We start from the raw sequence: 144,179 nt of genomic DNA, 5'->3' as shown, positions 1-144,179 counted from the left end.
GTCCCCTCATCATTACCCAGCTGCCTGTCATCAATGCGTTACTATGCATTTTTTGTAACAATAACATGACATGTGCAAAAAATCCATACTCCACCTTACATAAATACAACAAAAGCACATTAATATTTCAGATTGCTGCAAAATATTTTGGTTGCTACTGCATGTGTGCATTCTGCACTGTCTTACCTGTTTGTTTCCTCTTTTGTTGAGCCCAGGTCCAAGCAAAAGAAAAGACCCAGATGACACCCTTGAGTTTTTTCAAAAAAGGTTAGACCACGACATAATCTGGCGCCAAAAAGAGTACAACATTGAAAGAGAAAGAATAGATTTAGAACACAAGCGAATTGCACTTGAAAAGGAGAAATTAGAGCAGAAGAGGCAGGAATGGCTGGCTGAAAGAAGAGAACGAGAGGAAGAAAGTCGCCTCAGAATGGAGCTGATTGCCAGTCTACAACAGCAGCTTCAACTACAATCCCAAGAACGGGCAGAAGAGAGGCGCATTTTTGTCGCGCAACAAAATGCATCCTTAGAGTTAATTAAAACTCTGATGCAGCACCAGCAAAATAAATAGAGCTGCATGCATTCAGACTACGCCCACTGCAGGACAAAGGCTTCTCCCATATCTCTACATTTAACCCAATCCTATGCTAGCTGCATCCACTTGACCCGCACAAACTTCTTAATCTCATCTACCCACCTAACTTTCTGCTGCCCCTGCTACGCTTTCTTTCCCTTGGAATCTAGTGTGTTACCTTTTGTAGCCATCAGTTATCCTCTCTTCGCACCACATGCCCTGCCCATCCTCATCTCAATTTCGACCAGAATGTCATTAACTAGAGTTTGTACCTCTACGCACCTAACACACTTCATGTCTCTGAACATCACACCTACCATTTTCCATTCCAGAGATCCCTACGTTGCCCTCAACTTAAATAGAGCCCTTTCCATTATCCTCAATGGTTCTCCAAATAGGTGAATACAGATGAGATAGAGCTGTTATATACTTTCCTCTTGAGGGATACTGTTAAGCTGCTAGTCATGAGTTGCGAATACTTGCCAAATGCGCTTCATCCCAATATGATTGTTCGAGTCATCTTCCTTTAATGGTCCGGATTTGCAGCTATTACTTGTCCTATACCTTGTCTCCGAAGCTATTTGCAGCACTGAGAAAAGCAGGGGCGCCATGGCCCAATCAGGATCGTGTGCACTAAAATAGGCAATTGTGCTCCTATGTGTCTCTTTTCCTCTAATTGGCAGGTGCAACAGTAGGATCCCAAATGTCTATTAAAATGCTGATTATCCATGTTGGGCCAGGTCTGTCAGACCATTCTCATTGCTGCAAACAGCCTGTGAAACCAAGTAAGTAGGCATATTCTGGAACTTTACAGCTCATCTAGCTCTTCCAAAAAACAGCGCGAACAAACGGGGACGAAAGGAAGAAACCACAGGAACAAGCGCTGACTCTCAACTAAAGTCAGCGCTTGTTCCTGTGGTTTCTTCCTTTCGTCCCCGTTTGTCCGCGCTGTTTTTTGGATGATGTATCACCAACTCGCCCGCTTAACTATCCTGTTCATCTAGCTCATTGCAGGTACTGGTGCAGGGAAGGGGGGCGCAATCCAAAAAACATTCCTACCTGGCTGCCATAAAGGCATGTGTGGCAGTTTGTCAGTATGGTTGCTACCCGATACATTTGTGGTACATTCTGGAGCAGAAGTTTTTGGTTTTTCTTGTAATCTAGGAATGCCCACAAACTTACGGTTTTTCCAAAACCCCACTCCACAGCCTGGCGAACTGTACTCATCCCAGCATTGAACCTTTGCTGCGGCAAGGTTAAAGATGCCCCAGCATATGGGCGCATCAGTAGTGGCCGCAGAGGGTATGCTGGGTCCCCGTATATAGTGTAGTGGGCCCCTTGGACAAGGTTTTTAAGCTTTTCGTAGAGCCCACTTTCTCGCAGCATTCCTGTAAAAGACATGATATATAAAGTGATTAGCTCATGTGCATGAGATTGGTAAAGTACAAAATGCATCTTAGGCGTACAGTGAAATATTTAAGAGCATACCACCAAGCATAGCAGCTAGAATTAAGTCCATTTCTTTCTGATCTAGATATATGGCCATATAATTAAGCATGCATCTCTTTTTTTGTGTGTTATATTTTGTTTATTTAAACAGTCTTACCAAGCGACTATTGCATTCTGAATGTATCTTTTTTGGGTGTATATTTCTATGATTTGCATTCGATGCGTAATAAAAGAAATATCTAAAATGTCTATGTTTATTGTGAGAGCCTTATCTAAAATGTTTTTGCAAGTATTTTTTCCATGCCTGCGAACTACTCAAAAAATTTCTTGCATGATCTCAACTAGCTTTTAGCTAGGAATCCAGCTGACATCACAAACATGCCCTGTAATGGACGTCTGAAATAAAAAAAAAATCTTCTTTCCATTCATGCAGATGTGAGCTCACAGTTTCAATGATGCCCATCAGCTTGCAATCAAGGCCGGTAAATAATAAATAGCGTGAAGCCATTAATACTTTATTTAAAAAGATGTGTACTTTCCACAGTTACTGATTTTTGGCCCCGAATGGGTTATCACTCATCGCCAAGTCTAGAAATATGGCACCACAGTTGTGTTCATTCAAGTGCAAAATGAAATGAAACTACTTGAACCCACCAGCATCATGTCGGTGTCCGGGGAAGGGACCATCGAGCTCGCAGATGATGCCGTTTGCACACATCACGGCCTGATACTTCACTGCATGCACTCGCTTGTGGCCCGAGAAGTAAACGCGTTGGTTAACAGATGGTCGGCAAATTGGCCTTGCAGTGCCATCCACAAAACCCCAACAAGTTGTCAGTGGGGCACCTCTGTTGTGTACAGCCTGCACAAAAAGAAGCATGTTGTTTGAAGGTGCAGCAAAATACATTTTATGAGGTAATATATATATAATATAAAATACCCACTGCAGTGTCATTAATCGTTGGATAAGGTGATATGGTTAGCTCTGCTATGAGAACATTTACAAATGCATAGTGACAAGAAGTTGAATTGTCGTGACTTGATTGGCAAAATATATATATATATATCTAGTTTACTTTTAAAGGTGGAACTACAGCCTAACAGAAATACACACACAAGGAAGACAACAGGACATGAGGCTGACTAGCAACTAATCTTTATTTAAAGACACAGAAGCATATAAAGTCGAAAGGGAGAGGGAATGAGAGGCAGCAACACACAAAGAAATACACTTAGTCGTGGAGATGAGAAGTCAAAGCCATGGGATAAAAGCAAAATAAAAGGAAGAAAATGTGAGAACGAGGGTGGTGTAAAGGAGAACCTGGAAGAGATAAAAAGCTAAACACAATGTGTGAAGAAACGTGGCTAAAACACCAGCGGCGAGATTACAACAAAATAAACAAGGGGCGAGAGCGGCTAGAGGCACAAACAAAACCCACATTAGTCAAAAGCTAGGGCGCCGAAAACTTTTTCTTTAACGATATTTATTGGCTCAGTGCATCTGTAGGGTATGAGATGAAGGATTAATAAATGATTCAATGAATGGAAAACTTTTTCGCTGTTAGGCTGTAGTTCCAAATGAATCAACTAGCTCAGATCCAAATCGTCGTGCAGTTTACTCTCCATGCGCTGCTATATTAGAGCCACTTATGGTTTTCATATTCATGGTTTATTGCATCTGGGTGATTATATTGGGTGATTATAGAAGCTTTGAGAAATTACAGAACCTTGCAGACACAACAGCTAATATCTCATATCATGCAGGTGTGAGAAATCCAACGTAGCACTCACGTTCGCGTATTCCTGGAGGTTTTCCACGCCAAGCCACTGATGTTCTCCCATGTCGTCGAGGAGGTGGCCAAAGCTTTCCTCAATGTGGGAAAACAATTTCGACACGATGCTCGACATGGCAGAGCTGTGTCGGCCGAAAATTGGTTCCAAATCCCACCAGCGGTTTGGGTAGGCGAGGCGTCGCAGTCCCATGAGCAGAGCCTCTTTGCCCGACACGTGCACACCTTGGCTACTCTCCAGCGTTTCTGGAATTTTTAATGCGGTTTTAAGCCCATCCGCGTGTTCCTTTTGAAAACGAAACATTCTTCGGAACTCCTCCTCCTCCAAAGCATCAGCATTCAGCAGGCCGAGGCTCGACTTGTAGCGTCGTGTCGCCGGTGAGTGCCGCAGCCGATGACTAAGAAAAAGATCTTCGAGCTCCGCCCAGTTCAGATCTAAATACAACAGCTGATCGCACAGCACACTGGCGCGAGCCTGGGTCATTTTCGGCATGACGAAAATAACACGAACAGATAATACACACTGAAGATTCAAGACAAGCTAAACCACAACCACAGAAACTAGCGCGGGAGAGCGGGCGGCGCGGGAACGCTAGGACTGGATTGGCTAAGAATGACCGATTTTGCGTTGTCTAAAACACAAGAACAAGGTACATAAAAGTATGATAAATTTTACTGATACTCTTAAGTTTGTTTTGTAAATAATAGCAGCTTTCATCCATTAAATAGAGTTGTTAGCTTATTTCTACTTGAACGCATTTTCAATTCTGACCGTAGTGGCGCTGCAATCGATGAGCGCAAGCCCGGCTTCTTTGCGTCGGGGAAACCCCTATTCTAAAACTCGCCGCTCAGCTAGCACGTTGCGCCGCCGCACGCTATTTCCTTGGGGGCCCCAAGCCTTGGGTCCCCCTATTCTAAAACTCCCTACTATGGGGATGCCCCAAAATATTTAGCACCACTCTGATACTTAAGGGGAGACGCGGGTCGAAAAACGGCGATTTTCAGTAAAAAAGTCACTTTTATGATTTGAACTGTCATAGCAACACTGATCCTTCCTCTTTAATATATAAAAAAATCAGAGCCGAAAACAGTCGCAAAATTATTTAAAAAGTCTGTTAAAGCACTCAAGGTGGCTAGAGAAGGGACAGATATGACCCATGTTCAAGCGCGTGACGCGTCAAATCGCGGCGTCGCACGCCACTGGAATTTCGCAAGGTGGCAGGCCCACGCTTTTTCTCCCTAAAGCTGGCTTTGCCGCTTCACAAACCCCCAGCAAGTAATAAAAAAAGAAAAGTTTCGCCAGCCCAAACCTAGCATTTTCACTGGCCATTTAAATCACGTGGTGAGATTTCGACCACGCCATTGGCTGTCAGCGTGGGAAGCGGCCATAGCTCGTCTGCTCTTCATGCGACGCGCAGCTCGCTGTCACGCTTGCCCGCTAGTTTTCTCTCGTCGTGTTTTCAAAATTTCACGCATCTTCGAAATTTCACGTCCGCGGCAACTAGGCCTAACCTCCGCGGACGCGACGCTTTTGACGGCTCGGAGCCGGCTGGGCACTGAAGTTTCAGCGACAGCTTAAGCGATTTCGTCAGTGCATTGGATAAGAAGATAAGGATCTTCGAGAACTTCGAGCGTTGAGGAGACCTAGTACGGCGAGTGCCTTTATCGGCGAGATCGGTGCCGCGAACGCACCGGCGAGCGGAGCAGCTAGCTTGTCGGGAGCGCGGACGGTGCTGACTTTCCGTTCGAGAGTTGGCCAAGAAGTGAAAAGGACTCTCGTCGTTTCTAGAGCTGCGTTGCAGTAGTGTAGCGTGTGCTGCGTCCGTTGTGTCGTAGTCGTGCTCGTCGTGGTGTGCAGCTCCGGTGGACGACACCCTTCAGCCAGCCCGAGGGAGATTTTCGCCGTGAACGTCAATGCAGTGGTTGGGGCGCGCATTATTTGTGCTAGATACAATCAACTTGCCCGATTTTGTGTGATTCTTGGTTTGCCGAAACAAGTGCACCATAAGGAGTTTAATTCCATAACAAAAAAAAGTGCACCTTGTGGGTTACAAGGCAGTGGCTGACAGAAGCAAGGTCTCAGCATCGCTAACTAGCGAAGAAAGCACGTCTTGAGAATGCTGCTCACAATGTCACTGTGGGAGCAACATATGATGCTGATGAATTCTAAAACTGTGCACTGTATCATGATACCCTGGCCTGCATTGCGTGCAATTTTCATGCAGGCAGTGCTGCTACAACAGCAATAAACAGCTTTTGTATCTTTAAATTGCATTTTTCTCAAATTCTTATTTTGGGCCGAATATGGGTTTTGTGCACAATATTTTTTGTCATTATTTTAGTTCAATCAACACCAAATTTGGCATGCATGATCTTTAGGCTGTGTAGAATGCAAGTATCTAGGTTTAAATGCAATCAGCAGTATTTGGGCATTCAAATTAAAAAAATTATCTTGTTCTAGGCACTAAAAACAAGGCACCAGATATAAAATTGTCTCAAAACATTGCATGCCAAGGGAATGTTGCTACGTTGCTTATTTGCACTCAGTGGAGTGTTGGGGACAAAAAGAACTAGTTGGCTCTGCCCTGTCATGCTTGCTGCTCTGTACAGCAGCTGCACAAACATGCATTGTTTTTCACTTATGCATGGCATTTTGAATATGAAGGCATTAAGCTATTTTAAAACTGAAATCATATTTAGAAAGAGGAGATAAATCTCTATAAGTGCTGCAATTTTCATTCACCTAGCATCAATATTAACAAAAAAATGTTTTCGAGTAGCATCTCCCCTTAACCTGCTCATGCTAGTACACTCCACAAGATATGCCAGGTTTCCAAGCTAACTGGGACCAAGGTTTTAAAAAATATGGTTGGTCTTAGCACAGTGAAACAAATTCAGAGATATTTAGAGTCTCCTATGCCAATCTCCAGTAGTTTTTTTCGTTCATCAGTTAATCGGTAAAGACTAATTAGCTATTTTTAAGTATTGGCTTAGAAAAAAAGTGTCAATGCAGAAGTTGATCTTCTCGAAAAATGGCTAGCTACATTGTTTTCATTGAACTAGCCTTTACGTAAAGTGATATTTATACCAGCTGAGAACTAAGCCTGGCGCAATAAAATAAATTTCCTCGCGATTGCGGCATCACTTTGAAGCCTCGAGACGCGTACATCTGAGATAAAATGCTCTTTTCCTGGTCATGCTCTCTGCAATGAAGCTGGTTATATGCACTTGGGGAATGACTTAAAATAGCAGTGGGTCATGTGACAGCATTTTTTGAAGGCCTATAAAGAGGGCGACGTAAGTCGTAGCGTAGCGGAGACAACATAGCTAGCCATTTTTTGTGATCTACAACTTCCGTATTGACACTTTTTTCTCAAGGCAATAATTAAAAATAGGTAATTAGTCTACTAATTAACTAATAAATGAAAAAAATTACTGGACATTAGCATAGGCAACTCTCAACAGCTCCGAACTGGTTTCACTGAGCTGGGGCCAACCACATTCTTCAAAACCTTGGTCCAAGTTAGCTGGGACAACCAGTAAATTTTGCATGGGTATTTACACAAACAAGAGCATGAGACACAACTGTCGCTCACAGCTGTTAAAATTGAATGGATAGCAGAACTATGCTGAATGCAATTCTGTGATAATGCAAAAGAACTAAAGCTGTTTTATATAATGCCAGGGAGTCTGTGGAAAAATATCAATGGAAGACCGAAAAAAAGGACGCTTAGGGCAGTCACGAGCGTTTGTACCAACAGGGCATGCAAGAAGGTGCTTGCAATAATATGCAAAGATACTGCATAAATGGCATTGATGTCATTCAGTAGATCATTGAGAAAACAAATCTAAAAAAGCAATCAGCAGAATACACATGTAAAGATATGTTGCTGACACAAAGATCTTAAAACTTTCTGATAGGAGCCTAGTCTTATAAATTACCACTTCTGCCCAGAATTGTAGTCTCCTTAAATCACCAACTAGCCCGGCAGCTTGCTCTCCCGAACTGTTTTGTGTAACAATTTGTTATAATTTCATTTCATTCGATGTGATTAGTCACTGGTTGCTGATGACACAACACTGGTGATTGAGGTCAGGCTGGCTATGCAAGAGACATGCCCGTGTAGCCATGTATTTGTGTATAGCCCAGTATGCACTCATTTCATAATCCTGCCCACGTTGCTATATTAATAGTTGTGGTGGCAATTTCTCTGGGTTGCAGGTAGACAACTCCATTTCAAGCTAGTGAAACCTGTTAAGTGGAGCTATGGCACCAATGCTGTGAAGCAATGAGCCTGTGATGCATTTAATATGTGCCGAAAAATTTTTTAACAATTGGGGCATTGTGCTATGCATAGCAGTTTGCTTCCCTACCACTTTGCTGTCATCCATGACCCTGAGAAGGATAGTTGCGGTCAATAACTGCACTGTAGGGTTAACATATACACCTAAATCTCGTTATAACGAATTCGAAAGGGCGCCAAATTTTTTTCGTTATAAGCATTAGTTCGTTATAGCTATTAACTAATAATTATGCAATTAAATATTGCATACGAGGTTGCACCTACTGCAAGGAAGCCGTAGCTGAGGTATCAGCTTCTCGCTGCGGCCGAGTGGCTGCGTCTGCGGCAAGAGCTATCGTTCTTGCCTGTATCCCATACAGCAAGAACTAGAATCAAACACATAAGTACAGATTTTATTGCCTTTCATGTCGACGGAGCAAAAAAATCCGTGATGCTTCGCTGCTGTGTCTTTCTTAACCGAAGCACGGCCTTCTCGGCAGCAGCAGCTATCTGTAGCCCATCTTCTCCGTTTTCGTGGCCGCCGAAGAAGCGGCGCAGCAGGTCCACCGCGTCCAGCGCCTGGGATGATGTCGGTACATCACAAGCAGAGGGCGGAGTGTCGTTATCCCGAGCGACACCTTCATCGTCGCTTCCTTCGGGCTCCAGGGCAGAAGGCACAAAGTCGTCATCAGCCGGCTGCTCCGTTGCCACAACGTCGGCGTCCACGCCCACGTAGTCGCAGAAGGTTTCGCCTTCACACACGACGCCAGCATCATTGAGCTCCTTCCATAACGCTACAGCTTCGTCTGATGCGGCGGCAGCAGTGGCAGCAGCCGTAGTACCACTGGGTGCGGCTATTTCGTCTGCTGAGTCGTCGCTGTCATGGTTACTTTCGTTGGCAGCAAATGATGCTCGTCGAAAGCAGTTGGCGATGGTGCTGGCTGTCACATCCATCCATGCTGTGTGAAGCATCTCTATAGCCGTATACAAATCGACCTTCGTGTCGCGGCTCAACTTCATGTTGATCAAAAGTCGGTCTATAACCCGCTTCCGGTACCCAGCCTTAAATGACATTATGACACCTTGGTCAAGGGGCTGTATAACTGCCGTGCAGTTCAGGGGCAAGAACCGAAGTTCAATGTTTTTTAGCCCCACAGTTGTGTGGTGAGCAGCGCAGTTGTCCAAGAAAAAGCATATCTTGCGATTCTCCTTCTCCAACTTCGCGTCCCAGTCACGTAGCCAACCAGCAAAAATTTCCCTGGTCATCCAGGCTTTCCTGTTTGAATGGTACTGCGGCTGAAGTCGCCTCTTTCCTTTAAAGCATCGTGGCGACGCACTTTTTCCTATTACCAAAGGTGGCAATTTCTCGGAACCGTCCATATTCGCACAAAGAAGCACAGTGATGCGGACCTTACTATGTTTCCCGCCGCGACAAAGCTCGCCTTTTAAGGACAGGGTTTTCTGGGGCAACATTTGATAAAACAGAGCAGTCTCGTCAGCGTTGAACACATCCTTCTCTTCATATTTCTCAAGGAGAGGACCAACGTTGGCTTTCACCCACGCCGTTGCAGATTCTGTGTCGACGGCCTGGGACTCGCCAGTTATGACCCTGCCAACGATATCGCGGCGCTCCTTAAAACGCTGCAGCCAGCCATCGCTTGAAACAAAACTGTCATGACCCATGATGCAAGCAAAGTCTCTCACTTTTCTTTGCAGCAATGCCCCATTCACGGGCAAATTAGAAGCCCTTGCATTTAAGAACCACTTGAAAAGCGCGCCTCTTCCACGGCCTCAAAGGCGGGAGGCCGCAGCTTCTTGCGGCTACCTTTCACTCCACGTGCAACAGTGCCAGCGACGGCTTCTTTCTTGCTGAGGATGGTAGAAAGGGTGCTCGGCGCCGAACTCACAGGCCACTTGAGATTTCTTCTTGCCTGACGCAACAGCCTTAATTATTGCCGCCTTCTGCTCCAGGTCGATGACTTTTCGTTTTCGCTTCAAGTTGCTGCTGCCGGCGCCGCCGTTCATTTTTCTGTCACGAAACTGGTGACTTGGCCAACTCGGCGAAGAAAGCAAACCGACTGCCCTACGCGGTGGTTAAACCTAGCTGACCTAGCCCTACAGACCGTGAACAGGCGTACTGTGTACGGAACAAAGCGAGTTATGGCGTGCGGAACGGAACGGAACGGACTGAGAGGCTTGGCTACTTGGCCAGCCTGGCCTGGCTCGGAGCGTTGCCGGATGGTAAGGGGCTGCTGCGGGAGATTCGAACTGCCGTATCGGAGGTCCACAACGTGCCGTGTAGTTTATCAAATATATTATTTTGTGTGCAAAGTGGCCGGTCAGTTGTCATTTTGGAATAAAAATTTTTCGTTATATCCGTTGATCGGCGAGTTTTTTTCGTTAAAACGAAATTTTAAACACATTGGTTTCTATGGGGACTTTCAAGGGGAATTACGATTCTTTCGTTATATCCATTATTTCGTTATAAACCGTTTCGCTATAACGAGATTTAAGTGTAGTTGCAGTCAATAACTGCACTGTAGGGTTAACATTTAACATGACAACATTGATGAAAAATCATTAGCTGTAACCTGTAAGAAAGCATTTTAGTCATGCCTACCCTAAGCTGTCCTGTACATAAATACTGGCTAAGGCTGAAAAAAGAACTGCCTTTGGTAGGATGTTTCTTGCTGAACTTTCACAGACGGGTACTGAAGGGCAAGATATTTGTTTGTATTTAAGTGAGAAATATTGCAAGTGAGTGATTTTAGTCTGAAATCAGCTGAAGCACCTGGTCTTGTTCATACTGTGTTCAAGGCAAGTTGATAAAACACCCAGGTAGCTAGCATGCCCTAGGTGTATACAGGACAAAGAAACCTAAAACACATCCAAATGGCAGCACACATTGCTGGCAATTTTCAATTTATGTATTGATCAGATATTTCTGGATGACATCCTTCATAAAAGCTGTCGGCTCAAGTCGATTAGGCTCAGGAAACCAGAACACAGCAAAGCATAGAGCATGTGAGAACTAATCTGAGCCATCCGTGACTACAAAATACAGTGTAAGCACAATGCGCAGCGAGTACAAAAGAATACTGTTATTAAGATGGGAACATACAAATTTCAACTAGAATATCTAACTCACATCTGCTTCTTGACCCACTCTAGATATCTGACTTTTACTTTCACTTCACTATAATTTCACTTCGCATAGCTTTATGCATTATCCTTTTACTATGTATGCATGAGCAATAAGGCTAGCACCTTTATGTGTGACAGTAAAATGAAGGAGTCTAATGATGACCTAACCGCTTAGTGGAAGCAATAAGTGCTCCGAAGGATAACTTGTATTATAAGCCTCCCATGAATTCCCGCCGGGAAATGCAGGTTTCCAGCCCCTCTTGAGCCATCAGCCATCTTGTCGCATTCTTATGAAAATGAAAATCTTATGAAATCTTACGAAAATTTTCTGGTGCGAATACCATCTGTTTGGAAGAGTTACTTTTCATAACATGTGGCACAGCACCCTCATGCCTGTGGGCAGCATTCACTTGAAGGGGAGGACGCATGCAATATTAAAGGGGGAACTATGCAAGCTAAACCTTCGAGACATTTACAGCCAGAACAGGTGGTAGCATAATGTTCTGTCGTGGACCAAAACAATAAGATAAAGGCAAATGTGACTGAATTCTCAAAGAAATGTGGCCAGACGGCTACTGTGGATGCGTCACCACAATTGGTCAGCAAGATGTGTTTGGCAGAGCGGCTCCAACTGCATTTATGTTGTAAACTTTGGGAGCCGCAGAGAACTGCTCTTAGCTTGATGAGGAGGATCTTGTGGTAGTATACAGCGCGATACAATTTTACCAGTATACTGCTGCTCAGCATATCACCATACTAATGGATCATCAACCACTCCTGGGCATCATGAAAAAAAATAACTACCTTAAGTACGCTCACCTAGGATGACTCGATGGTGTCTAAAGTTAGCCACTTATGATTACAATTGTGTTCACAGGCCTGGACACCTGCACCAAAATGTTGGCGCACTCAGCAGGTTGCCATTGTTCAACCAAATAGATGAGCCATGCCCCCTGAAGGTATGCCCATGCTGGCTTCCATGCCGTCTCGGATTATCTCCTAGTCAACTTGCAGAAATGACCCGGGGAAGACCCATTGCTAACCCATATAATGAGAGCTGTCTCAAGTGCAGAGCTGTATAGATTTCTCAAACACAAATTTTCTATGTTCACAAAATTTGGACCTGAGCTTTATCTACAGGTTGTCTTATCAGAGATACCAGACTGATAGCACTGGGCAAAGCAGAAATGACTAGTTTGACTTGGCACATGCAGGTCACAGAGGCATAGCAGTTATGCATGCATTCGCTCGGGGCTAGAGGTGTTGGCCTGGTGTTGATAGCGACATATACCTACTGGCAGAAAGTTGTGCTAGTTGTTGCCAGCATCAAAAAACGCCATCTAAAGAACCGCCTCCCGACTGGAAGTGCACAACAGCACTAGGGCACCCGGTCCGCACCGACTTCTCTAACCTGTAGAGGGAAGGACGTTGCTATTTGTGCAGACAAGTGTATCAAAGTATAGCTTGATTTATGCTACATACAGAAAATACAGTAACTGATTTTAATCAAAGATGTGTTGCACCTTGCACATTCCCGAAAGGCTAGTAATGGACAATGACCAGTCCTTTGTTTTTAGGGAAATGGAAGAGTTCTTAAAAAGGAAGAGGGTGCAGTTACCAATGCGCCCTATTATCCAGCCACAGATGAACAAGCAAGAAGAATGATCTCTGAGACAAAGCAGGCAATGGCCAAAAATAAGTCGAACATTCGCTTGCAGGCTTGCTTGATTTCGGCTCAAGCAGCACACAACAAAAGTATTGTCATGTGGCAGTGCTAATGCCACTGGCAATAAATAAGGAGACTGGCATACTACTGAAATAAACTCTTCATAAGGCTGACTTGCATCTGCAAATACTAAGAGCTCAGCGGCTTTGACAGCAGCAAGCATACTCAGTGGTTGTCGAACTGAGTGCTGCCAAGTGCAGGAAACACTCACAGTTCGACAACCACTGAGCATGCTTGCTGCTGTCAAACTTTGAGTGTTTCCTGCACTTGGCAGCACTCAATTAGAATTCAGCAATAAATCATCTACATAAAATGACCAAAGGAAACTACAACAATCTGGAACATTGTGGAAGCAGTTGCACTCAGCTGCAATCGTTCAAGCTGCATCTTGGACCATCTTGCGCTACAAATAAAATGATAAAGCCATGCCTCATCAATACAATTTAAATAAACAGAGAAAAAAACTTTTTCAACATGACTGATAGTTCTGCATGTTGGAAGCAAAGAGACAAAGACACATGCCAGCAACAAATAAAGATTACAATAGTTTGTGGCAACATAACATTTATCCTTGCATAACAAAAATATAAGATGGCAAATAAATAACCTAACAAACACTGTATATGTGAACTGAACCATTTACAAATGTGTATAGCTGGATGATGACCATTAGTACTGCTGATTAACAATAACAAGTTTGGCAACAACAAATGAAGTAAAATAAAATCAACTGGCTCCCTTGATGTCACATGGTACAACGTTGTATGCTTTTGTGCTACGTTCTTTGAAAATCAATTGGTGCTAGTTCCATCTGCAGGGTTTCTGTGTTCGCGTTTGTTTCTGTGTAGCTCTGTAATGCTTAGAGTATCAACCAACTTGGCCGAAGTGAAATTTCAGTGACAGTTGGAAAACAATTCTCATTACAAGCAGCTATAGCAGTGCCTTCGCCTCTCCCCCAGCTCTTTAACTGACACTTCTGGGTGGCTCTTGCCAATGAGGTACCCAAACTGCAAGCCGGCATGGCACTCTCTGCAGCCTGCACAACTTCTGACAGCTGGCACCTACGTAGACTGCATTTTTATGACACAAGAAAAGCTGCAAAATAGAAATGCTACACCAACACAGAGGCAAAACAGAAAACTTTGTTAATGCATCCTTCTTAAAGTGACTGCAACAAAATGAAGGCCAGGGTCTAAGTCCATATGTACGCTCCTGCTATGTTTCTTACTTTGTGCACAGATAGGAGGTGCAAAATATCTTGCCTAGTTTTGAATATTCAGCACTTGAGAAAACAACTAATCTGACACGACTGTGAAGGACACAATCCATCAATGTGTCCTGTGATGGGCACACAGTGTTTGAAAACAAAAGTGTAACATTGTAACTATTATTTCCACATTCCACATGCTTTTAGCGCTTCTGGAGTTTCACTGTGTATAAATATTTTATGCAATTGGTCTCGTTTTTTCACAAGCTTTAGCGATTACTTGCATAAACATGGTTTTCGACTTCTGTTGTTGTTGCGACTATAGGAAGAAGGAAAAGAAAGTGCACGGGCCTGCTACTGGCTGTTGGGTCGCTCAGGAGCGAGCTGGATTTTTTGAGCAGCTTTTCAAAAAGAGCGGGTAAGCGGCAGCTCACTAAATGTAGCAGCGGATCTTTTGGTGAGCCGGTTCTCTCGTTCAGTGATCCGATCCTTGCCGGACGGTTATTTGGGAATTGGATATCTCAGTGCAGCTTTGGCGCCATCTATTAGCGATGCGTGAAAACAACTGCCGTTCCACATATCCTCTCAGGATACCCCCCCCCCCCCCCCCCCCCCGCTCGCGCGTGAAAGAAGCGCGAGCTTGATGGTGATCTCCGAGGAAGAGTCACCAAAATCCTCGCATCTCCTCGCCTTCGGCAGTCTTTTGAGCCGCTCTTGCAAAGCAGCGAGAATGAGTGGCGGCTCTTTTGTAGATCCCTGCCCCGCCGGGGTGGTGCAATGGAAAGACGCCTGACCACTGTGCCGGAGTACCCGGGCTCGAACCCGACCTCGGCAGCTGCGTTTCGATGGAGGCGAAACGAAGAGGCGTCCGTGTGCTGTGCGATGTCAGCGCACGTTAAACATCCCCAGGTGGTCGAAAGTACTCCGTATCCCTCCACTACGGCTCCTCTTTCTCTTTCCACTTTCACTCCTAGCTTCCTCCCTTCCCTTGGCCTGGTTGGGGGTCGAGGTGTCCACAGAAAACAAGTGAGACAGTTACTGCGCCTTTCCCTTCCTATAAATGAATTAGTTTTTTTTTTGTAGATCCCTGGTTCAGTCAGACTTCCAAAACCGCACACGGTGTTTTTTTTTTTTTTTTTCTTTTCTTTTTTTTTTTTTGGAGAGCCGCCCGGTCAGTGAGCTTTCAAGAACCATTCCGCCAGAGTCGGCTCTTCTGATGATGATTTGTGGCTGCACCCTTGTATCGGTTAGGCTCAGTAATGTGCCCTAGCCGGGTGAAATAAAGAAACTAAAAAGGTAAGAGAAATGAGAGGAACCAGTTATATAAACCGTTTTCGTCAGACAAGACGACATTGGCTAATTGCAATCCAGGCCGAGCCCGGGAACACGGTGCCCGGGAAAGCTCATTTCTGACAATAAATGTTTTCCAATCATTTTACAGTGTTCTAGAAGGTTTTGTAGTGGCAAGAGCGGCAGGCGCTGAGGCAAAAAAGGCGGTTGGCCGCGCGCGGCGCTGCCGTCGAATACTGGAGGAGAAAAGTTGGCCGTCTGCTTCGCTGCGCGGCGTGGAGCCGTGGAGCGAGGCGCATCGCAGTCGCCGGGCGCCGCGGCGAAACATATGTAGGCTCCCTATGGTGGCGCTGAACGCAGCACCGCCGGTGAAGGCTCCTGGCGGGCACAAGGTGCCTATAAAGCTGTCAGTGAAGAACTGTAGCGCCTGCATGTCACCATATGATATATATTCCTAAATGCTGAGCATACACACATGCCGAAGGAGCAGCAGCAAACGCGAATGCCAGCTGGAGAGTAACAAGTTTGTTAGAGATAGTGGCCGATGATGGTAGTGGTAGCCAACGTTCGTGGTAGCTTGTGATAGGGACTGTGATGATGACAGTGATAGTTCCTGATGATGACAGTTGATATTAATAGTGACGTCATCATATATGACCGGATGTTACGCCATCATGACGTCACACCAGAGCATGTCTAATAACCAGAACTGGCGTCATCGTGACATCACGTCCAATGATGGCCGATAATGAATAAATTGTTTTACAGGAAAAGAAAGGCGTAGTATCCGTCACTTTTCCTGTGCACACTTGAACCGCGCCGTAAGGGAAGGAACGAAGGAAGATGGTAATGAAAGTGGAAATAGAGAAAGAAGAGCCGTAGTGGAGGACTGCGGAGCAATTTCCAACACCTGGGGATCTTTAACGTGCACTGATATCGCGCAGCACTCAGACACCTCTCCGTTTCGCCTCCATCGAAACGCATCCGCCGGCTGTTGGGATCGAACCCGAGTACTCCGGCACAGTAGTCGGGTATCTTAACCAATGCACCACCACGGCGGGGTCATGATAACGGATGACTTCAGACAATTCACGCATGTACGAAGCTTACCCCGCTAGGCGTCCTATCCATGTGCCCATGCTGCGCCTTTGATTTGAAGGGTGGCTGTTCCTGGCCCTACGGGGCTGGGACGGTAGGCCAACGCCGGTTGCGGCGCGGGCTAGCCAGCCACCGAATTTTATCTGTTGTAGGCCGTCATTGCACCCGCCACGCTTAGGGGGTGGAGGATGGCTGTTGCGGCGCGCGTCATTCTGTCTCTCTTCTTTTTCTTCTCTGCTTTCTCTCTTCTGTCCGCACGAGGCAGCGGAGTGAATGCACACGGACGCCTCTTCGTTTCGCCTCCATCGAAACGCAGCCGCCGAGGTCGGGTTCGAGCCCGGGTACTCCGGCACAGCAGTTGGTGCAGTGGTACGACGCCCGACTACTGTGCCGGAGTACCCGGGTTCGAACCCGACCTCGGCGGCTGCGTTTCGATGGAGGCGAAACGAAGAGGCGTCGTGTGCTGTGCGATGTCAGCTCACGTTAAAGATCCCCAGGTGGTCGAAATTACTCCGCAGCCCTCCACAACGGCTCCTCTTTCCCTCTTTCCACTTTCACTCCCATCTTCCTCCCTTCCCTTACGGCGCGGTTGCGGTGTCCACAGAAAAAAGTGAGACAGTTACCACGCCTTTCCCTTCCTTAAATAAATCAGTGAATGCTCTAGACTGAGGTCTCCCCTGATGGGGCTGGGACAAGTAGGTCACCGCCGCTTGCGGCGGGGGCTAGCCTGTCCGAATTTTTATCTGTTGTAGGCCGTTATTGCACCCGCCACCGCTTCGGTGGTGGACGACGGCTGTTGTTGTGGCGCGTGTCTTTCTCTCCCTCTTCCTTTTCTTTCTTTATTGTTTCTTCTGTCTGCACGAGGCAGCGGAGGTGGCTCAGCTGCAGAGCCAGTAGCAGGCCCGTGCATTTTCTTTTCCTTCTTCCTACAGCCACAACAACAACTTGCAGGCAGCGGAGGTGACACAGGCGAAACGAAGAGGCGTCCGTGTGCTGTGCGATGTCAGCGCACGTTAAAGATCCCCAGGTGGTCGAAATTACTCCGTAGCCCTTCACTACGGCTCCTATTTCCAATTTTCTGTGGACACCCCAACTACTCCGTAAGGGAAGAGAAGGTTGGAGTGTCCACAGAAAATTGCCCCGCTGGGATGGTGCAGTGGTAAGACGCCCGACTACTGTGCCGGAGTACCCGGGATCGAACCCGACCTCGGCGGCATGCGTTTCGATGGAGGCGAAACGAAGAGGCATCCGTGTGCTGTGCGATGTCAGCGCACGTTAAAGATCCCCAGGTGGTCGAAATTACTCCGTAGCCCTCCACTACGGCTCCTCTTTTTCTCTTTCCACTTTCACTCCCAGCTTCCTCCCTTCCCTTACGGCGCGGTTGCGGTGTCCACAGAAAACAAGACAGTTACCGCGTCTTTCCTTTCCTATAAATAAATCAATCTTCTGTCCGCACCAGGCAGCGGAGTGAATGCTCCAGACTGAGGTCTCCCCTAATGGGGCTGAGACAGGTAGTTCACCGCCGCTTGCGGCGGGGGCTAGCCTGTCCGAATTTTTATCTGTTGTAGGAAGCAGGGTGCCTCCATGTTGCCCGCGCGCCGCCGGTGCCTCCATGTTGCCTGCGCGCCGCCGTTCAGGGTAATGACACTGTACCGCTTCGCGCCGCCGCGGCGTCACTCCGGTTTTAAGCGGTGGTCCGTGCGGTCGTCATTTTGATTGATCGTAGAGACAACAAATCTCGCCTAAAATCGTTGAAATTTGCACAGTCCACGCCGGATATGTAGCGAAGGGTCTTGCGCAAATTCGGGGGTAGTCGGTGGCGAAAAACGGCCGAAAATGCTGGAAGAACGCGGAACTCATGTAGAATGTGACCGCTAGCGTCTGTGCCAGAGAGAAGAATCCCGCCTCCACTACGGCTCTGCTTTCTCTCTTTCCACTTTCACTCCCACCTTCCTCCCTTCCCTTACGGCGAGTTTGAAGTGTCCACAGGAATCAAGTGAGACAGTTACCGCGCCTTTCCCTTCCTATAAATCAATCAATCAGGTGGCTCAGCAACAGAGCCAGTAGCAGGTCCGTGAATTTTTTTTCTCTTCTTGCTACAGCCAGAACGCAACACATCGCGCTTCCTTGAACGCCGCACCACACAACATACAGAAGCAGACGCAGTAAAGCAGGAATCACGTTTCAAAGTAGTGACGAAACGCTGCAAGAAGCAGTGAACTTAGTCCAGTCATATGCTAACTAAATTGGGCTTAAATGCTCACAACCTAAATTTGAGCTACTAACTTTCAGAAGGAACGCAAGACAAAGGAGACAGTCGTCCTGCGAGGGTTCTACCAACGCCTGCTATACCCATACCTACAGTCGATGCTATTAGAGTACTCGGGCTGTTACATCCAGAGCAGCCACTATCAACAGGCCGTAAATGACTGTGCAACAAATAACTAGACTGATACACACACACACACACACACAAAAAAAAAAAAGAGAAACGGTTAGAAAGAGAGGAATGAAAGAGGCAGACATTTGTAGTCTTATCCATGCCTTTACACTAAGCAGATTCACATAGTCCCTAATCTCCGCCTCATTCAGTCTGACAGAGAGAAATTAGACTAAGCACTTACAAGTCCGTCAGTTAAACAGTCCCATTGCGGAATTCGTGACTGACTTTGCTGGCAACGTACGTTGCATTTTGGATTTCTTATTTTACGATGATTTTTACACATGGCGAAAAGCGCAGTATGGATTCTGTTTTAGGTGCCTCTTGCCCTCACAGAGAACTTAGACTATAGCTATAAATGCATATCGCTGCATTCGGGCACATGAGTGGTAAGTATTCAGCGCGCATGACTTCTCAAACGTTTTAGCTTGCCGTTACCTCGCTAGTGTAGCCACCACGTTAGGAGCGGGCAACGCATGCGAGTGGCACATGTACTACGCAACCTGAGTCGGGCGCGGCAGTGATAAAGGACAGCTCTCGCCAGAGAAGCTCAGTATTTAACGTCTTCGTTTAGGGCGGTAATATGCGGCATTTCCCGAGCTGAAGAGCTTGGTGCAGCAGTGCCATTTCGGAAGGACTCAAGTGTCGGCTTCCGACCCCAACCGTCTAATACACGATCCAGGCAGGTAAGCCATAACCTCATAACGCGTATATCTCGTGTCCATGCTAAAAATATACGCATTGATGAGGGAACGTAATGGCGTCCTCCAAGCAAATGACGGTCGATAGCACCTTTGAATACAAAGTTGAGTAGATAGGTTTAGTCGGATAATTGTTACCACTGTAAAGTGTAGTTCGCGGAGCAAATAATAAAAAATATACCTCCGTCGAGCCGGATTCGAACCAGCGACCTATGGATGTCCGCAGTAGGAAACCTCTACAGTCCACCGCTCTACCAACTGAGCTATCGACGGGGACGGAGATAAAACCGGCTTGTTTTCTTCAAGCGCGTCCTCTCTGCCCCCTTTCCACAACAAGCTAGCGTGGCAGCGTATCGTTTTACTCTTGACAGGACAATGGCCGCGAGCGGTTTGCTCAGTTCACCTTCTCGCACTGCGTATTGCGAGTTTCGTTTTTCTTCGCTTTGGTTTTCTTTTTCATTGCAGATGAAAATGATTTTAAGGAAAACAAGTTCTGCAAAGCCGCCTTGCTCTGAACTACGGATTGAAGGAATGGACAGAGAAGTGAGCAGAAAGATATAAAGGAGCACTAGTTAAGGAATGCCTACATTCGAGTTGCCTAGCGGCTTCTGTGTAAAGTTTCGTTTCTTCGCTGCACCCCGCCCCACGATTTTCACGTGTGTTTGCCTCTTATATGCGACACGCCCCTTCTTCAACTCCTCACCGCGGACTATGACGAAACCATGCACTGTCGTGAGTTCAGGCTCTGCAGGCTCTCACTGCAAAACATTCCAGAGCACTGCGCAATTTACGCTGCAGAAATGCGAAAGACTAAGAGTTGCTCTGATGCACACGATGAATCCCGTTTGCGCTCATTATCTTATCAAATAAATACACCGTCATCATCATCGCTAATGTCATCATTGTCATTATCACTAATTGCGTCATTGTCATCGCTACTATCATCTGCACGGTAGACAAGCAGAATTATGATGTGATGGCATAGTTGGTTAAAGCGCTTGGCTGGGGATACGAGGTATGGAGGCTCGATTTCCGGTGCAGATAGGATGTTTAATAAATTATTACTAGTTGATTGCTAATTAAGGAAAATAATTAATTGACATTTTACTAATGACCAAATAATGTTATGATATTGTCACTATTAAATTGTCGAGTTACGTCAATTACGTCATTAGTTTTATTGAACAAACTCCTGCTGACTAAATTTTCGAAATTGTCGCCTAACCGGATGTGACTTCACATTAGCTATAGCGGGAAAGAATCGTGGCTGACAGTATGAGCCATTAAAGGCTTTCGCCTTAAAAGAAAGCTCAGGATTTGCAGCACCGAAGAAGTTCGTCGGCGTTCAATTGTATCGTCTTTGTTGTGCCAAGAGTCGGTCCCTTGGTACTCCTCATCATTTCGTGATCGAGAGCTACCAGCTCCCTTGGCGGTAGTGATGACTCCAAGCCAGCGTCGATGAGATGAACAAAAGGCATCTTTATTGGCCTCGAGATCGAGCAGAGTCGTCACCTTGCGGCTCAGCGGCGAAACCTACTCAATGTGGATGCGTTTTCGCGTCGCGTGCCAGCCCGCACTGATTTACGCGCGCGCATGCGGCGTGTACAGGAGTGTTCTTTTGTTTCGCGGTTCCTGTGAGCTTTTGCTTACCTATATGCTTCTTGCAAAATAAATATGAACAGTCTATAACCCCACGCTTCATTAAAAAAAAATACTTGTCCGTATCGAGCATGTCATGCTTGGATAAGGACATCATTCATCGCGGTCTTCGGCGCTTGAGATCCTTTGACATGCAATGTCTCAAACGAAGTGGTGCTGTCGTTACCGCCGTGTCAAAGCAAAACAGGTCGCTGCCGTCAATAAAAGTTAATGCAAACGCTCAGAAATCGCATATTCCCGTTTCTTTGGAATAGCGCAGCTACTGAAACATATGTCACCGCGGACTGCTTCATATAGTAGAATGCAGTTTGAACAGACCACTCTCCTACTATATGCCTTCTGTATTCACGATAGAGTTGTGTGAGTACTTATTTTTATTTATTTATTTATTTTTTTTTTTTTGCTTTTGGACCTCTGTCGCGGTGTCTCAATGGTAAGGGCGCTCGACTGCTGGTTTTGAGAACGGGGGATTCAATCACAACCGTTTCGAAAGGTGCTCCTCTGCTGTGGGATTTGACTGCACAATAAACAATCCCACGTGGTAAATGTGGTGTTAATAATGAAAAAAAAAACGACACCGAAACCAGCCTCTGTAATCATCCGTCATAGCCGATGCCGCTTTTATGCGTTAAACCTGGGCCAATATGCATTTCTTTTCTCCTTTTTTTTTTTGTTGTTGAAGGCTTCTGTGCATCCGTAAAAGTTTTAGTGAGCACATTTTGCATTAGAGAAATGTTCGAATGTTTCAGAAACATATTCCCTGCACCTAATTTTTACTCTAAATATTACATAATGCACCTAGATTAATGTACTTTAATGGTAGCCTATTATAATTATTATAATCCCTTTTAGTCCAAGTGCTGTCTTCCGAGCAAACTCGTCGTTACTGACAAGGGGAGTAAAACAGCTTCATGCGGGCTTAAATATCAGTGTTTAGTTCGGGAATAAATACATCTTTATAATCGCATGATAAGATGACCTCCATTTCTTTCGGAATAGTTTTATATCCGGCATCTGTTTTGGAAGCAACCCTAATATTTTACTTCGCATAAGATTTAGTCACTGCTAAATAATTAGCGACAAAGAAATTTTCAGCCTGTAAAATTGCTTCCCAGAACATGACAGTGCCCATGCGCAGTTTATAACGATGTCTTCGCAGCGAGTAATTCGTAGCTTGCACTTTAACTTTACTGAAAATTAATCGCTGATTATTGTAAATTGTGTCAAGTGTGTAAAAGTTCTCTCACACGGAAAAATTTATTGGCATTGCAAAACAAAATAATTACACTACTAATTTACCGTTATACATTAATATGACACACATCAGAAATCCCTTATACTTTCCTCGGTTTCAGAAAATCATTTACAGTTAGTGGCGCATGCAGTAATACATCACATTCTATGTCTGTGGCCGCAAAAAAGCATCTCGGCAAATTCAATCCACTCAGCGCTGTACACGTGAACAATCAGCTTTCCTGTCCGGCGAGGTTTCCTGTATATTCTCGGTGTGATCTCATTTTTGGGGAATACTTGTGCATGGTTGTCTGGGGGCCAGAGTTGATGTGCACTCAGTATAAAGCAACTCGCTATGCAGTGCGCTGCCAGTGCTACATTTAACCTTCTTAATTATCGAGTCAAGTACGATATAATGAACCAGGCTTTCTCGATTCAATCTAACGTATTGCAGGTTTCTGCGCGGACTTGACACTAAATTCGCCGGTCTCACTCGCACGAGACACGCGCAAACTGTTTAAAAGTCTATAAGAAAAACAAAGCTGTCATTAGGCAGGCCCAAGCATTAGGCGCGTGAGCGCGGTACAGAGCAAGAAACGTGCGAAGTAAATCTGGAAGTCTGGTGGTTGCGTGCTTTGTTTTCCTAAAATCCGCTCTTCTTCTGCTGCATTGGCGAAATCCTTGGATCTTTTTCTGCAATATTGCAGAAATACTGCAGAAGACACGTTTTCATCGCTAACAAACCCGCCGTAAACTCAGAAGCAGACCTACGCAGCGTGCGTTTCTGCGAGCGCCGCCGGCTGCCGATCCACACTACCGGAGTGACGGTGGCGCCACCTCTAGGTCGATCTCGCGGCGAATACACTATTCACAGGGCATTGTAGTGGACAAGATCATCACAGGGGCCGAATGCTACTAGCCATACGGGACTGCTCTCGCACAGCGCCTGCCGCGGAGACTATACGTCGCGCCCTCTCCTTGCGAGCGGCACTGCAGTCGACGGACGCTCGTGACAGTCTTTCCTAGCTATCTAAACCTTCTTGGTTGTGACATTTATAAACGCAGCGGTACTGCCGGCCTCTACGTTTTTCTTATTTTCTTCAGCTCCATTGGCTGCAGCAGCACTAACGCCAGACGTCATTTTCGTCTGTTTGCGTGCTTGAAAGATCCCCGCCAGATCCGCCAGGCCGCCGCTGCATGTCAGCGAAAACTGCAGCCTTGGTTCGTCATGTAGCCACTAGCGGGAAACCATTGCCACTGAAATTGCCTAATCCGGAGGCAGCACTTAACGGCGGCCCAAGAGGTCCAATCAGCACGCGCTGCATGATCACCTGCTTCAAATCTGCCGGCGCCAGAGAGTTCCTCCTCAGGAGACCAACGCCAGGTTGTCTGGGAATTCGCGGGCATGTCTCAACATAAAGTTTGCCAATGCTTCGTTGCAGTGTGTCGCTCTTTTGCGTCACAGCACCGGCGCTTCTAAAGGGGCGTCAGTCGCAGAAATTTGGTATTCGTCTTAGCTGGAATCGCTTGCCCGGGCGCAACAGCGTCTTATCAACCGTATGTTGTCTACGGCTCCACTTGTCGTTCCTAGGAATCTATCGTTGCCAAGATACAGCATGCAGCACCATCCTGAGCGATTCAGTGAATTCGTTGTTCCATTTCGAGCACGATATTTGGGTGACGTTCATCGAGTGCTTCTATTCTTTCCGATAAAACGGTGAACTGTTTTTCTGCACGTGGGGCAAGGGAAATGGTTTTCGTTTAGCACTCCAGCTTGCTTAGAGTGTATGAATGACTCACGCACTTAATGCCACCAAATGAAAATGACATGCAATCTAACGTAATCAGGAAAACGCGATTAGGTGCTTCGGTTTGGGGTCGCACATACTCATTTAGCGTAAAACTGGAATCAGCCACATCACGTCAAACAACTCCCGACATGAAAGACCTGTTCTAGCCTAGCAGTACGAATGTGGCTGTGTGGTTTATAGGAGTATATGGTTTGACTCTGGACCCAAAGGTCATAGTGGGATCGATCCCCATCTAAAATGCGATGTTTAAATTGGCAATGACTTCAGACAGATATCGGCGAAATAGGTGAACGGAACTTCTATACAGCCAGATCATTAATAATGCTAAAAGATTTATATGTAGAAAGACGAGACTTGGCTCCTAAAGAACGTGGCGAGCATCGGCGGACAAGAACAACAGGTTTCATTTCATTTCATTTATTTTACCCTCAAGGCCCGAGGGCATTTAAGAGGGGAGTGGTAGAATGCAATAGATATATATATATACAGTGCAGTAGATTTGTAGTTATGTACAGGGTGTTACAATTCTAATCATACAATATTAGCTAACACGGAACAAAAACGCTGATGATGAATGATGGAAGCAGTAGTTCCAGGAAGGTGGTTTCAGTCCTTTGCTGTTCGCGGGAGGAGAGACACGGCTGCATGTTTAGTTTTAAAAAAAGTAATACCGATTTTATGTGAATGATCAACTCGTGACGAAACATAGGATGGGAGATGTATAAGATCGCTGCGCAGACTGCGGTTATGAAACATTATTTTATGAATTAAACAAAGACGAGCGTACTTTCGACTGCTAGCAAGAGATGTTAACTGTTACATGTTCGAACAACTCCGATTTTGTTCTAAACGGTGAATGTGTAGCTTCAGGCATCGACGCCGGCATCGTCCACGAGCAAGGTGGTGGTGGTAAGAGCATTTATTGGCTTACAAGGGCCAGGCGGTATGCTTGGATCAGCCCATAAGGGACCAGTCCTTACAAGCACTAGGTGGAGGTCCCTAGTTTGGGACCCCAGTGGCGGTTGCCGCCACCCGGGCGCGCCCGACTAAGGCTTGTTGGGCCCGTAATTCGTGGAAGCCGAGCAGGATCGCCTCTAAGTCCTCACGGGTTGGGTTGGGGATGGGTGGAATAGTCGGTTTGGAGGGGCAGGCCCACACCATGTGATAGATGTCAGAAGACACCGCTCCACAGTGCGAATAGCTGCCACTAAAGGAGGGGTGAAAATGTTTTAGGGCTGCCGGGCATAGCAATGTGATGAAAAGGCGGAGGAGGAGCCGCTCATCCGCCTTTCTGAGGCCTTTACATGGGCTGGGGTAAAGGCGATGACAATTTTGATAGTACGTCGTGATATCTTTGAAGGTGTAGACCGAATTAAAATCGGGTTCCTGATCGGGTGGGTAAGAGGAAACAGCCCGGTGAGAAATCACGCGGGCGTCGGCGTCTGCTGCCTGGTTTCCTGCCAAACCCTGATGAGCAGGGGCTCATTTAAGGTAACGGTTTGCGGGGTCCGTATCACGTATGCAATTTAAGTAGATTTATAGGCTAGGAAGGGAGTCCACCCTTGTTTGACGTTCCGACAGGCTCCTCGCGAGTCGATAATTATGTATTTTGAATCTGAGTGTGAGGCCGCGCGAGCAATCGCCACCTCTTCTGCGTGTGTTGTACTGTGGGCTCTGAAGGTGAGACCGTTAACCGTTTTGCTGTTGTGAACTACAGCGGCCGTGTACCATCCCCCGTGGTGAAGGCCGGCGGCGTCCACGTAGTATACACCTGTTTGTTGCCATAATGTCGGGCTAGGGCTTGCGCTAGTGCCAAGCGCCGACCATTATGATCTTCGTGTGACATATTGGCTGGAAGAGGCCACACACAGAGGGAGGGCGCGCCTCCACAGTTTTGGGATGCGAAACCTGTCTTCTATGAGATTGGTGTGTTCGATACGGAGTTGAGCAAGAAGGCGGCGTCCCGACTCCGTTTTCGATAAAGGCGTGTACTGGCTTGTAAAGTGCGCCTCCCGGAGCTCCTGGAAAGTATTCACAACCCAAGGGCTATAAGACGGCTGTTTGAAGTATTGATAGGTCTAGGGCAGGCTTAATAATTTTGCGAAGAATGACCTCAAGGGCATCCTTCTCTTATCTCTGTAGGTGGAGATAAGGTGTCAAATAGAGAATCCGACTGGTCACGAAGGCGTTTGCCAGCCGCAAGGCATCCTTACTTTGTAACCCCCCGAGTTTGTTTGAAACCCGGCGGATCATGCAGCCCACCTGGCCCCCAACATTACGGAGTTTGGCCAATGAAGTGTCTGACTGTCTGTGTTTGTGGATGCAAAGTTCGAGTACGCGTATCTCATCAGCTTCGTGTATGAGACCACTGTATAAAGAAAGAGTGTTTTGAGTTGGGCACATTGGCGGGGGGCGGAGGTGCACAAATTCCAAATTTGTGGGGAACACTGAAGACCGCAGCAGCGGGCGTAGCGGTCTGCTATCGTCGCCACTGCGCAGCTCCAGTGATGGCGATAACACCGCTAAAAACCCTTGCTGTCACACTACTACCCTCCCTGAACTCAACCCCCCCACCCCCCAATTTAGCTCAAAGAAATCGAAAAAGAAAGCAGCAATACTACGCGCATATAGAGTATTGCGAGAGTCGTACACAGAAAACACGGACAGGCCCAGCCGATTCCGGGCAGGTGTACAGAGGTTGGTAAATCTTGTTCTGGGGGTCTTGTTTCGATGAGTAGTAAAGGCCGCTGCTGGGGGCACTCAGAGACAGTGATTGAAGCTCTGGTCGAGAGTGCTAAGCGCTACTAATTAAGAGGAAAGCTTCGGCACGCTCGAGCGATCGACCTCATAACAGGTCGTACCAGTAGATTACGCTAGCAGCGCCTCCACGGTAACATGCTTGTGGCTCCGCAAGAGACGCATAATTGCAGACCAGTTCTTTGCAGCGGGAAGGTGGGGAAAAGCGGTGACATCGGTTAAGAAGAGAAATTTGCGAAAAAAATTGTTGCATCCAATTTTCAAACATGGAATCATAACTGCATATTTAGCTGGCATCGCCCCCTGCGTCTCTGCTGCCATTAAAACGCAGTTAACAAAGTTGTACCCCTATATTCAAAGAAAGAAGATTGAATTCGCTGTTTTCATAATAATGGGATCAAAAACCCTGCCGCGTCTGTCCGTTACAGCGCGCCAAAGTAGATGCGCACATACCCATAGCTTTTACAGCACAAGTGTCCTCCCTACCTCACGCCGAGACGCGCGTCGTAATTGGTCAGGTGCCGCAGAAACGTCTGAAACTCGCCGGCGCTTCCGAGCGATGAGGAGAGGGTGAAGCCAAGTGCGCGCTAGGTCGCTAGGTTACATACTCTCAACGCGTTAAGTGGGGCGACTTCTCCAAGCTTCTCGAACGTCCGTGGCGCGCGCGCTTCCTTCGCGTGGCGGCTTGACAAATATATGCGCGCCGATCTTCATGATACAGGGGCCTCCCAGTGCGTTTAGGGCAGGTAGCTCCCCGCCGCTTGCGGCGGGGGCTAGCCTGCCGGAGAATTTTTATCTGTTGTAGGCCGTCATTGCACCCGCCACCGTTTCGGTGGTGGACGACGGCTAATGTAGCGGCGCGCGTCTTTCTCTCCCTCTTCCTTTTCTTTCTTCTCTATTTTCTCTTCTGTCTGCACGAGGCAGCGGAGGTGGCTCAGCTACAGAGCTATTAGCAGGCCCGTGCATTTTCTTTTCCTACTTCCTACAGCCACAACAACAACAACGTGTTTGAATATTATGCAATGCTGCCAGCGCGAGGGCATCAAAATTTGGACTTCTTTTTTCTAGATTTTAAAACTGTATAGCATCGCAACACGGACTAACATTGAAAACGATTCCTGGTTTTAGGTTCCTTAAATACGGGGATAAGGTGCTGTGTGACAAGGCATAGCTGATATTGCCTAACATATGAAAGATGGCGCCTGGTAACTAGTTACGCTGGAGAAATGGATCGGGTGATTTCACGTAAGATCGAAGAAAACGTGGATGCTTGATCACTTAAACTTATTTCAATTTCTTACATATATTGTTGCCTAATGACGGGAAATAAGAGATCTGCAAATAGTTGTGCCCCTAATTTTTTCTAAGCATCCGAAAATAACAATGGTGAATTGGTTTAATGCCGCCATCACATGATATGTTGTTTTGGCCAACTTGGAATAATTATTTATTTATTTCAATACCCCCATTCTCCGAAGCATCACATAAAATTAAACAGAGGAATTTTTAGCGATAAAAAACGCAATACAATACAAAATTTCCGAGCAGTGACTAGTACACAGTACAAACATTAGCAAAGCTGCTTATAGCATAGTGAAAGTAGTACAAATTTTCGACCAGTAAACTAGGACACCATGGAAACAAAGTCATGGTGCAAAAATGCAGACAGTGACTGGCGAAAAGCAAAGCAAATATCGCTTATTTACATACTGTCTAGGGAAGGTGGTTTTCAGTAATTTAACATATGTGGTGTGATCGAATCATAAAAAATCTGTGCGCGGCAGTGACTCACAAGAACTTTGTGACAAGTGACGAACGGTACGTTGGGTCTGATATAAAGTGGCTGATTGGAAGAGTTTGTCTATTTTACTTTGCTGTCTGCTTTTTTCCGTTACAGTGCACTTCGCCGTTCCTGTCGTGAAGTGTGCGGCTGGACATCGCTCTCGGTGGCTGCCCGTCGCCCGCGTAAATGTGCCAGTCCATAGCAGAAGATATGCTACCCTCTGACCCCATATCTCAGCCTTCGGGGGGGGGGGGGAGGGGGGGGTTAAGATCCTCCGTATTCGACGCCTATGCTAGTGGGGCCTCCATGTCAAAGCTACCGCCTGCAACTGCTCAGAACGGCGCACAACTGGTTGGACATAATAACAATAGATTGGAATCTTTGTGACGGCGTTTTATTTATTTCAGGAATTAAATAAGGCAACACATAGCCAATTCACGAAAACAATTCCAATATTACATTTCATATGAAGGAAAGTATACTTGTTCTAAAGGTTTTTATTTCGCATATCTTTAATTACATGGCGTCGCTTGGCTTACGTATGTACGTTTATTATTCCGCATATTTTAGTTTCCGACGCATTGCCAGGATATTTTTATGACAGAAATGAGTGTTGTATTAGTTGGCTCTGAAGTAATCTGACAGATAATATTAAATTTATTTCTCAGAGACAGCAGAAACCACCTAAACGGGCACTTTACCTACCTCCATGCGAAGTAGACCACGTTTAATGGTTTTTGAACGCTATACTACTACTGCGGATAAGTTTCTTAAGGCACACTAACGTGAATTTCGTTTATTTACGACATCACGCTAACGCTGTGCTAAATTTTCCTAACGACTGCAGAAGTTGAATAATTGAATAACAGCTTCTTCGACTCCATGCCGCTACGTGCGCGCGCAGTGATGACGACGCTGGAAAGCTATATTTGAAACAGGTGCCCTGTTTTGTAATAAAAATGAATGATGTCACCGATACCGTCATGTAGTACATAATGTAGCTCTTGAATAAATTTTCCTGGGAAAAAACTGCTTTTTGGAGCGAAAACCTGTACAACACCATTTTTGACAAGGTCACTGACGGAGATAATTTGACCTTCAAGCGACGGTTCACCGTAGGCACGTCGTGACGTCATACCACGTCACTCGATCCCCACAGCTGCCACCATAGAGCTGACAGCCGCTGCGATGGCTGCCACCTTGCTAGCTGCGGCCACGTGACCAACCACGTGACTTGCTATTCGCTAAGAAGCGGAGCGCTGTCCCACGGCCGCTCGATGGAAGCATCGAGCGACCGTGTCTGTTCGCAACCAATTTCGGAATGGAAGAAAGCACAACACAACAAGGTCGTCTACATGGCACCATCAGCAGTTACTCTGTCGCGTAGGCGGCAGGCTGCTTCAGACCCTCTGGCAGATGTGGTTGGACGAGCGGCTTTGAAGAGAAGACGAAAAGCTAGTCGCGTTGAAGAGTAACGGAGCTTCGCTCTGTAAGCAGGCTTATTTAATATGGCCATAAACTTTGTTTGGTATTATGTAAAAACTTCGACGCTGTCTTCTTATTCATCTTATATGCAAGTTAAAGCACGGTAAAATAAAGTGTGAAGACTGAAGCATCATATACCTTCGTTCCCTTCTGCAAATCAGTTGCATTTTTGGTGGAACCTGAAAATAATAAATTGTGCTTATTTGCAAATCTGTGGCTCATTTTGTCCAATATTTCCTAACTAAAGCAATAATCCGGTGTATGACGTTATCAAGATCGTTTAGGCGCCACGTCGGGGTTGATAAACTCCGAACCAGACTCAGAACAGAGGCAGTGCAGGCTCAACGCAGCCACCGGGACTCGTAGCGCAAATTGATGTGTGTTGCGACATCGGTGAGTACATGCAATGCAGTGGAGGCATTCACCAGAAACTTGTACTCGAAGGCCGTATACGCTCGCTGTATGTCAGCTATAGTTTCGATCGATAATCGCTGGGTGGGCGATTCGGGCCCTGCGCAACTGCAAGCCACCGCCTAAAGCGTAAACTTTATGAGCGAAATCTGGGTTGTTCCTCATTCGGGACACGCCTGTACGACTGATGGGCTTCGCCCGTAGCGTGCAGTCGCTCCTTTTCCTGAGTGGGTGTGGCGCTTGTTTGCGAGAAGGCGCGCTGTTTGCGGAGAGTAGAAGTAGAATTACCGAATAGGAAGCGTGGAGAGAGTCGTACTCCTGTGGCCGACACAGGCAGAGAAGAGCTGCTTCCGGACAACCCGAGATGTGGGGTTCAAGTAAGTTGTTCTTTTTTACGCGGTGTACAATGTTCACGTTCGGCTCTCACCTGGAGAGTGGACTTACTGCGATAGGGATGATGCTGTACTCCAACCGTCATTAAAATGCGCAGCTTTCGCACTGTAGCCCAGGCATGCGACTCTTATTATTTGATGCACTGGTGCCTGCCGAAGTTCTATAGCATCAAACTTTGAACTGGAGCTGTCTGATCCTGTCCAAACAGTAGGGTGACAGATGTTAGTTCTCTCCATGATATTTTTTCTGGATACTGCTTGTACCACGCTATACCTTCGCTCGGGCCATGCAAGGATAGAAATGCATGCCGGTAACTCTCGATGACAAGGCAACGCGAAAAAGGTGTCAGACCATAAAGCTAGCAGGGATATGATTTTCATATTCCTTCCTAAATCGCACAGCTTTGCAACTGTTTTCTGCGTCGTCATCCACACCAGTCTTCTGCTTAGTTCCTTGCACTCATGCGTGTTCCACGATACTTTTCGCCCAGTGCGAGGCATTGAGTGGCTGGTGTGGTTTATTTTTCGGGTCATGACAAGCAATTCATTGCACTGTAACATCATCATCTTCCGTCCGCACTCTAACAGTTCTTTCACTTCCCTATTCCCCTTTTCCCAATGTGGAGCAGAAGACCAGGATCACCTAACCGCCGACCACCGTCTCCACCTTATAAGTCATTAAATTACTTTCTCTTTCCTTCCCACCTTAGTTCAGCTGTGTGCATTAACTAAATGTGTATGTTACTCTAGTATGAAAGGGAAAAGGCAGCTCGCTACTACTTATGAATTAAAGTATCGTAGTAGGGTAGATGTAGAAAGAATTCCAAGCTTACTTATTAATTGCAGTAGCGTAGTGTATAGTAGACGTGTCGCGTTACCACTTCAACGCTTCGCTTTAACGCGGCCATTTTTTTTTAGCACAACCTCGCCCCCGCCCTTCAACAGAAATGCAGATTCCAAGACGCCGAGAAGGCAAGACTTTATTCGGACAGCAACACGAACATACAAGCAACAAGGATTCAGTGGCTTCGTTTTATAAAGGAAGCCCGGGTGCAACCGAGGCATGCTATTGGCTAGCGCTACGGTCGCACACGCGAACCATGACTGCGTACATCAGATAGCGGCACACAGTAACCAAGCGGCACACAGTAGCAAGACAGCAGCAAGCTTTATAAGCGTTGCGCCGATATAACACTTCCCCTCCAACAAAATCAGAATCTATCATACGTCAGACGATCCGGCTTCCGCTTGTCACGAGCGCTGTGCCTTGGTAACACACGTAACCCAGCATCAGTTTGTTCCGACGTTGAGGCACTTTGGGCGTGACTTGCCAGTGGAGCACAATCACTACGATCCAACACTGACTGGCTCGAGGCAGCTGTAGGAGACCGTTCACTTTCGAGCAAGTCACTTGCAAGGGGCAAATCTGTATCACTTTCGTTCACAACAGCTGGCTTCACAAAAGAACGTCGCAAATGATCAGCATGCACAAATCGCGTCTGTCCGTCTACAACCACAAGGTATGTCATTGCCGATTTCACATCCACGACCCTGCCTGGACGCCACTTCACCTGTTCCCCACGCACTGAACGCACAAACACTATCACCAACAACAAATGATCGAGGTGAACTCCTTCGCTTAAGCACTGCGAACATTCCTCTCAGATCTGGCATTTATTGCATCTTGCAGATTCGGTTTCAACAAAGATAACCTTGTGCGCAACTTCCTCCTCAAGAACAGTTCATCTGGCGATTGGCCGGTGAATGTGTGCGGCGTTGTTCTGTAAGCGAACAGAAAGTTATCTATCCTGTGCTGCAGTGATCTGGAACTTTTGTTCTTCTGGTCTTCCAGCAATTGCTTCAGCACGTTCTGCCGAGCCGTTCGACTGAGGATGATATGGCTGAGTAAGCGTGTGCTTGACCCCGTTTGTCAAAAGAAACTCCTCGAATTCTTTTGCACGAAACTGCGGCCCGTTATCTGTGACTACCTCTATCGGCAGGCCATGACTTGCGAACAACGAGCGCACCGTTTCGATCGTGCTTTGCGCCGTCGTTGACGTCATGATTTTTATTTCCAACCATTTGGAATAGGAATCTGCAGCTAGAAGAAACGTCTTTTTTTCCTTTTCAGCAAAGTCTAGATGTACCCTCTCCCAACTGCTTGTGCACCACTTCCAAGATGAAAGCGGCGCTAGTGGCCCCACGGATTTGGTGCTTTGACAAATTTCACACTGCTTCACTGCTCGTTCGAGGCAGTTGTCTATCTGTGGCCACCAAACCATTGACCTCGCAAGTGCTTTCATCTTTGTGATACCGATGTGTTGTTCATGTAACAAGCACATAACTTCACTTTGAAGCGACTGTGGTACAACGACTCTGTTGTTCCACACCAAACAGCCGCAATCGACTGAAAGCTCAAACCGCCTAACGAAGAAAGGCTGATAAAGTGTGTCCACAGCACGCGGCCATCCGTGCCATACCATTTCACGAACAGTACTAAGAACTGGATCTTTCACAGTTTCCCGCTCGATATCTTTCGCAGTTAAGGGGAGTTCACTAACGGGCGAAAAATAAAATATTTCTTCTGCCTCGTCACCGGCTTCAGGCAGTGAAAGGCGTGATAAGCCATGTGCATTGGCTATCTTTGTTCCTGCTCTGTGCAAAATGCGAAAGTTGTAGTTTGCAAGGAAAATTCCCCAGCGATGCACGCGAGCTGCAGCGACTGCATTTGTGTGGTGCTTTGCCTCAAAAATAGCGGTGAGCGACTGGTGATCGGTGATCACGTTGAACTTACGCCCATACAGATATTTATGAAATTTCTTTACTGCAAAAACAACAGCAATAGCTTTTTCCACCTGCGCGTAATTACGCTCGGCAGGAGTCATTGATCGAGATGCGAACGCAATCGGTCGCTCTACGCCCTCAATCACGTGCGACAGCACCGCGCCTAAGCCGTAAGCAGAATCGTCACATGTCAGCTGTATTTCTTTCTTTACATCATACAGTTCCAAAACCATGTCTTCACTGATCAAATTTTTACACCGTCTGAAACATGCGTCACACTGGCTCGACCACTTCCATGTGCTGCCTTTGCGCAACAGTTGATGAAGAGGTTCTAGCAAGTTTGCTAGGTCAGGCAAAAATTTGGCGTAGTAGTTTACTAGACCCAAAAATGCCTTTAGTTGAGTCACGTTAGTTGGTTGAGGCGCTTCTCGAATCGCCTTTACTTTTTCTGGTGTTGGGTGTACGCCATGCTTGTCTAGCTCATGTCCCAAGTAACAAACATTTTCTTGGAAAAATTTGCATTTCCCTGGGTTTACCCGGATGCCGTGTTTACTGAGCGTTTGTAGCACTTGCTCGGAACGGTGATAGCACTCCGTCAGGTCTTTACCTGCTGTTAACACATCGTCCAGGTAACAGGCAGTTCCAGGTATGTTTCGTAACACCTGGTCCATCACGGCCTGAAAGATTGCAGGGGCGCTTGCCACTCCGTATGGCAGTCGCCGGAACCTGAACAGTCCCATGTGCGTGTTCACCGTCAGCAATTCTTGTGCCTGCTCATCCAGCTCAAGCTGCAGGTAAGCCTTAGACAAATCCAGTAAAGTGAACACGGTCCCTCCAACCAATGACGCGAATATGTCCTCTGGCAGAGGCAGTGGATAGTGGTCGAGTTCAATACCCCGATTTACAGTCACTCTGTAATCCCCACATATCCTAATCTGCTTTTCTGCTTTCTTTGGGACGATCACTAGCGGTGTAGCCCACGCACTGATCCTCACTCTGTACACCACACCAGCCTTCTCAAGTTCAAGCAATTCATTCTCCACCTGTTCGCGCAATGCATATGGTACTGGTCTCGCCTTAGAAAAAACTGGCTGCGCATCGTTTTTCATTTTGATGCTACCAGTGAATCCCTGAATAGAACCATAACCTGGCTCAAACACATCACTGTACAGCCGTTTTAACTTGTTCTCGGCTTCCGCTGCTACCATCTGCCTGCCATCCTGCACGTTATCAACGTCACGTTGCAACTGCTGAACAGCATTGTGCAAGTCAACTTTTAGTGCCGTTATCCAATCGCGACCTAAAAGCGTCGGCATGCGAGCTCCATTTTCTTGCTTTGCTATTATCAGAGGCAGATCGTAGCTTCGGTTCTGATAAGACACCTTGACGTTTGCTACGCCTTTCACTTTGAGTGAAGTACCGTTATACACGCCTAGACGTATGTCGTCTTTCGAACATGGACGGTTTGGAAAATTTTCATCAAAGTCTCTTTCAGACATTATTGTCACAGCGGCTCCCGTGTCTAATTCCATCGGTATCTTCTTGCCATTTACTTTTACTTTAAGCACAATAGGCGGTGAGCCGTGAACTTCGTTCGTCGTACACACTGTAAGCAAGTCAGTTTCCGCCAAGGGCTCCTCAACTTTGTGCACCACCTTTGTTTTGCACATTTTTGCTACATGACCCGGCTTCGAGCATTTGAAACACATACTTTTGAGGAAAGGACAACTCACAGGCGTATGCAGTCCGCCGCATCTATGACAGACGCGAACAGTGCCTTTCCCACGTTGCTTCCTTGGGCCGTTTTGCGGGGCACGCTGCTCGTTGCTAGGGGCCTCCTCCTTTGTCGCGTGTCGCTGGCCTTGCGGGGTGGAATCCCGATGCCAGCAGATGTCCGCCGGACTGGTGGTTGACCCCTCAGGTAGCATTTCTCTGGTGTCTTTCTGAGCAGTCTCCAAGGCGGTAGCAATTTTGCAAACTCGCTCCCAGGTGACTTCATCATCAGACAGGGCAAGAAGACGGCATCGGATAGAATCCGCTCGCATTCCAGAAATCAGTCGATCCCGGAGCGCTTCTTTCAAAAAACTTCCAAACGAGCATGTGGCAGCCACTCTCTTCAGCTCGACAATGAACTGTGCCAGGCTTTCGTGCGACTCTTGCTTTCGCTGGTAGAAGTGATACCGTTCGGTAACCACTGACCACTTTGGTGCATAGTGCTGTCGGAGAACATCTGTAGCTTCTTCGTACTTGACTTCCGTGGGCTTCTTCGGCAGCAGAAGGCTACGCAGAGTCACATAAGCTTTTTCACCAAGGACAGTTAAGAAGACTTGCAGCTTCTTACTTGTGTCTATTCCCTTGGCTGTTGCGTACAGGTCAAACCTTTCCACGTAGATGTCGAAATTGCCAGAGTCCGGGCAAAACTCGCCCAACGATCCCAGAGTGGTTTTCATCACTGGTGTTCCCGCTTGCCGTGGCGTCGTCGTCGTTTCTTCAGGAGGCTTGGTCACTGCCTCTTCCTGAACGATCCCATCCTCGTCGCCATGTTATTCCGAGACGCCGAGAAGGCAAGACTTTATTCGGACAGCAACACGAACATACAAGCAACAAGGATTCAGTGGCTTCGTTTTATAAAGGAAGCCTGGGTGCAACCGAGGCATGCTGTTGGCTAGCGCTACGGTCGCACACGCGAACCATGACTGCGTACATCAGATAGCGGCACACAGTAACCAAGCGGCACACAGTAGCAAGACAGCAGCAAGCTTGATAAGCGTTGCGCCGATATAACACCTGGGTCCTTATTAGGAGTTTGCGTCGTTTTTAGAAACGTCGTCATTTCCCCGACCCAGAGTCATCTGATTGATGGAAACGTCGGAACCGGAAGTGGTAGTGACATCAATTAGATGGCTCGAGATCAGGGAGATAACGACACTCCGAAAACAACGCAAACTAAGTCTGCGGAGCCTGATCTTCGCCAGCGTCTTTGTCGCTATGCAGTGCTTCTTTTGGCAAGATACAAAGCTCTAGAATGAGGAGCCAAGTTGTTATACGTGTATAGTTGGCTATTAGTTATGAGGTAATCAATAAACACTTAGCGCGTCTTCACAGCATACTAATGAACCACGCCGCGGAGAGTAGCGTACCGCAGAAAGCGATCGTTAATTCCAAACCAAAAAGCCAATATAAAACAAGTTACAAATACTGTCAGTTCTACACATTTTGTAAGTCCTTTTTTCCACATAATATTGAAACCCCATATACTATTTGTCCCTTAATTTCAAGAAACTTTTCGACATGGACACTGCAGAAATCTTTCCACCTTCCTTTCTAGTCTTTCTCTTGTACAAACCTGGTTGCACAATGCGGCTAGTTTTCTTGGCGCTTTAAGAAGAGCACTGGCTTTATGTTGCTCGCATAATTTTTTATTTAGTGGGTCTGAAAAAAAGAATGTCTTGATTAACCGAGTTTCAAAGAGCGCCACATCAATATCTTTTCCTTACAAATATATCGTTGATTTCTTCGCGCGAGAAATTTACGTGGCAATAAACAGCAACCACAATTCTGCACACAGAAAGCAACAAAGGTGTTAGGCAAGGAGACACGATCTCCCTAGTACTATTTATAGCTTGCTTAGAAGAAGCATTCAGAGATTTGGAATGGGAACAGTTAGGGATAAGGGCAGATGGAGAATACGTCATTAATTTGCTATTCGCTAATGACATTGCCTTGCTAATTAATTCAGGAGATGAACTGCAAAGAATGATCGGGGACCTAGACAGGAAAAGTAGAAATGTAGGCTTGAAAATCAATATGCAGAAGACTAAGGTAATCTTCAACAGCCTCGGGAAGGAACTGCAGTTTACGTTAGGTAACGAAGCACTGGAAGTAGTAGGCGAATAAGTCTACTTAGTAAAGGTAATAGCCGCAGATCCGGACCATGAAAAGGAAATAACAAAAAGAATAAGATTGGGATTGAGTGCATTTGGTAAGCACTCGCAGATTGTAACTAGCAGCTTACCGGTATCGCTCAAGAGGAAAGCATACAACAGTTGCATCTTACCTGTACTCACATATGGGGCTGAAACGCGGAGGCTAACCAAGAGGGTTCTACTTAAGTTGAGGAAAACGCAGAGGGCTATGGAACGAAAAATGGTAAGGGTAACATTAAGAGATAGGAAGCGTGCACAGTGGGTCAGAGAAATAACTCAAGTTACCGACATTCTAGTGGAAATTAAGGAGAAATGGGCATCGGCAGGACATGTAGTGCGAAGAGAGGATAACCGATGGTTGCTTATGGTAACAAACTAGATTCCAAGGGAAGGAAAGTGTGAGGTGGGGCGATCGAAGGTTAGGTGCGCGGATGAGGTTAAGAAGTTGGCATGGGTGAAGTGGATGCAAGTAGCACAGGACCAGGTTAATTGGAGGAATATGGCAGAGGCCTTCGCCCTGCAGTGGGTATAGTTTGGCTGATCATGATGATGAATTATTTCTGGCGTTTCCCCAGTACTGTACAGGGACCGTATGCTGTCGGTTGAACAAAGAAATTTATTGTTCAACATTAGGCCAGGTTTCAGCTCGTCGCGTATGCCGTGGGCACGGCCTCAAGTGACCTTGAACAGCCGCAAAGAAGACGAAGAAGAAGTCGAAGAAGCAAAGACGAAGAAGACGACAAAGAAGGAGAAGCATCAGCATCAGCATCAGAAGAAGAAGAACACCCGGTCACCCGCAGCTAATGCTTTCACTCCACATTCGGTTCAGCAGCGTTGAACCCTTCTCATTTTTTTTTTTAATCGGAAACACGCCCCTCTGAAAAGAAAATAAGAATGGTACGTCGTGCGCGCGTGTACGCTCAGGAGGTCTTGTAAGCGATTACAGGCAGGGGTGTGAATTTCCCTATACCTCCCAGCGGCCACGAATTGCAGATTACAGGCTCCGCACTTTGTGTGCACGGTCGATGACGCGGGCGCTGCGAAAACACTGTTTGTTGTATGCAAACCACGAGGCACACTATCGCGAAGAAAAGAAGAGAAACAGAAAACAGAACGGCGCAGTGTCCATACAGCGCAAACTAGACCCACCATAATCAACAGTGGCTGTAGTTACAGGCTCTTATTCTTTGTGCTATGTCGCTTTCTTCGAATATGAATTCGCCAATATTAAGCAGCACCTTTCTTTCATTGCTCCCCTTCCATTTTAGCCTCATCCATATACTGTGGGTACTAGGACACAGCAATGTGACAGCCAATGAGGTTGCTGATAGACTAGCTAAAGAATCTCTGAATGGCTCTGTGTTGCCCATCCTGCCGGCAACAGCGTACATAACCGCAGCACGATTTCGTAGGAGCTCCTTATTAAGCACGCAGTTTGGATTTGTTTTATCAACGGACGACTACCTGCATCTCAAGTATTCCTGGAATAGGAAATCATGTCGATCAAGACAGACTGAGGTCTCTCTAACCAGGCTACGCTGTCGTATTCCACCCCTATATTTCTATATGCACAGGTCTCGTTTGGCGCTTTCTCCCGTCTGCGAATTCTGCGGGGAACCGGAAACAATAGATCATTTCTTGATATTTTGCCGCCGTTTTACCACGATGAGAAAACGGTGTTTGGAGAAGCCGTTACAACAGCTGGGTCTTAATTTGAGCAGCCAGATTTTATTATCGTTTGGTGCCACCATGCTGGAGTTCAGCCCCAGGTCTGTGTTTAACGCCATTCAAAACTTCTTAATAGAAACAAAACGTCTGCCTTGCTAGTACGCTTTGATTTTTTAATCTGTACATATAAATTTTAGTATTCTCCTACTGCGTGCGTTAGTAATTACTCTTTTTTATTTTGGTTTTTCATATTTACATTTCCTTCTCAATTCCTTAGCAATTATTTCTATTTATTTTTTTGCGATGTAGTTATACATCTCAAAATCTAACATCTTTCCACCCCAATTCTTGGCCGATCCCCCATGTGTGGGTATGTGCCACCAAATTAGAGGAGGACAACAACAACAATACACAACAAAAAAATCCCGTCGTACTTGCTTGCTTTATGACAATACCGGTGAGTGCGAATTCTTTACATTTCGGTCGGGCCCCAGCGCTTCTGGATACAAACATCTGAATTACTTATTTATTACCAGCAGTTGTCATCATACATCTCAAGCACGGTGCGTACATGAGAGCTCCGCCACCTGACCGATTGAATCGAAGTGCGGCAAAATTCCTCCTAGTCAGGGTTCCATGCCATAGTATAGTACACATGCTCCAGAGGGCCGGACATGATGTCTGAAGTTGTCAGTATTTTTATTTAATAAAGTTTTACTGTACGAAGTTCTATAGTATGCAAATCACGAGATTGTGCTCTTTCTTCACTGACTCGTTGCGTCCTGTCTTCGATGACAGCGGTTTAGCAGTTCATTCACCACTTAAGCGATATAATCACCAGGGAAGTCACTTTCTGGTAACTTGCGAATGCGTTTTATGGCTGGCGTTTATACTATGATGGCATGCTTTTCTACTGCTTCCTGCAATACCCGAGTTGGCACTGCTCACTGAGTCATACCTCAATGATGTTTTTATCGCTCTTAGTGCGGTTTCACTTGGCGTCGTGGACATGTTTTAATAAGGCGCCATCGAGTTTTCACGTAGTGTGTAGTCCAGGGAAAGTTTGAAAATAGCGGCAACATATCTGCATTAACTGTTCCAACCTCCTGTGCAGGGTAAGCACAGCAAGAAATTCGGCAGAGACACTTAAGCTTTCTATCATGTGAGGATGCGAAAGCATTATGAGTATGAGCAATTACTATCAGTTCAGTTCAGGCGTTCAGTCGTGTCCGACTCTTCGTGACCCTATGGACCATGTCACGCCACGCTTTCCGGTCTCTCACTATCTTCTTAACATCACATAGTTTCATCTGCAATGCCTCGAGAATGCCATCTAACCATCGCGTTCGCTGCCTACCCCTTCTCCGGCGACCCTCAACCTTTCCCAACATCAAATCTTTCTCCAGCGACTCCTCTCTTCTCATCAGATGACCAAAGTAGCTGAGCTTTAACTTTAGAATTTGACCCTCCAATGAGCAGTCAGGGTTTATGGTCGACAATATCGACTGATTTGATCTTCTGGCAGTCCAAGGAACTCTTAAGAGTCTTCGCCAGCACCACAATTCAAACGCGTCAATTCTTCGGCGGTCAGCCTTTTTCACAGTCCAACTCTCGCATCCATACATCACAACTGGAAAGACCATAGCACGGGTTATACGGATCTTGGTTGGCAGACTAATGTCTCTGCTCTTTACTAGGCGGTCAAGGCTAACCATTGCTCTCTTTCCCAGAAGCAGGCGTCTCCTAATTTCATGGCTGCAGTCTCCTTCCGAGGTAATCTTGGCTCCCAAGAACAGAAAATCTGTCACAGCTTCCACTTCTTGTCCATTGATGCTCCAGGACTTGATAGGGCAAGACGCCATGATCTTCGTCTTTTTAATGTTCAGTTTAAGCCCAAACTTCTCACTCTCTTCTTGTACGCGCATCAGAAGTCTCTTGAGTTCCACTTCACTTTCTGCCATTAAAGTGGTATCATCCGCATATCTAAGGTTGTTGATACGTTTTCCAGCAATCTTCACTCCAGCTGATGACTCGTCCAGACCAGCCTTCCTCATGATGCACTCTGCATATAGGTTAAATAGGCAGGGCGACAGTATGCAGCCTTGCCTCACCCCTTTCTCAATCGGAAACCAATCAGTAAGACCATGCCCAGTTCTGACTGTGGCCTCTTGCCCTTCATAAAGGTTCCTGAGGAGACAGATGAGGTGAATTGGAACTCCCATCTCTTGGAGAGCTTGCCACAATCTGCTGTGATCTACGCAGTCAAACGCTTTTGCATAATCAATAAAGCAGAAGTAAATGGGTTTCTGGAACTCTCTTGCTTTTTCCATGATCCAGCGAAGGTTGGCAATTTGGTCTCTAGTTCCTCTGCCCTTGCGAAACCCAGCTTGCACGTCCGGAAGCTCCCGATCCACATACTGCTGCAGCCTACCTTGCAGGATTTTTAACATCACCTTGCTAGCATGCGAAATAAGCGCGATCGTGCGGTAGTTGGAACAATCTTTGGCACTGCCTTTCTTTGGAATGGGGATGTAAACTGACCTCCTCCAATCCTGTGGCCACTGCAGGGTTGTCCAAACCTTTTGACATAATGTATGCAGTGTGTTAACAGCGTCATGGTTGAGGTTTTGAAGCAACTCAGCTGGAATACCATCAATTCCGCTAGCTTTGTTCTTAGCAAGGCTGGCTAAGGCCCATTCAACTTCACTCTTCAGGATGCCCGGCTCGAGATCAGTAATCACAACCGTCCTATGTTGGGTTTGCAGCAATTACTATGCATGAAGCTTATACATGCTCTACATATTATAGAACGTTACTCGTGAAGCGCTGGGTAATGCTACAGTGAAGTTCCGTTGTTGGTTCTTTTCTTTTGCGCATCAGGGATGCGCCGCCAGAGACGGAAACGTGGTTCAGCGGAGGTTCCTTGAATATGCGTTGTGGGGCTAGTTGGTTCATACTCAGATAGGTTTTATGCGCACAAAAAGACGACACAAAAGACAAGGGAGACAGAACGGAGCGCACCTGAAGTTCCGTTGTTGGTTCTTTTCTTTTGTGCATCAGGGATGCGCCGTCAGAGACGGAAACGTGGTTCAGCGGAGGTTCCTTGAATATGCGTTGTGGGGCTAGTTGGTTCATACTCAGATAGGTTTTATGCGCGCAAAAAGACAACACAAAAGACAAGGGAGACAGGACGGAGCGCACCTGAAGTTCCGTTGTTGGTTCTTTTCTTTTGTGCATCAGGGATGCGCCGTCAGAGACGGAAACGTGGTTCAGCGGAGGTTCCTTGAATATGCGTTGTGGGGCTAGTTGGTTCATACTCAGATAGGTTTTATGCGCACAAAAAGACGACAAAAAAGACAAGGGAGACAGGACGGAGCGCACCTGAAGTTCCGTTGTTGGTTCTTTTCTTTTGTGCATCAGGGATGCGCCGTCAGAGACGGAAACGTGGTTCAGCGGAGGTTCCTCGAATATGCGTTGTGGGGCTAGTTGGTTCATACTCAGATAGGTTTTATGCGCACAAAAAGACGACACAAAAGACAAGGGAGACAGGACGGAGCGCACCTGAAGTTCCGTTGTTGGTTCTTTTCTTTTGTGCATCAGGGATGCGCCGTCAGAGACAGAAACGTGGTTCAGCGGAGGTTCCTTGAATATGCGTTGTGGGGCTAGTTGGTTCATACTCAGATAGGTTTTATGCGCACAAAAAGACGACCAAAAGACAAGGGAGACAGGATGCGCTCCGTCCTGTCTCCCTTGTCTTTTGTGTCGTCTTTTTGTGCGCATAAAACCTATCTGGGAGGTTCCTTGCGCTAGAGGCCCCCCGTCGGAGACGCTATGAACGAAGACTTGAAGACAGGAGTTCACGAGAATAATAACTGAATATTTATACACACAGCAAATATTTTCAACGTTTACTACAGAGATGCAAGGTAGAACTGGCTAACTGGGAAATACTTCCACCTCGGCAAAGTCGACGATGTAGAACATCTAAACCTAGCCCAGAACACCGGACTGGGCCCTCGGGCTCGGTTTTAACCTCCTGGGGTCTAGCCCTAATTTACACGACGTCCAATCACAACAAGCATCAACCTGATTGGTTGCTTCCGACGTACAGCTCCCCCTCCAACTTTAAGACGAGTGAACTCTCTCTCACAAAAAAAAAGGAACGCCAAATTCCTAGGGTCACGTCCTTCCTACATTACAATGTGCTCCGTTGAAACGTTGGAGTCAACGAGTAATGTTGCCTCCTGGCCGGCAGCCGCCGTCTCTCATCCCTCGCCTGCAGTGATTTGCCACATTCACGACTCCGGCTTAGTGGTGCAAAAAACAAAAAGAAAAAGAAAAGAGCGGTCAGTGGCCCTGCCACCACTCGCCTGTAGCTAGGCCGCACCGCTTTTGTTGAGCTCGCCACCACATTCCTTCATTTCCTGGCGTGAATGGACGTCTCACCTGCGACTGAGGATCGAGACGGCACGCTCAAGCTGGTGTGCCCAGTACCGTCCATGTCTCCCTCTTCGGAGACAATCATTCATTTAGTAACGCGCCCCGCACCTCGCGGCGCCCTTCTGTCTGCGCACCAGATGCGTCCCCTCATGCTGCAAGACTCCGAAGCCTGAGCTGGGCTAATAGCCTGATACCTTCCCCGACGTCCCGCGCAAATCCGTTGTGCCCGTCGGTCCTTTACAGTTACTTTGCAGACTGTATGACTTATTACTATATAGAAATTTGTTTCATAATTCATGACTCTATTATAAATGTCCTTGTGGGAGGTGAAGTCATCCAAGTTTCCTGCAACGAGTGCTGCCGGCCCATCAATCAGTGTCTAGCCATGTTACTTGCCAACTAGAGCCTTGGCGTGCCTTAATTCGTATTGATTCCTCGTTGCAGGCAATGCGCTCTGGCCCAGCCACGGCTCCCGGCCCAAGCCGCTGCGGCCGCCTCCCGACTTGGCTCCTCCGAGAAAGCCAGATGGCCCTCGTAGGTGAGTCAGTTTAACGCGTCGCTGTTGTGTCCGCGACAACGAGGGGCACCAGCCCATCGTTGATAAAGAGGCCATGGAAAAGAAACTGTTCGAGCACCGGCAGCAGTTGCACAGCGTCGTGTCATCGGCATGTCTTCGGTGTTAGGATAAGCGCACGTTGTTGCTGTTGTTATCCTCTTAACAGGTGTCACGTACCCTAAGTGAATATCGGCCAATAATTGGGGTGCAGAGAGATTTTCGAGGTGTATATCTACATCGCCACTGTGATGAGTGTGGGAACCCTTCGTCTTCTTCAGTTGCTACGAAAGGCATCAATGCCAGCCAAAAATGGCAGGCGCTCCGATGTTCAAGACGGCCATCTACTTCGAGATGAATCGGCTTGAACTGAACCGCGCCGTTTGCCCTTTCCGTGTGTGCTTTGATGATGTGTTCAGAGGTGGTTGAGTTTATTGTAAAAATCATTCTTCAGAAAGACTGTCAAATACGTGGTTACACATAAGGGGTAGAAGGCCCATTAGGTGGAGGTCAGCAAGCTTTCATGGGCCAAAGAAGATAGATATAGCACAGGAACAGGGAGCTTCTACGTTATCATGGAACCCATGTATGACCATGTTGAAGGTTTTCTTATAGAGAACCAGGCCTGAAATTAAAAAAAAAACATTTTTTTTTGTTTAAAGAGCCTAATGTAGTATGACATATGTATTATTTACAATAATCACTTTCCACACATGACGAATGGGGCACAGTTGTAACGCGAACAATTTCGTGCATGATTCACGACTGCCCCTGCGTAGGCAAGCATTATCAAGGCATCCGTGAATAACGTTGTGTGTAAGGCTTTGCTATGAGTGGAGGGTGCGTGCGTGTGAGAGCGAGTGGATGGAAAGAGGTGGTGCAAGAATTTGTTTTGTGTGTCCATTCATTTTGACTCCTTTTGGGTGTGTGGGAATCACGCCATAGCTATCAACAGTCAGTAGGTGAATGAAATGATGATGAAAATAGAATAGGATCGGAGAAAATAATTGTAGCATGTATGGTAAATTTAATTTTTGCACAAGCCTTCCACTGTGTGCTAACATGCAAGCTGAGAGGTGAAGTTCGGTTATTTTTTAATAACGTTGTTCATTGCATCAAAGAAAAAAAAGAGGGGGTTAATAAACGAACCAAAAAGAGCTTGGCCCAGTCCAGGAGGGGGCGTTGATGTGACGCCCGCGTCCAAGCAATTACAAGCGCAAGTTGTCTGGAGGGAGTTTCGCTGCCGCCATTTGATGCACTCGCGTTCGCTACAGCGGAGAAGTCCACAAGTAGTGAATATCTGCCTCAGTACTTTGAGAGTGGCAGGTAGGACACCCTAACCGGCGATATAAGTACCGAAATACAAGGCCACGTCCAAGTGAAGGCAGGAGGGAGGGCAACCTCGACCGGAATCCTCTGCCTTTTTATTCGTAGCGCCAGATGTGTTTCTTTCTTGTGAGAAGGAGGGTATCATTATTCATTCTGATAAACCAAGGCATTGATGAGGGTAGGTTCGCCATGCTGTTTGCAGAATCTGCACAGCTTTGTACTGAACAGGTCACCTGTGACCCACATAATTCGAATGGGTTACGTGTTGCTTGAAGGGCGTCGGTGGGGATGAAAATGCGGACTGTAGACAGCAAGGTAACGACGACAACAGAACGAAGCGCGTCTTTGACCGCAAGCAGCTCGGTCTAGAATTAAGAAAGAAGGCGGCTCCGTAATAAATGCAGGCTTGCAGGCGATGGTGGGCATCTTGCTTCATGATTTGCTCGCACATAGCGAATGCCGCATGAGGTGCGGGTGGTTGTCGAAGATTGACAGGTTTGTTATCGTTCAGATGACAAAATTCCGTGGGGAATAACTGAAGATGGCGGCGAAAGTATGGTGTGCGATAAAGCATAAGCCCATAAGGCTTGCAGCGAGTGCAAAAGGGAAGACTTCAGGCTAGGAGCTTATAGGTCGTTGCTACACAAGCTCATCTAGTCTAACGGGCAGAGCATTCTCTTAAAGTGCTACGATCGGTGCAATGAGGGAAGCAAGTAGTGTTTCTGATAGCCTCTCGGTTCACGGCTTCCAGACTATCCATTTGAGCACTTGTTAAATAATTCGATTTGTGCTTGAGTGCGGTTTATTTTTTTTTCCGACAAAAATTACGCTGGAAAGGCTACTTATTGTTAACACAAGGTTAGGAACCTAGATTTATAATTGAAATAGCACGTGGTGGACAAAGTTTATGAAAAATAAAAAAATGCACAGTGGCACAGCGCTATACAGCTACAACTCAAGACCAGTTACTGATAGTCCTTTGAAGCTTGTTGTATATGCGGTTTATACATCACGCAAGCATCATGAAAATTGATGGATCTTGCTTATGCCTGACAGGCTAAGTCGAAGAAAATTGCGCATCTCCTTTTGTCATTCTTGTCCGGAAGTTTTCGTCGTCTTTGTCACTGATTTTCAACTCTAAAAGTTACAAGAGTTCAACGCTGTTGAACCAAATATTGAGCGAAAGCATTAGCTGCGGGTGACCGAGCGTTCTTCTCCTTCTCTTTGTCTTCTTCCTCAGCCCACATATAAAGCCCCGCTTTAACTAAGCCGTATGAACGTGCCTTAGTGGTCTATAGGAGTAACGTGAATGTCAGGGTAGACAGGCGTGTGCGGATACCATTCCGAAGGATCCGCTTAGTATCCGTGCCGCTCTCTGGTCCACTACGTTTGCTTGGGTAGCTTTGGAAATTGCTCGAGTACCGTATTGCACGTCACACCCACTTTCATGTATCGAACAAATAGTCGAGTTTTGGTGTACCATTGATCGTTGCTCTCTTGTTTGCCTGGACCGAGAGGTTAAGGTTAAATGCTCAAAGGTAATTTTCAGTCACTCATATCGGTAGCACTTGACCGCGTAGGTGCTCAGCCCGCTCAGCGTTTGCTGTGTTTGACATGGACAGCACGATCATACTGTAAGACAGTGTCCAGAGATGACAGTGCGTCAACCTGCGGACACAGCTAGTGTTGCGCGACCCCTCTTGGAGTTATAGTGAAATCATTTTATTAAGGCACCACAATTATAGCTGGATAGAGGTAGACCGAAAGCCAGACAAGTGCTTGAGAAAGAGTCTGGCTCTTTCTTACTTCTATTAGCTACTCGCAAAATGGCGATATCGCTGAAGGATCATGAAGAAAGCCCCAGAGCAGTTCTGAACGCTGAAGTGATGTGGCTCCCTTGGCGTGCGCAGTCAGTTCCTGTGGCGGGTGCTGAGGCTGTCGTCGTTCCTGGTGCTCATGTGCATGTTCCTGTACCAGGCCTCACGTATCACCGAAGAATACCTTGCCTATCCGACCGCCGTCGATGTGAAGATGGAGGGCCAAGGAACGCTCAAGTATCCGGGCATCAGCTTCTGTGTCACCAACTGGTAACTATGCATGTATATTAATTAGCATTTGGAGAGAGATACAAGCGAGGAGGGGGGTGGGAGGTGAGCTAAGACGCAACAGGAGAAGGCAAGGACCACAGAAGCCGGTTTGCTGTCCCGTGGTGCGCAAAACGAAGGTTACTAAGCTGTGCAAGAATGACTCGGCGTTCGAAATTGTTTGGCACATAGCAAGGAATCTATCCGCAAATGTTTGGCATTGAGATACTGACACAGGGTTTGTCAAAGTGTTGAACGTCTTTTGTTTGGTTATGGCGCTTTATATGTCACATTTCTTGGTGCCCAAGTACCTACACTTGCAATGAAGGAATGCAATTGGAGGTGCATATATCGTACCGTCGGTTGGCATCTTTATCGCAAAGTAACCTTCAAGTTGACTAGCAGATGGGTGCTAAATTGAAGCGAAATGGTACGGCATCACTGTGAACACTGCTCAAGGAAAGACTTGGTCACATTTTTTATATGAAATCACGTCCGTCTTTTTTTTTTTCGGACAAGGTTTTCTCAATTTTGGTTTACCGCGACGGCGACGCCTTTTCGACCGAACCATCTGTCTACGCCCTTCGAGTAAAATGCAGTTGTTCCAAATTTCTCTGCCGAGAGTAATGAATTCTCAATGTTTAAAGACGCGAAAAAATACGGGACAAACACACTGAAGACGATGGGACGAAGAGCCCGTCCCTGTGCTGGTCCCATGTTTTTCGCGTCTTTAAATATTAAAAATGCACTGTAACCAACTCCCCCAGGAACAATTTGTCTTAGAGAGTAATGAAGCTTTCATAGTGCTTAAACACAGTTTATATACTTAGTGTGAATGCCTTGGGCTGTCGCCAGGGTATTCACACTGACGACAGGCACCAGCTGCACTTTAAGGTGTTCTTGCGATACCCGTTGCTTTCCCGTCTGCGATAGATGAACATGATTATTTAAATTGAAAGAGCAATGCATTTCTTTGGCGAATTTACGGGTTCATACCAATTAATGTTGTTATTTTTGCAGTTAGAGAAACACGGGGGGGGGGGGGGCGCAATAGAAAAAAGGAGGGGGGGAGAGGGAGGGGAGGTGGAACTCAAGATTCTAATTTAAAGGTATTACGAGATAGTTTTTATGGCTCCCGCTATACATCTCTCCTTGCGCACCCTTATTTGCGTACACGCTTTATTACTTACCTAATCACTAATACTGTGAGTCTTCCATGTATCTTCGTCTTTCATTTGCAGATACCATCGTTATCATCCCGCGGCGCCCCCTGTGGCACGCACCTCGGTTCGCTGTCAGAATAAACGCCAGATGCGACATATACCTTGCCTTACCGTCACGACCTTCCCGTCTCGACCTGGCCTTCTTTCACAATACCTTAATTTCTTCGTCTAATATTTCACCGATATTCTTTATCATATAGACGCTTGTCAAATTTCACCCGATATAGATATAGCGCTCTGCCTTATCAAGCCGCGTCTGAAGATGCTTGCGTGGCCAAGCGGTATCCTGTCTGGCTGAGAATGCAAGGGAACTGGAAGGCAGGTTCTGATCTCACTCTCCCATCTCAAAGGAGAGCCGGCAGGGTTGACAGCTCCATGCTTTATAGCCATGTCACGTGGTCCAGTGACGTCCAACAACCAAACGACCAATCAGTGGCTGGCCATGCCACCTGCCAACTACCACCTGCCAGAGGCATGTCCGTGAGTTTTCGCTTAAAATGCCTGTAACGACAATACGGCTAATTTTGTGGACAACGAAGTATTTAGCATTATTGGGTTAGAACACTACTTTCGTTTGAATTTCCTGCATTTGTAAAGCTTTGTTTCTGAAGAACCGACCGCGCCGAAAAGAGAGCTGCTCCGTCAGTATTTAGGAGAGGGGATATTCACCTAATATAAATGCCGGCTTCTGGCTCCAGTCGACAGATACGTGAAATAGACACTCTAAGAAGTGCCGATATGACGCATACTAGGGCATATGACGCTTTTAAAGGGCAAATATTAAAAATATTTAGTGCATTTGGAAAACGCCATATTGTTGTAGGCGTGCATTTCAAAATGATTCTGAACTGTATTCAGCAGTTTTTAAGTTTTTGAGGCCGAGAAAGATGAAGGGCGGCCTGTTTTGAACGCTTTTCACATTTTCATGGTACCCCCCTGATTTGCATTTCATACGCTCGTGTTTTGGCTGACGATTTCGTGCCTTTGATCCGTTACAGCCCTCGCATGCAATGTGTCGACCGATCGTCGAAACTTAGCCACATTTAGCCATTAAAACTGCCTTTTGTACTTCTCCCGTCGTCTCCCCGCCCATCACACTATTGAAGAAATGAATGTAATCGACTAAGTTGGTAATGTAGTTTATAGAAGTGCGTTCTGTGGCTAGTGCTCATCATGGTCTCATTTTTGTACTCGTCGAAATCAAGGTTGCTGCGCGGCATTTGCTCTATGTCTCTTTATTTATCTGTTTTTTTCCTTATTTAGCTTTTCTCGTCATTTAATTTCACTTTACAGACTAGAGTCCAGTTAAATATTCTGTTGACTTTCAAGTGCAATTTGCAAAATGTTCGAACCAGCACCCCCCCCCCCCCCCCCCAAAAAAAAAAAAAAAAAGAAAAAGGCATTGGAGTGCATGCATTTCACGGTAATTGCGGGGCTTTAAGACAGTAACAGCGGGATCGAGGTGCTTTTAATGACGCCGTGGAAAACTATGTGCTGATGTATAACACTATACCTGTGCCTGAGCACAACAGGGGCGGCGGGGAGCCAGGCGGCAGCCCAACTCATAATGGCTTCGTATCACTTTTCGTGCAGGATTAACAAGGAGAAATTCTGCGAGAAGTACGAAATGGCTTGCAACTTCTCCGAGCCGAATTGGGTGAGTGCAAAGGCAATGCGCGGCTAACCTTGAGCTTTCTGCCTTTCAGTGTAGAATAATGAGACTCCTTTTCCTGAATCGATCGATACCCGGCGTCTAGGGGAGGCCGCAGGTGTTACACCACGTATAAAAACCGCACGCAAGACTGACTGGACGCGAGGGTTGCAAGAACGCATTTCCATTAACTCGAGTGGATCGTGGCTTTAGTCCTCCATTCCCTGTGTGAAGTCTGGAAATGGTTGCGTGTAAGCGTAAAATACCATTATACCTCCGATTCTCGACGGCCTCTGCAGAACCACCGGCCGTGGTAGAATGTAGCCCCGAAAAGGCAAAGTCGGCGCCGAAGCCGACTCCAAGAATGACATATCTGTTAGGAATGTATTGAAGAACCATCGGATAGAATAAAGCGTGGTTGGTTTGATTTTTGGGGTTTAAAGTCCCAAAGTGACTCAGGCTATGAGAGGCGCCATGGTGGAGGGCTCAGGAAATTTCGACCAACTGGGGTTCCTTAACGTGCACTGACATGGCACGGTATACAAGGGCGCCTTATTTTTCGCCTCCATAGTAAAGCGGCCGCCGCGGCCGTGGTAGGATACCGCATCCTTAGGCAGAGGATGTCGAACGGCCTAACCACTGCGCCACCTTGACGGGGCAGGTAATCGTTCACTTTGCTGATAGGTTAATGCGTTTTAATGAAATAAGATGCTTTCATATGACAGAAATAAATCCAGATGTCGTTGTCGCCGAAAGGTTTCACGAGTGAAATGCAATGACGTCAGTTCAGATGCTTCGCCCAACTTGAGGAAAGGCCGCGCCGTCATTCACATGCAAGCAATTATAACAGAGGCCTTTTTTCTGACGTCACGAGTTCGAATCAAGTGGCGGGACAAAATACAATCCCATTCAGAATAATAAATGAGCTTTAGCTGCTCAACGAACATCATCTTAGCCAGAATGAGTCGTAGCGCCGAGTTATACTATGAGCTTCAATGTGTTGCCCCCGGGTTTTGCGAGGGAGTTCATTGGGGGGTTATACTCAAGACCTTTGTGGCTAGATTATGTTAAATATTGTAATTTAAAACTCAGAAGAAAGGAGTAAAATTGTTGACCTTGTTTCAGAAGCTGCTTGTGCATCTGCGCATGCCCTAAAGGACAGCCCAGAACCAGGCGAGAGGTGCTGATGTAAGCAAATATTCTGGAAAAGGTTGTGACTCGCTCTCGGAGCAGCATTGCGCTGTGGCAGTCATACGCTTCCTACAGTCGGCAGTGGGAGAAAACCTAGTGCGGTACTCTGAAATCTTCTCCTGTGACTCAATACAACTGGAGCGCCGAGGGCCAGTGAGATATTGGTAGCATTTTGGTCTCTTTAAGCAAACAGCACTTTCAGAGGTATATCTGACAAGGGTGTTTCTAATTTGACCCCCCCCCCCCCCCCCCTCCTTCACTATCATCTGCAGACGACGACAGAGTTAGAAATATTTACCACGACGCTAGCATGATTCCTCTACAGCTGACGTTTTTCGCGACCAACGTGCGAGGAGGCAAAATGAGTCCAGTCCGATGACACTACCATGATTTTTAATACCCTTTTGTTGCAAATAATTAGGCAGAAAAGGGCTGCCATACACTGTAGTGAAGTGCTTCATTCCAGAAACCTGGGAACTGGGGGGATTGTTGGTTGATTGTTACACAGAACGAAACCAACGGAAGGGATGCAAAGACAGTGAAGAACACGGAGCGAAGCAAGAATATTTTATTTCTGTAGTTGCGTTTGAAATGTAACAGTCGTAACAGAATTTAGGCGTTTGCATTAGACGGCTTCGTACTGCAATATGGCGGGCAAGTGGTCTGTAGGCAGCAGAAGAACAGATGCGTGATCCTTCCTCCATTATTTCGGAAGGTACCCTCGGCTGCCTGTTTTAGCAGACTCGGGCAGAATTCTTGGCTTTCTGCGCGGACGTTTCTTTTACCTCTAGTAAACGATACTAATCCTATCCCAATGGAAGCCGTGGGCGCAAATGTCTATAAAAAATGAGCTGACGTTGAGACAACAATGAATAATCGAGCATTAGTAGCGGCTTATAGTGAGTTACCCATTAACCCGGCATACCAACTTTGTTTATATCGTGATCACATGGTGCAAATGCGCCCCTATGCTGTGCAATGTCAGTGCCTGTTAAAGGACCCCAGGTGCTCGAAATTACTCCGCAGCTGCTTTCGGCATCTCTTTCTGCTTTCATTCCCACCTTCATCCCTTTCCTTACAGCACGGCTCAAATGTCTGCGGAGTAGGCTGACAAATATTGCGATTTTCCTTTCCTATAAACCAGTTTACAATCGAACTGTTACACAGCTCACAAAACTGTTCTTCCATCGGCACAGAAATGTAAAAAAATGCAAATACACTTTCTTCGACCCCGCCGCTGTGGAGCAGTGGTTAGGGCGCTCGACTTCTGTGCCAAGGACGCAGAATCGAATTCCTACCGCGACGGTCGCTTTTCGATTGAGGCAAGAAATGCAAGGCGCCCGTGGGCTGGGCTATGTCAGTGCACGTTAAATAGCCCCAGGAGGTCGAAATTTCCAGAGTTCTCCACTGCGCCGTTTCTCATAGCCTAGTTTTCTTTGGGATGTTAAGTCTCACAAAGCAAACCAAACCTAAACTGTGTTCGTTAATCTGCACAAAAATGTAAAAAGAAATTAAGCAATATACACAGTGAAATCATATGCATGATGACATTTTATATCACACAAAACGAAGCATAACAAACTGCAATGTGTATTGAAAAGGGCCGAAGGCGTAAGCAGTGCTGTCCACCTACTTCGCATTGATTAACTGCGCAAATCAACTGTGAATTTGTTTTACTTGCGTGCGATTCTGACGATCATGCTATCATGCGTCAGGGCAAAAAAAAAAAAAGTAGCTCCGTTACAACGCAACCGATAATTGACTTCGTTTTATTGACGTGCTAATGATACGCGGAAGAAAACGCACAGAAGCGGACCACATAAGCGACAGTTTCATGACTACTGTAATAAGCACAGAAGAGGACGCAAACGACGCATCCACCTGTTGTCATTAAAGGCATCGAAGAATTCATTTTCGAAATGTGATGTTGCACCAGCACACGATGCACGACCGGTGAAGGTCCTGAGGCATCGCTCGAGCAACTGCAGGGAAAGAACAGCGACATCCTTTGCCAATTAGGGTTTTTTACTTCTCCGTCCAGTGGCTTCTTGTGGCACACTAAAACGTATACAAAAGTGGTTGCCGCGCATACAGTTCACAGCGGGCGAATACGGCTAGCGTGAGTCTACCCATTCCGGCCACCACTTATCCCAGAAAACGAAACAACGAAATTTCAGGAAGAAAAATTAACGCAGGCGCCAGCGGCTCTACATCCGTGGTATGGTGTACTAGAATACCCAGTATTCCAATATATTCATTATTCTTGTACGCTATACCCGCGGAGACATCCGAAGGGGTGGTTGCGAGTATTGGGAGGAAGGGCGGGAGTGCAGTTGCTTTCTCCCACTGCTAATAGATGGTATGCAAACTGCATCCGCCAGAAGGTCCGGCTGTGATGGAACGGTTCGGTATGGCTCACTCACTGAACGGGAAAGAACAGGTCCTCCAAAGGACCACGGCTCACTTTGTATGAGCCACTGCTGATTCTCGCTCAAAAGAATGCCGATGGCGAAGTTGCGACTCTTGCGGGGAAAAGCATGGAGGGCAGTTGCTTTCTCGCATCGCTAATAGATGGCGCGGAAGTCGCACCGAGCAGAAGACCCGGCTCTGACAGAACGGTTCGGCACGGTGCAATTAACTAGAGACCTGCGTCTCTAAAATAACCATCGGTCACTTTTAATGTGTCACGGCTCACTCATTCTTTAACAAGAGCTGCACAAAAGATCCGGCTCGTTCTTCAGCGACCCATTTCTAACCTTCGGATTTGTGCTTTCGACTAAAAGAGAAGAAGCTACGTCTGGTACTTAGCGCACGTTTGTACCAATACGAGACAAGCATTTTTCGACGCAGAGAGGTGTGTATGACAAGTAATTAGAGAGCTTACCAAAGTTGTAAACCAGGAAAACATTTATTATGATCTTCGAAGTGTATAACGCGAAGTTTGAGTGCTCATCCCACACATTTTCCTGCTTCTTTGCTGTCTGCTGCGAATATGGGAAGATATATTGGCTCCTTTCTTTGTTCTTTCTGCAGCGCGACAAAGTGCTCAACATCTTGCTGACGGAGCCGCACCTCAGCAGCGTCGCAATTGAACCCGATGAATTCATCCAGTTCGGCTTCCTCAATCCGACGTTCTATTTCGTCGAGACATACTTCCGCAAAGAGTGAGTGCGTCGCGAAATGGTTGGTTTGAGTCGATGTTTATTGGGGTCTCTTACATACCACGGCGGTAAAAAATGTTGCTCATCAAATATAAAGTATCTCACCAATAGGTTCTTTTTAGGATTTCGCACAGATATCATGTTAGCAAAGAGAGAGAAAAACTTAATTTCTGACGTTATTTAGATATTTTAATGCCTTTAAGGCCCATTAACGAGCGAAAAAAACCTTTGGGCCAGAAAACAATTTGGCTTAATGCCGGCTAAGCGCTAATAAAAGAAACGAATCTATAATTTTGATATTGGTGGCTCATGTAAGGCTGAAGAACGCAGACAGGCGATGCTTTCTGACCGTCAATGCAAGTACGGAGGGAAGAACGATGTAGTCGGGAGGGCGAGCGGAAAAGTTTGCTCAGATAATAGGGAGATTTAGCTTACCGTGATCCGCGATCCACTACCGCGACTCTCTACCGCGCGTGGGCGGGGCGCTCAAGCTGATCGGTCCCGACGCGGCAGGTCTGTGTGCCGACATTCAGTATTTGGCGCCATCTATCGGCGTCAAGGGGGGTCCGGGCATGAGCAGTGGAACGCGCGGTGGCAGATCACGGTAGCGGATCGCGGATCACGGTAAGCTAAAACTCTCTATTGCGGTCGCGGCTATACCGCAGGCCAGACGCATTTGGAGGTTTGTGATTGAGGTATTAGAATGACTTGTGTTATTTAGACAAAAAAAAAAGGAATGTCGATAAGTTCAACTGCAGGTGCATTTGTGCTGAATATACGCGGCCTGTGCTAATAATAATTGCAACGATAATGAAGATTGCTGCCTTGTCAGCGGACCACTTTATTGTGCCAGAGAACAATGCAGGAGAGTCTTTGATTACTAAACCAGCTTAACTTGCGTTGTTGTCTTTCTTTCGGCGTCCTCGCCCCTCCTTATGAAGCCACAATTTTCCTAGCGCGCAGGATATACTTGTACAGCATGTGCAGCAAATAACGTAATACGTAATAGTTAAAACGGTAAAGAAAGACGTATTGGGTGCAGTCGTGCGGCTGGTCTACTTCCGATTTCTTGATGTTACAGGAGTTGTCATCTTTCATTTCATAGCTCGCTTCTCGGTCCCAAGTTTAAGTTGGACACTTTTTGTTTGTTTCTAAGCTTTTGACATGTAGTAGTAGCTTAAAACAATTATTTGTGAAAATGAGTTTATGGGCTAGGGGTGGGGTTGGTCGGGTCCTGAACACCGTTGGCTGAAGCCGCTGCCCGAGCCCTCGCAAGCAAGGTCCTTTGTGCTGCAAGGTCGTAGCTGGACAGGGCTGCTTCCCAATCCGCCCATGTTGGGTTTTCTTCACGAGGTATGGCTTGGTTTTCTTGGCAAGCCCGTGCAATATGGTAAACGTCCGCTTTCTGGCCGCAAAACGTGCATCCTGCTGAGAAAGTACCCGTAATAACTGCATGCAGTCTAGCTGGGCTGCTTGTAGATACTGTTGTTGAGCACTTTTTTTAGCGACACTGACGAAGTACCAATAATGACCGGAAGGCATCTGTTGAATGCACACCGCCTCACACAAAAGAAAAACCGGTTTGCTTCTTTTTCACCTTGGGAGATCGTTTCAATCAGAACTTGGCTAACAGAAGTGTGTGCTGCCGTTAGAGACGACTGTGGTCACTGAAATATTTTCTTACTACAATAATTCTATTGCTTGCTATGGGCTAGCTCCAAACGCGGAAAGATGCCTAGCTAGAAAAACTTGTGGGCTCTCTTATACCTCGTGGGTCGGGAATAGTCGGGATAAATCTCTATAGTGAGGTGGGGCTGCTGACCAGTACCCACAAAATTAATGTCTAATACCAACTGCTACGTATACCAGCCTGGCAAATTGCCAAAGCATCGGATATTGCCTTACTACATTTTTAAAGTGTAACTTACTCCTATAGCTTTGTTAGGAAGCTAAAGTTTCGCAAATTTCAAAATTCATAGAACACTTATGTTTAAGAACCTCAGAGTGCGTCTTTCTTCTCGCTTTCAGAGCCGTGCAGCAGTCGTTTTCCAAACTTCCCAAGCACATGTGCTTCACCATCGACTGGAGGAACGAGCAGTTTATGAAATTCGTTCACCAGAACCCGCTCATATTCCGCAAGTACCATCTTCTGTCGTGATATAGATATGGGTAAATGGCTTCCATTAGGAATTTGCATCCTCGCCAAAGGACAAAAATGTGCTCAAGTACGAAATAAGCAGGCGGTTGCTGAAAATTATTTTTTCGTTAGCGGTGTCAGAGAAGCCAGTCGAGCGAAGGAAAAATTCTGAAAAATCCTCTGACAACTTTTTGCTTTCTCATACAGCTTAAACTTTTGCCGTCGTTTATAACAAGGAAAAAAATTCCCATTCATTATTTTATTGATTTCAACGCTTCGTGTAAAAATGTTAGCGTGCGGTTCGTCCTAATAGTGCTACCTTTCCTTACGGCGCTGATGTTCGGTGAACAAAGCAACTGTGCGTATAAATGCCTCTGGGATCAGAAGCTTGTGAAATAACATACGAAAACAAATGCGTGAACAGCTCTTTAGGAAATATGAAGTACAAACCACTCGACCAGGAATGCTCTCATAACTTGATCCGTAAAGCTTGAAATACTTTCACTCTTAATATAAACTGCCGTATCAAATCATTTAAATGCATGAAACTCGTGCCAAAGCTCTACATATATTTCTGCAACGCGCTGAGCAGTTGCAGACAGTTGCAGACAAATGCAGCATAGCATGCAGCCCCAATATGGCTGGATGAGCCAGAATGGAGAATGCAACTAGAAAAACTTGGCTGGGTTAGGTTGGGTTACGTTAGGTTGGGTTAGGATAGGTTGGGTTGGGTTGGGATAGAATTACAGCTAACACTTTGTCGGGGAAGCAAGGCCAGTCATACCTAAAAGCAACGCTACCAGTAACTGGTAACACAGTTCACCTCGGCCCCGACGACTGTTTGATCGGTTGAAGTTAATTACGCACGGTACTGAAGTTAATTACGACGGTAATTACGCAAACTAGGCTACGCTAACTTCTGAAAATTGCGTACACACGCCAGTTCAACTAGCTTCGTAAATTTCAGTGCATACGCATTTTAGGCATGCTATTACACTAAGCAAAGAAAAGCTCGCTATACTAGGACTGGATTGTACGGTCCCGCGCAAGGTCTCGGCTAATTGTGCGGCAGACACTGATTCATTAAAATTTACGCCTGTTTATGCTTTTAAAAAGCAGCGAAAATTGAATTGGCGTTAGTGTCAGAAACGCGAATGTGCCCACTATACAGCGCCAGAAAACAATCAGATCATAACCCCATTTTCAGTGCCTTTGTGTCACGTACTGCGCCTTTCTAAAAGCACTAAGAAGTATGAACAGAGAAATCTTTTTTTTAACTAGCGCGAAGTTGCGTCTTTTCGTATCACGTATGGCTTCAATCAGGGCTGCTCCCCTACGCCTGAGTGGTGCGTCAGGCGTTGCCAAGTCTTTATTCTGGCTATTTTGTTCACCCACTTTACATTACTTATGGTAAATGAAGAAATGATATCAAAATAAATTTATTTGAACAGATCCTGTCATTGCCGCTGGCAGTGAATGCTTGCGCATATTCGCAGAGTTTTGCCAGATCCCCGCTTTTTGCACCCGCAGAGGCGAAGCTTCTTTTCTTTTGGGTTCCGGAGGACATAATTGTGATGGATCCGTTCGAGATGGACATCGGCTTCCACGATGTGGACACTCTGTCTGCCGGAATCAAGCATGCCATCGTGGTGGAGCCCTCGGGGGAGTACATATTCTCCTTGGAACAGGTAACCACTCAAGTAAAAAATTACGAGACACTTTCGCGACTAAAGTGGTGAAAGGCGAAATCCTGAGTGTCGCATTCTGATACGCATTTTTTGCGAATGTGGTGGTTATTGATGCTTCGAGTAAAGAGGGTGACTACTGTTTCACATTTTTCCCTCTTTTATGGCGTGCTACATGTGTACGCGGAGAAAAGTGACAGATACTACACCCTTTCTATTTTGTAAATCGATTTCAAACGCCGCTGATTCCTGCTGTACTAACGCCTCCTACACATAATTAATAATAATAATAATAATAATAATAATAATAATAATAATAATAATAATAATAATAATAATAATAATAATAATAATAATAATAAATAATAATAATAATAATAATAATAATAATAATAATAATAATAATAATCAATCAATCAATCTTTATTTAATGTGCGCAGGAACAACCATGTGGTCTTTGTACTGCAGCACAAATAAAAAAAAAGAAACAAAAATGAAAATGCACAAACATGTTTACACACACAGAGAGAACACAAAGAAGAAATAAATAATACATGAAATGAAATTGAGGCGAAAATTATCACGGAAAGAAGGCAATCAATGAGTAACGTCACTTATATACACAGTCAGAGAATTGCTGAGCACATCACGAAAGAAAGAAAAAAAAACGGTAGACAGAGAGAAAAAAACAACAAATAACTGACATTGATTATAGTGATATAGAAATATACATAAAATAAATAACCATTCCAGGCGCAAGAAGTGCGTGGTATTTAAAACACAGGCTAGAAATACAGAATAATACAATAAAGAAATAGAACTGAACACGGGACAGTAAGATTCGAATATGAGGTTTAAAGTTGAAATATAAGTAAGAAACTGATAAAAAGCATTTCAAGATACAGACTGCATTGAACAGGAGAAAAAACAAAAAGTGAAGTAAATACAATATTTTAGGCTAGAAAGTGGGAGTTATATGTGATAAAGTACTATTTAGAATACAACGCTACGAACAGCCAATATAAATGAACAGAGCGAGTTTTGGAAGATGTCGAGGTGAGGACAAAAAATATGGAGGACGCTTAAGCTTCGCCTTCAAGAGTGGAACGCGATAGCGTTATTGCACCTCGTTCGCACCGCCCACTCATTCGCTCGGTATGCTGTTGAGTCACACAAATACATAGTTTTCATACTCAACACTTCTAAGTGCACTGTACAACTTTTTAGAGCGCAGCTCTTTGGCGCTCGTTCCTGGGTTTCGCGTCGGCGTCGGCGTCGGCCTCGTAACCAGCGCCTCCCCACTTTCATCCCCCCAGTTCGAGCCGGCGCTTGGCAACCGAAGCCTCGCAGGAAGCGCGGAGCAGCCGGAGAACACAAGGAAAGGAAGGGGGTTTGGGGCGGGGGGGAGAGGTCGCCGGAGGAAGCGCTAGCAGCGACTGTCTGACGCCGCTGCCGCCGCTAGCGAGTCAAGACAACGTGACCGCGTAGATGATAATAATAATTGGTTCACAGGAAGGGAAAGGCGCAGTATCTGTCACACGAGTTTGTGGACACCTGAACCGCACCGTAAAGGAGGGGAGGAAGGTGGGAGTTAAAGTGTAAAGAGAGAAAGAGGAGCCGTAGTGGAGGGCTACGGAGTAATTTCGACCACTTGGGGATCTTTAACGTGCGCTCACATCGCACAGCACACGGACGCCTCTTCGTTTCGCCTCCATCGAAACGCAGCCGCCGAGGTCGGGTTCGAACCCGGGTGTTCCGGACAGTAGTCGGGCGTCTTACCACTGTACCACCCCGGCGGGGCATGACCGCGTAGAAAAACTGATTTATTTTTTATAGGAAGGGAAAGGCGCGGTAACTGTGTCACTTGTTTTCTGTGGACACCGCTACCAAGCCGTAAGGGAAGGGAGGAAGGCGAGAGTGAAAGTAGAAAGAGAGAAAGAGGAGTCGTAGTGGAGGGCTACGGAGTAATTTCGACCACCTGGGGATCTTTAACGTGCGCTGACATCGCACAGCACACGGACACCTCTTCGTATCCCGTTCCTCTCGCTCGTAACGCGTCCCACGGCTGTGACAACCTCGCGAGGCACTTGTATAGATCTCGTCTTTGAGAATCAAGCATTGGTGCACCAAGTCGAACATATATCTGTCTATTTCTCCGACCACAAAGCTTCCTTCATGACTGTCAAGAACTGTTAGTGGAGTCTTTGTAAAGGAATACGTGTGAAAAATAAAAAAATTCTGTGATAGTGCATACATATGTTGCTCGATTTCTTTGACTCAATCTATCGAAAAGGTAAAACAGCTTATTTGCTGCGCTCAAATTTCGCATTAGGAAGTAACGTAATCGTCGGTAATTTTTTTTTGCAATTATTTGTTCAAACAACTGCTTCTCACAATCTACATTATCGCACTGTGTTGTGCACACTACAAAGTTTCTTGCTCCCGTGTTCCTTTATCGTTCACACAAGAGCGAGCGCGCAAGGCCCTCCAATACAACACCCGTCGACCTGAGTGTAAGACAACGCGCTAGGGCGCAGCAATCACTGATGAGGCGCCCCGCGTCGGACTTTGCACTCACGAATCACGCGGTGAGCGCCGAGTAACGCAGCGTTCGGCGCGGCAACGAAACGTGCGCCTGAGCAAGCGGAACGAACCAAAGAACTCGGTGTCTCGGAGGGAGAAAGCCGGGCAGCGACGCGCCATGCAGGCGGACGCAATCATGGGGCTGACGCCTTGATGGGATCGTCCTCTATCTCGCTTGGGAGCACCACGCAGAAGCATGATTCCTCGGAAGCAGCTCGGCACACATCGCAGGGGACGCTTTCCCAGCAGAAGCGCTACGGCGCAGCGATCACGTCAGAGGCGTCCGGCATCAGACGCAGCACCCAGCAATCGCGCTGTGAGCGGAAAGAGGAGCCGCGTCGCCTAAACACCACTGTTCGAGTGACGCACGCTGGATGTTGGAAGGGGAGAGAGCGAGGGTATTGGGGCATCCTCGCACAGGTACCCGCGCGGCCCGAAGGGGAGAAGCGGGTGAGCGAAGATAGTGATCTAAAAAAAGGAAACGTGCTTGATTCTACAACCCGTGAGGGTGCACGGCGAAACGTCAGGGGCGAGTGGCGCGCCACGTGTCGGGGCAGCGCCGCACATTGCGAGGAGGGGTTCTTCTGTGTTTGCCGCAAGGTGGCTCTGCATGTGCGCAGAGCGCAGAAGAAATGTAGCGGAAACGTACTTCGCTACTCGTGTAACTGCGACTTCTGTCATAATTACCGATATACACCGCAGTATAAAGTTCTACGGTACGTTTCTAAGGCAACACCGCATTCACAAGACGCGCTTTTGTACCGCTTTCAAGCATCGAACTCGTGGCTGAGTGGTAGCGTCTCCGTCTCACACTACGGAGACCCTGGTTCGATTCCCACCCAGCCCATATTGGAAGTTGCTTTGCATTCTGTCCAGAGGGGAATGGGAATGTAGAGACGGAGAAACTTGAAATGGTCTGAATTCCCTCATGCTCTTTCGCGGAACGCGCAGTAGGATGTACTCTAAGAGCCGAGGGCACATAATGTGGTCATGAAGGAGTTTGTACAGAAATGTGATATGAACTCTGATACGACGGCAGTGAAGAGAAGGAAGATTCAATTGGGCGCTCCTGGTAGGGCGAGAGGAGGAAGTTGCGCAAGGAAGGCGATAATGAAATATCCGTAAATTTTTTTCTGTACTCTGTCAACCTTGTCTAAGTTCGATTTGCAAGTGCCATTCCAAACAACCGACGCGTACTCCAAGAGCGGCAAGCATATGGAGAGGTACAGTTTTAAGAACGGAAGTGGAGTATGGAACTCTCTCGAAAGTCTGCAAACGAATCCGAGTGTGCGCATAGCCCGCTGAGCAGTGCGTTTAGTATGAGAGGAGAAGCTGAGGGTGCGGTCAAAAAGTACACCAAGGTCATTAATTTCATCAACCCTGTTCAACATAATGGCAGAGAAAGCTATGTGTTTTACGAGTAAATGAGACAACCCTAGTTTTGGAAGAATTGAGGGTAAGTCGATTCTTCGCACACCAATCAGACAAATCAGATGTCCGACTGCAACAACAAGCAATCTTAAAAAGGATGTATTACCTTGAATATTTTTATATCATCAGCATAAAGAAGAAACGAGGAGTGCTTGATCGCCAATGAAACATCAATAATAAAAACGGAGAAGAGAAGCGGGCCTATTACAGAACCTTGAGGAACTCCACTGATTGCAGGGTAAATGAGAGGTCTGTCCATTGACACTGACAAAGCAGAAGCGATCAAGGGGATATTTGCGTAGGAGGGCTACGAGTGAGACTTCGACGCCAGAGAGTAGACGCTTTTCAAGAAGTAGTGAGTGAGTACCAATGTTTAAAGCTTTGCTCATATCACAGTACACAGCGTCTACCTGACCCCTCTGAAGGACTGCTGCAGAGGCATATGTCATAAACGTGACTAGGTTGGTAGAAGAAGAGCTACCCGACATGAAACCATGTTGATTCGGTACTATGATATGTTTGAGATGGAAGGAAAGTACGTTGTGCAAAGCTAAAGAGAAATCGGACGGTAATTGGAAACAACAGATTTGTTTCCAGACTTGAAGACAGGAAACACGCGTGCCATTTTCTACATGCGAGGAAAGGCAGCATTTCTTAAACATTACATATGGCAGTCAGTACTGGTACAAAGATATAACTGAAGGCTTTTATTATGGCGGCTTGAATGCTATCAAGACGAGGAGATAAAGATGGTCTCAGACTCTTAAGACTCTCAGTTATCAACTCCTCGTCAAAGCGAACGGAATTAGATAGTGCACCAGATGGGAGGTAAACGGAATCACAATGTGGATGTTTGTAAACGGAGGAAAAATGTTGGGCAAAAATGTCGGCAACATCCCGAATTTCCGACCCCTGAGAGTCAACTACACTGATACTCAAATCTGATTTAATGGAACGCTTGCGAACGTAACGCCTGAACTGACTAGGACGATTTGAGGCACTCCTTTCTAAAGACTCAGGAGTCCCACTTGTATAAGCGTTTGCAAAGAGAACGCAAGAGAGCGAAACTCATCTGCCCAATTGTGAAACCCAGGGTGTTTCGCTTTACGATGGGCCCGTTCCTTGAGTTTTAACGCCGGTTTTAGTTCCCTTGAAAACCAGGAAGGGAACTTCCTACGGGTAGGAGTATGCAAAGTTGTAATAATAATAATAATAATAATAATAATAATAATAATAATAATAATAATAATAATAATAATAATAATAATAATAATAATAATAATAATAATAATTACAGGGCCTCTTAGATACCTCTTAAGAGGAGAATGGCGAAAGCCTACCCTCCCATCGTTAGCCTCTTGTCGGGATTCGTTGCAGTGCTGCATAAAATTATGATTGGTTAACAGGAAAGGAAAGGCGCAGTATCTGTCACACTTTCTGCGACACGTGTGTGTTTGGACGGTACACCATCGCTCCTGTCGCATGGCGGTCCTTGGCGAGCGTTCAAGTGTGGGATTGTTGTCGTTGTTGTGGTTGTAGAAAGAAGGAAAATAAAATGCACGGGCCTGCTACTGGCTCTGTAGCTGAGCCACCTCCGCTGCCTCGTGCAGAGAGAAGAGAAAATAGAGAAGAAAGAAAAGGAAGAGGGAAAGAAAGACGCGCGCCGCAACAACAGCCGTCGTCCACCATCAGCGGTGGCGTGTGCAATGACAGCCTGCAACAGATAAAAATTCGGTGCCAGGCTAGCCCTCGCCGCAAGCGGCGGTGACCCACCTGTACCAGCCCCATCAGGGGAGCTCCCTGGGATTGCAGATGGCAGGAACACTAGAGATGAGACTTTTATTGGCGTTCGTTGCAGTACTACATATATTTATAATTGGTTTACAAGAAAGGAAAGGCGCAGTATCTATCATACTTTCTCCGGCAAATGTGTTGTTGTTTTGGCTGTAGGAAGAAGGAAAAGAAGGTCCCTCATATCTATCTCAACCTTCACCCCCACCCCCACCCATACCCTCACCCCCCCCCTTAACCGCTCCCCCACCCCTACATCCATTAAGCAACTTAGTTCTGCCGCAAGGTAAACGCCTGCCGTAAGCAGAAATAAAGACGTAAAAAAAAAAGTGCACTGGCCTGCTACTGGCTCTGTAACTGAGCCACCTCCGCTGCCTCGTGCAGACAGTAGAGAAAATAAAGAAGAAAGAAAAATTTGGAGTACGCTTAAGCTTCGCCTTTAGGAATGGAACGCGATAGCGTTATCACGCCCCGTTCGCACCGTCTACTCATTTGCATGACACGCTTTGGAGTGACACAAAGACGTAGTTCATATGATACAAAACTCGTAAATTTGTCCAAAGCATGATTGTTTGGTAATTGCTTGTTCTGAAACGTCATTCTCGTGATTCTGGGACGTAGAAGCGCTGCCAGCCACCTTGACGACGAAACGCGCGGCCTCAAGTTGCAGTCGTAGTTCGTCGGTAGCATCGTTGCCGATCGAAGCCGGCGCGATGAAGATCCCGGAGGCCATGCCCTGTCTATCTTATTCCGTGCGCCACACTCATGATGGCGCTACGTGCACGCCAAGCGAAGAGGAAATATAGCCGAAATGTAATTTGCCACTCGCTTAACTGCGTGTTTTGTAATTATGTAATCTACATGCTCATAATTATTATTATACTCCACAATACACTTCTCTAACGGACATTTCTGAGACAACACCGCAATCAATAGACGCGCCTTTGTCCTCTAACACCGGAGGCCCACGTTCAATTCCTCAGGTCGGCGATTTTTCCTACTCGTTTTATTTATTAATGCATCTGAGATTTTTTGCTCACGGCCAACGCCGGACGACGCGGGGACGGTGGCCGCCGACGACGACACCAATTTTCTGCGACATAGGGCCCTTAACGCTACCGCGTTAAAAAAAAAGGAGTAAAAGACGCGCGACGCAACAACAGCCGTCGTCCACCACCGAAGCGTTGGCGGGTGCAATTACGGCCTACAGCTTAAAAATTCGGGGCAGGCAAGCCCCCGCCGCAAGCGGCGGCTACCTACCTGTGTTTGGACCGCGTGGTTTGGACGGTACACCATAGCTCCTGTCGCGTGGAGAAATGGCACGCGTTTTTTTTAAAACTGATTGCTTTATAGGAAGGGAAAGGCGCGGTAACTGTCTCACTTGCTTTCTGTGGACAGCTTAACCGCGCCGTAAGGGAAGGGAGGAAGGTGGGAGTGAAAGTGGATAGAGAGAAAGGGGAGCCGTAGTGGAGGGCTACGGAGTAATTTCGACCACCTGGGGATCTTTAACGTGCCTGACATCGCACAGCACAATGGCACGCGTTCAAGTGTGGCATTGCAGATGGTAGGGACGCATCCCGCCTCGTCCAATCAGAACGCGGCAAAAGCGGGACACACTTTGTCCACGACAGCATGAGCTATTAAAGGCTTTCGCCTTAATAAATGGATCACAGAATATGAACGGCGCAGTATCTTCCACACTTGTTTCTGTTGGTTGGTTCACAGTAAGGGAAAGGCGCAGTATCTGTCACACTTGCTCTGTGGACACCTGAACCGCGCCGTAAGGGAAGGGAGGAAGGTGGGAATGAAAGTGGATAGAGAGAAAGGGGAGCCGTAGTGGAGGGCTACGGAGTAATTTCGACCACCTGGGGATCTTTAACGAACTCTCCTGATTCATCTTCCCAGATGGAGCTGGGACAGGTAGGTCACCGCCACTTACGGCGGGGGCTAGCCTGTCACTGAAGTTTTATCTGCTGTAGGCCGTCATTGCACCCGCCACCGCTTCGAAGCGATGGTGGACGACGGCTGCTGTTGCGGCGCGCATCTTTCTTTCCCTCTTTCATTTCTTTCTTTATTTTCTCTTCTGTCTGTCCCGCCGGGGTGGTGCAGTGGTAAGACGCCCGACTACTGTGCCGGAGTACCCGGGTTCGAACCCGACCTCGGCGGCTGCGTTTCGATGGAGGCGAAACGAAGTGGCGTCCGTGTGCTGTGCGATGTGAGCGCACGTTAAAGATCCCCAGGTGGTCGAAATTACTCCGTAGCCCTTCACTACGGCTCCTCTTTCTCTTTCCACTTTCACTTCCTTCTTCCTCCCTTCCCTTACGGCGCGGTTGCGGTGTCCACGGAAAACAAGAGAGACTGTTACCGCGCCTTTCCCTTCGTATAAATAAAATGTCTGCACGAGCCAACGGAGGTGGCTCAGCTACAACGCCAGTAGCAGGCCCGTGCATTTTAACGCGGTAGCGTTAAGGAGCTCGTGGCGCAGAAAAGCCGGTGTCGTCGGCGGTGTTGGCCGTGAGCGATGGATTTCATAAATAAAAAGCAACTTCCAAGATGGGCTGGGTGGGAATCGGACCAGGGTCTCCGGAGTGTGAGACAGAGACGCTATCACTCAGCCACGAGTTCGATGCTTGAAAGCGGTACAAAGGCGCTTCTAGTGAATGCGGTGTTGCCTTAGAAACGTGCCGTAGAACGTTATACTGCGGTGTATATCGGTAATTATGAGCATGTTACTCACAGAAGTCGCAGTTACACGAGTAGCGAAGTACGTTTCCGCTACATTTCTTCTGCGCTCTGCGCACATGCAGAGCCATCTTGCGGCAAACACAGAAGAACCCCTCCTCGCAATGTGTGGCGCTGCCCCGACACGTGGCGCGCCACTCGCCCCTGACGTTTCGCCGTGCACCCTCACGGGTTGTAGAATCAAGCGTGTTTCCTTTCTTTAGATCACTATCTTCGCTCACCCGCTTCTCCACTTCGGGCCGCGCGGGTACCGGTGCGAGGATGACCCAATACCCTTGCGTTTAACAAGTTTTCTCGACGAGGTGCAATAACGCTATCGCGTTCCACTCTTGAAGGCAAAGCTTAAGCGTCCTCCAAATTTTCTTTTCCTTCTTCCTACAGCGACAACAACAACAACGCTGACATCGCACGGCACATGGATGCCTCTTCGTTTTGCCTCCATCGAAACGCAGCCGCCGAGGTCGGGTGCGTTTCAATGGAGACGAAACGGAGGCGTCCGTGTGCTGTGTGGTGTCAGCGCCCGTTAAAGATCCCCAGGTGGTCGAAATTACTTCGTAGCCCTGGTGCGGCGTTCGAGGAAGCGGCAAATGAAAGGGCGCACGGACGCCTGGATCGGACGCCCGGTCGAGTCAGCTTCGTATATGCATGGATGGATAACTTTTATTGTCCACCTTAAATAGAGGCACCTTACTCCCCATCCCCGGCACGCAGGCCTAGGGGATTGGGGCTAACGGCTAAAGGCTAACAAAGAGATTTTGTCTCTTCGCGGCCTCGGCCCTCAGGCGGATCCCAGCTGTTTCTGCTATTAATATTTTCCCCGACTCTAGGGGAGTCGACGCATTTCTATATAATGTGGTCGAGAGTACCCCTCTTCCCACATGCTTTACAAAGAGCATTTTCCGGTTCCCCTGGTAGCACGGTACGTGGTAGTATGTGAAAGGCCAATACCGGGTTGTGTGGCTGTAGGAAGGAAAAGAAAATTCACGGGCCTGCTACTGGCTCTGTAGCTGAGCCACCTCCGCTGCCTCGTGCAGACAGAAGAGAAAATGGAGAAGGAAGAAAAACAAGAAGGAGAGAAAGACGCGCGCCGCAACAACAGCCGTCGTCCACCACCTAAGCGGTGGCGGGTGCAATGACGGCCTTCAACAAATAAAAATTCGGTGGCTGGCTAGCCCCCGCCGCAAGGGGCGTTGGCCTACCGTCATAACCCCCGTAGGGCCAGTACTGGGTTAACGAAAAATATAGGGAGAAAATAGTGATACCCCCCCTCCCGAGGAATATGTATCTGTAGCATAATACCGAGGGGAAGAATAAGAGAACTGAAGCGCTAACAAAACGCTTCGGAAAAACCTGTCGTGACGGTACATCGCGCGGCCCCTGGTCGAACAGAAACAGCATTTAATTGAACGCATTAAAGTTCACCGGCGTTCTATAATTCGTGTACAGAAAGGAAAGGCGTAGTATCTGTCACTCGCGGAATCTCGCTACCTTTCTTACTGTAGACAAGGGGAGTTATGAATAGCGTTTCACGATCATTCATGTACATTGCCTTGTGTGTCTTTTTTCATGTTTTAATCGGAGTTTCCTATTGTGTTATGCGTGCCAAAGCCAGGCAATAAAGAAAAAGAAATTCCGGGGTGTGGGGCAGTGGTACAGCGCTGGGCTGGGTATCTAAGGGATGGAGGTTCGATTCTCCGGTGGGAGGCAAGGCTTATTAATTTATTAAGGCGAAAGCCTTTAATGGCTCATGCTGTCGTGAACAAAGTGTGTCCCGCTTTTAAGGCGTTCTGATTGGCCGAGGCGGGATGCGTCCCTGCCATCTGCAATGTCACACTTGAACGTGCGCTCTGTGAAAGGTGGCTATTCCTGGCTCTACGGGGCTGGGACTGGTAGGTCAACGCCGCTTGCTGCGGGGGCTAGCCTGCGACCGAATGTTTTGGCGTCTTTCGCGTGGCGTTCCTTGGCGCGCGTTCAAATGTGGAATTGCAGATGGCACGAACGCTAGTCAGGAAGAGATATCAGGCTTTCGCCTTTCACTACTTTAGTGGCTAAAGTTCCTCGTAATTTTTTTTAAAGTATCGATTCAATGGCAAAACCGTGGCACTTTTGCTGACTGCAACGATGAGCCATTAATGGCTTTCGCCTTAAAACTGGCTCTGAAAATAATTTCTCCCTGTGCATAGTTTCGCGCATTTCAGCACAATTCAAATGCTGTTGAAAATAATGCTGAAGAATAAATTGTTGACATTGGCATTACGTGTTAGCATTTTCACACAGTGCCAAATTTTGGTCGGTGTATGCGCGGGAAAATCCCTACGGTGCGGCAGAAGGCGACGAAAATGTTTCCATAAAACGACATCAGGGAGTGCGTGCTGACAATTGTTTATTTTGTTTATTTAGAGTGGTGCTCAATTATATCAAGGACTGAATACAAAAGACAGCAAGAGCTTTGTTAGCTGGGCCGGTAGTAAAGCAGACAATAACACTGTCGATGCCCCAGCTTTGTCTACCATTTGCTAATGGCTGTGGTGTTAGTAAATTATAGTGCTGTTTGAAAGATGGGAGCTTTGGTTTTCTAGGTGGTGGTGGTGGTCGTAAAGAATGCAGCCTACAGTTGAAAAAACCAGTTGCAGTTGCGGACCTCTGGAAGTTGTCGAGTTCAGCTAGAATATTGGGCTTCATTCGGCAGTAGCCTTAGATGGAAGGTATAGGTGTAAGTTATGAGCAGGGAACACAGCAAATCTAGTCACCACCTGTGTCACACGTGCCCACAAATATACTTTTGATCATTAACTGGGCTGCAAAAAGATGTTATTACTCATTAGAGGTTAGAGATGGTAGGCTGCCACCAGCTTGAGTGTGCTGGGTGAGTTGTCCACTGAAAGACAAAAAAAGTGGGAAAAGGTTGAGTTTTAATATTTATTCTTAATCACATTTATGTTAACATCTTGAAGACACAGGGGACATATATGGCAGGTCACTTATTACAATAAAACAAGAATAACACTAAAGAAATCATTCGTACAATATATATCTTCAAATACACTCACATGGCGGTATTCTAGATGATTTCATCTCATTTTCGCGGCCATAAGATTGACGGTAGCATCACACAATAGCAATCAGTAGCGAGTTACAGAGATAAGATGACGTGTCTTGCCGTCGGCAATAGCTGTACCCACTAGCCGCACGCACGGGTTAGCCACTGACGGAGTCATGAAGCTAATGCTGACGGAGAGTTGCTAATAATCCCTTCTCACTGGTTCTTGAAACCGCCGCTTCGACACCCAAGATGAGTTTCCAATACTTTTATGAATATGACTCATTTATGAATAATGTTACGGGGAAATGGGTTAAATATTTACAAAATATACGGGGAATGAATGAAAGCTACGTACAGTCTCAAGCACAGTCTCGGTAAAGCTTGTCCCCGAACGAGTCTACGCGCCAGCACTTCGTCTTCCTTTCACATGCGCAACCGTCCACTTCGTCCTTCTCTTGCACATGCGCAACATTGCGCGGCACAGCGTAATTGACGTAACAGTTTCCCCCGGGACAGATGAAGCTCGTCCTCGAGCGAGTGAAGCAGATTGGGAATAGCAGCATTTCATTCGTGCCACATGAGCCAGCTGAGTCGTCCGCGAGCATCCATTTGTCGACGTAACTTTAGCGATAACATAAGTTACTCCCCCTTAAACGACTTACAACAACGAAGGGTCCGGTGCATTGCCACAAGAACCTCTGGTACAGTCCGCAGCGTCGCAATGGCGTCCAAAGCCAAACCAATCTTCGGGGTCATAAGTTATTGCAGCATGGGCCGCATCATACCGAATCTTCGTGCGGTCTTGGGAGGCGATGGTTCGCAAACGAGCAAGACGGCATGTTGCGACGCGGATGGGTCATCGAGAACCGAGAATGGAAGTGTAAAGCGTTCTGCATTATAGTTCCGCCTTTGGCGAACGCCAGCCAGAATGCCTTACACCCTTCCCCTCGTTCCTTCTCCCCCCCCCCCCCCTTCCCACTCTCCCGGTCAGGCTATATAAGCCGGTTGTTCGGCCTGAATAAACGCGGAGCAGGTCCTGGTAGCAGTTCCTGGCCCTACGGGGTTGGGACGGTGGGCTAACGCCGCTCGCGGCGGGGGTTAGCCAGCCACCGAATTTTTATCTGTTGTAGGCCGTCATTACACCCGCTTCGAAGCGATGGAGGACGACGGCTGCTGTTGCGGCGCGCGTCTTTCTTTCCCTCTTTCATTTCTTTCTTTATATTCTCTTCTGTCCGCACGAGGCAGCGGAGGTGGCTCAGCTACAGAGCCAGTAGCAGGCCCGTGCATTTTCTTTTCCTTCTTCCTACAGCAACAACAATTGAATGAACGCCTTTCCACTTCGAGCGTCCGTGTGGGGTTCATGGAAGCATGGAACGCGCAATGCGCGTACTTGTGATGTAAGAGTGGCGACGAGCCCAATACGAACCCACGACGAGAACCAACCTGAAACAACGGTCAAGACTGAGACGCTGGATGCAGCCAGTTCAACCATGGCACATCACCAGCTTCCCGAGTATGACGACCGCGGTGACAACTGGAGGGCATATCTGACTAAGGTTGAAGCCTACTTCGAAGCAAGTGGAATCGAAGATCCAATGAAGAAAAGGGCGTTGCTCATCTCTGCGCTAAGCACACGCACAGTCCAAGTGCTTTCAGGAAAAGTTGCACCGAAGAAGCCAAATGCGATGAAGTACGTAGAAGTAATCGAAGTCCTAAATTCGTACTTTGACCCAAAACGCCACGAAATAGCGGAGTTTCCACTTTTTCAACCGGCGCCAGCTGAAAGGTGTCTATTCATACCTTCATTGTCGAAATTTGCCAAATAGCGGATATCTGCAACTTCGGGAGCATGCTCGATAGAATGCTTCGCGACAAGATAGTATGCGGCGTCCGGTCAAGTGCCCTGCAAAAGCAGCTTTTGGCGAAAACAGACCTCACCCTGCAGGAAGCAGAAGCGAAAGCGTTCAGCTTTGAGGCAGCAGAACAGGGTGCCAACGCGATTTTTTTAGACTTGACAGCTGTAATGAAGATAAGCGCGCGTCGACAGAGCTTCGACGAGCCGGTATTAGAGTGTGGACGGTGCGGAAACGCTAAACACAACGGAAACGCGTGTGGCTGGACGAGCGCTCGATGCTACCGCGGGCACCTTGCAAAAAAAACGTCTTAGCAACGTCATCAAGGAATGCCGGAAAAACTATGCTCGGAGCAGGTCAAGCTAAGCTTTAAATGTAACAGAGGAGAGTTTGGATGACGCGGCCGACAGCATGCACTTCTGGACTTTAGTTGCGTCTCGGAAAGCTCAATTGGAACCTCCGATTCGCCGAACGTTCACGTGGTGGGACAGCGATACACAGATGATCGTCGATACTGGTGCGGCTGTGTGTGCTGTGCCTAGGCAAGTTTTTGAGCAGCACAAGAAACAGTGGCCACCATTGTCGCCGTGCCACATCAAACTTTCCTGTTACCTAGGGACCTTACCAGTGCTGGGGCAGTTGGATATGCTTGTTTCGTACAACAGGACCAGCGTCAAGGGTTCATTAATTGTTGTTGACTGCTCGGGACCAAGTCTCTGCGGACGTGGCTATCAAAATTAGCAACGCAGGGCCGTCAGTCCTCAACGTCGGGGCGAAGCTGGAGGAGAGCTTAGGGAAGAACTGCACATCAACGGTGCACGATGTGCTCTCGGACCTACAAGATGTTTTCAGCACAGAATTGGGCCTGATAGACGGACCACCAGTGCATCTGCAACTGAAAGAAGGAGCCACACCAAAATTCTGTAAGGCCCGTTCTCTTCCATTTTCATGGCGCGATAAGGTATCCAAAGATATTGAAAGGCTTGAAACTATCGGAGTATTGTCCCCAGTAACGCACGCAGAGTGGGCTGTACCGATTGTGCCGGTACTCAAAAAGAATGGCAGTGTTCGAATCTGTGCAGATTTCAAAGTAACTCTGAATCCTGCATGCGAGCTGGAACAGTACCCGCTACCTGTTATTGATGCCATTTTCGCGTCGTTGAATGGTGACGGACAATTCAGCACTCTTGACCTTCATGACGCCTATAATCAGATCCCTCTCGATGACGAGTCCAAGAAACTGTGCGTTATCAATACGCACCGCGGGTTGTTCTGCTATAACCGCTTGCCTTTCGGTATAGCTTCCGCGCCTGCCATTTTCCAACGGAAAATCGACACGATATTGCAAGGCATACCAGGTGTTCAGGCATACCTCGACGATATTCTGGTATCGAAAAAACACGGCGAGACTGATGCATTAAGACTTGTGCTCCAGCGTTTCTAATAGCACGGGGTCAAACTCAAACTGGACAAACGTAAATTTCGCCAGACATCGGTTTCCAACTTGGGTCATCGAATTGACCGGGAGGGCTTACATCCGACAGAACAGCATATTGAAGCAATCATTCAAGCTCCTAGTCCGCAAAATGTGCAGGAGCTGCGCGCAGTTTTGGGAATGATCACATTTTACGCCAAGTTCATACCAAACTTATCATCTGTCCTTGCACCGTTGTACAAGCTGCTAGAAAAGAACGCATGATCGGTGTGGAAACCTGAACAGGAGGCGGCATTCATGCAAGCTAAACAAGGCCTTCGTCGGGCAGGGGTACTTGCCCATTTCAATTGTGCTGCAGCCCTGAAGTTAGAGTGTGACGCTTCGCAACACGGGATTGGAGCCGCGCTGTTCCACACGTATGGCAAGGTGAACAAGCCCATAGGCTTCCGATCGCTAACCTTAACAAAGGCTGAACGAATTTACTCGCAACTCGCAACTCGAACGCGAAGCCCTTGCCCTTGTATTTAGCGTAACGAAGTTCCGGAATTTTCTTATAGGTCGAGAGTTCACACTTGTTACTGATCACAAGCCTCTCCTGGGATTGCTGAGAGCTGATCGACCGACTCCATCGCTGGCAGCCGCGCGCATACAACGTTGGTCTCTGTTCCTGGGTGGTTTTCGTTACAAGCTCCAGTACTCACCGGGTAAGCAACTTCTGCATGCCGACGCCCTGAGTCGACTGTCACAACGTACGACAGAGTTGAAATCAGAAGATTCTCCTTATTACATTCTTGCTCTAGCAGGACTCTATGACGGAACGGTATCCCTTGATGAACTGAAGCAATTAACTGCGAATAACCCGCAACTAAAAAGGGTTGCGCAGTTGTCAAAGGATGGCTGGTCGTCGACGGCAAGATGTATAGTTGATGAGAGCGTTATCCCATTTTTTGACAAACGACAAGGGCTGTCTTTTGCCCACCGGCTGGTGTACTAGGGGCGTAATAGTGTCAAAGGAAGGGCGAGATCGTATTCTACACCTGCTGCACGAAACACATCAGGGATCTACAGCGATGAAAGCAGGTGCCAGATCATCATTTTGGTGGCCAGGATTGGACCACGAAATAAAACGACTATCAGCAACATGTCAACACCGTGTAAAAAACTTGCCCATGCCAACCGCAGCACCACCAGAAAGCTGGCCTACTGCTCGAGAACCATGGTCCAGGATACATGTAGATTTCGCAGGGCCATTAGCGGGAAGCATGACTCTCGTTGTAGTTGATGCATACAGTAAGTGGATTGAGGCAGTTCCCATGAAGCAAGCTAATGCTACTGCGACAGTGAATTCCTTGCGCAAGATATTCAGCAGGTTTGGAATCCCAACGACTGTGGTATCTGATAACGAGACTCAGTTCACCATTGTTGAATTTGACACTTTCATGAATAAGAATAATATAACTCATCTGCGAACGGCTGTGTTTCACCTATCGTCAAATGGGTTGGCGGAGAGTAGTCAGAACGATTAAGGATGGCCTCCATAAGATGGGGGCTGGATGATTAGATATCCACACATGCTCTTTAATTATAGAAGGACACCTAACAGCTCGGGCAAGTCTCCGTCAGAGGCGCTTCTTGGTTATCGTCTCCGCTCTCGCCTAGATACATGCTTTCCACCCATCCCTACAGGTTCAGTCTCTGAATCACATGAATGGTCACCACCTCTTCCTGGAGTTGCAGTGTATGCGCGCAACTTTGGCGTAGGAGAAAAATGGCGGCCTGGAACAGTCACGTCTACAAGAGGATCACGGATGGTCACCATAGAGACATCGGCCGGACCGGTCAGGCGTCTCGTCGACCAGGTGCGTGTTCGACACACAACTCCTCCACGTGCACAGGATCACAGCCCAGCGGAAGACAGCGCTGTGCAAGCTGGTATACCAACGCCTGTAGCCCACGACAAAGGAGTGGAGTGTGCGGTTCCTCGAACAGATACCTCATCATCATCATCATCATCATCATCATCAGCCTGATTATACCCACTGCAGGGCGAAGGCCTCTCCCATATTTCTCCACTTAACCCGGTTCTGTGCTAGCTGCATCCACTTGACCCCTGCGAACTTCTTAATCTCATCAGCCCACCTAACTTTCTGCCGCCCCCTGCTACGCTTTCCTTCCCTTGGAATCCAGTTTGTTACCCTCAGCGACCATCGGTTATCCTCTCTTCGCACTACATGTCCTGCCCATGTCCATTTCTTCTTAATTTCCACTAGAATGTCGGTAACTTGAGTTATTTCTCTGACCCACTCTGCACGCTTTCTATCTCTTAATGTTACCCCTACCATTTTTCGTTCCATAGCCCTCTGGGTTGTCCTCAACTTACGTAGAACTCATACCTCATAGATACCTCATAGCCAGCCTCAACGTCACCGGCGAATTCGTCAGCGGCGCAAGACGCCGAAAGCTGTCCACATCAACAGCAAGCAGGAACCGCATCAACGCAGCCATCGTGTACGACGCCGACACTTGACGTACCACGCGCCAAAAGAAGCCAGTACAGCGACTTCCTTATTAAGGGAAGAGAAATGTTGTAAAACGTTCTGCATTACTGTTCCGCCTTTGGCGAACGCCAGCCAGAATGCCTTCCACCCTTCCCCTCGTTCCTTCTTTCCCCCAATCCCCCTCTCCTGGTCACGCTATATAAGCCGGTTGTTCGGCCTGAATAAACGCCTTTTCACTTCGAGCGTCCGTCTGCGATTCATAGAAGCACGGAACGCGCAATGCGCCTACTTGTGATGTTACAGGAAGAAGGGTGTCCAGAAACGTTGATGGTGAGCGCGCGTAAAGAAGGAAAAAAGAATACCCGGTCACTTCATGCTTAGCTGTGCTATAAGCGTGAGTTAAATGGCAAGACGGCGCCCCAGTTCTTGTGATTTGATGTTGCGTACATTGACATAATGTTAATGAGAGTCTGGTTTAGACGCTTGGTAAGGCCGCTTGTTTGAGGGTGGTAGGGAGTAGAATGACGGTATTCGGAGCCACAGAGCCGTAAAAGTTCTTCCACGATATCTGCAGTGAACTGCCGACCGCGATCACTGATGATCACTCGGGGGGCCAAGTACGACTTGGTGCAATAAAAAATTCAACACATCGGTTGCTTTGGCAGAAACGAGTGCCGATGTCTCCACATACCGGGCAAATAGTCAATAGCTATGATAATCCAGCGATGGCCGTCAGAAGATTTGGGGAGAGGACCAATCAGATCAATCCCAATTTTCTCGAAAAGCGACCTAGGGGGCTTGACAGGTTGAAGGCCAGCAGGTGGCGTGGTGCTTCGTTTAAGACATTGGAAAGGGATACAACTTGCTACATAGCGCTTCGTTGTCGTGTACAACTTTGGCCAATAAAATCGTTGTCGGACCCTCGCGAGAGTGCGCGCAAAACCAAGATGACCTGAAGTGATATCGTCATGCATCGCATGCAGGACAGCATTGCGGAGAGAAGCCGGGACAACAAGCAGAAGACGGGCACCATCAGTTGAGTAGTTCTTTTTGTGGAGTACACCATCTTGAATAACAAAAGGTGTAGATGCTGAATTGCGCGCCTTATCAAACAACGAAGTAAGTTCATGGTCTTGACATTGCTCTTGGCGGAACTTTACGAGGTCTGGTAATGTTTCGCTTACAGGCGCCAGGCAGTCGGCCAGATCATCTTCACCGACTGCCGTGCATGGAAGAGGAAATCGGGACAAACCGTCAGCTTCGGCGTGGTGGCGACCACTGTTATAGGACATAGAAAAGTCATATTCCTGTAGACGTAATGCCCAGCGAGCTAGTCGACCGGAGAGGTTGCGCAGGCCAGCAAGCCAACACAGGGAATGATGGTCGGTAACTACGTTGAAGTGACGACCGTACAAATATGGGCGAAACTTGGTAACGGTGAAGATAACGGCGAGACATTTCATTTCTGTCACTGTGTAGTTGCGTTCTGCTTTCATTAAAGTACGGCTTGCAAATGCAATGACATGCTCGGCGCCGTTCTGGAGTTGGGTAAGAACGGCACCAACGCCGCTCGCATCGGTGTGAACCTCGGTGGTAGCAGCCGGGTTGAAATGGCTTAAAACAGGACCAGATGTGAGCAGAAACTTCAGCTGTTGGAAAGATGACTCGCATTCCAAGGACCAAACAAACGGAGCATCTTTTTACAGGAGGGAAGTGAGCGGATGGGCAATTTGGGCGAATCTTGGAATGAAACGGCGGAAATATGAACATAGCCCCAGAAAGATTCTCAAATGCTTTACGTTTTGAGGCTTTGCAAAGTCTTGCACAGCAGCAACCTTTTGGGGGTCGGGCCGAATACCTTTCTGATCCACTAAAAATTCAAGCACCAAGGTTTGCCGTTCACTGAAGTGACACTTTTTAGAGTTCAAAATTAGTCCGGCGTTTCGGATATAGTCCAGCACTAGACTAAGTCGCTGATTACGCTCCCAAAATGTCGTTCCGTAGATGATGACGTCATCTAGGTAGCACATGCATACCTCCCATTTTAAACCACGCAGAATTGTGTCCATGGATCGTTCGAATGTCGCTGGTGCAATTCACAGTCCAAAGGGCATCACGTTAAATTCACAAAGTCAGATGTAACAAAGGCTGTCTTTTCTCGGTCCGACGGATGCATCGGGATCTGCCAATAGCCAGATCGATGACCTACTGACGAGAAATAGGATGCGGATTGAAGACAATCTAAGATTTCGTCGATGTATGAAAGAGGATAAACGTCCTTTTTTGTAACTGCGTTTAACCGACGATAGTCCACACAAAATCTCCACGAGTTTTCCTTCTTTTTGACCAAATGACAGTGGCTGCCCAAGGACTGGAAGACTCCCGTATAACACCTTTCTTCAACATGTCTTGGACTTGTTCGTTAATTGTTCTGCGCTCGACTGGTGATACTCGGTAGGGCTTGTCTGATAAGGATCCCATCACCAGTTTTGATCTTGTGTGACATACGTGAATGTGGCGGAACAGAAAAATCGGCTTCTTGAGCAAAGTCAAACACAGAGGCGTAAGGTGCCAGAACTTCACAAAACTTTTGCTGGTCGGATGACGAAAGCGATTTGTTTATCATCCGCGTTATATTCGCGCTGTAATCAGGATCCACACGATGGTGCGGATGAGGAGACAAAGACCGAATAGAAAGGACCTCGTAGCCGTCAAATGTAGCCAACCTGAGGCCGGATGGTAAACGAGCAGGTTCTGATGAAATGTTTACAGTCCACAAGAGTGCACAAACATATACGACGTCGACGACGGCACGGGGCACTAGTAAATTGTTTTTCATGGCATTGTTGATGTCAGCTTCAACAATCACAGTGTGGGTGCCTGCTCGCTCGGCAGAGCTGTGAACCGGCACAACATTGCAGCCATAGAAGGTAACACTACACCGTTGGAGACATAAAATGCACCGTCACTAGAGCTAAGTGTCTCCTCTACAAAAGAAGACAGAATATTGCGGCGCAAAGAAACTTCGCCGGCTGCGCAATCAACCGTAGCTCCACAATCGCACAGAAAATCAATTCTGAAAATAACATCATGTGTGGCTCTTGCTAAAACTAGAAATTCAACTCGAAACGTTTCCTAGCAATGACCACTGACATGCAGCAGAGACCCCCTGGACGCAAATTTTCTCCCCCAACACCGCGAAAGCTGGAACTTTGGTACCAAGCGAACATTATTGTCGGTCCAAGTTGATTTTTAAAACTGAGACTCATCACGGAAATTGTGGCACCAGTGTCCACTAAAGCTAACGTCATTTACAGTAACATGCACTTTGTTCTTCAATATCACAGTAGGCAGAGCATTTGGCGAAGATGACCGTTTCGTGACCTCACCTCCATCGGCCGCTCCTGCTAGTTTCCCGATGGTGGCGTAGGCGAGCGTCTACGTGGGGATGGGGACCGTACTCGGTGCGGGTGTGGTGGTGGGAAGCTGCGGTCACAGGCGGGAGAGTCACTGCGAAAGACGCCCGGGCGAGGTTGTAGTGGACGAGGTTGACGCCACTCAATGTTGTCGTGATCACGGAAACCTGCCCATGGGCGGGTCCACGAAGGAGAGGCCTGCTGTCGCCAGCGTTGACGAAACCACGCTATGTGCCCGCGGCGGCCGCAGTTGTAACAAATGGGCGACTCACAAAAAGCGTAGATGCTGGATCCGGAAAAATTCGACGGTGGTTGAGAGATGATGTGAGCTGCATGACGCACGTTTGAATGTGGAGGAAAGCGGCTGGTCAGAGGCGAATAGGCGCGTTCATTGCTGTAGGAGTAGCGCGGAAGTTCTGGTTGACACGCCCACGAGGCTGGACGTTCAGCCCGCTGGGGCTGAACTGCGCATTCGGAGTACACAGGCCGCGCGTCGGCGCCTTGCAGGTGCTTGGCCAGCTCTTCACTCACAACTCTGCGAAACAGAAATGCGAGGTCGTTGTGGACAGTGTAGTCAAAGCTGGCAACTGTTGGGACTTTGGAGAGGCGTCCAAATTTGGGCACAATACGCCGCATATTTAAAGATTCAAATGTACGGCAGTACTGAATAACGTCCGAAGTACTGGCTAAGGAAATTATAAACATCTACGAGGTCGTTGTGGACAGTGTAGTCAAAGCTGGCAACTGTTGGGACTTTGGAGAGGCGTCCAAATTTGGGCACAATACGCCGCATATTTAAAGATTCAAATGTACGGCAGTACTGAATAACGTCCGAAGTACTGGCTAAGGAAATTATAAACATCTACGGCGAATCCTTTTAAGAGATGGCCAACCTTGTCTTTTTCGGGCACTTTGGGCATGCGTCTATTAACAATGCGGCACAACTTCAGGACTTCCTCTATGTATGTCGTGCAAGTCTCTCCAGGTAACTGTGCTCGTTGGGAACGGGTTTGCTCAGCCCTGAGTCTTTTTGATGTGGAGTCTTTAAAACAGTTGGTTATCTCTTCCACAAACTTATCCCAGATAGAAAGGTTGCCTTCATGGTCCTCAAACCACAGCAGCGCCGTGCCGGCCAGAAAGGATATCACGTTCGCCAGTTGCATGCCTAGTACCAGCGATTGTATTTGTTGACAAGTTTGTAAAGCGTCCGCCAGTCCTCGACATCTTCAACAGTAAGACCAGAAAATGTTCTGGGCTCCCGCTGATGAGGCCACGAGCTGGACGGTACTTGGTGCTCCTGGCCTGAATTAGAAACAGCTCCAGTTGAGTGGGAAGAGTGATCTTCTCTGTCGTGGTCGTGGCTTGCCATGGCTGTGAAGTCAGGAGGGAGCCCGACCAAGCATCTGCTTCGTTGATGATGTTCGAACGGTTCCAGGATTACTCCGCACCTCCACTAAGAAATGGGTTTAATATTTAAAAATATACGGGGAATGCATGAAAACTACGTACAGTCTCAAGCACAGTCTCGGTAAAGCTTGTCCCCGAACGAGTCTACGCGCCACCAGTTCGTCTTCCTCTTTCACGTGCGCAAACGTTCACTTTGTCCTTCTCTTGCACACGCGCAACACCGCGCGGCGCAGCGTAATTGACGTAACAATATTTTTTTAAGCATTTACAAAGTCAACCATGCTTCAAGGCTTACGTGCTATGGCGGCTTTTACCATCGAATTTCTCGAGGTACTGACAGGTGTAGCTATGCGCTTGCTGAGACTAGCTCGAATCCAGCACTAGCGATAGCGTTCTTCGATCTGGCTCGACACGGTGGCATGACTACGTTCTTATGTTTTACTTCAGAAAGTGGTCAACTATCTGCCAGCGCCCTACGACACCAGGTGCACCGACTACGCCCAGAAGCCCAAGTTTCCACACTACCCGACTATGTACACAAAGGAGGTGAGTGTTCACATTAATACGAGGGGTTATTATAGAAGAAGGAAGGATATGTCCTTAAAGTACACAACTTGGTCGTGCTGTTCACGCGCAAGGGATGCCCAGAGGAGGGGAGTGTGACCCACATACAGTTGGCTGAGTTATAAAAAGGGCTACATTGTATCGATTAGCTAATAAATATTCCTCAAACACAAATGCAAGATATACTTCTTGTTTCCTATGAAACAGATACCTATGCAGAATCAATGTCCGTCAAAAATTGTTAAATTTATGTCAAATTTAGTGTTGGGTTCTGCCTATAATTCGTTATTTTATGCAAACTCAGTGTTCCCTTTTAGAGCGTGCTACGCGTACGTCCATTCATAGAGCACAGTAGCGGCTGATCAGAGTTATGTGGGGGAAAATAAGAACAACTAGTTTTTGTGCTGCCTTTAACATTTCCCTAAAAGACGTGCTAGTACTGAAGTTACAGTAAATTTCGCTTGCTTATCAACAGAGTCCGTAAAAATATGTTTTGGGCCTAGAATTCAGATTATAAGTCGTTATATATTCAACTATTAGGCATGCCCTCGCTGGTTCTACGCATTCTCGCTACTGTACTCTCTCATCGCCTGTTGTAGATGATAGAGACGCCGAAATGTTCTCGAAAAGAGATTCAGGAATTTCAGCGTGTCGTGTTCCGTAACGTAAAGAAAACGATGTTTTCATTCATGGCTAAGGCTACCTGTAAATTGTTGCCGGAGGCTTTCCGGAATGTGTAAAGAACTGTTCCGTCTTCGTAAAAAGAATGCTTAACGTGTTGCTGTACGACTATTTCATGCTAAACAAAATAAATATGACCGAATGCAATAAAAGTAGTGTGTACCCCGTGCAAGGTATACTGCTGCATTTAAAATTTCTAGAACATTCACTTCCGTGTTTTTGTTCTTCATTGACTAGGTTTAGCAGGTGACAACGCTGCAACAAGACATAGTGGGAACAACGCAGATACAGTAACAGCAATAACAGCTTTCCATCATTCATTACTTAACGTTGTTGCTTAATGGGACTGCTATGCTGGGGCCACAAAAGATATCGCTACCAATTATTCCTATTTATTTTTTTTATTTGCATCGCAGTGATAGTGAAATTTACGAATAAATTTAGCAGTCTAAGCTGCTGATACACGGTATTGTAAGTGCCACATTAGTTCTACCCTCGTCTAATTTGCAAATGTTTACATGGATATATTGAGTAAAGTTGGATGGACCACAAATGCTGATTTTAGTGAGATCCCCTTAGAGCATGACTTACCACATATGTAGGCGCTCATTTTCTTGCCTTGCAAAGCGTCCACTGGCACCGTATAGCAAATGCAATGCTCGCATAGATATTGTAAGTGTGTGTCATGCTTCGCATTCAAGCTGCAGAAAAAATAGGAACTAAATATAACAGGAGATTCGTTTCCTGCTTCATGGAACATGTCTTGTCCAAATTAGGGACGATGCTACCATGAAATGAAATTTTTAGTCTGGGGTCACTGCGCATTGCAATGAGCTGACGTTGAGATTCAGCCCCGCGGGGCCGCTGCTGCAGCCTTATTTCTACATCAATCCTTTCTGCACATTAATATCGCTTTGTACTACTGCTATTATATATTTTTCATCTCGAAACAGAAGTTTGTTAGTGTACGTTCCGCCTAGCTGGTCTCGTGATTGTTAATTCATGGACGTGATTACTTTGCAGCTGTGCTTCGAGGAATGCAAAGCAAGGGTGGTGCAGAAGTACTGCAAGTGTCTGCTTCAGGACTACGCCTTCCGACACCGGATGAATGATACAGCTTGCTCTGAAGAGCAGACAGGTGAGACTGGGGCAAGGGTCTTGTTTGTTCGAACGAAGTCACTCCTAGTTTTAGCGATGTCTTTCTTGAAGAACCTCCCGCCGTTTGCTGCAGCGTATGATGCTCATTGTACAACCTGTGAACCGTTAGCATTGTACACCGTTTGCATAGGCATAGTTTGTTTGCATAGTTCGAGACCTTCTGGCTCTCGGACAATCCTTCCTTCCTCTGTGAACGTACTGCTCCGTGAAGAAGCCAGCATACATTCCACCCTGCCAAGAATAAGCCTTCGTTAGCTTCACAAGTGAGACACGCAAATTAGAACGAGCGCGATATACCCTTTGCCACTCAGCGAACAGTTTAGAGCGAACTCCATGGACGAAATTTTGCTCGCTAAAATACATGCTTCACACGTGAAAATGACCCCTCACTTGTTTGCCCATTCGCTTTTTCATTATTCAATATTTTGTGAGGTCATTTTCGGGTAGCAATGGAAGCTTTCTCCGGTTTCGGTCTTCCGACGTTGTGCAACGACGGGCCGTAGGAAGAGCATAAATAACCTCGACTACGGAAGACCAAGATGTGCAATGCTTGCACGCGTTGTCAAGAAGTAGAGGTAAACACGACTATTGGCTTTTAAAACTCACAAATTCAGTCTAGCGTTTGCTTGATTTAGCAGCAGTAAGACGGGCCATACGATCCTACTTGCTTCTTCTAAGCCGTCTCTATAGCGCTGTTCACTCCATCATTCTAGTGCTGGAGTTCGCACCCAATAATAAAGCTGTAATTTAAAGTTGGCCTACACGAAAGGTTGCCAAATTTAAGTCACAAAGAAATCACACGCAAAAATGTTAAAGACCAAAAACCAAAATGCATGAGGGACTACAGAAGGCAGATTTCACAAACTGTTGCTCATCATGCACAGGTTCTCCGAGGAGATGAGAGGTTATGCTGCGTCGTAGACGGAAGATAGCATCTATTGGTGTAGACGTCATTGGTTTGAACAGTGTAAGGGTGTAAGAAATTTTCTAGGCGATAAATGCGTATTTTAATGCTGTGCAAACGTCAACATGCCCGTAGAGAGCCCCGTGGTCAGTTTACAATAAGTACAATAACTGAATGACGTTGTCTTTGCCATGTTGTTAACAGAATAAGAGGGGGTAGTCCGCCTCGACGCTACAGCGTATTATGCATACTTTATTGGTCCACGCCACTTCTCATGCCCCTATGCTTAGCGTACTTTGGCGTACCCTAAGAAGCATAGATGAGAAGGAACGCCATCAAGGGGCGTGGGTCGCGGAGGCCAGCCGCAAGATGCAAGCTCTTATCGAGGTTTTGTCCGTTCCCGCTTCATTTCTGAAAAGGAGTCGCCCCGTGCAGCAAGGCTGTTTCCCAGGCTAGTTGGTGGAGATTGCTCATTTTCGCCATGCCTGAAGCACACAAAAAAGGCAGGGACACGAGAGAGACACAGAACAAAGCGATTTGTCCTGTTTCTTACTTGCATCCCTGCCTTTTTTGGGCTTCAGGCTTCGCCAAAATATGAGTTTCCATGGCCGCTCATTCTGCGTATTACGAAAAGGGTTTGTGGTTCATATGCGTTGTTTTTCAATCAGGCTGAGGGGATGCCTGATGCACTATGTCTTTCGGCTAATTTCATTTTCAGTTTCCTGCGTTCGTCGCACAAGGCGAAAGATGATCGACATCTGCACGAAAGAATGCGGCAAAGGGTGTCGGTAAGTTAAGTATCCTGCATTCCACTGGGTTTTTTAAATTTCAAGTGATATATATATATATATATATATATTGTCACGTACAAGGTGATTGAGGATATAAAGAATAGCAAAGGGGTTAGCTCCGATACAACAGCGGTGAGCAGCACAGACGCAAAAACCGCAAGCGACACTTCGTCGTTCTTCACTCAGTCATGCGCCACCTGGCAACGCTAGGTGGCATTACTCCCCCTTCCAAAAAAAAAAAGAAAAAAAAGTGAACACGGGCGGTGAGAACGGTGTGCAAAGTAAGAGAGTCGTCACAGGAGGTGGCCATGCGTTATCGTTGGTAGTACGGCTTCAGCCGCACAATGTGCACAATGTCCGAGCTGGGCTTTCGACGTTTTGAAAGTGCGGCGCCGTCTGGAATAACTTCATAACTGACATCACTCACACGACGCAACACTTTGTACGGCCCGAAGTAGCGGGAAAGGAGTTTCTCTGACAAGCCTGGACGGCGAGCTGGTGTCCACACCCAGACTTGGTCCCCAGGTTTGTAGTGAACCTGGCGGTGCCGGAGGTTGTAGCGGTCCGCGTCAGAGGTCTGCTGCCGCCCGATGTGCACACGGGCAAGCTGGCGGGCTTCCTCAGCGCGGATGGCATACTGCTGGGCATCTGGCGGAAGCTGGTCATCATCTGGGCATGGGAGCATGGAATCGAGCATGCTCTGAACTTCACGCCCGTACACAAGTCGAAATGGTGTGAAGCGCGTTGTTTCCTGTTGGGCTGTATTATACGCAAATGTGACGTACGGCAGCACCTCGTCCCAGGTCTTGTGCTGCACATCGACGTACATTGATAACATGTCCGCAATCGTCTTATTTAACCTTTCGGTGAGACCATTGCTCTGCGGATGGTACGCTGTGGTCTTGCGATGCGTCGTGTAGCTCAACTCAAATATGTGGTCGATGAGCTGCGAAGTGAAAGTTGTCCCTCTGTCGGTAATGACATACGAAGGGCGCCATGCCGCAAGACTATGTTATGCATGAAAAACTCGGCTACTTCGGAAGCTGTATCGGGTCAGGTAGTCAGTAGCGACTACTATCCATTTGTTTCCCGCCTGCGACAAAGGGAAAGGACCAAGGAGGTCCATGCCGATTTGGTCGAACGGAATACGCGGTGCTCTAACGGGCTTGAGAAATCCGGCAGGCTTCAGGGGCGGTGTTTTACGGCGCTGGCATTCGCGACAGCTTCTTACATAGCGTTTCACAGTTGCGGAGAGTCCTGGCCAGTAATACATGTTGCGGACTCGAGCAAGCGTCCGTGAGTAACCCAAATGACCAGACGTCGGTTCGTCGTGGCAAGCAAGTAGAATATCCACACGGAGCTCGCATGGTACTACCAGAAGGGAAGCTCTTTCTTGGCCTTGGGAGTTTCTTTTATACAAGACGCCTTGCTGCATACAGAATGAACCAATGTGCCGAGATAGGCGTCGAGGGAGCGTCGTATCACGCCCTTCCAGATAATCGATGAATGGAAGGATGTCTGGATCAGCTCTTTGTCGATCCCTGAGCTCAGATGCACTGAGAGCTCCTAGAAAGCCGTTGTCGCCATCGGTTGCAGCATCGTCAGTGTCAACGGGGGCTCGTGACAGCGCGTCAGCGTCTTCGTGTTTGCGGCCTGACTTATAAACAATAGTTATGTCAAATTCCTGAAGTCGTAAACTCCAGCGTGCAAGCCGTCCCGATGGATCTCGCAGATTTGCCAACCAGCATAAACAATGATGGTCCGTGACGACTTTAAATGGTCGGCCGTAAAGATAGGGGCGAAACTTCATAGTGGCCCACACGACCGCCAGGCATTCTTTTTCCGAGGTGGAGTAGTTCGTTTCGGCGCGAGAGAGTGTGCGGCTAGCATAGGCTATTACTCGCTCAATCCCGTCTTGATGCTGAACAAGGACCGCGCCAAGACCGATACTACTGGCGTCAATGTGCACCTCTGTGTCAGCCGCTTCATCGAAGTGCGCCAGAACTGGGGATGTTTGAAGGCGCTCGCGAAGCAAAGAAAAGGCCATCTGCTGCTCAGAGTTCCACACAAAGGCGGTGTCCTTCCTTGTGAGGCGCGTTAGAGGTTCCGCTATTTGAGAGAAGTCCGCAATGAACCGCCGATAATATGCGCACAGGCCGAGAAAGCGCTGAACAGCCCTCCTGTTAGCTGGAACTGGAAACCGTGCGACGGCAGCAGTCTTTTCGGGATCCGGGCGCACCCCATTGGCGCTCACAACATGGCCAAGGAACTTGAGTTCTGTATACCCGAAGTGGCATTTCTCGGGCTTCAGCGTGAGATCAGCAGAACGGAGCGCTTCCAGTACAGCTCGAAGGCGTTCGAGGTGTTGGTCAAATGTTTCGGAAAAAACAACTACGTCGTCCAAGTACACAAGACAGATCTGCCACTTGAGGCCAGTGAGGACGGTGTCAATCATCCTTTGGAATGTAGCTGGGGCAGAGCACAATCCAAATGGGAGTACTTTGAATTCATATAGGCCATCTGGAGTTACAAATGCGGTTTTTTCTCGGTCTCTTTCGTCTACTTCGATTTGCCAATAGCCGCTTTTCAAATCAATAGATGAAAAATACTTCGCACGTCGCAATCTGTCCAGTGAGTCATCGATGCGCGGAAACGGGTATACATCTTTCTTTGTCACATTATTCAATTTCCGATAGTCGACGCAAAATCGAAGAGTGCCGTCTTTCTTCTTGACCAGGACTACTGGTGAGGACCACGGGTTTTGTGAAGGCTGCACAACACCATCATCCAGCATCTGCTGAACCTGCGTCTGGATCACTTCTCGTTCTTTGGCAGACACACGATAAGGCTGCTGTCGTATAGGGCGAGCGTCTTCATAAGTAATGATGCGATGTTGCGTAATGGGCGTTTGACGAACCTTCGAGGAAGAAGCAAAACAGTGCTTGAAGTCCAGCAACAGTAGCTCTAAGGCCCGCCGTTTCTCCTTCGACAAAAGGCAGTTAATGTCGATGTTGTCAAGAGATGGCTCATTAGCATCATTAGTTTCGACTGCCGTGGATATAAAACAGACCGGATCGTGCGTAACAGGGTCAGCGAAAGCGATAGCAGTTCCCGGAAACAAGTGCCGGTGCTCATTAGAAAAATTTGTGACAAGAAGTGCAGCCCGGCCATTGTGAAGCGACAATAAACTTCGAGCAGCGCAGATGCCTTGAGCAAGCAGGAGTGAATGGTTCGCTTCCGCTACAGCATCGCCGGCACGGAAATCGTCACAGGTGACTTCCACAAGAATACTGCTTCGCGGCGGCAGCGAGACGCTCTCGGCGGAAACGCGAAGTGCGGCACTGCAAGGACTGCTACTATCTCGTTCGGCAGATTGTCCCATCGAAAATGTGACACGTCTATTTCGCAGGTTGATAACTGCTCCGTATTCGCGCAGAAAGTCAATGCCGAGGATAAGGTCACGGGAACAGTCACTCAAAACGACGCAACTAACGATGAACGTATATCTGTTAATCTGAATACGAGCCGTGCACATCTCCTTTGGGGTAACTATATGACCGCCGGCGGTTCGAAGGTACACACCTGGCCAAGCAGTGAGCACCTTCCTCAAAACAGTCGCCATGCGACCACTCAAAATCGAATAATCCGCACCGCTGTCCACTATTGCATTGACTGGAGTACGACCGTCTAAAATAACAGGAATGTCCAGAGAAACGCTTTTGGCTTCCCTAGGGGACGGTACCAGCAGCTCGCGGTCAGATCGAAGCGGCGACGACGGGAGGTCTTCAACGCAGCGACTACCAGCGGCCTCGCCCCCGAAGGTCGCTGTTTTCAGTTTTCCCGACCAGGGCTAGACGAGCGGCCTTGCCCCTCATGCGAGGAACCTTGGGTGGACGTCCATGAGCGCCTTGGTGAAGGGGAGCGGGACTGACGCTGCGAACGAGATGAACGCTGTTCCGCCAGGTACTCTTCAATAACGCGGGGTCGTTGACCAAACCGGGGAGGAGGCGAGTCGATGCGGAAGCCTTGCAGACCGAGGCGTCGATAAGGACAATCCCGGTAGAGATGGCCAGGTTCACCGCAGTGGAAGCAGAGTGGACGGCGGTCAGGCGTGCGCCAAATGTCGTCTTTGCGTCGGGGCAGGGGACGTTCGTTGAAGCACTGCACTGGTTGCACCGAGGGCAGCGGAACTGTAGGCGGCGCGGGAATGGGTGGCAGTGAAGGAGGAGCCTGACTCTGCAGAACTTCCGCATATGTGTAACGGTTTTCGGTCCCCGACAGCAATGGCGGGCTCGTAACTAGAGGCGAAAGAGGGCTCTTGAGCGCCTGTCGTACCTCCTCTTGCACTATAGCAGAAACGAAAGCTGGCGATTGCTGCAGGGGGTTCCAGAACTTTCCCAGTTCTTCGCACACGACACTGCGAATTAGTTCGCGCAAAGCATCAGGATGCCGCTCGGAAGATGCAAATGACTCCGCAGTTGTGCTAGTATGGAGAGGTCGGTTATAAGCCGCGGCACGTTGTTGGAGCACCCTTTATATTGTGGCGGCCTCCGCAAGAAATTCATTTACAGTCGACGGTGGGTTGCGCACAAGTCCTGCGAACAGTTGCTCTTTCAAACCCTGCATCAAGTGCCTGACCTTTTTGTCCTCGGACATGGCGGGATCGGCTCGCCTGAAGAGGCGCGTCATGTCCTCGACGTATGCTTGGACACTCTCATTCGGCATCTGGATGCGGGAGTGAATGGCACGTTCTGCATGTTCGCGACGATCCGCGCTAGTGTAGGCCTCGAGCAGTTGACGACGGAATTGCTGCCACGATGTTAACATTTGCTCTCGGTTCTCGAACCAGATCCGGGCGCCATCCTCAAGGCTGAAGTAGACGTTCCTTAGTTTGGCAGTATCGTCCCACTGGTTAAAAGCAGCGACACGCTCAAACTGAAGGAACCAGTCCTCCACATCCTCAAAGAGGTCACCATGGAAAGGCTTCGGCACTCGAGGGGCCTGCAAGGTGTAGTTACAGGCCGGTGCGGCGCCCGTTACCTGCTGAGCAGAAGCACTAGATGTCATATCGGCGGGTGATGGCAGAAACTCCGGAGACAGTCCCTGGAGCCGTCGGCTGCAGCGATGCACGGGGGTGTCCAATGGCACAGGGCTGGCGCGACGTCTTTCAGATGGAGACTCTTGCATAGGTGATCTTACCCAGCATCTCCACCAGAATGTCACGTACAAGGTGATTGAGGATATAAAGAATAGCAAAGGGGTTAGCTCCGATACAACAGCGGTGAGCAGCACAGACGCAAAACCCGCAAGCGACACTTCGTCGTTCTTCACTCAGTCATGCGCCACCTGGAAACGCTAGGCGGCAATATATATATATATATATATATATATATATATATATATATATATATATATATATATATATATATATATATATATATATATATATATATATATATATATATATATATATATATGAAGGAAAGAAGCCAACAGTCGGCGAGGCCAAGGAAAGCGTTGGGGATGGTACTTTGTCTTTTTTTTTAATAATGTTTACTTGGATAATCACAGAAATTAGTAAATGTAATCTGTTTAGGGGAAAGATAATTAGACACAAAGTAGAAGAAAAAACAACGTGCCGATGATGGGATCCGAACCCACGACCTCCGAATAACGCGTCCGGTGCTCTTCCAACTGACCTTCATCGGCCGCTGTCCCCCCTGCTACTTTCTTGGGTATTTATGTTGTCTGTATACGAACCTTGAGAGTGTTCACCAGCGCCACCCTCAGCCATAGTGGCGGACGTGGGACGTCCTTTGTTACCGCCAGCGTCACGTAGAACGTGATCAAGAGCGAGGGCGAAAGCTGTGCTAGAACCCTCTTACGCTACCTATGGCTTCAAGACTGCCAGAACCGAGACCCCCGTAAGCTACAAGCAGATCAATCAAGGGGAAATGAGGGTGCTCGTTATAATACATGAAGGAAAGAAGCCAACAGTCGGCGAGGCCAAGGAAAGCGTTGGGGATGGTACTTTGTCTTTTTTTTTATAATGTTTACTTGGATAATCACAGAAATTAGTAAATGTAATCTGTTTAGGGGAAAGATAATTAGACACAAAGTAGAAGAAAAAACAACGTGCCGATGGTGGGATCCGAACCCATGACCTCCGAATAACGCGTCCGGTGCTCTTCCAACTGAGCTACATCGGCCGCTGTCCCCCCTGCTACTTTCTTGGGTATTTATGTTGTCTGTATACGAACCTTGATATATATATATATATATATATATATATATATATATATATATATATATATATATATATATATATATATATATATATATATATATACTCAATATCAAGGGAGACCTTGATATGGCGAGTTAACCAAGTTTACCCGCCTTATCTATCACAGCAGGATATAGCATACCGCTCAGTAACTGTGCACACTGGAGCCTTTTCGTCTCTCAGTACAAATTATTTAATTCTTCTTCGTCACAATGCTTTGAAATCGGCATAAGCGACACAATGCGAAAATGGTTTGGTTGGTTTGGTTTGGTTTGTAGGGTTTAACGTCCCAAAGCAACTCAGGCTATGAAAGACACCGTAGTGGAGGACTCCGGAACTTTCTACCACCTGGGGTTTTTTAACGTGCACTGACATGGCACAGCACACGGGCGCCTTGCTTTTCTCCTCCATCGAAAAACGGCCGCCGAGGCCGGGATTCGATCCCGCGTCCTTGGGAACAATAGTCGAGCGCCGTAACCACTGCGCCACCCCGGCGGGTCCAATGCGAAAATGGAGGCGCCGGCTTCTAGTCTCAGAGAGTGAAGTCTATGACCACCAGAAGCGCTCCCTCCCACCTTTCCTCTCCGGTTAACCTGCCCACGATAATCGCTTAGCTTAGCGAGCTGCGCACCAACCTACCGCCGATCCCTATTCATCTCACCGTCGTTTTTCCATTCTCTGTAACTGTACAGAGGTGTCATCACTCATAATCCCATAGTGCACGTTAAAGAACCCCAGGTGGTCGAAATTTTCGGAGTCCTCCACTACGGCGTCTCTCATAGCCTTAGTCTCTTTGGGGCGTTAAACCCCACAAAACCAAACAAAACCAAACCAAGTTGATGGTTTGCTTAGGAATCCTATACACGTCCTGTATTACCACTACCTTTCATGGACGAATCACTTTAGTTCTATTGCTTATGTTTCATGATCATAACGCAGTGGTGACAAAGCAGTAGACACCAAAAGAAGACACAGGCTTGATGGTACTGAAATCAACTCTTTATTGGGTTGACTTGCGCCCTCAAAAGAACTAAGCAACTCGGCGGCAGCGATAGCAACAAACGTGCTCATCGATCGTTGAACTACGCATGCCCATCACACTTGTCAGCACTGAATTTAAAGGCGGCGAGGAAAGACCTAGATAAAGCCGCAAACGGTACTTACATGACCTGGAACATTGTTAAAACACACGCGAGCGGCTGGAATCTTTCTTCAAGATACGTCCCGACGCATTCTTCGCGACAAAGAAAATGTTAACGCGTCGTCTCGCACATGCCAGGACTGTCGAACAAGAACAAATAAAGATTTAAACAGTTTGTGGCAACATTTTAAAATGATTATTTACTTGTGCATTTTGCTTTCTTGGGCGGCCACATAGCCGACACAACTCTTATGCTCGTTATAAAAATGGCACTTGAAGAACCGGCTGGCAAACTTGAAATGTCAACAGCTAGTCAGTTACTGACAGTTGGGATCAAGGTATTAGACAACTGGTAAATGGGAGACAGGGAGATAGGAAGGAGGAAAAATGGCCGAGATGTTAACAAGAAAAGTTTCTGTTTGCCTTGCCTGCATTGCGGAAGAGGAATGAGTTGATGAAGAAAGGGAAGAGCTCTAGAAGGGACCAGGAACACAAAGGCAATTTTCTAGTCAAGCCAGTGTCTCTCAATAAACAAAAGAATGCCTTGCATACCTTAAGGGCAGTCGACCGCTGCGGCCACTGACCGACGATGTTAAAGGGCGCGGATCGAGGCAGTCGAGAGCATAGCACAGAGAATGTCATTCGCTAACCAAAGCAGTGCACTCAGACAGGAGATGATTAACTGTCTTCTTACAGCTAGATGTTTCACAACATGGCTGTCGGCCATTACAACGCGGAAATCATATTTGCTTGTAAAAGCAACACTGAGCCATAAGCGGCACAGCAATGTCGGTTCGCGATGCGTTATGTTAGGGGAAAGAACTGAGATGTAAATGAAACCTGCAGTAGCTTACGTCGACAAGACTGGAGGGCACACTCCAATGTTTTTGGATTCGCTCACGTCCGTGATGCCGACAATATTCTGTGTATACTGCTTCCAATTACTGCGGGAAATGAATGGCTGTATTTTTAGCTGAACAGTGACAAGAGTGGTAAGCCCGTATACAGGAATAGAAAACAACCTTATATCCTGCAAGCGTGCTTGTCGTATGTGCGGATATTGATCCATCGACTAACAGCTTTGAGAATAACCTGAAGGCGGAGCTCACCAGCTTCTCGTTGTTGATAAAAATGCTGACGACTTCTTTTCATAGGGAATACATCTATGAGACCAAACAGTCCTTCTGGCTGGCCTACGACCCGGAGAGCGAAGGGTGAGCATCCTGAGCACGCGCGGCGTCTGCCAGTCACTCACGTATGCCCATGTCGCACAGGGAGTATTACATCCGGCTCAAGTTGCTTATGACCTCCCGTTCCGTGGACGTCATGCACATCATACCTCTCATACAGGTGAGTCACGACGCAGCCAGGAGTCACGAAAGAAAGTAGTTTAAGGGAGCATGATTGCCTGCTACCACCAGAATGACTAATAGAGGTGCCCTGAATGTCAATACCCACTTAGGCAACTCGCCCTAATGCTCATTGTGTTTCCTTAGGGATCTCTTGAGAGGACGGTGTTTATTGTGTGGAGCGTACGCTTGATCACTCACCCGAAAGTATCTGCACTCAAATCAGAACAAATTTCCTTACTAAGACGGAGCGCAAGGTCTGCACTAGCAAAATGAAGAAAGCATGAGCTTCGACCCGGGAAGGCTTCCTTTGCGGTATCCAAGCTCTGCTAAATTCGAAGTGACACGAACAATACTTAGTATGCCTTGTGCAGCGCTTTGAGTAGAGTGCTTCCAGCTACATCGGCATGAAGGCTGGTGCTCGTGTGTGTCGTCTTTGTGGGTGTCTGTTTTTATTTGCCGCTAGAAAATGATTCCAGTAAGTAGTTACCAGCTAGCCCAACTTGAAGTTATAACGCCATGAAGACGTTTTCAAGGCGCATGTGTGAAATTTTTCGTGAGACCGTGTAGTGATCAACTGATCTACTGGGTCGCTATCATCGAATGAATTTATAGGCACAGTTACAATTTCTCATTCAGAAACAAGATAACTTTCTTTCTGCCATAAGGAGATGTTTTTTAGACCTGAAACATTACTACTTGCATCGTCACTAAAAGTGGTCATGTGAAGCTGTGAAGCCGATTAGACGTCTGAAGAGTACTTATAGTACAAAAAAATGGCCGGGTTTTATCTGTGACGGGTTTTATCTGTTTTATAGTTTGGCGAGTGGTAGCTCGGTGTAAGATGGTTAAGCTTCGCTTATATTGACTGTTTAATAGACAGAGGCTGACATTCAACTATCAAGGTATGCAGGTCGTGGTCACCATAGTGGGGCAGGGATTGAGCTATGGGTAAAAAACGCCTTAGTTGGACGAAGTTTTTCTGTTCCTAGGCGCTGCATGCCAATCTTAAATGAAGGTCGAAACCAGGTACCGAACGGTTATTCTTGTGTGCTGGGGGATCCACCGTGCTGAAGACGTTTCCTCGCCAGAGAGTGTCGAAGCGACGCCGCGGCAAGCAGACCAGCTTCTCTGGCCAATATGGCAGTCCACTACGCAATGTCGGCAGGCTGTTTCATGACGTGCTAAGCTGCCATTCTTTCATGCTGCGCTTCTGATGTAGTCGTTTTCATCTCCTCTGAGAGAGTTGTACCGAAGACAGGAATGCGTAGTATTCATTTTAAATATGTGGCTGTATTTTGTTGCGAAAGCATTTCTTGCCTCGGGACTGACGTCGATGTTAAGCAGCCAGCCGACGTAAATGAGATAGATACAAGTTGGAGGCCAAAAAATGTCGATTGAGCTACTTGGTTCAGGGACAGCAGACATCCAACCACGTAGTTTCTTGTGAGACGTCAACTAGGAACTATGGATGAAATACCAAGCAGTTTCCTGTGAGAAGCACAATCAGGCAGCTGCAGGTGAGAGGAGCAGGCAGGCCACCCCACTCGTGTAAATATTCAACGCATTTCGTTGAGAAAAACGATAGGATAGGCTTAAGATAATTGGTAATTTTATTTGCATTTTTGTCAGGGAGAAACGTGAAGACATAACAGATGGCTGTAAGCTGCAAGCAATGGCGCTAGGTGTCAAGCTAAGCGTTAGGGACGAGTGAAGCCCTTGAATCTAAACGCATATTCGCTCATTTCAGCGTGACTACGTGAAAGCATAGCAGCTGTCGCTGTAAAATGTATTTTTGTAATATTTATTTGCGTTTGTGCGAATACGCAAGTTCTCACGGTGACCCGCCACTTAGACTCGCCAAAATAGGCATAAACAGTGCAGCATTGCATTGAGTGTGCGACACCTGTGCAGGGGACCCAGATCCTGGGCATAATCGGCGGCTACCTGGGCCTGTGGCTGGGACTGTCGCTATACCTCATCGTCTATCTGGGCGCAAAGTGGCTCCTGCTAGGGTTACGGCGCAGGCTTCGCTCGGCCTTCAACCGCGCCAGGTAAACTCTTTCGAAGACAGTCGTGCCTGGGTTGTATGGCGTCCCCTAAAACTAGCTATATAAGGATGACCGCAAGTATGAGGAAGAGGAAGCGGCCTATTTTTCGTGGTCCCTTCTATGCCCCGGAGTATGTTGTGACAAATAGTACAGGTCATAATATCTCCGAGATATGTATTGCTGCAAAAATTTAAAGATATTCTAACAAATAAAGACACTGGGTGGAGTCAGCCATAGCCGAATACAGGAAGTGAGGTTCCGTTGGTGGGGAATGATCCAGACCTCAAAAACAAATGGTCGTCGCATGGCTGAGAAAATACGTAAGAACGGGTCCATTTGGGCTGCTTTCTTCATTTAGTTTAGACGAAACTTGCAGTCATGGTCAGCATCGTCGCATCTGCACTGATGCTAGGCAGATTACAAGTCCTACGGCAAGTGCAGGCATTAGGTGTTTTACGAGAGAAATCGGGTTGGTAGTTAGTGGCGGCTCTTGTTTCTTTGCCGCAGAACGGAATGAGAATATACGTGCGAAGTACATGCAATATCTATAGTGTGTTTTATAAATTCACACTGTTAATATTTTACCCAGACAAATGATTTAAATGAAGCGCTTCATCAAATATGAGTAACCGTAATATTAGGCTTGCCTTTGATGTAAGAACGCTCCCGACCCAATTGACTATTTTGTTTTTTCTATGAATAATGTATCATATACCGGCCAATGTTTTAATAAGGGGAAAACTCCAATCGAGGTAGAGCCTGCGAACCAAAATTGCTACTAGCAACACAATAAACTATCATGACCAATTGTTACAAACAACTAAATAAGTATACAGACCATGCAAGTAGAGGACACGAATATATAGTGACACTTAATTGTCTAGCAATTAAGGTAATTGATTAATCAGTGCTAATTAAGTGCAGTGATGATTATTTCCCGTGATTTTGATGTAAACATGCCTAGAGGACCGTGCAAGCATCAGTGTTCTGACAAAATAGGCTCTTGGATGAGAAATTACAGCATAATGGGTAGCAGAAGCTGGTGCATCGATTAAAAAAGAAAACGTTCGATACAGTAACAAATTTTATTTAGGCAATGATGGGTTCTTTGTATAAACTAAGCCGCGTAGAAGTGAAAGATGTCCGGCAAGGACTATATTGCGTAGAAGTGAGCGGGTATATTTTTTTCTGGCCCCCAAAAGTGTGCGTAGAATCAGAGAAGGGGACAGCAAGGATCATGCGGCGCCCAGACATGGTTGCTTCCGTGGCAAGTGCGTTTTTCTGACTGATTGCCGGTCTCTATCCGCGTAGCATTCTGTGCGTGCTGGAGGCTGTTCGCGCGCTGGCGTACGGCGCGACCCTGGCCGCGTGCGCCTACATGATCCGACTGGACTACAGCAACTACCAGCGTTTCGAGACCACCGTGGCGCTGCTGCAGGACTCCATGGAAGGAACGCACTTCCCCGCCGTCACCGTGTGCAACAAGGAGGCGTACGCTTTTTTTTCTCTACCTTTGCCTAACCTTAGCGCGAAGAGAGGCGGGACGTCTCTTTCTTTGATAGCCTCTTAAGGACCTTTACCGTAGTGCCTTCAGCTAGTGTGAAACAGCAGCGGGAGCATTTGGCGCGTGAGTGGCGGTGAATTGAACAGGTCGTTTTTAATTGTAGTGATGAATTCGCATCGAGCTCTCGAGCTCGGCATAAAGCGACCCAACCTGAGCTTCAACTGCTCCGACAAATAAATAAATAAATAAATAAATAAATAAATAAATAAATAAATAAATAAATAAATAAATAAATAAATAAATAAATAAATAAATAAATAAATAAATATATAAATAAATAAATAAATAAATAAATAAATAAATAAATACCCAATCACAGTGATAGAAAGTGCGATTGCTCAATTAAACGTGACATGTCCTTTAAAATGCGTCCCGCAGACTAATAAAAGCGTCATTCACCGCTTGCGTGCACGTAGGAAACATTGAAAGGAGAGCGACAAGCAGCTTTAGACGGGCACATACGGATTCAGTATAACGTAGCAAAGAACCTGCAAAATATTGCGAACGGGACGTCTGTGATAACATTGGGAGCATCCGGTGAACAGACCCGGCTCGTGTCTGTTGTGAGCAGAACGGGCTTCCTTTACTTTGTATGGCGCTGCCGTCTGCTCGGTTGTGTGCGTGGCCATATTTTTGTATTTCTTTGCTGAGTTCAGTTTACCTCCAATACAAAAAAAGAATTACGATGCCGCCCAGTGGGAGGTCTATAATCTCAGGTGCGACGAGGGTCGTGTGCAACGTTTCCCTTGCATTCGGTGATGACTATAATCTTCACGCGGAACGAAGATTTAGCATACTGTTGCAGGAACTTATTAGCCTTAAGAGTTTAGGAGTTCTTTTGCTTTATTGCGAAAGAAATACTACTCTACGTTTCGAGCCTTCAGCGTAGCGCGGCCGGTAGCCCCGTCTTACCCACGTGACGCTGTGACGTCATACCCCACGTGACACTAGGGTGAGAGCTGGGCTACCAACCCAAGCGGTCGGCGTAGCGCGGCCGCACCTACGTGACGCTGTGACGTCGCACCCCATGTGACACTAGGGTGGGAGCTGGGCTACCAACTCAAGTGGTCGGCGTAGTGCGGTCGCCGCCACGGCGGAGCGCGTGACGTCACACCCCACGTAACACAAAAATGGTCCGTGTGGTGCGTTAGAGGCGCAGCTGGTGCTCACCTGATGCGTGACGTCAGGCACGTTTATACGGCTTGGTTAAAGCGGGGCATTACATGCGGGCTGACAGGAGCTGCCAACTTGGGTCTCTCGTTTCACATGGGACGGTTATGTCAGAAACAGCCTAGGACCCAGGCATTCACATTACCCCTATAGGCCACTAAGGCACGTTCATACGGGTTGGTTAAAGCAGGGCTTTATATGTGGGCTGAGGAAGAAGAAAAAGAGAAGAAGAAAGCGCGGTCACCAGCAGCTAATGCTTTCGCACAATATTTGGTTCAGCAGCGTTAAACACTTGTATTATTTTTCGATGTTTCTTATTTGACTCATGATTCGAGCATCGTGAAAAGACAAAAGCGAACGCAGCCCAGAAATTGCGGAAAATTCAGATACACACATGAACCGACATTATTGGCGCACATTTTGGTTTTATCGCGTGAGTTCGCTAAGGGTTGCTAGTCAGATGAGCGATTGCCCTTGGTTAAGGACCTACTGTACTGGCTTTTGAGAGCTTTGCCTTAGTACCTGTTCTGCCTTCGCTCATATGTTTCTACTTGTATGGTTGTGTGCTTTCTGAATAAAAACAGGAGTAGCGTGCTAGCGCAGGCTTTCTAGGGCCTCATTTTTCTCCATGCCCAACGGTTTTCCTGAAAACTAACATTGTGTGACCCTTGATATGTCTAACCAAATAGTTTGAAACGGCAAATTCTCTGGCGCTTTCAGCGCGCCAAATGGTTTGATATCCTGCATTAGGAGGCGCCATTAGACGAACTTCAAACTGATCCTCGTGTGCATGCGCAGGCAGCGAATGCGGATATCAAACAGCTTACCGGGTGCTTTGTGTCAACACTGATTAAAGCCGACGGATATGTAAATCATTTTCTATGCAGGAATGGTTCTCTTTGAGGGCGTTTTTCTCGCGCAATTGCTGATGAGGCTGGATTTACAATGACTGAGCTGAACCTGGGTGATCGCGATTCCACATTGTGGCACAAACACAATTAGAGGAAGTTGGCCGTTCCTTCCTTCTCAGTTTACTGCGGAACACCTTAGGAAACTTTTCAGTGAATGCGGTGTTTGGAAAGGCTCGATAAAAAAAAAATAGCTGCGTGTTGTTCAGCATGGCACGACGCTTGCACGCAGGCGAGAAATGGCGGAGACTAGCACGCCCAGAGCCCTATCCCTTTTCTTTATATGATAAGGCAATCATTTGCCGGGATAATGAACCGAGGCTGATTTCCATATCTAAGTTCCCACCATTAAAGTTTGTCAAGCTCCGCGGCTATTCAGCTCATTCGTTTCTTTTTCGCAGTGTCAACCTCTCACGGATTTGCTGGGAACACACTGGGAAAGGTTGTGCCACTCTGGACACGGTATGCTGGCATATTTCTTTCACGCAAAACGGATTGGTAGAGAGGCCTCCGCTGAGCCACACTCGGCTTCTTTCGTTCAGAGAAAATGCTTATGTGTTCCCTCGGTGTTGCAAACCCAGAAACAAGCGGCAGATTGGCGAGATTGTTTTTTTTACGGAACGCACGTATTCTGTATAGTATAGTATTTCGTATAGTATTCCGAGAAGAAGGCGTGTAGACTGCTTTGCCTGCATTGATTAGAACTATCGCACTGGTCTGCATCGTCAGCAACTTGTACTCAGTACGAGATAGGGACAAACATCTGTCGTTATCTAAAAATATTACTGAATTTCTATCATGCGTTCTTCAGGGACCCCAAGCATGCTTGCCTGTCCTTACGGTCCCGTACTTGTCTTTCCTACGCTTCCTCACAATCACACACTTGCACACGCCTTTGTTCTTGTGAGCAAACAGAAAAACCGTTAGGGCGGCTCATCTACCACGTCGAAGTTAAGGGATTGTCAGGCTCCGTTAGCGCCGCAGCGTCAGTGTGCGCTCCAGCCGCCTTAGACCAATACGTGTTCCTACCCTACCTTCCTTAATGCCTCAGGCAAGCTCTGCGGGAACGCGATAAACTCCTCCCGCCCAGTAAAAAAAAAATCAAATTAGATAATTTTTTGTTTCCACTACGTAATTTCTGCGCAGTTCTCTGACAGTGAACATGTGGGAACAGTGATATGCGTAGTAACAGCGCAGTTTTGTGTTTTTACAACAGAAAAGTACTGCAGAACTAGAGAAAAGTACTAAACTAAAGAAAACTAGAAAACTACAGAAAAACACTGCAGAAAAATTTGACAATCTAAGCCACTGCCTCAGGCCAAAAGCAATATGTACGCCCAGGGTACGAACCAATTACGGAAAACAAACATTTCAGTTCCAAGCAATACAAATAATGAATCAAGTGGAAGAATTAGTACATTTCAACTGCTCAAACGCATATTTAAAAAGCAGATCAAGGAAATGTTAGTACGGCAAAATCTGTATTTAGGAACTGAATAACTGCTCAGATTTCACAATCTCTTATGTGATCCATCTTATGTGCGCTTTCAGGCAGTGCAGAACGTTGCTTTCAGAATATAATCTGCATATCTTGTTGTCTTTAGCACTTATTTTTCTTAGTGTGTACAGCCGTCTCAGTAGGTTGTTTCTCATAAGTTGTTCATGTGTATTCACACACGTTTTATTTTCTTAAATTGTTCCATGTAGATGAAAATGTTTTGTGCGAGATGTATGATTTTGAGATGAAAACTTTTGCACAGCCATCTCAGTAGGTTGTTCTTCGTAAGTTATAGGAACTGTTCATGTGTATTCATATCAGTTTTATTTTCTTAAATTGTTCCATGTAGATGAAAATGTTTTGTGCGAGATGTATGATTTTGAGATGAAAACTTTTGCACAGCCATCTCAGTAGGTTGTTCTTCGTAAGTTATAGGAACTGTTCATGTGTATTCATATCAGTTTTATTTTCTTAAATTGTTCCATGTAGATGAAAATATTTTGTGCGAAATGTATGCTTTTGAGATGAAAATTTTTCTTGTGTAATTAGTATATGGTATAAGTAATTGCAACCATTTTTCACCTTCGGTACTATGCTCGTTTGTATCCTAACAGTGTGTGAAATGACAAACTGTTACTGATACATGTTTTAAATTTTTAATGCCAGAATCTGTGTGGGGGGCAGGGACCTCGGTCAGGCTTTCACATAGCCTTTAGTCCCTGCCTCCTCTCGCTTGTACGAGGAATCAATAACCCAATTTCAATTCCAATTCCAACTACACAATCAGAATATTTTCTCTTATTTTCGACCCGGTTCAGTACTTTCTTTTGACCTCATGAAGTTGACCACTTTTTCTCACGTCCTTCTTACATTCCCTATTTTTGCATGTGCTTCGTCCCCACAAAAGGCACAACCGTACTCTCTTGGCTAGCTCGCTGCTACAGACCACCGTTTCTTAATAACCGACGGCCTGTAGCGGACAGCCCTCTAAAGGCTATCCTTTGCTCTGTAAGGCCAACCCCCTATGGGCTGTCCATGCCATATCAAGGGGGCTTCGCCAGTAAATGTTTTCACCACCGTAACCAGCCGCCCCATAAGCACTCCTTGCTTCCTGTCGCTATTGCGGCTGATTTCCTGCAGCCTATAAGCTTTGCCCCGACGCATGTGCAGGACACGTGAAGTTCGGCAAGATGGAGGCGAATGCCCAAGACAGTTCTTATCACCGCCGGTGCTTTTAAACTCCCTTAGCTTGAAGCCTGCAGTTATTATTTCCTTGTCTTGGACAACAAATAAATGCTGGTCACACGAGTTGAAAGACACGTGCAGTAATGGGAATTAGATGTTGACTCAGATTACCACTGACTATTGTGACGCCGAGTGCAGTCACTAAGCAACAGAACTGATTTAGAAAAAAATTTCTAAAGATTTTACGCGCAAGAAAATTAGGTCAGGCGATGCGTAACATTTGTAAGAAGGTTCAGTTTGTGCTTCTGTGTTTTAATAAATAGGGTAGGGTACCCAGGTAGAACGGCCAGTGACGGAAGATCTTCTAATGAGGTTATTGAGTCAACTAATCTCTGACTGAGTTGTTTGAAATGCAATCCCGGTACGTGTATTTTGAATGTCTGATCCAGTAGATGCCATTTGCCGGCCTCATAAGCCGCTAAATCGTCGGTTGCAGGGGGCGGCAGAAATTTAGGTGGGCGGATGAGGTTTAGTAGTTCGCGGGGGTCAAGTGGATGCAGTTAGCACCGAACCGGGTTAAGTGGAGAAATATGGGAGAGGCCTTCGCCCTGCAGTGGGTATAGTCAGGCTGATGATGATGATGAAATCGTCGGTTGGCCTTTAGATTTGATGCTATTTTCTGCATAGTTATTTCTTGAATAGTTGCACTGCTGACTCTGTCTACATGGTTTCCAGTCGTACTTCCAAGAGGCCATCCTCAACAACCGCCTTCACATCATGAAGGAGATGATCAAGTATTCCTACCCCATCGAGAACCTCGTTCTTGACTGCTTCATGAAGACAACGGCCGATACTTGCCAGCCATTCTCCTGCACCAACATGTAAGCTTGACATGCAACTATACATGTCGGCGACTGCGATAGGCCAAGCATAACTTAATAATTCGAATAATGACATGCCAGCCATTTTTTCTCTGAATCGCTCATTTGGCTCGGCGACTCTTCGAGTGCAGGTGGTACATCGAGTACTCTTACTACAAGACTGGCGTGTGCTACACCATGGACCCCACCCACTCAGAGGCGTACCGTTCATGTGGCGAGCCCTGGAAATACCGTGAGTAGTTTTCACTTTGGCGGTCGGTGCAGACTACTGTGGCGACGCAGTGCCGACATATAGTCAAAGAGCCGATGCTTTGCGAGAGCTGAGGAGGGTAGGACGGACAGTTGTGCAGATGGCAATGAACATACCTTGCGTGCAGAGAACACTGGCGTTCCGAAGATCTGATAATGTCACGATTGATTCAAACGCCACAGAAATGCTAATCACATATTTTCATATATAGTTCGTCAGGCGTTGCCTTATATCTTTTTGCGTGGCATTAACTTGGCCGGTTGTCGTATTACCTGTGCTGACACTTGTAACATTGTGAGCGCAGAGATCACCGTCCATGCCATACGTCAATTTCTTTGCGGGTTTGGAACGAAGCATTATATGTGAGATAACATTTTAGCAACCTGTTTCGCACGAAAGCATACAAAAATGAACGAAACCGTGGTATACTATCAGGCTGCATCTCAGTGAGACGATGTATTGAACTGATGCAGTTCTTGTTTTTTTTTTAAATCTTGGTTATAACGTTTTTAGAATTGATCAATACAGTACCAGATTTATAAAGTAAACGAAAATGCATAAAATAAAGCCAGTTTTAGAAGCATTTTCAAATGAGCGCTTTGAATGGTCTCAAATATTTGTATTACCTTAAGGAACATTCTAATAGATAATTCTGAAATACGAAAAAACGCAATAGCAATATGGAAAGAAGTGTGAGAGAAAACATGAAGGGAGATCACTTAAGCTTGCCCTTCATGGCGCACTACGCCTCTGATCCCCGCCAGGGTTTCCTTCTGATAAGGCGTCTGACGCTGTCGGATTAAAAGGGTTAAGATAGACAGTGCGTACCCTAGTATTAACCTGATACCAGGTGCAGTTATCGCCCGGTGCATTTTATTTCGATGTCTTACGACACATCTCGGAGGCATTGTCAGCAAATAAGCTTTTTCAGGAAAGGAGCAAACCTGCAAAAGAGCCGGCACGAATCCGTATTATGCTGCCCAAATATAAAACAGCCGTAGAACGTTAGGCCTTATTTCTTTGCATATGGTGGCCAAGGGTTGCATTCAAGATTGAAGCAAAACCATGTATTGAATCGACGCAGTTGAATAGGAATCAGTGATAAGTTACAAAATTGAAGTGGGTATTCTGTGCATTCATTGAGCTTATAAATTTGTATCACTTGAATTCCTCCATAAAATACTTGCTGTGAGATTACTTCATCAGCAACAGCCGTTGTTTCAGGCGAAAGGTCTTCCAGGCTCATGGTGCCTCGCCAGAAGTGACCCCAAACGCATTATCAGGAAATGTCCTCCGTACGAAGACAGATTAAAGTAGCAAAGTGATTGCTAGTGATAGCGAATAATAGAGGTTATAATAGAGCTTGGTAGATGTTGTAATGACTCACAATGACTTGTAATGAGCCATATGTGTAACGACGAATTGTAGTGACTGAAAAATTATTAGAATAACTGAAATGCATAGTAGTGAGCAGTAATGACTAGAATGACTACTAATTAGGTGTAATGATCAATGCGTCTAACGACGATTTGTAGCGCCTATAAGGGATTAGAAATGACCAAAGTGCTTAATGAGTAATAATGATTAAAATGACTACTAATGATTACAAAAGACCAATATGTCTAATGACGACTTGTAGCAACTAAAATTGGTTATAAATGACTTAGGATGCGTAGTAATAAGTGATGAGTAGCAATCACTTGTAATGACCAGTAATGACTTGTAACGACCAATATGTCTACGGTGACTTGTAACGACTACAACTTATAAGAAATGACTAAGAATTCTTAGTAATGACTAAAATGAGAGGCTGAGAGAAAAAAAGGAAAGAGAAATAGGTAAAGAGAAGAGGCAAGAGAAAGAGTTGGAAGATAAGAGGATTAAGAGCAGGTATTCGTCGTGCCGTTCACCTCTCAAGAAATGTCTTGAGACCCTATAATTTTTCTTGCCTTGAGATATAGACTTAAAAATTTAAAACCTTGCCTAGAAAGGAAAATAAGACAAACGTTTACTTGATAATTGTAAGTGGTATATGAGCAACTGAAGCAGTATACTTTTTGCTTCTTTACTATTATTTTTGTACTCTAGTTGGCTCCGCCTTCACAAGTACTCTAAGGCCGCTCCTTTGGGCTGCAGAAGCGTTGAAAGGACATCATCGCCTTGAGGACGCTTAGTGGAAAAAATCGGCGCTAGTGCCTGATTCTGGGTGGCCTTCGCAATGCCCGCATGGAGGGACTAAATAGACTTTTAAAGTTTAGGCGGTTAATCTTACTGATGTGGCAGAGTTCCCGTTTGGAAAGTATTCCCTCGCAAACAGAGCACCCATTCCCATAGACAGGTTTAGACAGCTTGAGTGCGTTGCGTGGGCGAACTGATCATGATACACGCCATCTCTTGTTCTACTCTCTGCATAATGAAGCAATCACAGTGTGACTAGCGGCACCCACCCGCCGTCTGCTTCGGCACCCTTACCTCTGTTGTTCGCCTCCGATGCACTCTTCCTCTTTCCTCTTCTACTTTTCTCTGATAGAAATATTCCTATCACCACACGCCTGCCTTCTCCCAATCCATGTTTTGTAGTCCTTTGAGAGTGGAGAGGCGAATTTCTCTTTGTTGACTTTGCCACCTGGCAACCAAGGTTTCAGACTGAGAGACGGGCAGACTAGCGAGACACGGGGCCTGCAATCCTATCGCGATAGAACGCAAGCACACAAGCAACGAGCGACAAATATCAACGTATAAGGTCATTCACTTGTGGTCTGGTCCCGTGTGTGTCCTATTTTCCCACCTGCCGTCCTGTTTCTGTGGCTGAGACGTTCATCGGAAGGCAGAAGGTTCCAACCTGAAAAATTTCAGTGAATGAGGAGCGCCTCGAGTGGCATAAATTAACCTGGAGCTCTCCATTACAGTTTGTAATACCCCGAGTAGGTTCGAAACGTTAAATCATGCGCCATTGTTTGAGATATTTGCTTTCATACTTTTTGTGCACCAACTCAACGAGCAATGGACAATATTTGTCAATAACATGCTGTTAAGGGGGTTTGCTTCTAAGCCCTGTGCCGCGGCTCGAGTATGGTGAGGTGAGCAGCGAACCCCGTTACAGGGCTTATAAATAAATGCTTTGCGCTGTATATTTTTGACAGAAGCTGTACTTAATAATGCGGCCATAATATAGCGAGCAGCACGGCGGTCTGGAGTGGAAGCCCTGGTGAAAAAAAGGTTAGGAAGTCTGTTCCCGCACAACAGCTGTGTTGTGTATATATAAAACAGATGTGGCATCACCTTACCTTGCGCACAGTGAACTTTCATCGAGGAACCGTATAGAGTCGACTAAGTCGCAACGTTGCCAAGCGGCGAGCAGTCTATTTGCATAAGCGTTGTCCTTTCGGTTTGCACTACGCAACAGCATCTATGTGCAATTTCGCGACCACACGTGGCTCTGTGCAGGCGTCACCTTCCGGCTGGCCACCGAGCTGGAGGGCGTACCGGCCAAGGAAGCAATCATGTCCGCCCTGGTACACCAGCAGGGACAGTTCACAGGCGGCGTCAGCAGCAGCGCCATGTTCCGGCCCGGGAAGCGATACACGCTCAGCGCTCAACAGGTGCGGCTGCCGTCATTTTGTTATATCTCATCCGTTAGGAATAAGCCGAGCTGTGGCCAACGGGCTAGCTTCCTGATGGTCTCGGCAGTGGGCAGATTTTAAGGCCATACCCAATCTTGACACGAAGCTAGTGCTATTGTAGTGCCTTCCATGCTAAATGGTTTGCTCGAGGGTTTTGTTGCGCAGGGTTTAGTAGTGTTACAACCTACTGAGCGCTGCAACCGACGAATGTACGAAGACCATAAATGAGAGATCAATTTGTTGCCAGAAGCATTTTACCCATGAACTAGAGAATGAAATGTTCTTAGAAAGACAAGTTCTGCCTGTCCATTAAGCGGAAACTCACGTAGATATGAACTACCTTAATCCCTATTTTATGCATTTGTGCTAACAAATTTATATTGATGGCTTGTTTTGAGGTCGCTCTTCTGAAGGTCGCGAAAGCACTTTCCTGAGGGGTGAACATACAGAGCCGGCCTCAGTGAACTGCGTCAGGTCGCACTGTCGCAGCATGAAGGACCCGCACCATTTTGAGTTTAGTGGCTCAATGAGTGTTGCCATTGATGCGATCTTGCTTTTATGTCTCTTATCTGTCACCACAATGCTTCGGCCTTTCCTTTCAGACGAACGTTCTGTCTCTAGAGTCACCATACGAGACGCAGTGCACCGACTACGAAGAAATGACCAGACGTTTTAATTACACCCGGGACGTTATTCAACAGGAGGTACAGTTTTCCGCTTTTCATTTATTCATTAGCAGTCATAGGCAGGATCAAAGATACATGTATCTTTGATACTATATTTATATATATTTTGTGTATTGGTATTGGGTATTGTGGGCCGAAAATCAAAGTATCGGAGTATCGGTATCCAAAATCGAAAATACATTTTTAAAGTACCGTGAATTTTGAAGATACTCGATACTGAAGAAAACTTCAAATACTGAAACCGTTGTGAGACTTTGGGCTGACGGCGCTAGCTCAGACGGTAGTACAGGCCCTGAGACAGCTCGGCTTGTAGTACCGCATGAGTTCCCTAAAAATGCCCCGGCCCCTCATTGTCAACCACATTTCAAGATTCTATTTCTGTAAAACCGATGGAGGCAGCGGTAAGTAGGTGCTGATAAGGTACTTTACTTTTGAGCACCGAGTGCGTACCACGAAGCTGCTAAGCCTTTGACACGCAGAGAGGTATGAACAAAGCGGAAACGCAAGACGAACACGCAGTAGGGATCACGCATACTGTTTTACCCGCTCTTCCCACCCTTTGCCATCCGTCCCCCGTCTCCGCGGCCTTTGATTCTCGTCAAGCATTTCCTTCAGTGAACTGTCGGACGCAGTAAATCCCTGGGCTCTGCGTGCCGGATCTACCTGGCGGCAAGAACACAAGCTTCTAAGACCTCATTCTACCACAATGCAATAGGCTAACCACGTACTTTTAGTTGCGGCGTGTGACGAAAAACAAAACCATCTTTTATAACTGCACAGGACACAGGCTTCCACTATAGGTTCTGGAAAAAATATTGCGCCCAAAATTTCATAAAATGCACCACATAAAAGTTATGGATGAAATTTTCCACCACAGTTAGAACAACAAATTATACGTCGTCAAAGAACTTTTTGCAAAAACACTTGAGCAAACCTTGAATAATACTTGTAAAAATATCTGTATCTTAAAAAATAAACAAAAACTTTAGGTTTTGAAATATGTGAATTAATTGACACCATATTAGTCACTTTCTGTTGAAAACAATATTTCTTTTATTTACAACCGGCCGTAGTTTTCCAGTGACGCTAGTGAACCTTGAGTTTCCTAAATACCTCCAGGATGCTTGATTCAACGCGGCTGTGGTTCAGGCTTTTTTCATTTGCGTCGCTTTTGCATGCCAAAATCCCGCTCTTTCAAGACTAAAAAAACATTCAGCCATTTTATTTTTTTTAGTTTTTAACAATAGGCAGAACTTCGCAAGTTTGTTATCTCACGAATGGCGATATAACTGCTTAGTTCTCCCAACGCTCGCAGGTTCCACCTTTGTATTTGTTTTTATAGCGAAGTGCTCACAGGTCGGTTCGCATGAAGAGCATTGATTTAAAGAAATATTTCGCTAGGCTGCTTGTAGAAGCAATCGCTTAGCGGCAAACACGGTTTGAATTAAATGTGAAGTTCTGACACGGACAATTGCCCAGACATTAACTCCGTGCTGGCGTATTCGTTAAGCCCTTTCAGAAAAACTACGCTACAGTAATGCTCTAAAGATTCTAGAAAGGACGGCAAAAATTTCTAATGCCGCTTATCGTACTACTACCTTTATTATGTTAGGGTTTCAGTGATGCATCAAAGTATCGGCGATACGGTTCCGAGTATCTGCATAGAAATTCGATTTCGATCCTGTATCTTGTATCGGCAATTTTTAAGGGTATCTGGTATCGGTATCGAAGATATATCGAAGTATCTTGCCCAGCCCTGCTCATTAGTCATAAAATTTATTGCTTCTGGCGAATCCGCTTTAATTAAACGGCTGAGTCGATGGCAGCCTGTTCGTGCTACTTTACTGGATTTTAACAGCATGTTCGTCTTTCACGTATCTTTAGTGAATGTTTATAAAATGGCTACATCGTCTAGCAGTAAAACAAGTGGTACACGCCTGCCGACGTGTTACACTCGGTGCATTTTTGAATGATACCTATGATTAAGCTTGGCGAATAATGCAAAAATTTTAACTACATTTTATTTTGTGCTGTGAGTGAACTAGAAGAAATTTACCGCGCGTAAAGAAACTGATATTTTTCTGTGAGTGTTTTTTATTTTGGTATTCGGGAAAGCCTGAGAAATTAAAAAAATTGCTGCGCGTAGTTTAAACCTGCTAAATCCAGACGAATCGAAGCTTAGTAATGCTTGGTTACGTTTCTGCTTACTCATCGACACTGTCGCTACTATCATAATTATCATTATAACCGTCACTGTCATCGCGACTGCCATCCTCACGCTATAGAGAGAACTATAGAGAGAATTACGATCTGTTTCTCACGAGCTCGGCGTGGAGTAGTGGTTTACGCGCTCGGCTGGGGATCGGGGGGATAATGGCTCGATTCCCGGTGGAGATTTTTTCAGGGCCAGAATGGCGTTTGCTTAAACTGCTAGTCCATGCTGACTTGCTAGCTGACGCCAGAGGCAGTGTAGTGAAGCTCTCGATTCGAAATGCGACTGTGTTGTTGTGCTGGAGTATTGCGTGTTCTGGCGCGCCATACCAGACTACTATGTTTTGAAGGACCAAAGTATACGTGGCTATCATGTCGAAATGGGCGGTCACGGGTTATTGCGACGGTTTGTTTAATTATCTAAGAAGAAAATACCGCTATCTTTCGTGGACTTCGGTTACGAAGCTCCTTGTTACGGTTACGATAAACTTACGAGCGTAGCTCTGAGCACCTTGCCAGAACTGAATGGAGGAGTGCGACTTGTCTTATATAGTGTGCAGGAAACTATCTGAAAGGGAGGCCTTAAAAGCGAGGCCTTAAATTTATTTTCAGCACGCTACATATGAGGAGAATGGGAAGCCCTTTTCGCCTGCTGCATACTACGCAGGCATCCAATGGTGACTCGCTTTGCGCCATAGAAAAGGCGTTCAGGCAGACATACGCGTATTTATATATGTAGCGAATAGTGCAGGTATAGTGCCAGCGCAACCAGCAGGGGAATGCGAAACAGACATGTTCGTGAAGAGCAGTTGCCAAAAAAGCGAAAACTGTATATTATGCCCAAGGTAGAGCAGAAACTGCTAAAAATGCAAATCAACACACATATGCACGCTCATACATTCACTAACCTCCCACACAAACATACACACGCACATGCCCACAAACATGCACGCTCTCTCTCTCTCTCTCTCTCACACACACACACACACACACACACACACACACACACACACACACACACACACACACACACACACACACACACACACACACACACACACACACACACACACACACGCACGCACGCACGCACGCACGCACGCACGCACGCACGCACGCACGCACGCACGCACGCACGCACGCACGCACGCACGCACGCACGCACGCACGCACGCACGCACGCACGCACACACACACACACACACACACACACACACACACACACACACACACACACACACACACACACACACACACACACACACACACGCACGCACGCACGCACGCACGCACGCACGCACGCACACACACACACACACACACACACACACACACACACACACACACACACACACACACACACACACACACACACACACACACACACACACACACACACACACACACACACACACACACACACACACACACACACACACACACACACACACACACACACACACACACACACACACACACACACACACACACACACACACACACACACACGCGTGTTCCCACATGCATCCATACGTACGTACACACATATGCACACGCACACAGACAAGCACATAAGTAAATGAGCACACACAGCACAGCTCCGAAAGTTGAAGCTGTCAACTTTGAAGAGAGACAGAGGGAAACCTCGACCAAATATGATTTTCATTATTAATAAAATTTTAAGCGAGTTTTAAAATAGGGGACCCTATCGTTAACGCGAATAGGGCAATAGTGGGGCGTGAGTGCGCATGCCCAAATGAAAGCTGCATCCCTCGGCCTTTTATCGCAGCCTTGTGAGAATTCACACCCTCGCCCCTCTATTACCCTATTCACCTAAACGGCAGGGTCCCTCTAATCTAAAACATTGCTTTTGACTCCTTGTTGTTGCGTTAACATTTTTCCCGAAGCACAAAGAAACATACCGTCTATTGCTGTGAAAACTGAATTTAAAGCCTTTTCCCTTGATTCGATTCAAACTGGTGATATCCGGGCTGAGGATGACTTGCTGCCGGCATCATGAGGAGTGATTGGCAGCGTAGAATAGCCCCCGAGATCAGCGTATAAATCACATGTCAAGGCAGTCCATTTACTTCGAAGATAGGCCGGTAATGCCACCTGTGTATCGTTTTGTGTTTTTTATCTTTATAAGCTCCGTTTGCGAGATGTGGCATTTTTTCCATACGTACAAGCTTTAATCAGTTTCAGCTTCTTTTCAAATGTACCAGTAGTTCAGCGCTGCTTGGTTGGTTTTGGGTTAACGTATGTCACTAATTCTTAGCAGGGTGAGGCTGTGAGCGTTTAAAAATGGTACTTTTATATTTGATCACTATTACCCAAAGCTCATTCGAGTGCACGTATTTGGCAAATTCTCGAAAAACAAGAAACTGAATTTGAAGGCTGAAAATAATTTTGTCAGGCCTGGCCAGAGAATGCACTCCTAATGACTAGCAGTCTAGATCTCTCTATCGCTACCACTAATCCAGCAACTCACTCAAAAATGTTTCGAGCTGCTCAGAGGCTGATGGTTCGTGAAAGTAAACCCGTTTGTAAATTTTTTATCCGGATTTATTATTTGCGATATTCCTCCGTGGCATCTGATAACCGACGTCGCCACACGTTGTGACAGCTGACAGGCGAGGCCCAATGAGTGCAAAAAAAAAAAACATAATAATACGCTGCCTTTTCATACTTAGTGCATGCGGTAGAATTTGAGGCGTAAAAGCTGCTTAATCAGGAACTGAAAGTTTTGCTAATAATTACTGCTATACGGCAAAATGTTTGGATGCACATGATCAGAAAGAACAGAGGAAAAAGAATGCAGCGATGTGCAAAACTGCAGTTAAGAACTCAATCCGCTGAAGCGAGAGAATCGAAAAATGCCATACTGGCACTGTTGGGGCAGTCTATGAAAAGCTGCGGCTCACGTAATTTTTTCACTTTCGGCTACCGTCTTTGCGATGGCAGGAGTGCAGCGAGAAGTGTCTGGCGGACCAGTGGAAAAACACGTGTGACTGCTACCCCAAGCTGTACTCCATGAAGCACGTGCTCAAAGGCAATCTCTGCGAGTACCTCGCCCACCGTGAGTGCTACAATCTATATGCCTGCGCAAGGTCCATTACGCTTTTCCTTCTCCGCAGTGAAGTGCAACGACTATATGAAGACTATGAACTGGCTGCCCTTCTGCCAGAACCAGTGCACCAGACCATGCAGGTGAGTGGCTTAACGCCGTATACCTTCCAACAGCTTTCATAATCTTCCTGCTCTCACTCCTGGAATGGCAGATGCATAAACAGCAGTCCGTCAGAGCTACGGATAATCGGAGCGCTTTGGCTGAAAATCAGCACTGTTGAGTTTCAACTGGGCGCCTAACTCCGCTTCACTGTGGCGTTGTAGATAGATGAGGTGGCTAAAGGTAAAACACCCAGAGGTATTCGTAGTGTCTTCGACTATCCATCGCTAGCAGAACAGAGAAAACCGAATAAAAGTGCGCAGAACTGAGGCTGACGTTTCTCAATGGAATCGTCGTGTTCATGCTGTTCCTTGAGACCAGCGGCTGAGCCTTGGCTGGCGCTTACTTTGTGACATTGTTCCACTCTCTTCCACGGGTCTACACGTCGAGATCTCACCAGTGTTGAAGTTATCGCTCTGGTTTATGGATGTGCTACTTCATAGTCCTGCTTTTCGAGTAGTAAGCACTTGAACTCCTTTTCGCACCACCGTTCACGACGGTCTTTCGAAAACAGCCTCTCTGTCATCGTAGTGAAAGATGGTACGCACACGTGCCGCAAAAATGGTCACGTGGTGCCTATTACGCGGAACTGAAAGTAATCACTTAATACTTTATTACAACTTAGTGGGGCTTTGCTAGAGCTGCGGGCGCGAGTCGCGAGCTTCAAGTGCTGTGTGGATTCCACCGTGCCGCAATACTTTGCATAGTCGGTAACTGCCACGATGAGAGATGTACACACTGTTTTGATTAAAGCTTTTCTGCAAAAACAAAACAAAAGAGAAGCCGGAAAAATCTCACATTTTTATAGCTACTTAAATATTTCACGCTTGCCAAGAAGTTGTCTGATTACTCGCACCGTCTTACAGTGAGCATGTTTTCGCATAGTGAACATGAAGTTGTAGTGCTATGTTGTATGCTTGTGATTGTGCCATATTTCGCTACAGATTTCTTCGGGCGAATAAAACTTAGCTTGAAATCAGCGTCTTAATTTTGTTCCCTTTGGACATTAACGCCTTTTTGCTGTTTTGTTAATTTTTTATTTTAAGAACCTTCAAGCCAAATTGTGCGCAGGGCGGAATCTATGGTAAAGGCAGATGCGCATCACTTATGGCTCATGAAATACGCCATCTTGAGTTACGACGACGCTCTTTCTGCGTTTTGATCATTTTTTTTTCTTAATACTCAGCCAGCAAACTGGAAGATCTATCATCGGAGAAAATAACGTGCACTTTCGCAAATTTTTCTCTGCTTCAGGGAGGTGCGCTACAAATCGTACAGTTTCCAGACTGGGAATCTGAAGGATTATATACAATACGAGTGAGTGTTCTTTTTTTTTACCTCAAGAATATAACAGCAGCTATTTTTGTCTAAAGTTGCGGGTTCGGGGCTTCCTTCGGCCCGTCAAACGTCTTAGTTTGTGCTCCATTGTCAACAGGTGTTGTATAAGACTAACAATTGCGTTTCCAAAAAGGGTGTATCAAACGTGCGAAGTGCCGTGGCGAGTCGCGACAAAGTAGAGCAGGAAGAGACAAACCCTATAACCTTGTTCTTTACAACGTTATATTCAAATGACACACGTTTTGCTGGATACATCGCCAAACAATGTTGCCAACTGGCATCCTGAAGGCTCCCCTCCCTTTACTTTAAGTTATGCGCTTAAATGAAGAGTGAGGACAAAGTGAAATTAGCCTGTGTCGATATGTAACACGCATCCTAATAAAGAAGAGAGCCCTTAATCCAAAACGAAGCTTTTATGTGACAAAAATAAGACAAAAATGAAACACAGGCGTTGCCGTCACCAGCGGAATTCGAGAATCAACTGCATGCGTTGCGGGCCAGGCCACGCTGCTAATCATTTCAACACAATGACACACAGCACTTCTCAATGTGAACGTCATTGACTTCAATCAAACGATCGGCAATTTTCTATAAGCAGCTTTCTTAGACGTTAATGCTTTTTTATTTTGCGGCCGTATTGCCAACATAGACAGAAACAGGCAGGTAATAATTTTTTTTTGTGAACGAAATAATAGATTGAATTTGTTCCCGATGTTTCTTGAACATTTGCCCTTTCTTTTGCTTCCAACCCCACCTATTAGCGTGCGCCGTTCACGAGGTTGAGGAAATTCGTCCGGCTAATGGAATGGTTCAAGGCTATGGAGATGCATGAAATCAGTCTGAATGAAGTTACACCAGAATTAATAGAAGGCGGGAGTACCTTTTGTGTAGCAGAGCAGTCAATTAGCAAAACATCTGTTGTTGTGAACATCTGCAGTATCTAGATTAGTACATTTAGTAGGAAGGTGCAGACATCCAATTGGATCCAAGACACCACCTCCATGAGCTGCTGTTGCCATCACAGCAGGGAAACAATTCCACCAACTGAAGGCAGGTTACTCTGTCTTAGGCTATTCGCGTCCACACAGTCTGCATACATTTAGACATATCTCCGGCCTGTTTATAGATATGAAGAACTTTTTCCACCACAGATGTTCAGACATTATTTACCCTTTTCCGTTTTTTGTATGTTCACCCAAAGTATGTGTCATTGCCAGCATGTGAAAAGGCTGAACATCTCGAATGAAACGAATATTTTATGCTCACACTGCAACAACTGCACTACAGCTGCACTACACCTGCTATTTTATCCCCCCCCCCCCCTTTCCTTGTTCTTTCGTGGACTTTACGCACTTCATTACTTGTTCTCCTTCGAGCGACTTGCTGAAAATAACCATAACCGGGTGCGTTTCGCCGAGCAAAACCCGGTATTGTGCACTTAGGATGTGAAATTCTCTATTTCACGAACAAAACAAACTACATTCATGATAAAGTTTATTTGACACTGTGCTCTATGAACACTCTTTCAGAAACAAGGAGATTGAAGTAACCGTTGTCCTGGCCACCACGAAGCGCAAAGTTGTTCAAACGCTGCCTAGGATGCTGGTGAGTCTGCCGTCACTGATTATAGAGAGTCTGAGGCGATGCTTGAGTTCCCTGAGGCATACGTAAATGTAGCTGCTCTGCCTGAAGACTTCGTGGTTCTAGTGTGATCGGAGTTATTGGCTGGTGAAATCTCATCTCCTTGAAGGGTATCAGTTTGAAAATATTCTTAGCGTTTATGATTGATTCTGCGCCATGTTTACACTTATTTTCGTCTACAGGGTGACCGCGATTTCTAGACATTATTCGTCTTAATTTGCCATCAGTGGAAGCTAAAAGCATTGCATGCTTAGCAAATTTTTGTAGTATGGAGAGGAGAGCAATTACAAGCGTTCAAACATGACGGAGAACCTGCCGCGTGACAATGATGCCAAAGCAAAAATAATATATATATTGATTACACTTCACGTTCTTCTTGCGAAGAAAAAATTTTATTCTCCCACATTATAATCATCTCCCCCCCCCCCCCCCCTAATGTTAGGAGGCCGCCTCGTAGATTAACAGCTTAACTTTTTAGAGTTATACCTCTTCTACTTCAGGTACGATACCAGAAAACGCCTCGTTTCGTTAGCATGAATTCAAGCTCAGCCCAGGTGTCACATTGGGACATATATCCTGTAACAATTAAGCGTCTTTAGTACGGTGTGCTATGGTGAACCGGTGCATTACCATATGTTTTACTCGCCGTTAATGACCACACGACTGCTTGACTGGTTTACTTATTACGCTTCATGATTAATTACTGTTAATCACTCAACTCTGATTAAGATTTGGATTTCGTGCTGCAGCTTCAAATTCTACATCGCTGGGTAGATTACGTCTAGTATAATTGCACAGGAGCAATTGCAGCTTCTAATTAAGCATTGTTCTCAAGTTTTTTGATTATTATTCGAGCTTTAAGCTGCGAAGTCAAGTCGTATATTGTTAAACGGATCTCGACGAGTAGACTGCAAAATGGAACGCTAAACCACACATAGACCACGTGAAACCCAGCTAACGCTTGTCTAACTGTGATCAATCATACTTAAACCGCTGCCAATTTTTTCTATGGCTTCAGCAACCTTAAGACGCTTACTTAATGACACTGCACGAACGCCACGAGGCTTCTGCTATAAGCTCGGGTACTTGTGCTGGCAAAGTAAATGCGCAAGAAGAACGATGTGAGCTTTAAAGCTGCCATGTTAACGCAGCCTTATTGATGACATGATCGAAATGCTTGGTTCAGCATCCGAAAGTGATACAGGCCCTGAGGAATTTGGATGGCTTCGGGTAAGTTTCGACCCCCTGGGGTTCTTGAACGTGTGTTCAGATCACACAGCACGCAGGCGCCTTGCGTTTTGTCTCCATCGAAGTTTTGCTGCTACGCATGAGACCGGCGCTCGGTCTCAACAGCCGAGAGCCTTATACCATTTAGGCATCGCGCGGTATGCAGCTTTATTGGAATCAAAACGACAACCAAGGGAATCCAACTCACCATACAAATTTGGTTTGTCGGAGTACTTATAGATGGGCTTTTGTTTGAGAACAGCGAGAATTGGTAACTGTTTGAAAAATTAAACTTTCTGTATCCAAACCTTCTTTCTTTCGCTGTCCGATATGCACAATCTTCTGCTCACGCTTTTAAGCAGAGTGGCCAATGTAGTTTTTGTATTTAACTGCACGCCAAAGAAAAGAAAGGCGTAGTTCTCTCTTCGCCACTCACATGGCCTGTATGTATGAGCATGGCGCTATACAGGAAGGATTTAGTGCCTAATGCATCTATTCTAGAATTAACCCTGCAATGAGGGAAGAAACATTGCTGGCATACATAACATGATAGCGTTTTGTTCGGTAAAGCAAGCATAAAGTTCTGAATGCACATGATAAGACATTGGTGATGATTCCGGTACATAGCGAATACTTACTACTAAAGCGAAATATTTCTAAAAGGGCCAAAAAGCGGATTTGTACACGACGTGGCAACAAGGTACTTTAAAAGATGGTTATGACAAATAAAAATCGGTTGTTATCCCAGGAACCAAGTAATGTGACCGGCGTTCTTACCTTTCAATGTTTCTTGGATTATTGTAGCGCCAGCAGAGCTAAAAAGGGGGGGGGGGGGGCACCAAAATTCACTGCTTGTTTCGCACGTCCTATATTGAGTCATTTCACTCTGCTATATACTTGACGCTAAGGGTAGTGATAAAGTCACAAAAAAAAGGTAAGGATATTTAATGCATTTACCGCTCCTTCAACAGCCTAGTTTCAACTATTTTCGTATCATTGCGACTTAAGGAAACTGCCAGCGGGCGTCCCGAAGTGAACCTGTGTAAATTGCGCTACTCATGAATATTTTTGTCGCGAACACAGTCTTTACAGATAATAGATGTTCTGACGCACAATAAAGAAACTAAAAAAAATACACTAGGTCGTGCTAAGAAAACCTCAGTTTGTGCTAAATGTTCTACATTTGTCCAATCCTTCTAAGAGAGCAAACTAAAAGCAGATGTTCGTTCGCCTACTCTGCACACGCTGCCGTTCATCCGGGCTGATAGCTCAGTCCTACTACCGTCATGCGAAGGGAATTTTCATATAGTATATATACCTATATTGTCAGTGGTAAAAAATTGTATTAAAGAAAGTGTAGCAGGGGGCGGCAAAAAGACAGGTGGCCGGATGAGGTTAGGTTAGCAGGGGTCAAGTGGATGCGGCTAGTACAAGACCGGGATTATTATAGAAATATGGGAGAGGCCTTCGACCTGAAGTGGGTATAGCCAGGCAAGGATGATGATTATGATTCTGAGTGGTTCCTCACTTTTATGGCCAATGAACAAGTAGTATTTTTAATAGCAGTATGTTTAATATGTGATAAGTAGGCAGAAGCAAATAAAAGCGTTTTTTTTTCTTTTCGCGTACTTAAATTGTTATTCTGTTCGTGTGTTTGCAACTCTGTGTGTATGTGTTTGAGAAAATGAGGTATATTTTTACTTATGTTATCATTCGTCTTAGTATTTACTGCAAGGGCCTAAGTGTTGAGGATGACGCTGGCGACGTAGGTGTCAACATTAATTTTTCTTTGTGCTACACATGTATTGATTGGATTTGTCTAATTGTTTCCAGATGCTATTGCTACGCATGAGGCAAAGAGAGCAAGAAGGAAAGAGGAAAGCACAGTATAAAAACTCGTAAATGAGCCACAATCTGCAACGTATAAAATGCCTTTAAAGACGAAAGTAATGCAAAGTTAGATCGTTTCAGTTGCATTTAAAACATGCGAAATGCCGTAATTGCAGTATTCGAGAAGTGCCAGGCAGAACGCTAAGAATTTCTATTCTACGTCAAAATATCAAATTGTTTTAACCAGGATGCTGCCATGCATTGAAAACTGATTATATGGTTCATGACGGCGTGTCGCTGTTCTTAGATTAGTAAGATAGCAGACTGTTCATTAGCGCGTTGAATAACTTTATTGTCCGGAAATAGAATTAGCCTGATGTATAGCGGTTAGAAGTAGGCGAGAAATATCGTGTGCTCACCGGGTGAAGTGGAGAAATATGGGAGAAGCCTTCACCTTGCAGTGGGTATAATCAGGCTGATGATGATGATCGTGTGCTCGTTGGTGAAAGAAAAACGGACAGCTGTTTTTTTTTCTTTTGACGATTTTAAAGTGTTCACGCATTTTGGGGAGTTTCGAATGGGGCAGCTATACTGAGATTTTCAATACATCAGAGTTTTCTGGAGAGGGTGCCAAGCGAGGCAAATCTAGAACAGTCAAAAACGAACTTCTTGGTTTCTTCCCTCGTTGTATAGTTGTGCAGGTGTTTAGTAAGTTTCCGCTGAAAATTCTTGTACCGACTGTATTAGATAGCATTTGAAATAGCTCGACAACATTACATTCCGTCGCTGTAGGAAAATGCACGCAGACAGGAAAATTATCCAGTAAGTAAGGTACGAGGCCTAACGCCAGGAAGTGGTAGGAACGCGACTCCCCCCCCCCCCTTCCTTCTCCCGCCTCGAAGCCCTTATAGCTGTCAGGACGTCTGAGTGAGTCAGTGATTGACAGCCTCACCCTGCGTTTCTAGAACGTGCAACTTGAGTGTCTATTGTTTTGAGACGTCCTGATGCGTCCTAGTCAAGACAGCCAAGCCACTCGAAGGCAAGATATTGAGGTTATGAACTAGAGCAGTAGTAGAGACGGAAAAGACAAGGCAGCAAACAAGAGGATTAAACCATGGCCTGAGCAATTAGTGGTTTCCCTGGGGGAAAGAAGAGTGCTTAGCTTTACTCTTTATCTGCTGCACCGTAAAACTGAAAATTTTAGTGGTTATCAACTGTTGAAAAATTATCCTTCAGGAGTCGTTATTATCTGTCTGGTGCGTTCTTTTAACTCTTGGTAACGTAGCACACACGTTTAATAGCTCAGTATATCGCCATATGAGGTTAATGTGTTAATATGATCCCATGTGTGAAGAAAAGAACAGAAGCAAAATATATAAAAAACATTGCGTACAATCGCCGTTCTTAGTGGTAAATATAATGCATGTGTATCGTGGAGCAGGGCTTGTTCAGAAATAAAGTTTTAAAGAGACGTACAGTTTAAGCTGTTTTTATCTGAAGCACAAATTCTACTTTCAAGTTGAAGTTGAAGTTTAAATTGAAAGTTTATTTTTGCATCAAAAAACAAGGTACAATAACATATAAGCGAGAGGTCCTATGGTACACCATGGCTCAGACTTTAGCTAAATTAAGACACTCCTTCCTCTACTGAAGAATTCGGAAGAGTACAAACGTATTTATTCTGACTAGCATGTGACCATGAAACGTTATGTTTGGGAAGCAGTGGGTGCGACGCCGGCTTTGAAGTGGCGGGTGCTCGGCTCAGTCCCAACTGCTTGCGAGCTGTTCTTTCTTTCAGAGCTTCAGCGACGTGCATGCATGTTTATGAGGTGGAATCGGATGCAAAACACACACGAAAATCGATGAGTGGTACTCGCTTCATGCGCAGGGCTCGGACCTGGTCACCTATTTCTCTGGCCACGTCAGCATGTGGCTCGGAGTGTCTCTGCTTCAGCTGGCCGACATCTTGTGCAACCTGTACAAGAAGCTCTGCCGCTTCAGGGGGTACGTCACAAGGAACGCCGCAGTTTAGTCGACGCTGCGCAAGTGTAATATTTATGGGCTCTAGGTGCCGCTTAGCCCTATGGAATGGAGTTTGTGCTAACTCAGCGTGAAAGAAAAACAGGAGTCCCATTACTGCATTATTTCGGCGAAGCTGCCTCGTTTCGGCGTTGCAAAGATGCTTATTTAGCCAAAGCTGAATGAGAGTAATGTGGGGTACTGAGTGAAGTAGAGGAAACTAGAGTAGCAGCAGTCGCGAACTCTATGAAACTGTCGACACAAACGTTGTGCCTAATAGGTTTGGGGGTGGGAATTTGTTTGATTTTGAGATTTTAAGTAGAGTGCCCGCGGAAAAGGCGTCGCGTTTAAAATTCGACAAACTGGCGCTCGTGGGCTCCTAGTTATTGCTGTCCTCAAGTGAAAGTGCAGAATCGATGGTATAAATGTTCCCCGTCTTTGTTTCATTCCGGTCAATGCTAAGAGGCTGAAAATGCGTTTTAGGCGCCAAACTAAGAGCCGAGGAGTGAAAAGGGGCGTTGACGCTCCGCTCTCTGCGTCTCCGAAACCTCGGCCGTGCAGTTCACATTCGGATTCACGACTGTGTTGCAGATTAACGCTGATAATTATACGTGTTGGACGAGAACAAAAATATAAGCATTGGCTTAATGTCGTCAGTCTCACATCGGACCGCCTAAAGTACTGCCACTATCATCATCAGCAAAGATACATGTGCGTTTCAAATGCAGTGCACATTCGAGCAGTGCGCCAAACCATGCCAAATGCGCCAAATGCATCGATGCATAACAGTGTTGCTTGGAGCATACAACTGCGTCGTTGCGTGATTCTAAGAGGGCATGGATTGCACTGAGCGCCAAGGTCGCGATATCTAAGGCCTCGCATGAAGGCTTTCAGTTGGTTCACTCTTAAGCACAACTTACCTCTTCGAGTTGTTATTGCGTAAAAATGCCAAGCTCACGCAACAGCAAGATATGAAGGTTTGGCCGCGGACTTCAGCGCACCATTAGACGCACTGCAATAGTGCTTTCGGAGAAACCGAAATCGGACTCCGCATTCGCTGCCACGAGTTGTAAAAAGCACGCACCATAGAGCTGTCAAGAATGCAGTCTAACTCAAGACGATTCGAGCAGCTCGTGGGAGACACATCCTAATTTCAGGGGTGCAAAACAACGACCAGTTTTAAAGGCAGCGATAATTATTTTTCAGTGGCATTACAATGACGACGTGGGAAATATCTGGCTTGTTTTATCAGTTCGATATCTAATTTGTTCAGAATAGGGTGGATATTCGGAGCAAACAACAATTGGCTATCGTGCAAGCTCAGCCGCAACTTATAGCCTTTATCAGATCTACTCGTAAGGCGAGTGTGCTTCTGCACGATGCCCCATTATCATTGCCATTCTCAGTTGTTACTTGGGCAGCACTCAGCTTCTCTAGTTTTGGGATTTCGCCTAGAAAGGAGCAGTGGAAGAGAGAGAGAGAAATGATAAGGAGATGGAGTGTCGTCATGGGCAAATGCTCTGGGCGATTTTTTCAGCCTACAATGATACCGCCGAATGCTGCAATGGTGGCCATGAATATTGCAGTTCCGATTTTAATGACAGGCTACTGGTAGTTGGCACGAAAACATTGCTTCTTTTCGGCTCTTGCTCTCGGGGGTTTGGAAGGATGGCTGACAATGTGGGGTTTACAGTCCTATAGTTATGCCAACGGCTTTGCGCGACGATTACTTAAGAAAGTCTGGTTGTTTAGTGTGCGATGGCAACGCTATCTACAGGACAGGTTTTCACTGCAGTCACCAATCTGCGGCTCTTGTTTGAAGCATAGTCAGAAAACAAAACACATGGTAGGCTATTGAGTTTACCGTGGGTTCAATGAAAATAAACTCAACGCTTATTTCTGAATGATGAACACAAGATGCAAATCGGAGGCAGATCAGTATTTGCAATTGTTGGCCAAAATAAAAATTAAAAAAGGTAAGGTAAATATATTGCCAGCCATGTGTGCAGTGTGCGTCTTGCCGTGTCGATAAAAAATAGTGATTAATCTTTTTTCCCGCAAAATCGTAGTCATTAAATTGCGAATTTTGGATTCCGGTGTGCAAGTTATGAAAATCAACCATACTCAAGTGGATAGAACGATGACATTAGCTCTGTGTGGAATGTCGCAAGAGTGTGCGCACAGTAAAAAATAAAAAAAAAGGAAACATTTTTCAAGCCGTTTGACGCCGCCGAGCATGGATATCGAGGTTCAGCGCATTTAGCTGCTCCACTGTTAAACTAAGAGACATGTTTGCTGATTGACTAAGCTGACCATCTTTTCTGGTGTTTGTTTTATCTAGCATTTCTTTTCTTCTGCATAGAACAAGTGTCTTGATATGCTTATCGTTTTTTACTTTTTGTGCTGACGGTGTTTGTTTTACCTGGCTCAGGACCTTTTCTTTTATTCCGCATTGATTAAGTGTTGATTTGTTTATCGCGTGTTGCTTCTCTGGTGTTGCCTAGACGCTGCCTTATATATGGGGCTGCGGACTCGTCAAGCCGCCAAGTGGCAGCTTTTTTTCCGTAGCCCTCCATCTGTATAGCACCTGATGGAAATAAAGATTTATTATTATTATTATTATAATATCACTATTTAGGGCACACCTCAATGCTAACGGTGCTGCGTAAATTTAGCGACTTCAAATTGTTTTTCTCATTTTATATTTATATACATTTTTTTATGGTGTGATCACACGGTATGCATGAGGGCACACGCCTGATGCAGCGATAATGTCACGGATCGATTGCGGCATTACCCCAAACTTATTGAATGTACGTGGCAGAGCTAATGATCACGAGATCATTACACGAGACACTGTAGTCTTTCATTTCACTGTGAGTGTTCAGAGAAATAGGGTTCACTGTGCTGCACTACCGGCCACTCGCTCTTTATGGTTAGCGTAACCATATTTCTCACGAGGCACATCTAAACGTTACAAGAAAAAACTTTTTTCTTTAGCGGTGTCGTCGGTGTCATTCGGAGCACCTTATAAGGTAATAATAATAATTGGTTCACAGGTAGGGAAAGGCGCAGTATTTGTCACACTTGCTCCGCGGACACCTGAACCGCGCCGTAAGGAAAGGGAGGAAGGTGGGAGTGAAGGTGGAAAGAGAGAAAGGGGAGCCATAGTGGAGGGCTGCGGAGTAATTTCGACGACCTGGGGATCTTTAACTTGCGCTGACATCGCACAGCACACGGACGCCACTTCGTTTCGCCTCCATCGAAACGCAGCCGCCGTGGTCGGTTCGAACCCGGGAACTCCGGCACAGTAGTCGGGCGTCGTACCACTGCACCATCCCGGCGGGGGCCCCCTTATAAGTTACGTTGCCGTTTTTTTTTCGTTGGTGGCGTTGCTGTAAGATTTAAAATTACGAAAACGTGCATAAGTATCGATCTGAAATTTCTTCACGGTTCACGTGGAGCCCAAGCGTTCGTACAGAATTAAACGTTCGCTCAGGCAACGGTTGTAAATTCCTGCTCGCGAAAATGCGAGAATGCCGGCTGATAGGAGTAGACGGACAAGAAAAACAAAACGCTGAAGGCAGTGGCAAGCTGCCGCTTTCGATCGCCAAACGAAAGCTGGCGGGTAATTTTTTTGTCAAACCTGTATTGTTTATATTATATTTTTGTCGGCATTATGTGGCCAAGCCGTGGAAAGGTAGTATAGTGATTGCCTCCGGAAAAACGTTTTAATGCGCAGTTCGATAAACACTGCTCTAGTAGCGGTTACAAATGAGGCAGACATCACTGCGATATAAAATCACAAACATTCTCTTATAATTAATCAGCGAGCACAGAAAGCCATAGGCAACCACAAACAACAGTGTAAGCCACGCGTTCGTATTGTATCGTACGATATAAACTTGGCGCTTTAGGCAAAAAAATGCATGAAACCTTGAAAAACGTCAGTGCTTAAAATGTGTTTTATTGTCTCGCTCACTAAAGAACTACATGTCATGTAAGAATTGCTGCATTCAGTTCAGTTCAGGCGTTCAGTCGTGTCCGACTCTTCGTGACCCTATGGATCATGTCACGCCACGCTTTCCGGTCTCTCACTATCTTCTTAACATCACATAGCTTCATCTGCAATGCCTCGAGAATGCCATCTAACCATCGCGTTCGCTGCCTACCCCTTCTCCGGCGACCCTCAACCTTTCCCAACATCAAATCTTTCTCCAGCGACTCCTCTCTTCTCATCAGATGACCAAAGTAGCTGAGCTTTAACTTTAGAATTTCACCCTCCAATGAGCAGTCAGGGTTTATGGTCGACAATATCGACTGATTTGATCTTCTGGCAGTCCAAGGAACTCTTAAGAGTCTTCGCCAGCACCACAATTCAAACGCGTCAATTCTTCGGCGGTCAGCCTTTTTCACAGTCCAACTCTCGCATCCATACATCACAACTGGAAAGACCATAGCACGGGTTATACGGATCTTGCTGCATTAGGCCTGGTAAAACTTGAAAGAAGCGGAAGATTCATTTGTACGGCTTCGCCTGTGAACGAGCTTGTGATTAAACACAGGGTTAAGCACTGGTTTAAATGGTTGTTTTGTCTTTATGGCAATGATTACGCTGCAATGGTACGCGAAGTAGTGAGACTTGGGCCATCTTATCTGCATCGTCGAGTTGATGGTCTTGCGTTGAGAACAAAGTCTAAACTGGCTCCCCATTGGGTTGAGATCTTTGGTTGGCATTGTTGCAACTCCAAGTCAAACCTCTCTTTTATCATTGGCACGAAAGATGTTTCACACTTTGGCCCCGCCGGGGTGGTGCAGTGGTAAGACGCCCGACTACTGTGCCGGAGTACCCGTGTTCGGACACGACCTCGGCGGCTGCGTTTCGGTGGAGGCGAAACGAAGAGGCGTCGTGTGCTGTGCGATGTCAGCGCACGTTAAAGATCCCCAGGTGGTTGAAAAAACTCCGTAGCCCTCCACTACGGCTCCTCTTTCTCTCTTCCCACTTTCCCTCCCATCTTCCTCCCTTCCCTTACGGCGCGGTTGCGGTGTCCACAGAAAAACAAGTGAGACAGTTACCGCCCCTTTCTCTTCCTATAAATTATTTAATTATTTAATAGTTCACACTTTGGATTTCGCTTTCACTCCCATCTTCCTCCCTTCCCTTACGACGTGGTTGCGGTGTCCACAGAAAAGAAGTGAGACAGTTACCGCGCCTTGCCCTTCCTTTAAATAAATCAGTTTTTTTTCACACTTTGGGTCTTCGTTGTAGTCACGGCGACAACGAGTTGCTTCTACTACTACTACTACTACTGCTACTACTACTACTACTACTACTACTACTACTACTACTAATAATAATAATAATAATAATAACAATATTTGGTTTCCATGAAGCGAAAGGTGCTCTCTCTCACACTTGTTCCCGTGGACACCTGAACAGCGCCTTAAGGAAAAGGAAGGAAGGTGGAAGTGAAAAATAAAGTGGAAAGAGAGAAATGGGAGCAGTAGTGGAGGGCTGAGGAGTTCTATAAACCACCTGGGGATCTTTGTCGCGTGCTGAAATCTCGCAGCACACGGACACAGCTTCGTTTCGCCTCCATCTAAACCAAGCCGCCGACTTTTTGGGGAAAGGATGACGCAGTATACTTCTTGTGGACATGGAATCGTGGACTCCAACACTTTATTAGGTCAAGGCCACTTGAAGGTCAAATTTAGTGCCACACGAAGACTGGCTCTGCCTATAGCGTAATGAATATTTAGCTTCAATTGTAAATTAGCCTCCAAAGAAGGAAAAGCGCAGTATGTCAAGGTCACTTGAAGGTGAAAAATGGCGCTATTCTGAAGGCTCAAACTATCTGCACTAGTGAAGCTTTCACTTGAAAATAAACTAGATAGTCTCGTGTAACCACGAAATAAGCGATGGTGACTTTCCTCCTAATTTAAAAAGTAGACGCCTTCTTCCCACAACCTAGGTGCGCAAAGAAAGCAGAAAAAAGCATGCATTATCTACGTGTGTAGGATGGAAAGACTAAGCCTGTTGGACCTTGTGGCAGCGGCTTAGGTACTTTTGGTATTCATCTCCTGAGTGCGCAACAAATCCCGTTTCTTGCATTTCAGGTCGTCAGAGTTTATACCTACACCCTTCTGAGGAAGAACGTGAAACAAACACCACGAGTGAGGGAAACGTCCGTTGGTCAGCCCGAACGATTGAATACATCTTTACAGCTCAGCGGCCATGTTCCACTGCACCTTTTCCAAATGTATTGCTGTTTTCGAAGGTTACCCAAAACGTAATCAGGGACACGTTGTTTGTTATCACACGAGTGTTTTATTTAAAAAAAAAACGATGTAATTATGGAAGATTATATGGCCTTTGGCGTTCTTTACCCAGTAACATTGCATTCTTCTAAAGCTTTTGAAAATGAAAAATTGGGAACTCTTCATACACTCAGTAAGGTGCTGATCTGGGCTATACTTGGTAATTCATGGTTGAGACACAGGGCACAGGTAATGCACGTATATTAGCATGCGGAGATAAAGGGGGAGCACTAGGCACCGATGCAGAACGCTACAGCAATGAAAATAAAGTCAACATTCATTACGGTTCACGTGTGACTTTCCTTCATCTATAGGCACGCGTAAATTAATACTTGGAGTACTGAGATCTGACCAAAAATACTCCACAAAGCAAATTATTACTGGTTATGCGTAATCAGGTGTCTGCTGGTTATGTAAGCAAACCAACACGTTTACAGCCGTCAAGAGCATTAAAGAGAAAAAAACAACGACACGAGAGCATTTATTAATCCAACTAGTTCGTAAGCGAGAGCAGACATTGGCATAAGGAAATAGGGAAACGCTGATCTACCGGCTGTCCTATAGCAAAAGGTAACAGAGAGCGGTCTCATCAGAAAGAAAGCGCTTTAGCCAAGTGAAACAACTAAGGGCTGCTGAATTACGCGTAACTATAGGCCCTATGCAGGATGTCCTGAATTTGGCGAAACCAGGGATCTCGCTGTGCTCTGGCGACGCTTACACAGAATAAATTAACGTTATTAAGGTCTCAAATTTAACCCTCGGAACATCCTCGAGTTTGATTGGTTTATCTAGAGCTCTTGTGCGGTTATCTCTATTTGGACGTCGTTTCATGGGCTCCATGGGCAGTCGACATCGTGGGCATCACACCTTTGATGCATTCTTTCACTTGTTTTACGTTCTACGGTGCGTATTATACTTGTGCATGTAAGCAGTAGACGAAATATTTGCACCGCGTTTAACTACGCGCTTTACGGTATTTTACAAGCATGTCATAGTGTGAAAGAAGTGTACCGAATACGTTTTAGCACAACTGCTAGTTTACTACCTTTGCTTTGTCCGCGAGTTAGCACTTGGGCTGCATGATATGGCAAGGCGGATTTTATTTCACGAGAGAAGTCCGCGGGAAGCGGAACCTTCTCTTGCAATGTGGTCTGGCAGACTGTGCGCGTGATTTGAATGAAACGATGGGTCTGAAAGAAAACATTGTGGAGTCACTTGCGAACAGATCTACCCCTCCGTGTACGACGGCGGAGAGAAGCGGTGAATACTTGCTTGCTACTGCGCGTCCAGAGCAAAGTTAAGCGAGTTAGCGTACGCATTTTATCTTCTTTCGATTGTTTCCCCGCTTACACGCACTTTCGTTGGTGCATTGACCGAGTGGTCTTTCAATTACAAGGAGCCTATAGTTGAGTGTATGTGTCGTATACATACTTCACAAAGACCGCGATGTTGCAGAGAACAAAAATCTAACTTCGAATAAGCAGGATCAGCCGGTAGCTTGTAAACTGAGTGAGCCACAGCTTCTGCACAACCTCATTAATAAGCGCGTCGGAGACGCCAATTGCACTACGATTCACAGTGGGTTGGTAGATGCACCTGTATATGTAACCGCTTTTTTGACAATCTGTTCTATAGAACAAGGGAACGCAGGGGACATGCTCTTTGATTCTGAACATATGAGGTCCATTACTTCATCTTCGCGCACATTAGTCGTAGTATAGCTCATTGAACAGGCAGCGTGACAGAATTTTCGAGCTGCGAAAAGGGCGCTGGAATTCTACGTCGGTCACATTGGAATTTGCCGCCACTCAAAGCGATTGTCCATGATGCCGCTGCCCTCGCCGTAATAGTTTCTAAATGAACTCGGGAGCTTTAAAAATTCCTCAGTTTCTCCCGAATTTTTCTGAAAGCCAAAAGCATAGTTCACGTTCCGGCCTTGGCGTGCAAATATTATACGCGTGCAAGCTATGCTCGGGCCACACCCATTATATTGTCCAGCATCAGCAGAGGCACGCTCCCCACAGCCATTATTTTTATCTCAGAAACTTGACAGGTACTGGGGCATAATCGAAAGTGCAGCTGTCTACTATCGTCGAAGATACGTAAAGCGTCTGCTGAAGCTAGCTTTCGATGGCATAAAGGCACTAACCTTCCTTGTATCCGTGCACAACACAGTGAAAAGCAGTCGGCACGTCACTGCAGCTGCTTCCGAAGCGTAAAACGCATAGGATGACCGTAACAAACTGACTGTTGCTGAGGAGCATGCGCAATTTTCCAGCGCAATGATACCATAGCTTTCAGAGCACATGGTCGTCTTCCTATCAGAGAAAATAAACCTGAACGCGGATAAACATTGCAGTCGTCGCCTGGTTAATGTCTCTCCCCTGCAAAACGAGTGTTTGGTGCTAGATGTTTAAAGTAATTAATGTTTGGTGTCTTCACTGAAAGGAGGAAGTCAAGTTTACACAAAAATGTTTTGACAAGTGTGTCGTGAATGCGGAGGCACTCTTAAACGATTCTTGCGAGTCAAGTCGTCTTCGGTGGGCACTTTCAACGCTACCACGTAGCTTTGTTTCTGGAAGTATTTGTTTTGATTGAGCTTGTATCGCGTAAAGATTCATCTCGTGCCTTGTGCTGTTAGTTCAGAATATCTTTGCCTCATGGAGCCGGAGGGAACTGTAATGTTTTGTTGGTTTATAGTTTCAGCAAAGAGTAATGAAGGGAACCAATTCAGCATGTACCAGGCATCCAAAGTCTTCTCGAGCTAAGGCAGCAAACAGAATCATCACAGCAGCGCCTCCGGTGGTGTCTTACTGTGTATACCTTGCGTGTTCTGCACGTTCGACTTTGCCGTCTAGAAGTTAATTAAGGCTCACTAGCGCCATACTTTGCACAAAGTGCCATTTTTTTGTCATTCCCATCACGCTTTGTTACGTGTAAACGTTTGCTTCCGCTTAAAAACTTGAAACTCCTAATTACCGAATTCTATGTTCGTAATAATATACGCTATCCTTCATCGTATTCGAAAGAGGTGGAAGCATGGTGGTTAGAAGCGGAGTCATTTCTTCATTCAGCATCTCAGTAGCGGTCATCAGAGGTCATCAGCGGCTTTCAGCTGGTGCGTATACAGATAGCTGGTAAGTCACGATATTGTGAATGTCGATATTACACTGAATACAAAGCCGCGATGGCGCGTTCAGTTGCTCAGCCAGCAATGTTGGATGTGAGGAAGCGGACCAGGCAGGGTGCTTGTGGCTTTATCTTAGAATTTTATTATGTGCTGCTTTCGCTCTATTAATGAACGCTATCTGCGTGCACCGTCTGTCATCGTGAATATTCGGATAACACTCGGAGCAGCCTGCCTAGAGCGGCTCGTCTGCAGTGTGTTCATTCTCGAAAGTCGTCCAGTTACTAAAAGCCTAACATTTTACTTGTTATTACAGGGAAGAAGTGATTTAGAAGCTGTCATGTTGTAGAGTATATGACGTCAATATTGGTACTAAGGTGTCAATTAAAATGCTTTATTTGTCGGTTGGCATTGAAAGAAGAAGGCTATCTCAAGACCAGCCGCTTCAGATATTCTGATTATATATATATATATATATATATATATATATATATATATATATATATATATATATATATGTGTGTGTGTGTGTGTGTGTGTGTGTGTGTGCCGCTAATTGCCCACACAAAGCGCTTAGCTTGGTGCGCAGTCGAAAACAGGAGATTGTGTGTGGTCTCTGACACGTTCCTTGGAATGTTGACGTAGTGCTGTTTTCATTTGAAATATTTATTTTGTGAGTTGCCCTTCAATGAATTTAATCCATGTTGACACTTGAGCTATGGAAAAGATGAGCCTCCACTTGTTCTCCATCCAGCTGCTGCCGGCTTTCTCGTGGCAGGCGCTTGCTGCCGAACGATGTATAACCGATTCAAGAGCGGCTGTTTCACCCAGAATATTCAACGCTGCTATCGTGTAGAAACTTCGTATCGAACTGCCGAAAACTGTAGACCATGCTCCGAAAACAGAAGCGCCGCGATCATTGACATGAGTGTTATCAATCGAGGGGGCGCTTTCTTCGAGGCCCATTTTACGCTGCGCGGGCAGTGAGCTTTGCGGCTCCGTAGCGACCGGAATTATGAAGCCTCTGTTGTTCTTCCCCCCTGTTGGTGGACAGATTTCCTTTAATATTTCAGAGATGACAGTCGTAGCCTATTAGTGCTGCTAAGCCCACATGCTTTGAGATGTTGGGATGTTATTTCTCTCTTGTGCTTTGGAGACGTGGAAACAAGTTCATGTCTAGATACCGTTGAACTGCTGCAAAATCTTCTCGAAGGAGAGAACAAAATTAAGGCTGACATATTGCATATGAAGGATAAACTTGGTCGCGTAGAAACAACGTCTTAGTTGACTGAGCGGTCAAAGGAATTTGAAGAATCGGAGAAGGAAATTACCTATTTTCGTTCGATCGTAGTTGACTTGACAAGAAAGATTGATAACCAGCAAAACTGAACCCTTCCAAATAATCTGTTTGCTCGAGAGATTAAAGTAGAAAGCGATTAAACAGAGGACACGTTGCGTCAGAAGGAGTATTCGACAAAAATCTGGACTTCAGTCAGGAACGTGATCGCAAACATAGACCTGGAAAGAGCTACACTAACTACCACAGGCCTGGTATTTTACGACTTGGCAGGCTTTTCGAAAGCGAGATGTCAGAAGAATTTTTTGAAATCGTTCAAAAAAAAAGAAAGACAGAAGCTAACTGCAGTTCAGAAGAATTGAAAGGACAAAAAGCGCTCTTGGTTTTCGATCAACTCAAATTGGGTGGTGCCTCATACGCTTGGCACGATATTACCAACTAACACTATCATGTGAACTAAAGCACGCGCGAGCGAACAGCCCATGTGGCCATTGCTAAACAAGACGAATAAGTAATCAAAATTTCAGTTTATTAATATTAACACGCTTAGTTTTGTAAATGAATATTCGGACTTCGAACAGACTTTGAGCAAGAACCCAATATAGTGGCAGCAACAAAAACTTGGCTAAACCCCGACATTTTAGATTCTGACACTTTTCACCCTGGTTATAAAGTTGTTAGAACAGCCCGCACGTACCAGCAGGGGCAGTAGTAAGTACGCTTTATTAATGCTTTTATAAAAACACTGCCCCATTATTAATCCACCTGGAAAAGAATCAGCGTAGTGCAAAATATTTCTATGTTGTGACGGACTAGGTTATTGGAGCCGTCTATTTTCTGCTTGGTACCAAAGCTATCGTTATAAAAAAAAACAAAAACAAAACAAAACTAAATGAGTTTTTGTAAGCATTACGTTCACAGGACAAGCATTTCCTATAACAGGTGCCTTTAGCATTTCTGACGTTAATTAGAATGCTATGATTACAGGTCCGCGAGACCAATTAGTTTCTCATGCACCTATTGAATTATGCTTTCACCACGGGCTGATCCAAATAGCCAGTGATTATACACGTATTCGAAACAGCCGAAGCGCCATTATCGATTTTGTCTTCTTGAATAAAGGCATAATTTCTAGACTGCAAAAGTAAATAATCGGATCGGACTTCATAATTACCTAATTTAGTAATAGTCTGCTTAACTGTGCCCATTACTCATTACAAAAATGCAAATCTGTCTCGCTCCAAAAGGACTTTGGCTGGGAAGATAAACCCACGATACATATAGAGTAGAAATATCACTCCAACGTATTTGAAGAACTATGCTGTAAGCACTCTCCTTAGTTAATAGCCCAAAAATGTAACGGGAACGCGAGCGAAGAGGACGACACAACTAATTCTGACTTTCAACAACGTGTATTTAGATGAAGACGCATCCATATACACCTTGAAAACCAGCACCGCACGTGCCACAGACACGTGACTTCTGCCTTAAGCGATACACGGGCATCTGCGCACCCAAGATTATCGTCATATGTTTAACATATCGAGTTATTTTTCTGTCAGCAGCAAGGACAGTTTGCTGATGCATAGTTCTCGTAGTCTGGCTATCTCAGCTGCCTCGATTATCTAGCGAGCAAACTGATCACTGCGTGTTTCAAGCACTTCACAACGTTCACATTCTGCGGTGCAACTTGAACGTTGCGAAGTGTTTGAAAAACAGTGAACAGTTGTTGAAAAACTAAGTCACTTTGAAAGTAGTCAACATACGCCTAATGCCTTCGGGAGTCGCGAATAAGTGCTTGAATGTGGCCCCGTTAAAGCTCACATTCATCGGAAAAGACAGCACTGACAGTGCAGTAGTTGTCTGCGTTGCGAGTGAAAAGGGACGGGCATGCCATTGGCAGGTGGTAGTAGTTAGATGACAGGGTTTGGTACAAATTGGTAGACGGGCTGTGTGGAGTCACAAAACAGCATGCCATGACCGAATCCGCAGAATAATTATGGAACATGAGATGGAAATCCAACCCGGTACCATTTGATCTCGAGTTACTTACACGTTACCCCTGGACCATGCTTGCACGCTGGTACTGCTTGGATGCGGGATGCTTTGTCTCGGTCGATTTTCCATACAATATGAAAACTTTTTTACATGTCTGCTCGGTGCATGGCTTATATGCTGTCCACTGCCGGGCACTGTCATTCAAGCCTCCGGAGGCCTTGGCAGACCTCCATTTGTGCTGGAAAAAGGAATTATTAAAATTTTAAGACTGTATGGTAATAAATAGGCATAACATAAAAGGGGCAAAACTGAAATAAGGTTTTGGCCGAAGCGCCAAGTGTATGTACAGCGTCGTCCACTCTTAATGCGAAAAAAAAAAAAACATGCTTTCATCAAAACGCCATTGCGTCCGAGGCTGCCGCACATCGAAGGAAAGCGGCGCAGATACATACAGACCTGAAGGCTTCAATGCGCGGCCTGATTGGAGGCAATGGCACTCTGAAGAGAGCATGCTTGTTCGCAAGAATTGATGACCCTGTACATGCAGGAACGAGGATTCGCCAAAAAAGGGTCCTGGTTGATTCCATTATTGCTCTCATGCTGTGCCCTTAAAGGCTGATCTTATGTGTCCCCGAATAAGTTTTAATCTTTCTTTGAGGCACGCACCATATGTGAATGACGTTGTTGCAATAAAGAAACAAAGCATTTTCAATTGTTTCACTTTTTTGAAAGAGCGGACGATTCATGCTTCACAGCAGATGTACACCCTTTTCATTTAGCCAATTTTTAGCGCGCAGCCTTTGAGTAAGCAATGCTAAAAAATGACGTTTGGGTTTCTGGCGGAGCCTAAGTTTTTTAGCACGCTTCAGGATGTATTATTGTGCGCCAGTTTGGAAGGCATACCACTACACGGATCTTGCAATAACAGGCTCTGTGAGGGGCTTCATCAAGTGCTTTGTAGTGACACTTGTTAAGTACTCGAATGAAAAGCGACAAGTTAAAAACATATACAACTGAAATTCTACTGAGCTTCAACCACACACAATAAAGCATGAAAGAATTCAGGGAGCATCATTTAAAGGAAGATTTAAAAAGAGGGGCCTGGGTCCCTCGTAGCCTGAATTGCTTTGGGACGCTGAACCCCACAAACCGATGCATTAAATATAAATCATAAAACAACTCAAGAACAAATGTTACTGACGTAATTTACCTTTTCCAACTCTACGGCAGAGATTGGCGTGGACTTGTTTCTCCTCAGTTCAGTTCAGTCGTTCAGTCGTGTCCGACTCTTCGTGACCCTATTGACCATGTCACGCCACGCTTTCCGGTCTCTCACTATCTTCCTAACATCACATAGCTTCATCTGCAGTGCCTCGAGGATGCCATCTAACCATCGCGTTCGCTGCCTACCCCTTCTCCGGCGACCCTCAACCTTTCCCAACATCAAATCTTCCTCCAGCGACTCCTCTCTTCTCACCAGATTAGAAAAGTAGCTGAGCTTTAACTTTAGAATTTGACCCTCCAATGAGCAGTCAGGATTTATGGTCGACAATATTGACTGATTTGATCTTCTGGCAGTCCAAGGAACTCTCAAGAGTCTTCGCCAGCACCACAATTCAAACGCGTCAATTCTTCGGCGGTCAGCCTTTTTCACAGTCCAACTCTCGCATCCATACATCACAACTGGAAAGACCATAGCACGAGTTATACGAATCTTGGTTGGCAGACTAATGTCTCTGCTCTTTACTAGGCGGTCAAGGCCAACCATTGCTCTCTTTCCCAGAAGCAGGCGTCTCCTAATTTCATGGCTGCAGTCTCCTTCCGAGGTAATCTTGGAGCCCAAGAAGAGAAAATCTGTCACAGCTTCTACTTCTTGCCCCTTGATGCTCCAGGACTTGATAGGGCAAGACGCCATGATCTTTGTCTTTTTAATGTTCAGTTTAAGCCCAAACTTCTGACTCTCTTCTTGTAAGCGCATCAGAAGTCTCTTGAGTTCCGCTTCACTTTCTGCCATTAAAGCGGTATCATCCGCATATCTAAGGTTGTTGATACGTTTTCCAGCAATCTTCACTCCAGCTGAAGACTCGTCCAGACCGGCCTTCCTCATGATGCACTCTGCATATAGGTTAAATAGGCAGGGCGACAGTATGCAGCCTTGCCTCACTCCTTTCTCAATCGGAAACCAATCAGTAAGACCATGCCCAGTTCTGACTGTGGCCTTTGCCCTTTATACAGGTTCCTGAGGAGACAGATGAGGTGAATTGGAACTCCCATCTCTTGGAGAGCTTGCCACAATCTGCTGTGATCTGCGCAGTCAAACGCTTTCGCATAATCAATAAAGCAGAAGTAGATCGGTTTCTGGAACTCTCGCTTTTTCCATGATCCAGCGAAGGTTGGCAACTTGGTCTCTAGTTTCTCCTAGTTGGAGCCATATTTTAAAGTAGAAAAGCTCGACAAAATTTCTGCTTCTCAGGACGCGAACAGAAAAATGCTTGAAGTACAATATTTTTGCTGATAAGAACACGCTGAAAACAATTGTACTTGCTAAGACATATATGTTACAATGCCCCACATCGCCGGATGGTTGCATGCTCGTAGAGCGAAGTTCGTTTTAGACTGTAAAGCGCCAGTTGTAGAGATATGCCTTTAATCTTGGGTCGTATCGCGGCAGAATGCTCAGAAGCGTGATATTGCCCACATCTGCCAACAATATATCATCGATATTATCTCGTCACATGAGGCTTGCCATGACGACGTTAATAAGATGGGAGAAACGACAGAGCCCTGAAGTATGCAACTGTGGCTTTCAATGTCCTGTACCGTGTGATTGGTATTGACTTGGATTTCACAATTTCGGTTAATGAGGAAGACGTTAACAAAGCAAGTTACACATAATGGCTCCTGCTTTGGTGTTTACGAGACGTTTACAATTGCGTGATCGGTTTTGATGTTGATGACCGTCTATTGAAATGAACCAGATGCACCCAAGTTGTTACATATGTACAAAGATAAATCAAATGCCGATCGAAACTTTTGCCCTCGTGTTAACATTCGCAAAAGATGGAGACCGCACACTTGCATCACTATAGCACTCGCAAATCAACAACACAAAAAAAGTTGCTTCCTTTTTCCGCGAAAAATCTTACTGCCTTCTAGAAATGACTTCGCTTTAGACCAAACCGGGGTGCTCCTTAAATATGCAATGATAACAATTCACTGCCTTGGCTGAACACGCCGTCCTCAGATACTATGCTTACGCTCAGAAGAGAAACAGCCTACGGTATGCTGAGTAGATGCAGCGATGGAGGTCGTGCTCTTATAAACGTGCAGCGATGAAAAGGCTTTCTTTCGAATTATTCGCACGCACTTTATTTCCGTTGCTGGGAAGGTTTACCTGTCGCATTTGGGCTACAACTGCTGCTATGCCCATGAAACTGCTTCATTAAGACGTTCTCTGATGATGCCTCTAGCCAGCCATGGATTGGCACCCTTCTAAAGTTCTCTGGACGGATACGCACTTGTTAAGTTAGGTTATAGGGACAGGCCCATTCTGCCCTTCCCATCGTACTTGTAGGGCATTGCTTTTTCCGTAGAAATCTTAGAAGCTTTTTGTTTAAAGGTTGGCTCTCGCCAGCGCAGGTTGGACAGGCTCTGAACTATGCTTCTGCATGGCTTGCGCATTGTGCGTTAAGAAAGATCCGCTAGTTCTTTTTTTTTTTTGAAGCCATGTTCAGGTTAACCCCTATCACCTACCTTGTTATTTTCCAGATAAACGGCTTTTTGCGCATTGATATAATGAAACCACCGTGCATGATGATAAATGCAATTTTAAAGTCGCAGAGAGTGTGTTTAAGCTTTACGCCCGTAAGGGATAGATACGCCTAGTATCCTGCTTTTAATGGCGGCTCGAAAGTAATTGCTGAGAAAATCTTGTTCGGAAACAAATGGCTGCTTCTCAAATCGGAGGTGAAACTGAATTTATATAAAAATTGCTGAAGTTTTGGCATAATAAAGGTAATAATTCGACCAAGCCATTTGGCTAGTGCCAAACGAAATGTATCTGTTTACTCTCGTAACCGTCTCCCTAATCTTCCTAATCTCGGGAGGCGGTAGGAGTAACTTGCCCAACTTTCTGCTGTTCTAAGGACTAAACCACCACACTTAAAAGCAACATTATCTGTACATATATTATGCTGAGGCATGCAAAAGGAAAGAAAAATAAAGAGCCTTGGCCCGTGCCACAAAGTTTAACGGGCTACACAATTTCAGCAGTGGAAAGCCGCATTGTGCAATGACGACCCGTAAGATCACCGCAAGCTCATTGACTCGGCCCCGCAGGGGGCACCTGTTAAAGCAGGTGTTTGTGTGTTTTGTGCGACACCACGGACCCCGAGCACCCACGCTTAGCCGTGCGTGGCATCGTCGTGTCTGGGGAAAAGGGGATCCTGGTGGTTGAGCCGATGCCGAGTGTTTGGACCCTTAAGGCCCCTCGGTGGAGGCAACACACCACTTTGGCCCACGCTTCCCATAGACGGCACCTTCGGGCTGACCCACCCGGGGGAAATCGGCAGTCGCCTTTTCCTATCCTCCCCTTCATCTTTCACGTTCCTATCTTCTATCCTACAACTCTCCTGTCCTCTACTCTCTTCCGGTTTTTCCTTACTTCCAGGTGGCGAGGGTTAACCTTGTGTGGCTGACTACCCTGAGTTACGCCATATTAGGTTATAGTTACGGTGTACAGCTGACGTGGACAGGACTTGCCTGCCAATTCCTGCCCCGTCCCCTCGTTGGGCTCCATGGTGGGTGGCTGGCGCCGCGGCCGAACATCATACATTATTTATGGCTTCTTCCTCCAAACAAACTGATCGCCTTTCCAAGAAAAGGCGGACCGATGTATCAGCCCAGTTCTTTTCAGCAAAGCATGACACTTTCCCTAAATATCATGTGATCCACAGTGAAAGCCCTGCCAAACAAGCTCGGCTAATATCCCCCTTTGCAGTATCTAGGTCTCTCACAACCATACTAGGCCCAGGATACAAAGTTAGTAAACTGGCTAGCGGGGATCTCCTGCTTGAGCTGCAAAGCAAACTCCAGTACAGCAACCTTCAGCAACTTACAACATTTGGGGATATCCCAATAACGGTCAGTGCTCACAGATCCTTGAACACAGTCCAAGGCGTGATATCAGAGAATGACTTCCTGTCACTCACCGAAGAAGAACTTCTTGAAGGTCTTTCTGAGCAAAATGTGATCGGTGTACACAGGATCAAAATCCGGAAGAACAACCAAGAAATACCAACAAAGCACATAGTTCTGACTTTCAACTCCAGCAAACTCCCTGAATCCATTGAAGTCGGTTACATCAAAGTAGACATCCGGCCCTACATTCCAAACCCTAGACGTTGTTTCAACTGCCAAAGATTCGGTCATGGCTCCCAGAGCTGCCGTGGCCGACAAATATGTGCAAAATGTGCCTCAAATGAACACAAATCTGACGAGTGTGAAGCTGCGCCACACTGCGCAAACTGTGCAGGTGAACACGCCGCGTACTCACGGTCATGTCCTTCTTGGAAGAAGGAGAAGGACATCATTACCATAAAAGTCAAGGAAAACATAACGTTTAAAGAGGCACGACAGCGATATCTTGTTAAACAGGGCACTTTTTTGTTCACAGCCAAACCGAACTATTCCAATGTGGTGGAGCATGGGGGCAGCACACCACAACAGGATTTGGTCTCCGCCGAGGGTAAGCCTCAGGCAGGGCCATCCTTGCCCCAGGCAGAAGCAGCGAAAGCTGCCCTGCCATCGCAGAAACAGGGCACACTGGCCCCAGAGCCAACAGCCCAAAAGGCTTCTCCCCCAGAAGGGAAGCCTGCAACCAACACTCCTAACTCTCCCCAAACGTCCAAAGCCCCTGAGGCAATGGACACAACCCCTTCCTCGTCCACGCTGCAGCGGCGGCATAACTCTCTAGAAAGAAAACGGAGAGAAAAACCTCGTATAACAGGACCAGAAAAACCTGAAACCTAAATTCAGGTACATTCAAAAAAAAAAAAAAAATGGCGTTCCTCATACACTGGAACTGCCGAGGTCTCATAAACAACTACAACGATATAAAAGACATTTTACATTCATTTTCTCCTGTAGCCCTTTGCCTACAGGAAACTAACTTAGGACCACACCAAAACATTTTAAAAGGACACAACGTTTTTCGCTGCGACCGAAAAGAAGCAAATAGGTTATCTGGAGGTGTCGCTATTGTAGTGCAGAATGGAGTAGCAACACGTGAAATTAGCCTCAAAACCAAGTTCGAAGCTGTTGCTGTCTCTATCATTCATTATAAAACAATAACTATATGCTCACTGTATCTCCAACCGCACCTAACTGTAACCCTTCATGATCTGGAAGAGCTTTTAGAACAACTGCCAGAACCATATCTGGTTGTTGGAGATTTTAATGCGCACTCCACTTTTTGGAGAAGCGATCAGACAGACACTAGAGGTCGTATATTAGAGGATTTTATATTATACAATGATGTCTGCCTGCTAAATACAGGAAAGCATACATACTGCTCCCCAAGCACGGGGAAAATGAGCATTTTAGATTTATCATTTAGCTCCCCATCAATTTTTACTGATTTTAAATGGGACGTCTTTGACAATCCTCTAGGAAGTGATCATTTGCCTGTCATTATCAGCCTAACACCCTCACCCTCCATCACTCTAAACAAACCCAAGCGGTGGAAGCTGCACCTTGCGAACTGGGCTCTATTCCAGTCTGAAGCCAGCCTGGAAAAGGTCTTTTCCGAAAAACTCAGTGTTGACGAGATAAATGAAAAATTTACGGCCTGCATCATTGACGCAGCACTTGTAGCTATACCACAGTCTTCAGGAGTGGTACTGAAAAATCGCAAAGTCTGGTATTCTCAGGAGTGCAGAGATGCAAAGAAGAAACAAAACAAAGCTTGGGGAACCTTTCGCAGGTACCCTACAAACGAAAACCTCGTAAAATTCAAACAGGCGAAAGCTAGGGCACGGTACATCCGCCGAAACGCTGAGAAGGCTTCTTGGCAAAAATACATATCATCAATAAATAGCTCAATTACATCAAAAAAAAAAATGTGGGAGCTTGTTCACAAACTGGATGGCAACTTCTCCCCGTACACAGTCCCCTTTCTAACATCTCCTTGCACCCAAACAAACTTACAGGAACAGGCAGATACTCTAGGCGATCATTTTTCTGCAATTTCAAGCTCACTACACTACCCAAAATCTTTTATAACATACAAAAACAAAGCCGAAAAACAAAAACTGCCAACAAGTGGAAGTACTAATGAAACATATAACAAGTTAATAACACTACAAGAAATAAACACTGTTCTATCTGCCGGCAAGAAGACTGCACCTGGCCCAGATCAAATTCACTATCAGATGCTAGCACATCTTTCTACACCTGCATTAGAAGCACTTCTGAAATTTTTCAACAAAGTATGGGTATCCGGGAGTATTCCTGAGGCCTGGAAAAAAGCTATTATTGTGCCTTTCCTGAAACCAGGAAAGCCACCAACGGCCCCCAGCAGTTATAGACCCATAGCTCTCACAAGTTGCCTAGCAAAGTCTTTTGAAAGTGTTCTTAATACCAGATTAGCCTTTGTCCTTCATTCCCAAGAACTTCTAGACATACACCAATGTGGGTTCAAAACAGCATGTTCTACCACGGACCATCTAGTCCGCCTTGAAAACACTGTTCGTGAAGCATTTATTCACAAACAGCACTGCCTTGCCGTCTTCTTTGATATGGAAAAGGCGTATGATACTACATGGAGGTTTGGCATCCTCCGTGACCTAGCATATTTAGGCATACGTGGTAGGATGTTAAACTGTCTAAAGGACTTCTTGTCAAATCGCTCATTCCGTGTGCGTTTGGGCTCAACTTTTTCAAAGAACTTTGTACAGGAGAATGGCGTACCACAGGGATGCGTCTTAAGCACAACTCTCTTTATAGTAAAAATGAATTCCATAAGCACAGTTATCCCGAAATCCGTAATGTATTCAGCTTATGTTGACGATCTACAGATTGCATACACATCCTCTAACGTATCTACATGTGAGAGACAGGTGCAGTTGACCATAAATAAACTAGCAGCATGGGCAGACACAAACGGATTTCAGTTTTCTCCTCAAAAAACAGTGGCTCTCCTATTCTCTCTCAAACGAGGCTTACAAACAGATCCTACACTACACCTGAACAAAACGAAATTACCGGTGAAAAACGAACACAAATTTCTAGGCGTAACTTTTGACAAAAAACTCACCTTTCTTCCTCATATAAATGTCCTGAAGAAAAAGGCTTCCAAATCTCTAAACATACTAAAAGTTCTTTCCCGTAAACACTGGGGCGCTGACAGGACATGCCTTAAACACATTTACAGATCTGTCGTACGCTCCACCTTAGACTATGGCTGCATAGTGTATGGGTCATCTAGACCATCATATTTAAAAAAACTAGACCCGGTACATAACACAGGACTTCGACTCTCATGTGGAGCATACCGAACTTCTCCTATATCCAGTCTGCTTGTGGAAACAAATGAACCTCCTCTTGAAATCAGAAGAACTTCACTTACATGTGCCTATATATTTAAAATCAGATCTCTGCCAAAGCATATCTGCTATTCTCTAGTAACTAAATGCCCTTCTAGAACACTATTCACCAACAAACCCAATGCAGTGAGACCACTGCTCCTAAGATTTGAGCAAATGTGTCAAGAGGTTGAGCTACCGGATTGTTTACCTAGCATTGCCAAAAGACCTAACCCTCTGCCTCCTTGGTACCTGGTCCCTGAAGTTTGCGACCTCTCTCTTACACAGTTCCAAAAAACAATAACCCCACAAGAGCACTTCATACAAGAATTCCTTCAGCTGAAAGAAAAATACAGTAACTTCACAGACTTTTACACGGATGGCTCGAAAACAGATCATTATGTCGGAAGCGCAGTTGTTCAAGGCGAATGGGAGGAAATAATGAGACTTCCACAGTGCGCGTCCATCTTTACTGCTGAATGCTATGCTGTCTCTGTTGCCATAGAGAAAATAATGAAAGAAAACCTCAGGAGAAGTATTATTTACACAGATTCCCTAAGTGTAGTCACAGCCCTTCACACAAGAAATGCAGTTATACCAATACTTGGAAACATCATACACAGCATAGCAACACTTACAGATGAAGGACGAAGCATAAAAATTTGCTGGGTACCCAGTCATGTAGGAATCCGAGGTAATGAAAAAGCAGATATGTGCGCTGCCAAAGCTCGAGACAAGAAAATAAAACAAGTGCAGATACCATCTCAAGACTGCATGAAATTGGTACAGAGTAGACTGATACAAAAATGGCAGTCCACTTGGAACACTGAAACAAATAACAAGCTACACCTCATAAAGCCTGTAATAGAAGAGTGGAAATCGAGCACCCATCTTGAACGTTCCAAAGAAGTGGCTCTATGCCGTCTTCGCATAGGACACACACATTTAACACATAGTTTCATTTTAACTAAACAGGATAAGCCCCTGTGTGATTCATGCGGACACGAGCTAACAGTCATCCACATTTTAATCTCATGCAGACAACTTGAACAACTGAGGAAAAAACATTTTACACAGTTTTACAAACAACACATTCCTCTTCATCCAGCTTTGCTTTTAGGTGAAAATGCGCTTGTTGATTTGCCCTGTGTTTTCAGGTTTTTAATAGAAGCAAACGTCCTAAACAGAATGTAAGATTAAATTACATAAATACAACACTCTTAACCATGAAATTGGCGCATGATAGCCTAAGTTGCTTATGCGCCACTAAACCCAACACAACACAACACACTCATTGACTCGGTCAATGTGGAAGCCACCGCCGTTCTGAAATAAGAATGCTAACCACAGAATCTCCAAGTTAAATCAGGGTTTTCAATCAGTAATCTGGCTTCAGCTTCCTGCGTTG

General features: G+C 46.2%; 2 protein-coding genes, 1 non-coding gene and 1 pseudogene across 3 annotated transcripts; 2 read left to right on the top strand and 2 right to left on the bottom strand.

Moving 5' to 3' along the window:
- Positions 1-1,509: 1,509 nt before the first annotated feature.
- Positions 1,510-4,686, bottom strand: LOC146196000 (uncharacterized). Its single transcript, XM_084596316.1, has 3 exons — positions 3,815-4,686; positions 2,678-2,885; positions 1,510-1,962 (listed from the first exon to the last, which is right to left on the bottom strand). Exons 1-3 carry the CDS (start codon positions 4,304-4,306, stop codon positions 1,580-1,582), a joined length of 1,083 nt encoding a protein of 360 aa, XP_084452442.1. The 5' UTR covers positions 4,307-4,686; the 3' UTR covers positions 1,510-1,579.
- A 15,198-nt stretch (positions 4,687-19,884) lies between these two features.
- On the bottom strand, positions 19,885-19,975 carry TRNAY-GUA (transfer RNA tyrosine (anticodon GUA)). The gene is given in 2 exon segments: positions 19,885-19,920; positions 19,939-19,975. It is a non-coding gene; the product is annotated as a tRNA-Tyr (tRNA).
- Positions 19,976-44,044: 24,069 nt separating this feature from the next.
- Positions 44,045-128,041, top strand: LOC146195997 (uncharacterized). The gene is made up of 25 exons (XM_084596898.1): positions 44,045-44,092; positions 44,496-44,589; positions 47,822-48,020; positions 50,834-50,897; positions 55,116-55,246; positions 57,272-57,378; positions 58,911-59,068; positions 81,712-81,810; positions 83,533-83,647; positions 85,290-85,359; positions 93,944-94,003; positions 94,064-94,139; positions 96,053-96,192; positions 97,501-97,680; positions 100,233-100,293; positions 103,250-103,395; positions 103,527-103,627; positions 107,093-107,247; positions 107,871-107,972; positions 113,130-113,244; positions 113,303-113,375; positions 114,649-114,711; positions 116,262-116,337; positions 121,319-121,434; positions 127,567-128,041. Exons 1-25 carry the CDS (start codon positions 44,045-44,047, stop codon positions 127,595-127,597), a joined length of 2,580 nt encoding a protein of 859 aa, XP_084453024.1. The 3' UTR covers positions 127,598-128,041.
- LOC146195998 (uncharacterized) lies at positions 73,010-76,470 on the top strand (annotated as a pseudogene).
- Positions 128,042-144,179: the final 16,138 nt, after the last annotated feature.

Source organism: Amblyomma maculatum, chromosome 3 (assembly GCF_055883805.1).
Source record: "Amblyomma maculatum isolate TAMU_Amacu chromosome 3, ASM5588380v1, whole genome shotgun sequence".
Classification (NCBI taxonomy): Eukaryota; Metazoa; Arthropoda; class Arachnida; order Ixodida; family Ixodidae; genus Amblyomma; species Amblyomma maculatum.
The sequence above is the reverse complement of the archived record's forward strand: the minus strand, read 5'-3'. Positions and strand labels throughout refer to the sequence as shown.

Coding starts and splice junctions, on each gene's coding strand:
- LOC146196000 (XM_084596316.1), bottom strand. CDS start 4,306: ATGCCGAAAATGACCCAGGCTCGCGCCAGTGTGCTGTGCGATCAGCTG. Junction 2,886..3,814: donor ACCTCCAGGAATACGCGAAC/GTGAGTGCTACG, acceptor CTTTTTGTGCAG/GCTGTACACAACAGAGGTGC. Junction 1,963..2,677: donor CGGACACCGACATGATGCTG/GTGGGTTCAAGT, acceptor TGTCTTTTACAG/GAATGCTGCGAGAAAGTGGG.
- LOC146195997 (XM_084596898.1), top strand. CDS start 44,045: ATGGACGTCTCACCTGCGACTGAGGATCGAGACGGCACGCTCAAGCTG. Junction 55,247..57,271: donor GAGACATACTTCCGCAAAGA/GTGAGTGCGTCG, acceptor TCTCGCTTTCAG/AGCCGTGCAGCAGTCGTTTT. Junction 94,004..94,063: donor TACGACCCGGAGAGCGAAGG/GTGAGCATCCTG, acceptor CATGTCGCACAG/GGAGTATTACATCCGGCTCA.